Genomic DNA, 120,610 nt, shown 5'->3' with positions numbered 1-120,610 from the left:
CTGTATTGATTTATTTTCTCCTGGGGAACATTTTCTCTCTCTCTGTTTGGGTTCGACTCAAGCAACCCATTGACTCATTGAAATGAAATGCTGAAAAAAGAACATTTAGGCAAGAAAAAGATGCAAAAGACAAGAAATCACGAGGCGTTTATTGATTCCAACATCCGGGAGGAAATAATCCCCAATTTGCAGTTCACTCTGAGCGATATTCGTTTTAGCTTGTACAGATTTTAATCTTGTGATTTTATAGTTTCAACTGTTTGTGGCACACAGTGAGTCTTATTTTAATTGCGACGCAAAGAAAGAAACAAGTCCATTGTTGGCTGTTCTGTGGTCTAACACAGTGGCAAAAACATTTTCTTATTTTTTTCTTCGAAGACGTTTCGCTTCTCATCCAAGAAGCTTCTTCAGCTCTGACAGGATAGTGGGGAATGGAAGGATTTATATTCCATGCAGACATTTGCTGGTTATTTGCATCCTTTTTGATGGTCCTTGAAGCACGAAAGAGAAATGGATTTCCAGAGGGGGGAAAATGCAGACTGCAGGAACCATTAGTACTACTCAAGTGACCCCGAAGACACAGGTAAGCCTCCAAGTGGCATCAACGACCCTCTAAAACAGGGGTCTGCAACCTGCGGCTCTGGAGCCACATGTGGCTCTTTCATCCCTCTGCTGTGGCTCCCTGTCGCTCAAAATATGCGTCACAACTGCCAATGTGCAATATCTGCTGGCACGCAATTTATTGAGGTTTTCAACCCGTCGTTTTTTTTTCTTCCGGAGTTGAAAATGGTTTTGTTGCATGCAGAAATTTAAAAAAAAAATGTTTTCTCCGTAGCAGTTCATTGATTTCATAAATGCAAGACACTATAGTTTTTAATACCTAGCAGAAAGGTTATATGTATGTATGTATGTATGTATGTATGTGTGTATGTATATGTATGTATGTATATGTGTGTGTATGTATATGTATATATGTATATGTGTGTGTGTATGTATGTATGCATATATATGTATGTATATATGTGTATATATATATGTGTGTGTTTGTGTGTGTGTGTGTATATATATATGTTATATTTATGCTGATAAATAAATAAAGGGAGACTTTATCAGCATAAATATAACAAATGTAACAAAAAGGCAACAGTAAAAAATATTGGGTTTCTGTCTGGATGGTCTCTTGTGACGAGCCGAAGACAGAGAGTGGAAGTGTGACCTTCCTCCCATATTTGGGCATACCGGGGGTTGTGACTTTAAATATATATATATATATATATATATATATGTATGTATGTGTGTGTGTGTGTGTGTGTGTGTGTGTGTGTGTGTGTGTGTATGTATGTATGTATGTATGTATGTATGTATATATATATATATATATATATATATATATATATATATATATATATATATATATATATATGATTTTTTTTACAACCCCTGGTATGCCCAAATATGGGAGGAAGATCACTACTTCCATTCTCTGTCCTTCGGCTCATCACAAGAGACCATCCAGGCAGAAACCCAATACTTTTAAAAAGTTTTTTTTTCCCCCAATACTTTTACTGTTGCCTTTTGTTACATTTTGTTGTATTTGTGCTGATAAATTTATTTATTTTATCAGCACAAATACAATATATATACATACATACATACATACATACATACATACATACATACATACATACATATAGTTGCTGACCCCTGTTCTAAAAGAACGCAAAGGACCAGCTGTCTGCCAGGAGTCTAAATCCTTCCATTCTCCACCATCCAAGTCAGAGCTGAAGAAACTTCTTGGATGAGAAGTGAAACGTCTTCAAAGAAAAAAAAAGAAGGAAGTCCAGTTGCCTCCTGAAAAAGCACCTTTGGGACAACCATGACCTGGAGGACTGAGAATCTCCAGACGATGGCAAAAAGTTAGGGGGAAAAAAGATCAGGTTCCTACCATCACAATTACCGAGAGCATGGCAGGACTTTCTCTCCATGTTAAAGATTGAGGGGGGGAAAATGAGATATTTTTTTTGTCTCCTTTGGCAAACAACTCCCTCTTTTTCCTGGAGAGAAAAAATGAGCGGGTTTCCCAGCCTAAGCTAAATCCAAAATGGATCCAGTTCTTCCCAGGAGATGCTGCTGGGATGCGGGAACCCATTGGTGATGGAGGGCTGATGCGGAACTCCCACACGGAGGAATTTCAACCAGCCGTGGGAAGCAGATGTTCAGCGTTGGCACTTGGTGGACAAAAGGATCCATTGAGACCAGCCCGCCTTTGTCCTGCCTTCCCAGCTCTACCAGGCGGTGCCTGTTAGCAAAATCTGGAGTTTAGGTCAGGGGGGACGGCTGAGGAAAAAAATGCATCGCCTTCTCCTCTTCCCAGCCGGGTGTCCCCCCCAAAGCAGCTCGTAGTACACTCAGGCCGATGACCAGCTCCGACACTCACGCCTGTAACAGAGTCCTGGCGATGATCATCTTCATGATTTCATTGGTCCCTGCAGCCCACAAAGAGGAAAACAAGAGAGGTGTGTGTTAGTTAGCAAACTGCAGAATGGCCTGGGTGCAGAAGCGGTGCTGTGGCCCGCCTGCAGAGCTGGCAGCAGATTCGGACAGTGAGGAGGTTGGGGAGGAAGATGGGCCAGTCCTGGAGTCTGGGGAAGGCTCTGATGAGGGCTCTGTGTTGGAGGCAGAGAGGGGGCCAGGGCTGCATGCCAGTTGTCAGCTGCCTTCGGAGTCAGACATCAGTGAGGCAGACAAACAGCTGGAGCCTGTTCCCAGTGCGACCATGCACAAAGTTGCCAGACGAAGAGAACAGTTAAGGAAAAGGGATCAACTTGGGAGTAAGGCCACAGGTGGACGGTGAATGGCCCCTCCTATAGGGAATAAAAGAGGAGCGAAAGGGGAGGGGAGTTTGCAGGAGACAATTAGTTCATTCCTGCATTCTTGCCAAGTATGGTGACATCTGAAAGATATCGGCCTGGCCACTCTCCAAGCCTGATAAAGGTCGGTAATTGTGAATCATCGCAATGAGGTACCGAACAGCAAGGAATCCCAAGGATCCTAAGAAATGGAGCTTCAATGCTTGGCAGATCCTGACATGTAGTTCCTCGACTTATGGCAGTAATTGAGCCTGGCAATTATGGACGTAGGTTGTAAAGTGGGTTGCCATGTGACCGGACCCTGCTTTTACAATCTTTTTTTTGCCGTAGTGGTGAAGCAAATCCATTGTTTTAGGAAAAATGGTATAAATCAGGATCGTGGGATTTCGAGATGCTGCAAATGGCTGTGAGTGAGTGACAGGTGCCCAGAGCCCAAAATGTGGTCATGTGACCAGAGAGGAGGGAGCAATGTTGGACGTTCAAAACTGAGTCATAAGCCCCCCCTTTTTTGGGGGGGGTGCTCCATTGTAACTTTGACGGGTTGCTAAAAGGACCATGTTCCAATTTTCTTCTAAACTATCCCTCTCTTGACCTACAGGTAAGAACAGAAGTGGCAAAGTCCTAAGTACAGGTAAACCAAAAATAGTAAGTCTTTAAATACAGTAAATTCCCAAATGCAGTTCCCTTTTCTCTAATGTTCACAGACTAATGGGAGATCATGGTGTCAGAATTTGCGAACATTAGAGAAAACGTTATTGCATTTGGGAGTTTACTACAGTTAGGAATTTACTATTTTTACTTTACTTTTTGTTTTATTCTGTGTGATTGGTCTATTGGCCTGGCTTTTGGCCTCTCTCTCTTTTTCTCTCTCTCTCTCCCCCCCTCTCTCTCTGTCTTCCTGTCTCTCTTTTTCCTTCCTCCCTTTCTCTTTCTTTTTCTCTTTCTCTGTCTTTCTCTTTCTCTCACTCTCTGTCTTTCTCTCTGTGTCTTTCTCTTTCTTTCCTTTCTTTCTCTCTCTCTCTCTCTCTCTCTCTCTGCCTTTCTCTTTCTCTCTCTCTCTCTCACTGTCTTCTTCTCTCTGTATTTCTCTTTTTCCCTTTCCCTTTTTCTCTTTCTCTCTCTGTCTTTCTCTCACTCTGTCTTTCTGTGTCTTTCTCCTTTTTCCTTTCTCTCTTTCTTTCTGTTTCTCTCTTTCTCTCTCTCTCTCTGCCTTTCTCTTTTTTTCTCTCTCTCTGTCTTTCTCTTTTTTCCCTTTCTCTCTTTCTCTTTCTCTCTCTGTGTGTCTTTTTCTTTCTCACTGTCTTTCTCTTTCTTTCTGCCTTTCTCTTTCTGTCTTTCTCTTTTTCCCCTTTCTCTCTCTTTCTCTTTCTCTCTGTCTTTTTCTTTCTCTCTCTGTCTTTCTTTTTCTCTCTCTCTGTCTTTCTCTCACTCTCTGTCTTTCTCTCTGTGTCTTTCTCTCTTTTTCCTTTCTTTCTCTCTCTCTTTCTTTCTCTCTCTCTATCTTTTTCTCTCTCTCTCCCTGTCTTTCTTCTCTTTGTCTTTCTCCTCTCTGTTTTAACTAGCAGCAGCAGTTTTAAAGCATTTTTAAAGCACGTTTTCTCAAGTCCCACAAAACAACTATTATGCCAAGGACTTGATCGAGAACTGAGAGCAGCTACTGAACCATCAGTCCAATATATGACTCCGGTTGTATTTAACTGGACTCGGGATGCATCAAGATGTCAACAGCAGGCAATAGTGGCCGAGGTTGTGTCAGTCCAACCCACAGCGATTGTGTATGTGTGAACAGCAAGGGCCAAGTTCTTAGGAACTGCCCAACAACCCACCTTCCAAAATCTGGTGCACCCTGATATCCCGCACAAACTGTTGCACAGCATAATCCTTTAGGTAGCCATAACCTCCATGCATCTGCAGGGCTTGATTGCAGATCTACGAGGAAGAGGAGAAAACTCAGGAGCGAGGAAAACCCTGGCCTTTCCAAGAAGAGCACGGCAGGGTCTAGAAACTTAGGAAGGGGAAAAGCACGCCGAGATTCTCAAAGCCGAGAGTGGAGCTGTGGGAATGTACAGGTAACTTGACTTAACACATCTGGCAGTAGAATTTCCATTGCTAAGCACAGAGGCGGTGAAGCATGTCGCACCCGATTTACAACCCTTTTTCTGGCCATGGCTCTTAAGCGAATCACTGTGGTCGTTAAGTGAATCCGGCAGTCATTAAGTGGATATGGTTCCCCCTCCCATTGATTTTGCTGATCAGAGACAACCTGGAAGGTCTCACGTGACGATCACATGAGCTCTGGATGTGGCCAACGTCATGATTGACAAGTCTCCTAATTTTGTTCATCTAACAGTAGGGATGGTCAAACGGTCGTAAGTGTAAGGACCGGTCATTAATCACTTTTTTTTCCCAGTGCTGTTGCCACCTTGGCCACTAAACAAATTGGTTGCAAGTCGATAATTAATTTCTAAAACTCTGCAATGCACGCAAACCATTTGATGTTGTTGTTTTAATAGCAATAGCAGTTAGCCTTATATACCGCTTCATAGGGCTTTCAGCCCTCTCTAAGCGGTTTACAGAGTCAGCATATCGCCCCCACAGTCTGGGTCCTCATTTCACCCACCTCGGAAGGATGGAAGGCTGAGTCAACCTTGAGCCGGTGAGATTAGAACCGCTGAACTGCAGATAACAGTCAGCTGAAGTGGCCTGCAGTACTGCACCCTAACCACTGCGCCACCTCGGCTCTATTAACCGTGTATATGTAGCACAAGGCAATCTTTTTTTCAGATTTCCCCCTCCCCGCCCCAGAAATGGGGATCAGATACCTGTCCAGATGTTCCCAAATCCTATCCTGGATGGACACTCTGTCAAGGAGCTTGGAGTACTCATCTCAAACGATCTAAGTGCCAGAGCTCATGGTAACATTACCAAAAAGATAGTAAGAGTGGTTAACCTAATCCTGCGTAACTTCTTCTCTGGTAACACGGAAGTACTAACTAGAGCATAGAGAACATTTGCTAGACCAATTCTCGAACTCAGCTCATCTGTCTGGAACCCACACTGCATACCGGATATTAATACAATCGAGCGAGTCCAGAGATATTTCACGAGAAGAGTCCTCCCCTCCTCTGCTCACAACAGACTCCCTTATGCCACCAGGCTTGAAATATTGGGCTTAGACCAATGGTAAATTTTAATTTTTTTTACTACTGGTTCTGTGGGCGTGGCTTGGCGGGCGTGGTATGGCTTGGTGGGTATGGCAGGGGAAGGATACTGCAAAATTTCCAATCCCTCCTCACTCCAAGGAAAGAATACTGTAAAATCTCCATTCCCTCCCCACTCCAGGGGAAGGATATTGCAAAATCTCCATTCCCTCCCCACTCCTGGGGAAAGGATACTGTGAAATCTCCATTCCCTCCCCACTCCAGGGGAAGGATACTGCAAAATCCCCACTCCAGGGAAAGGATACTGTAAAATCTCCATTCCCTCCCCACTCCAGGGAAAGGATAGTGTAAAATCCCCACTCCCTCCCCACTCTAGGGGAAGGATACTGCAAAATCTCCATTCCCTCCCCACTCCAGGGGAAGGATACTGCAAAATCCCCACTCCAGGGAAAGGATACTGTAAAATCTCCATTCCCTCCCCACTCCAGGGAAAGGATAGTGTAAAATCCCCACTCCCTCCCCACTCTAGGGGAAGGATACTGCAAAATCTCCATTCCCTCCCCACTCCAGGGGAAGGATACTGCAAAATCCCCATTCCCTCCCCACTCCAGGGGAAGGATACTGCAAAATCCCCACTCCAGGGGAAGGATACTGCAAAATCTCCATTCCCTCTCCACTCTGGGGCCAGCCAGAGGTGGTATTTGCCCGTTCTCTGACCTACTCAAAATTTCCGCTACCGGTTCTACAGAACGTGTCAGAACCTGCTGGATTTCACCCCTGGTTTAGACATCCTAGAACTACGCTGCCTTTGGGTCTGACCTAAGTGTAGTGCATAAAACTATCTACTACAATGTTCTACCTGTCAACGACTACTTCCGCTTCATCCACAACAAAACACAAGCACACAATCGATACAAACTCAAGGTAAACCGCTCCAAACTCGATTGCAGAAAATACGACTTCAGCAACAGAACGGTCAACGCCTGGAATGCACTTCCTGATTCTGTGGCTTCTTCCCTCAAACTCCCAAAACTTTAACCTTAAACTGTCCACTGTCGACCTCACCCCATTCCTAAGACGTACATAAAGGGGTGTGAATAAGAGCACCAATGTGTTTACCGTCCCTCTCTGATTGTCTCCATTTATTCATACCCATTTCATGTATTCCTAATGCATGTACTTATATCTATTATCTTATATCCGCTTGGCGAACCAAATAAATAAAATAAATAAAAGAAAAACAATTTTCAGGACTTCTGAATTGGGAGTTCTAGTTTACCATGTCCAGAGAACACAGGTTGAGTTTGTGCACTTCTCAACGAAAGGGCAAGACTGCCCTCTAGCGGCCAAATGAAGAACTTTGTAAGCTAACGGATAATCCCACAGGGCTGGGGAGGTACTTCGGAGGTCTTCTAGTCCAACCCCCTGCACAAGCCAGGAAACCTTATACCAATCTTGGTCAAAGGGTTCTCCTGTCTATTTTTTGAAACTTCCAGGGGGTGGAGCACCCACAATCCCAGGAGGCAAGCTATTCCATGAATTAATTAATCTTGCAATTAACATTAATAACAAATTAAATATTAATTAATGAAATTAATAATGGGGAAAGCGGCTTTCGGGGAGGCGCACTGCATTTCTTATGAAAGGGAAGCACAAGAGAAAAAAAACTTCAGAATGCTCATCCTTGATGGAGAATCTTAAAATCCAACTTCTAAGGTTTTACTAAGGAGAGAGAGAGATAGAGGAAGATTCTAAAGTGGCACGGTGCCCCAGTGATCAGAATCCAGTAATGCAGGCTACTTCTGCTGACTGCCTGCAATTTGGCAGTTTGATTCTCACCCGGCTCAAGGTTGACTCAGCCTTCCATCCTCCCGAGGTGGGTAAAACGAGGACCCAGATTGTTGGGGGCAAATATGTTGATTCTGTAAACCGCTTAGAGAAGGTTGCAAAGCACTGTGAAGCGGTATATAAATCTAAGTGCTATTGCTATTTTTTTCCTTCCTTCCTTCCTTCCTTCCTTCCTTCCTTCCTTCCTTCCTTCCTTCCCGCCCTCCCTCCCTCCCTCCCTCCCTCCCTGTGGTTAGAATGCAGTATTGGAGGATAATTCTCCCAATTGCCAGGAATTTGATTCTGACTGGCTCAAGGTTGATTCAGCCTTCTACCCTTCCAAAGTCGGACAAATGAGGATCCAGATTGTTGGGGACAATATGCTGACCACTTAAGAGAGGGCTGCAAAGGACTGTGAAGTGGTATATAAGTCTAAGTGCTATTGCTAAGTGGGAGAGGGAGGGAGGGAGGGTGGGAGGAAGGAAGGAAGGGAGGGCGAGAGGAAGGAAGGAAGGAAGGAAGGAAGGAAGGAAGGAAGGAAGGAAGGAAGGACCATGGTGGCACAATGGTTAGAATGCAGTATTGCAGGCTAATTCTGCCAACTGCCAGCAGTTCGATCCTGACCAACTCAAGGTTGACTCAGCCTTCCATCCTTCCGAGGTGGGTATAATGAGGACTCAGATTGTTGGGAGCAATAAGCTGACTCTGTAAACAGCTTAGAGAGTGCAGTAAAGTACTGTGAAGTGGTATCTAAGACTAAGTGCTAGTGCTATTCTCCACAGAGGATTTTCACTTACCGCAAAGCACTCGTCGGTGGCAAAGAGCTTGGCCATGGAGCACAGAGCGACAGCGTCATTCCGCTGCTCCTGCAGAGCTCGGGCGGCGTTGCGCACCATCAGACGAGCTGCCACCAACCGGGTCGCCATCTGAGCCAGCTGGAACTGGAGATACTGACAAGGAGTAAGAGGAAGCAGTTAAACCTTCACCCGTCCCATGAACTCATGAGTCAATGATACTTGGTTGAGCTGGCTGGCCTCGCCCACCCTCTTAAGAGCCTGAGTGGCGCAGTGGTCAAAATGCAGTACTGCAGGCTATTTCTGCTGCCTGCTGGCTGCCTGCAATTTGGCAGTTGGAATCTCACCAGGCTCATTTAAACATAGATAACATTTCTTTTTGCCCTATACTTCTTATCCCCTGCTAAATAATGTCATTTAATAGTTTTTTTAAAAAAATTACTCATTATTCCACCATCACTTCAATGTCCCTAATGGGTAGGGTTGCTAATAATGCCAATTATTAACAATATTTCACCAATCCTGGGAATATATTTCGAACTCCCCATAATTTCTATTCCTTACTATCTTAAACTCACAGTATACTTTTACACATTATTAATGTTATTAACACAATTACATTATCCAATCCTAAATTCCCACCTACTAATCTTCATTTATTGGGGTTATAACAAATATATCTTGTCTATTAATGTATATGCTACTATTTTCTCTCTCTCTCTCTCTCTCCTCTCCTCTCTCTCTCTCTCTCTCTCTGTGTGTGTGTGTGTGTGTGTGTGTGTGTGTATAAGTGTTATGTCAAAGCGCCTGGTATGCTCAAATATGGGACCATACTGCTTCCCTTTTGCCTTTATTTATTTATCAGCACAAATGCAACACAGACGCACACACAGACGCACACAACACATGCGCGCACACACACACACACACACATATGTTCCCCTTTTATTAATACATTTTTTTTCATTATCCATCATCTCTTAATCTCTTAATCTCTTAATGAACTATTCTAAATGAACTTTATTTGAAAAATGATAAAGGATTATATTATTGTTGAAGTTGGAAGATTTGAAGTATACATATTTATTTGTATTACTATTGTTTGCTTAAAAAAGACTTGAGCCTGTCAATGTACTGTCCATATAATATGTATGTTTAAAATTATTTTTTTAAAAAAATCTCACCTGGCTCAAGATTGTCTCAGCCTCCCCATCCTTCCGAGGTCAGTAAAATGAGAACCCAAATTGTTGGGGGCAATATGCCCTCTCTGTAAACCGCTTAGAGAGGGCTGTAAAAGCCCTGTAAAGCGGTATATAAGTCCAAGTGCTATTGCTAAGCCAGGAGCGGTGAATTCCGAACAGTGGCCAGCAAGAACCACATTCTGGGCCCATCTTTGAAGGCTGCTGGATAGAACAATAGGTTTGGAGATGGCTAAGGGGCGTTATCAGAAAGTGGCCGCCATAGTTGGAATAACAAGTAAAAAACCGTTCATTTTGGAGAAATAAAACTTGGGAGATTACTTTGGTCCTCTTTTCTGGAAAGACAGCTGCAATTCCAGATCGACTGCGCAGGATATCGCAGGATTTTTGGAAGCTTTGCAGAAAATGCAACTGACGTTGGATGCTATTGAGCAAACATATCGGACACGTGTCAGAGGTGGCAAGCAGCGCCCTGTGGGCATGCAGGCGGCAGCCAGCTACTCTTCCGGGTTCCCTCATGCGCATATGCACTAATCAGCTGCTCTCTTCTGGCTTCACCCGAAGACTAGCTGGCTGGAGTGCATGCATGCTCCGGAACCCAAAAAAGAGCAGCTGTGTGCATGTGCGCATGTGCATGACGGAACCCGGAAAAGCCTCTGGTTGCCACATACATGCGCACCAGCCAGCTGCTCTCTTCCAGGTTCTGGCGCTCCGGTGCATGCGCTCTCATGCGCGCTCCACTTTCAGCACTCAGTGCCAAAAAGGTTAACCATCACTCTTATAGATCAAAGGTGTCCAACTTCGGCACCTTTAGAAACTTGTGGACTTCAACTCCCAGGATCCCCCAGGCAGAAGTTTAAGGATCCCACAGAAACGCACCTGATTGGTGGCCAAGACCTCCCCGAATTGCCTGCGGACATTAAGATGCTCTCGAGCCAGGAGAACTGATGCGTGGGCGGCCCCCAAGGAACAGGACGCTGGAGAAGAACAATGAATCAGTGGAACAGAAATTGCCTCCAGAAGTTGTGAATGCCCCAACACTGGAAGTCTTTAAGAAGATGTTGGATAGCCATTTGTCTGAAACGGTATAAGGTTTCCTGCCTAGGCAGGGGGTTGGACTAGAAGACCTCCAAGGTCCCTTCCAACTCTGCTACTGTATTGTATTGTATTGTATTGTATTGTATTGTGGTGTATGGTGTATTGTGGTGTATTGTGTATTGTATTGTATTGATGTATTGTATTATTGTATTTATTATGGTATTGTATTGTATTATTGTATTGTGTATTGTGGTGTATTGTGTATTGTATTGTATTATTGTATTGTATTATTGTATTGTATTATTGTATTGTATTATTCTGTTGTGTTGTATTGTATTATTGTATTGTATTATTGTATTGTGTATTGTGGTGTATTGTGTATTGTGGTGTATTGTGCATTGTGGTGTATTGTGTAGTATTGTAGTGTATTGTGTATTGTATTGTATTATTGTATTGTATTGTATTATTGTATTTTATTATTGTGTTGTATTGTTGTGTTGTATTGTTGTGTTGTGTTGTTGTGTTGTATTGTTGTGTTGTATTGTTGTCTTGTCTTGTCTTGTATGAAACCGAAGACAGCCTCTGAAAACCCCAGATTCCATCCAACTCTGGTCGATACCCCATAACATTTTCCTTCTTCTTGTGCCATATCCGTCATCGGATGTTGCCGATCCTATTTTCCTTACCGATATTAATTCTCCCTCCATTGAGGCCCTGCATGGCGATGTTGAACCCATGGCCTTCCCCTCCTAGCCGGTTGGCCACCGGAACGGCGCAGTCTTCGAAGATGACCGCCCGGGTCGGTTGCGAATTCCAACCCACCTGCAGGAAAACAGGCACCCTTCTTTGATGCTCCAGGTGGCCTCACCAAACCCGGGGGGACACGGGAGACAACCCAGCGGCTCTTACTTTCTTCTCCTTTTTGCCAAAACTCAAGCCGGGAGTTCCTTTCTCCAGCACCAGGCAGGAGATGCCCTTGGGACCTGCCCCGCCCGTGCGGCACATCACCACGTAAAGGTCAGCGTCGCCACCACCGCTGATGAAAGCCTGGGAGAAGAGAAGCAGAGGTTAACAGATCAGTAGAGTTGGAAGGGACCTTATAGGTCATCTAGTCCAATCCTCCACCCAAGCAGGAGAGCCTCCACCATTTCTGACAGATGGCAGTCCAGTCTCTTCTTGAAGGTTCCACCACAAAACCGCGGTAGACTAAAGCGCGCTCGATGAAAGCGCGTACGTGACGTCATCACAGCGCGACGAAAACATCGCGCTGTGAGCGGTAAATTTAAAATTAAAGCGAAAACCTTACCCTAACCCCCGCAAACCTAACCCTAAACCTAACCCTAAACCTAACCCTTAACCTAACCCTAAACCTAACCCTAAACCTAACCCTTAACCTAACGCAAAACCTAACACTAACCCTTAACCTAACCCTAAACCTAACCCTAATGTTTAACGTAACCCTAAACCTAACCCTAACCCTTAACCTAACCCTAACCCTAACCCTAACCCTAAACCTAACCCTTACCTTTATGTGAATCGGCTTGCTTTAATTTTATTTTAATTTTAATTTAATTTATTTTTAATTTTTTTTGTCGCGCTGCTGATGACGTCAGGTACACGCTTTAATCGGGCGCGCTTTAGTGGACCGCGGTTTTGATGGGTCACGTTCTTGAAAGCCTCCAGTGATGAAGCCACCACAACTTCTGAAGGCAATTTCTGTTCTACTGGTTAATTTGTTCTGTCAGAAAAAGTTCTCCTTATTTCCAGGTTAAATCTCTCCTTGTTCAGTTTCCATCCATTAGTCCTTGTCTGGCCTTTGAGTGCTTTGGGAAATAGCTTGATTCCCCCTCCTCTCTGTGGCAGCATCTCAAATGTTCAAAGACTGCTATCCTGTCTCCCCTGGTCCTTCTCTTCCCTAGACTAGCCATGCTGTAGGGTTTTTACAGTGAATCATCTGGATGGTCCTTGGAACTGAGGTTACACGTGTAAGTAAAAACTGCACAATCTGCAGAAAATATTTGCCTGTCAGCTATTATTCGCTTGCAGTGTGTTCCCAGGCATGGTTCGAGGGCACAGGATGAAACAAGCTAATAACCTGCAACATTTTATTCACTTATTTGATAACACTTGATTTATTCAGCTATAACAACGTGCAAGTTCTCACGAACACCAATGATGTAAAGACTAACCAATTATTGTGCCTTGGAGACTTGTTAGCCAATAATGATATAACACGTAAAGTAGGTAGAGCTCAAAGAAGCTGAAAACACTATAAGAATGATGTTTCATGATTAATAATTTTGCTGTTGATTCTCATGTCAATTCTGGTTGCTCAATAAACTTCTGTGGATTGGATTATTTTTCATCTTCAGCCTCGGGACCCTAAATGCTACACCATGCCCTATTCCTGCAAACCATTCACCGTTATGTTTTAATCTCCATGTTGTGCCAACATGAATCCTTTAATAAATGGGAACTTTGAGGAACCTCTTGCCTCGGAACTCTGATTTTATCTCGGATGCTATTTGGAACCCTGGAACCGGCATGCTTCACTTAATGCTCCAGGGAAAGATTGAGGGCAAACGAGATCCAGGCGGGAGAACAATATCATGGCTTCAAAATCTAAGGGACTGGTTTGGATAAAACTCCACAGCACTTTTTGGTGCAGCTGTTGATGAAAATAGGATCGCCAATAAGATCGCCAGTGCCCGATGGCACAAGAAGAAGAGGTCCGGTCAGAGAGGGAAAGAGTTACCTTGGAGCCATTGAGAATATACACGTCGCCGCGTTTCTTGGCCGAAGTTAGCAACGAAGCCGCATCACTTCCGCTTCCTAACGAGAAAGTGATAATTCAGAATATTTCCATTAGGAAACTCCTGCTCTGGTTCGCCTTTTTCCCTCTGATCGCCCATAAATTCAAAGCAGGAGAGCCTCCCTCATCCTCAGTTCCTTGGGTCCCCAACCGTTCGGACCACTAAATTCCTAATTTTAACCACTAATATGATCTGCCCAATGACCCGCTGGGTGGGCGTGGCTAAGTGGTCATGTGACTGGGTGGGCGTGGCCAATTCAATGTCACTCACATCGAGAGGCACATTGTCAGCCCCTACTCACCCCTCCCCTCCCGGCCACTCCTCGCCTGCCCGCCCGGGCTCCTTAGGGCCAAATAGGAAGCAGTTGTCGGAGCTAAATAGCCACCACGAGAAAGACTTGGCAAAACAACTCAAATTGGATCTGACCGAGAAGGAGGCTCAGCAGAGGCTCCTCACTGAGGACTACGAGCATAGGCTTTCCAAGCAGAGGGAAAACCTGGGGGAGTGCAAGGCAAGGTGCCGGTGCCTGGAGGCTCAGTGGGCTGAGAAGGTCAGCCAGTTCCAGGCCATGATGCAGTCCCACTGGAACGAGGCCCTCTGGCTCTTCGCCACCAGTGGTGCTTCCCCCCAGCCTTGGCCCAAAGCCCCTCATCAGGAGACTGAAGCAGACCCCATGTCAGAATTTCTGCCCCCCTCTGACCCACACAAAAAGACCCCAAAGGGGGAGACTCTCTGCAGCAACGCAAACATTCATTGCACGTATCCGTCCCAGGGGCCGTAGTTTGAGGACCCCTGATTGAGTGCAATATAAAACATGCAAACAATTTTCCTGTGGACCACCAAAAGTTTCTCGCGGACCCCCAGTTGGTGACCGCTGCTTAGTTCCATCATCTCCATCACCTTTCATCTGAAAGAGCCGAGGTGGCGCAGTGGTTAGGGTGCTGTACTGCAGGCCACTTCAGCTGACTGTTATCTGCAGCTCGGTGGTTCTAATCTCACCGGCTCAAGGTTGACTCAGCCTTCCATCCTTCCGAGGTGGGTAAAATGAGGACCCGGATTGTTGGGGGCAATATGCTGACTCTGTAAACCGCTTAGAGAGGGCTGAAAGCCCTATGAAGCGGTATATAAGTCTGCTATTGCTATTGCTATAGGAAAGATCACCTCTGGATTTGAACCCAGATCTTTATGACTGGACCCCAAAAAATCCCGGCGTGCGTCCACAGCACTGTTATGATGTTGGCCGCACGGGGTTTTTCAAGACGCGCGATTCTCACCCGGCTCTGTCAAGCAGTAGGAGGCAAATTTTTCCATGCTGCAAAGGGAAGGGCAGAATTTCAGCCTCTGTTCCTCGTTCCCAAAGGTGTCAATCATCCAAGCACACATGCTGAAGCCGAGGGGGAGAAAACGAGCCATCAATTACAGAGCCAGTTAGGGGTTAAAGCATCAAGTTAGAAACCTGGAGACGGGGAGTTCTAGTCTCACCTTAGGCATGAAAGCCGGCTGGGTGACTTTGGGCCAATCACCAGGAGACTGGGAGTTCTAGTCTCACCTTAGGCATGAAAGCTGGCTGGGTGACTTTGGGCCAATCACCAGGAGACTGGGAGTTCTAGTCTCACTTTAGGCATGAAAGCCGGCTGGTGACTTTGGGCCAATCACCTGGAGACTGGGAGTTCTAGTCTCACCTTAGGCATGAAAGCCGGCTGGGTGACTTTGGGCCAATCACCTGGAGACTGGGAGTTCTAGTTTCACCTTAAGCATGAAAGCCGGCTGAGTGACTTTGGGCCAATCACCAGGAGACTGGGAGTTCTAGTCTCACCTTAGGCATGAAAACCGGCTAGGTGACTTTGATCCAATTACAAGGAAGCTATGAGTTCTAGTGCAGCATGAAAGACATCTGGGGCCTTTGGGTCAATCCCTCTCTCTGAATCCAACCTACCTCACAAGATTGTTGTAACGAGGAAAATAGAATTTTAAAAAAGGCATATTAGATAAATTCACTGCCTTGAATAACTAATAAATGTTGTGCCCCTCTGGTGGCCAGCAGAGCTGGCAGCAGAGTCGGACAGCGAGAAGGTTGGGGAGTAATATGGGGCAGTCCTGGGGGGCTGAGGAAAGCTCAGACGAGAGCTCTGTATTGGAGGAAGAGAGGGAGATAGACAGCAATGAAGCAGAGGAACAGCTGGAGCCTGTTCCCAGTGTGCGCACTCACAGAGCTGCCAGAAGACAAGAATAACTAAGAAAGCAAGGTAGACTTAATAGTAAAGCCACACCTTGGTGGTGATTGGCCCCTCCCAGAGGAAACAAAAGAGGAGCAAATGGGGAGGGGGCTTTTGCAGGAAACAATTTGTTCCTTCGGTCATTTCAATAGTGGAAAGTTCTGTTTGTGACTATAAGAGACTCTGTGCCAAGTTTTGCCTTGCCCTGCGTTTGAAAACTAGTTATCTTGCAGCTCTCCAAACGAGATAAGGTGCGTGTGGATAAACATTCCTCTGAAAGGCTGTTTGCTAAGCCTTGCTGACTGTGAATGAAAGGAATTCACAGTCGTGCAAATAAAGGGAAATTTGCAGGGACCAAGACTTTGCTTCTTGCTTTCTAAGCCTGGCTCAGAACAATAAAGTCATAAAGGCAGGCTAAAAAAAGAAAAAGAAATCTAATAAACAAATAAAATAAAAGCAGATTATAAATTTATAACCCCCTCCATACCTTCCACTGGGCAATCTCGGGATGCTGGACCCACCCAGGAGGCCCCATTGTGGTGGGGGGGACCCACAACAGAAACTCACTTGTGGATGCTGATATAAGCTGTGGTGCTCACACAGCCCGTCGACAGAGCCTCGAAGATGACAGAGGTGTCAAGCCGAGAGAGTCCAGAGCCTCCCACATCTGGCTTCACGTAGATGCCCCCAAATCCCAGCTGAGCTGCTTTCCGGAGTGTTTCCACAGGGAATATTTCCTGTCAGTAACAAAAGACGGGAGGGAAATGGAATTGATTCCACTGCAAGGGCTTAATCGGGCTCCCATCGCTTTTGCAACCTTGTGCGTGCTGCTTAAAAGCGCCAGGGAACCAATATTTGAATTGAAACCGTGAATTGTTTATTGGAAGAGTTTCCTGACAGTTTTCATCCCAGGGAAGGGAAAGCCTCTATTAAAAAACAAAAGGTTTCCTGGTGTGGCAAGAGTTGTAAATAAGAGCAATATTGGGACCGTAAAGCAATTTCTCCCTTGCCCAGTTCCTGCAACCGTTCATCGTATGTTTTAGCCTCCAGTCCCCTAATCCTCTTTTTTTAAAATAAAAATTTTCTATTGTTTTTATTAAACAAAAAACACAAAAACAAAAGAATCATCTTTCATTACATCTTGTAGAAAGAGTGTCCATTGGTTACAGGTACATTTTGTGCGTTCTTCCACAATCATTACATATATTTCATTTAGGTTAAGTTGCACATTTTAGAATTTATGTATTTTACTATCATTGTACCACAATTTTCATTTAATTACAGTTACTTAGACGTGTTTTTCCCCCCCTAAGATCATTTATATTTGAAGACACAACCACCTACTGGCATACTTTCACAATCTCAATGAATCTGCCATAACTTTACATCTTTATATCATATTCTAAAAGAGAGTCAGTTAGGAGGATATCCAACATTCCCTCTCCTCCTTTTTCACCCCAATCTCACAGATTAACACTTCTGTCCATTTAACTTTTACTGGTATATAACTCTAATCCTCTTTGTTCTTCTTCTCTGCACTCTTTCTAGAGTCTCAACATCTTTTTTTATAGCGTAGATCAGATAGCTGTTCTGGGCAGGCAGCAATTCTCCAAGGTTTATTTAAAATCTATTTTTCAGTTCTTGCTGCTATCAATCCCAAAAAGCTAGCTGAGGATTATTTTCATACAAAGCAAAGTGTAACGGTAAAAGTTTCCCTGTACATATGTGCTAGTCGTTCCTGACTCCAGGGGGCGTTGCTCATCTCCGTTTCAAAGCCAAAGAGCCAGCGCTGTCCGAAGACGTCTCCGTGGTCATGTGGCCGGCATGACTAAATGCACGGAACGCTGTTCCCTTCCCACCAAAGGTGGTTCCTATTTTTCTACTTGCATTTTTTACGTGCTTTCGAACTGCTAGGTTGGCAGAAGCTGGGACAAGTCACGGGAGCTCACTCCGTTACGCAGCGCTAGGGATTCGAACGGCTGAACTGCCGACTTTTCTGATCGACAAGCTCAGCAGAGTGTACTAATATTCAAACACATCTCAAAGTGTTCCTTTTTCTTAACAAACTGGCTCAAGAAAAGAATCTCTGGTTGGTTAACCTTGGCAGAGAACACAGGAGACTCGATTGGTGCCAATCACCAGCCTGATTCCCTAAGGAGAAAAAAAAATACCAACCTTTTCGTCCCACTCAGCCATGTGCGGCGCCATCTCCTTGGCAGCAAAGTCGAAAGCCACTTTTTGAAACTCCTGCTGCTCTTCCGTCAGGCCCATGGCAGCTGGGGAGGCCAGGAGAGAATCAGCTCGCAAAAGGCGGGGAAAAGAAGGGGGGGGAATGTGGGGGGGGAGGAGGGGGGGAGGGAAGAGAAAACCCAACTCTGAGAATGGAGGGAAACGTCTTGGATGAGAAGCAAAATGTTTTGAAAGAAAACACCAAGGGGGTTTTGGAAGACAAAACCCCTTTGGGACAACCGTCACTTGGATGATTGAGAATCTCCATAGAGACCCCCCAAATTCTCTTTTGGTCTTTCACCCCCATCCCTCCCTCCCTCCTGCTCGCTTATCAAGAGACATTTTGGGCTCAGTTGTGGTCATAACTCAAGGACTACTTGTAGATAAGGTTTTGCAGACCCAACTAGCTAATATCATTACCCTTCCTTTCTCCCTCCCTCCCTCTCTCCATACTCTATTCCTTCCTTCCTTCCTTTCTTCCTTTCTTCCTCCCTCTTTCCCTCCTTCCTTCCCCCCTTCCTTCCTCATGTGCTATTCCTTCCTCCATCCCTTCCTTTCCTTTCTCAAGCTTCCTTCCCTCATTCATTCCTTTTTTCATACTTTATTCCTTCCTCCCCCCCTTTCACTCCTTCCTTCCTCATGCTCTATTCTTTCATTCCTCCTTCTTTCCTCCTGCTCTATTTCTTCCTCTTCTTTCTTTCTTTCTTTCTTTCTTTCTTTCTTTCCCTTTTCTTTTCTCATTCCTTACTTCCCCCATCCACCAAGGGGCAGTTACTTTGAGCTGCTTTCTCCCCCCCCCCCACTTTTCTTTTTACAGAGCAGGCAATCTTTGGTGCAAGTTGCCCCTTAACAATTTGCCCCAACCTTCCCCCAATCTTCTGTCTTCTGTCCCTTTACAAATTCAACCTGGCTTTGGGGACCAGATCTGGAGGTCTCTCCTGCAACGAGGACAGCCTTCTCACTTTGTGCCGAAACTCAACAGGTGAAGCAGACTGCCCCTCCCCAAGAGAGGCAAAATTGCCCCTCTCCCGCTAATTTTCCCACAGGTTTGAAGTGGGCAGAAGTGCCTGAAAGAACCACCGAGGTCTCTTCCTACTAAGGCTTCCGTCCATCCCTGGACTAACAGCTGTCAAACCTGGGTGCTCTCCCCAGCCGGACACATTCAGAATAACCAAGTGGGAAGGGACCTTGCAGGTCATCTAGTCCAACCCCCTGCCCTAGCAGGAGACCCTACACCCAAGTGCGCCTTCCTCCCAGCCCAACGACCGACCCTTCTCCAACCTGACCCCCCCTCCCCCCTTGGGGTTACCAGTGCCATTAGGGCAGTCTGGGGATGATGGGAACTGTAGTCCAACTTCACCAAGAGGGCTTCGGGTTAGAGAAAAGGCTGCAGCGGGGGAACTCCTGCCCAGGCGAAAGCACGACCTGTTGGATGTCCGCCTGCAGCGCTAGGCAAGCCAACTTTGCAATAGTTCTGCAATAGGCAAGGAAGGTGGAGGGGGGTGTCCTTTCTGCTCCCCCCCCCACTCCACAATTCACTCCATCTTCTCCCCCCGCGCCCCAGAGGCTTACGGTCTATGCAGGAGGCAACCCCTCTGCGCCCCCAGGCTCGCTTCGGGGCAGAGCCGCCTAGCCGGAGCCCCAACCTCAAACAGCCCCTCCAAGCCATTGCAAAGCGGCTTCGCCAGTCCTCTACGGCTGCGGCTAAGGGCGGCCGCATGGCCTTGTGGGTGTCGTAGTCCCCGCCCCTCCAGCAGCCTCTCCAGCCTCTACCGGGGAAGCCCTTCCCGGAGGACTACCAATCCCGAAAGCGCTCGCGGCGGAGCGGCTGGGCTTACGGGTGTGGGCGTCTCCGGCTCGGGGCTTTCGGATTGGTTGAAGGGAAGGGGGCTGGTCTTAAAGGCACAGCGGCGCTTTTGCAAGGAAGGACTTTTTGCAAGGACTCTTCCAGCTGGTGCTGGGGACGGAGAGCCGAGAAGGTCGTAGGCGCATTTCCCCCTTCTTCCGGGCGATTGTTTCTGCAGCATTCACGTACACGGGAAGCCTCTTCTCAAACGAAGGCATGCAGCTTTGCTCCCCTTCTCCCGCCCTTCTCTTCCTCATCCTCATCCTCCTTCCTTCTTCCTTCCTTCCTTCTATCCATCCGTCCGTCCATCCATCCATCCATCCATCCATCCAAACAATTAGCCAACGTGGAACGACTTGCCTCCAGAAGTTATGGGTGCCCCATTGCTGGAGGTTTTTAAGAAAATGCAGATTAACAGAGTTGGAAGGGACCTTGTGGGTCATCTAGTCCAACCCCCCACCCCCGCCCCAGCAGGAGACCCTACAACTGCCTCTACTTAGGATGGAACTCACAACCTCCTGATTGTGAGGAGACAGCTCCACCTCTAGGCCACAGCAGACGCCCAAGAAGAGACTGGGCAGCCACTTGTCTGGAATGGTACAGGGCAGAGGTGGGTTGCCTCCCGGTTTCACCCAATTCGGCTGAACCAGTAGTGGCGGTGGCGGGAGGCTCTGCCCACCCACCCGGACGCTTCTGCGCATGTGCAGAAGTGTTGCACATACGAGTGAGCATGAGAAAACCAGTAGTAAACTGGTTAGCAACCCACCAGTGGTACAGGGCTTTTTTGCTTCAGCGGGTGGTTGGACTAGAAGACCTTTAAGGTCCCTTCCAACTCTGTTGTCCTTCCGCTACTTTCCTTCTCTTTTTTCCTCCCTCCCTCCTTCCTACCTACCTGTGAGAACAATTGAAACAAGTGGAACAACTTGCCTTCAGAAATTTTGGGTGCCCCATCACTGGAGGTTTTTAAGAAGAGACTGGATAGAAATTTGTCCAGAATAGTATTTAGGGCCTCCTGCTGGAGCAGGAGGTTGAACTAGAAGACCTCCAAGGTCTCTTCCCACTGCTATACCTTTCCTTCCTTCCTTCCTTCCTTCCTTCCTTCCTTCCTTCCTTCCTTCCTTCCTCCCTTCCCTTCCCTTCCCTTCCCATCCATCCATCCATCCATCCGTGATAAACTATGTTTTCAGTGCAGTCATCTTTATGCAATGTTATTAAAAATTATGCACAATAGTTTGAAAGTTTTAACTATTGAAGAGAGAAAAAGGGAAAGGTGAAAATTCTATCAGTATCCGTTGCTGTTTAGGACGTCAGTATTACACGCATAAGAACGTTTGACTTTTTGTCCAAAATATAACGTAAAAGAGAACCACTGCAATCCATTCGAAGTGTTCGTTGTACAATGAAACCTGACCTAATTGTTTAATATTAAGTTTCTCCATTGTATTGTCACTTACTGTAACACGCACTGTCTCCTGGACTCCGCATTTCTAGTCGGTGGGGTCTCCTACCTCCAGGCAGATCTGCCTCCCGAGCCTTGAGGAGTAGCAACATGAAAAGGAGATGAAACCTGAACTTTCACTAGAAATTAAACCGGCTCCTCGGGGACCCACACTGGGTGTTCATTTATTTATTTAAAACCTCTTTATAACCACCCATCTTCCACCCAACTGGACAGCTGCCAATCAGAGAAGGTTTCCACTTATTCACGAGTGAAATCTTTTCTTTTTTTTTACAGGTACCCAATCTACTCCTTGGCAGCAAAAGAATGCCCGCCCGTGGCAAGAAAAGAGGGCGGCCAGCTTTGACGGGTCAGTGGATATTTCCCCTTAATGCACATTCTCTCTGTTTCCTGTTTAACATATATGCTTCTCCTTCAACCATGCCTATATTCCAATTTGCAGTAAGATGTAACAGCTCAGTATGGTTTTTCTAATGTTTCCAGTCATGTGCATTTTCCCACACAGAAGAGGGGTAGTTGATCCTCCATACTTTCCTCCTCCTCCTCTTCTTCTTCTTCTCCTCCTCCTCCTCCTCCTCCTCCCTCTTCCTCCTCCTCCCTCTTCCTCCATCCCCTCATCCTTCTTTCTCTTCCTTCTATTCTTCTTCCTATTCCTCTTCCTCTCCTTCTCCTCTGCCTTTTTCCCCTTCCCCTTCTCCTCCTTCCCATTCCCATTCTCCTCCTTCCCCTTCTCCTCCTCCCTTCGCCTCCACTTCTTCCTAGCATATTCCCGCAGCTGCAGGGTCCGCTTTTCAGATCATTGAGCACCATTCCTCCTCCTTCCCCTTCTCCTCCTTCCCCTTCTTCTTCCTTTTCCTCCTTCCCCTTCTTCCCCTTCTCCTCTTCCTCCTCCTCCTTCCTTCTCTTCCTCTTCTTCCTCGCGTATTCTCTGGTGTGCTTCCAAAAAAACCAAGAATATATGTGGTAGTTTTCCAGACAAGCCTTTTTTTAAACTTCTTTGTCCTTTGCTTCATTTAAGATCCATCTTCCCAGACTTAATAAAACCTACTCAAAGGTGCTTTTTCTGGAGGCAAGTGGACTTCCTTGTTTTTTCTTTTGCAGACATTTCTCTTCTCATCCAAGAAGCTTCTTCAGCTTTGACAGGATGGTGGGGAATGGAAGGATTTATATTCCTTGCAGACAGCTGGGCATTTGCATCCTTTTAGAGGGTCATTGAGGCCACCTGGGGGTTTATCTGTGTCCTCAGGGTCACCTGAGTGGCCCTCCTGGTTCCTGTCATCTGCAATTTTTGCTTCTGGTTCCTACTACACTACTACTACTCAGGTGACTGCGGGCACAGATAAATCTCAATAGCCGTCTAAAAGGATGCAAATGAGCAGCTGTCTGCAAGGAGTACAAATCCTTCCATTCCCCACCATCCAGTCAGAGCTGAAGAAGCTTCTTGGATGAGAAGCGAAACGTCTTCAAAAGGAAAAATAAAACAAGAAAGTCCACTTGCCTCCTGAAAAAAAGCATCTTTGGGACAATTTGGATGACTAAGAATCTCTACAAAATCCCGTGTTCTGATTTTGTCTCCTCAAGCTACCAAGCAGCCCAAATTGGCTAAAACTGAGATCCAGAAGACGGAGGGATCCAAACGGCCCAGTTCTGGGTTGAGAAGGACTGGGACAAGCTCGAAAGAAGATGCTGGGATTGAGGACAAAAGCAAGACAGGTTATACTCACTGGCTTATGAAATCTGAGCCGGAGAGCAGGTTTCAAAAGGGAATCGACGTGAAGGTGAGCGGGTTATTTTACCTTTTAATTCCATGAGTTGGTAGAGATGGAGGCTTGAAACAATAGAAGTAAAACAGAAACAAAAACAGTCCCTTAAATCAGCAGATTACATTATTATTATTATTATTATTATTAATCAGCAGAATACATTCTTATTTACAAGTGATTTATGTTACACAGACAGATTGTTGTCTGAGGCATTTCTAGATACCTCGCTTATTCATTTATATTTCACTGTTTATTCTCCCTTGCCTTCTTTTCTCAGTTTGATATATCATGTTCAATTTAAAATATTTAAATGTTTTATGGAAGAAAATAGCAGGGCTTTGAGTAATGGGATGTTTGCTGTTTCGTTCACCAGTTTGGCATTGAAGACTTGAAAGCTCAGCCTAACGAAACGGCTTGCTGGGATGGAGTCAGGAATTATCAGGTAAAACGGTGGTGGAATATATATATACTGCCTTTCTTAGCAATAGATGTTCAACCCCCAACTGTGCTCATAAATTGAGGATTACCTATAAGTAAAATATCTTAAATGGGATAGATTTGAAATTAACCAGTTTTTAGATCAATTAAGGTCTGCTTCTTGCAGTTTACTTCTGAATAAGCCACAATTAGTTACGTTTGGGCCAAGGTAAAGCCAAACCAGTGGTGAAATTCATTTTTTTTTTTACTACCGGTTCTGTGGACATGGCTTGGTGTGGCAGGGAAAGGCTACTGCAAAATCTCCATTCCCTCCCCACATGGCATTTGCCGGTTCTCTGAACTACTCAAAATTTCCGCTCCGGGTTCTCCGAACTATTCAAAATTTCTGCTCCTGGTTTTCCAGAACCTGCTGGATTTCACCCCTGAGCCAAACCAATATACAATGATATATCAACCCAGACGTTTCTTGCTCATTGTGCAAACTATGGTTACCCGAAATATGGCTTAGTGGAACATGGGAAAGCAACCTGGTTAGACGAAATTCATTATGGTTACTCATTATAATTGCATCTTTTGCTAATACTGTATTCTTACTTGGCGGCAGCCAAAAAACCCAATGCAATCCTAAATTGCATTAACAGAGGGATGCAATCAAGATCAAGTGAAGTACTAATACCACTCTGTAAAGCCTTAGTAAAACCACACCTAGAGTACTGCATCCAGTTTTGGTCACCACACTATAAAAAGATGTTGAGACTCTAGAAAGAGTGCAGAGAAGAGCAACCAAGAAGATTAGGGGACTGGAGGCTAAAACATACGAGGAATGGTTCCAGGAACTGGGCATGGCTAGTCTAGTGAAGAGAAGGACCAAGGGAGACAGGAGAGCATCTTCCAATATGTGAGGGGCTGCCACAGAGAGGAGGGGGTCAACCTGTTTTCCATGGTATTGGATCTGGGTACTTGAGAGACCGCCTACTGCCAATTACTTCCACTAGGCCAATAAGATCCCATAGATTAGGCCTCCTCCGAATTCCATCAGCCGGTCAATGTCGACTGGCAACTACCCGGAGGAGAGCCTTCTCGGTGGCTGCTCCGACCCTATGGAACGAACTCCCCGTGGAGATTCGTACTCTTACCACCCTCCAGACCTTCCGCGTAGCCCTTAAAACCTGGCTGTCCCAACAGGCCTGGGGCTAAAGACTTCAACCCCACCCGAATAGTATGACTGTTGTGCTTTTTTAACGATGTATTGTCTCATGTGTATAACTTGTTTTGTACTTCCCTCCCCCTGAATTGTGAGCCGCCCTGAGTCCCCTCAGGGAAAAGGGCGGCATACAAATAAAGTTAAAATCAAAAATCAAAGCACCCGAAGGCCAGACAAGGAATAATGGATGGAAACTGAGCAAGAAGATATTCAACCTAGAAAGGAGGAACTTTCTGACAGTGAGAACAATCAATCAATGGAACAGAAGTTGCCTTCCGAGGTTGTGGGAGCTTCATCACTGGAGGCTTTCAAGAAGAGACTGGAATGTTGTAGGGTCCTGCTTGGACAGAGAGGGGTTAGGCTAGATGACCTACAAGGTCCCTTCCAACTCTGTTAAAATGATTTTTTTTTACTTCTAAAACTGGAGCAATATAGATGGCCGTGGGGCTTATATAAAAGTGTGCGAGCTGCGGCTTGTTTCCTGCACATAACAAAAGCTGGAAACCCCTCTTCTGCCTTGGCAGGCACGGAATTTCCTGCGGGAGATGAAAGTTGGAGAGGAAGCTTTTTTCTACCACAGCAATTGCAAGGAACCTGGGATTGCAGGTATCATCAAGGTGAGTGCAGAGTTGGATAGGCGTGCACAATTCTGGGAAAGCACCACAACACCAACAGGCTGAACAGTGGCTTCATGTGCGAAAGGCAAGATTGAATGTTGGCCTTTATGATGACTATGATCATGATTTATCATTTATATCTTTTATGTACCTGAGAGCTTATGCACCAAATTCCTTGTGTGTCCAATCACACTTGGCCAATGAAGAATTCTCTTCTCTACTCTTTTCTACTCTTCTACTCTACTCCTACTCTATTCCAACTCTAATTTTATTCCATTCCTACCCTACATTCTATTCCATTCCTACTCTATTCCTACTCTACATTCTATTCCTACTCTATTCTTACTCTACTCTACTCGTACTCTACATTCTATTCCTACTCTATTCTTACTCTATTCCTACTCTACTCTACTCTATTCCTACTCTACTCTATACTATTCCTATTCTACATTCTATTCCTACTTTATTCTTACTCTATTCCTACTCTATTCTATTCCTACTCTATATTCTATTCTATTCCTACTCTACAGTCTATTCCTACTCTACTCTATTCTTACTCTACTCTATTCCTACTTTATTCTTACTCTACTCTACTCGTACTCTACATTCTATTCCTACTCTATTCTTACTCTATTCCTACTCTACTCTATTCCTACTCTACTCTATACTATTCCTATTCTACATTCTATTCCTACTTTATTCTTACTCTATTCCTACTCTATTCTATTCCTACTCTATATTCTATTCTATTCCTACTCTACAGTCTATTCCTACTCTACTCTATTCTTACTCTACTCTATTCCTACTTTATTCTTACTCTACTCTATTCCTACTCTACTCTATTCTTACTCTATTCCTACTCTACTCTATATATTCTATTCTATTCCTACTTTACATTCTATTCCTACTCTATTCTTACTCTATTCCTTTTTTTTCTATTCCTACTCTATTCTTACTCTACTCTATTCTTACTCTGCTCTATTCCTACTCTACTTTACTCTATATTCTATTCTATTGCTACTCTACATTCTATTCCTACTCTATTCCTACTCTACTCTATTCCTACTCTGCTCTATTCCTACTCTATTTTATTCTATTCGTAAAATGGGTGAATTGTAGATGGGTCTTGTAGGTTTATTTATATTTCCTATTTCTTAACCGCCCAGGTAATCCTCAACTTACAACAGCCCATTTAGTGACTGTTCAAAGCAACAATGGTATTGAATAAACGGAGTTACGACTGCTTTTAAGACTTACAATTGTTGCAGTCTCCCTGTTGCCACGTGATCAAAATTCGGAAGCTCAGCAACCGTTTCGTATTTACGACAGTGGCAGTCTCCCAAGGTCACACAATTCCCTTTTGCGACAAGCCCATTCGAGGGGCAAGCTGGGTTCACTTAACAACCGTGCGACTCGCTTATCAACTGCAGTGATTCGCTTAACAACCGTGGCAAGGAAGGTTATAAAAATGGGGCAAAGCTCGCTGAATCACCGCCTTGCTTAGCCATTGAAATTTTGGGCTCCATGGGGGTCATAAGTTGAGGACTACCTGTACAATCAATAACATTAAGATCAGAATGTTGGATTGTGAGGCACTGCCGAGTTGGCGCAGTGGTTAGGGTGCAGTACTGCAGGCCACTTCAGCTGACTGCTATCTGCAGTTCGGCGGTTCAAATCTCACCGGCTCAAGGTTGACTCAGTCTTCCATCCTTCCAAAGTGGGTGAAATGAGGACCCGGATTGTTGTTGGGGGCAATATGCTGACTCTGTAAACCGCTTAGAGATGGCTGAAAGCCCTATGAAGCGGTATATAAGTCTAACTGCTATTGCTATTGCTATTATTGCCTCTTTGAACCACGAAGGATGTTTTTGCAGTGGTGAAATTCAATTTTTTTTTACTACCGGTTCTGTGGAAGTGATGTGGCGTGGTGAGTGTGGCTTGGTGAGCATGGCAGGGGAAGGATACTGCAAAATCCCCACTCCCGCCCCACTCTGGGGCCAGCCAGTTTTGCCGGTTCTCTGAACGACTCAAAATTCCTGCTACCGGTTCTCCAGAACCTGTCAGAACCTGCTGGATTTCACCCATATATTTTGGTCCTCATGGCTGTGTGGCTGTAGTAACTGGGATCTCCTCTCCCCTTTCCTTCCTAGGTTGTTAAAGAGGCTTACCCTGATCACACCCAGTTTGAAAAGAGTAATCCACATTACGATGCTTCCAGCACAAAGGAAGATCCCAAATGGTCCATGGTAAGATGGATTTCATCTGGGCCTTGTGGTTTGCTAAGGTCCTTTAACACGTGAAGTGTTAATACCACTTTATAAGGCCTTGGTAAAGCCATAATTGGAATACTGCATCCAGTTTTGGTCACTACGATGTAAAAAGGATGTGGAGACCCTAGAAAGAGTGCAGAGAAGAGCAACAAAGAGGATTAGGGGGCTGGAGGCTAAAACCTATGAAGAACGGTTGCAGGAACTGGGTATGTCTAGTTTAATGAAAAGAAGGACCAGGGGAGACATGATAGCAGTCTTCCAATATCTCAGGGGCTGCCACAAAGAAGAGGGAGTCAAGCTATTCTCCAAAGCACCTGAGGGCAGGACAAGAAGCAATGGGTGGAAACTAATCTAGGAGAGAAGCAACTTAGAACTGAGGAGAAACTTCCTGACAGAACAATTAATCAGTGGAAGAACTTGCCTCCAGAAGTTGTGAATGCTCCAACACTGGACGTTTTAAAGAAGATGTTGGATTTCCATTTGTCTGAAGTGGTGTAGGGTTTCCTGCCTAGGCAGGGGGTTGGACTAGAAGACCTCCAAGGTCCCTTCCAACTCTGCTATTGTATTGTATAACAGATTAACGGAGTTGGAAGGGACCTTATAGGTCCGTGATGGTGAATCTATGGCACGCCTGCCGCCGATGGCACCCAGAGTCGTATTTGCTGGCACGCGAGTAGTCAGCTCCGGCGTGCATTCAAGTGCCGGCCAGCTGAATTTCGGCCTTCCGGAGAGCTGGGGGTGGCTGTTTTTGCCCTCCCCAGGCTTCAGGAAAGCCTCCAGAGGCTGGGGAGGGCGAAAAAGCCACCCAGCGATCCAACCGGAAGTTTGGAAATGATGCGTTTCCGGCTTCTAGAGGAGGGCCAGGCGAGGCCGTCTTTTCTCTCCCTAGGCTTCAGGAAAGCCTCCGGAGCCTAGGGAGTGGTCGTGCATACATGCACCGGGTGGGGGAGGTGGGGGGTTTAACGAACATATGGGCAAGTGGGTAGGGGGGATTGAATTGGTGTGGGCATGGGCGCGCGCAAACAATTTTGTCACGCTGTAAGAAAAAGGTTCGCCATTGCCGTTATAGGTCATCTAGTCCAACCCCCTGCTCAAGCAGGAGACCCTGCTCTATTTCTGACAAACGGCGGTCCCATCTCTTCTCGAAAGCCTCCAGCGACGAAGCTCCCACCCCCTTTTTTGCTTTCGCAGGTCGATGTCCAGTTTGTGCGAATGACTCGACGGTTCATCCCTCTGGCTGAGCTCAAAGCCCATCGTCAAGCCCACCAGAGGTCCGGAGGCCCCCTGAAAGAGATGGCTCTCTTCACGAGACCGAGGCTGTCCGTCCAGCCTGTCACGGATGGTAAGGCCTTGAGAGAACCCGAGGCTGTGTTTGCGCCTCCCGATTAGTTCCGCTGCGCACATACAGAGTCCTTGAGTTACGACAATCTGTTCAGCGCATTTTCAAAGCTACGACGGCGCTGAACGAAAGGATTTACAACAGCAGTCACATGAACAAAATTTGGAAACTGGGCAAGCTGTTTGCAGTTGCAACCATTTATAGGAGTCTTTTGCCATTAGGGCTGCTATTAATCTTATTAACCCATGTAGTTTGACTGTGGTATTATTATTATTTTTTTTCTTATTGCATTTTTTTTTTTTTTTTACTCAGAGGTGCGGTGGGCTAGAGGTGGAGCTCTCGCCTCACAATCAGGAGGCTGTGAGTTCAATCCTAGGTAGAGGCAGATATTTCTCTGTCTGAGCACAATGAGGATGTATCTGCTGAACAAAACTCCGCATTGGTGATACGAAGGGCATCCAGCCAGTAAACACCTCCATTACGTTGCCCAGACACTTGGCCAAATAAAGCATTCGATTCATGTTTGACCATCCCTGCCCACTTTGCACAAGCGAAGTCCAGTGGGGAAGGTCAAAGGCAGGTATGCTTAACAGCAATAGCAATACTTAGAGTTATATAGCGCTTCATAGGGCTTTCAGCCCTCTCTAAGCGGTTTACAGAGTCAGCATATTGCCCCCAACAATCCGGGTCCTCATTTTACCCAGCTCAGAAGGATGGAAGGCTGAGTCAACCTTGAGCCGGTGAGATTTGAACAGCCGAACTGCTGAACTGCAGTCGGCTGAAGTAGCCTGCAGTGCTGCATTTAACCACTGCGCCACCTCGGCTCTTGATTCAGCAGCATGATTCACTTAGTAACCACAACAAGAGTCATCAAACGGGCCATGGCTCACTTAATAGCTGCCTTGCTTAGCAATAGATGTTCAAGTCCCAACTGTGAACATAAATCGAACATCACCTAGAAGTAAATGCCATCTTGGAATGGGATAGATTTGAAATTAATCAAGTTTCTGGATCATTTGCTTTGGGGATCAAAATCCGTTAAGGGAGCAGTTAGGGTCTGCTTTTAATACTCCACGGATTTCCATTTCTCGCAGTTTACTTTTGAGTAAACCACAATCAGTTCAGTTTGGGCCAAGGTAAAGCCAAACCAATGCACAAGGATAAGTCAACCCCGGATGTTTGCTGCTTACTAAACAAACTGTGGTTAGCCTCAATAAGTCACAGGTCACCCCAATAGGTTTCCCCCACACCTCCTTCTTCACTCAGACCTCCTCCTCCCTTTGCACACTTACACCCACCAGTGTGATCTCTTTCCCCAACCTGTCTGCACCTGCGCACGCGCGCGCACACACACACACACAGAGTCTTTCCCTAGCCTCTGAGCTTGTACCACACTTTGACAGCACTCCCAACCCTTCTGCGGCGTGGGCCAGCCCTCTCCAACCCTTATGGACTTCTTACCTGGGTATTCTTTTGTGGTCTGCCAATGGCCAGCGGATATGGCAGCAGATTCGGACAGTGAGGAGGCTGGGGAGGAAGATGGGCCAGTCCTGGAGTCTGGGGAAGGCTCTGATGAGGGCTCTGTGTCGGAGGCAGCCAGGGCTGAATGCCAGTTGTCAGCTGCCTTCAGAGTCACACATCAGTGAGGCAGATGAACAGCTGGAGCCTGTTCCCAGTGTGCGCATGCGCAGAGTTGCCAGATGAAGGGAGCAGCTAAGGAACAGGGATCAACGGGTGGACGATGAATGGCCCCGCCCAAAGGAAATAAGAGAGGAGCAAAAGGGAAGTGGAGTTTGCAGGAGACAATTAGTTCACTTTATTGGTTCCTGACTCTCCTAGACTCCTTGCCAAGTTTTGCAGATATCAACCTGGCAGCTCTCCAAGCCGGATAAGGTCTGTGACTGTAAATCCTACCTTGAAAGACTTTGCTGGATGTGAATGAGCAGAATTCACAGGGAATTAATAAAAGGGTTTTTTTTGTCGGGACAAGGAATTTGTTTCATGCTCTTGTGGAAGTCTAGATCAGAACACTCTCCGCTTCCCCCTTAACACACGTCTTGTGTTTACGTCAGTTAATCAGAACGGTTCACCGACAAAAGGGCAAATGACAAAACTGCGCCCGACTAAACCGCGTCGCTGACGTCATCAACAGGGCGACAACAGCGCGGAGAAAGAAGCACGCTATAAACCCTAAACCTAAACTTAACCCCTAACCCTAACCCTTAACCTAACTCTAAACCTAACCCTTAACCTAACTCTAACCCTAACCCTTAACCTAACTCTAACCCTAACCCTTAACCTAACCCTAACCCTTAACCTAACCCTAACCCTTAACCTAACCCTAACCCTTAACCTAACCCTAAACCTAACCCTTACCTTAAGTTAAATTGACTTTCTTTCGACGCGCTATTTAAAGCACCCTTCTTTCTCCGCGCTGGCTGTTGTCGCCACGTTGATGACGTCAGCGATGCAGTTTAGTCGGCCGCGGTTTTGTCGTTCGCCCTTTTGTCGGGTCACGAATCAGAACTGCCTGGATTGCTGTCGCTAAGCATGAAGTCACATGATGCTGTGCTTTATAACCTTTGCCTTGCTCAATGATGGCATCTCGATCTCATTTGTCATCATTGAGGACTCTCTGTTAAGCCAGGGGGTTAAGAAAAGGTAAATAGAGCAGGATGCACCTTAACTGATTGACTTTTCTCTTTTTCTTTTCAAGAGGAATTTGAATTCATTTTGAGCCTTGAGAAAGGGACGAGAAAGACTCACGAGAACTGATTTTAAAACCATTTCCTTTCAAAGCCAACCGACAGCAAAGCGCACGAGAGTTTACCGTTCAAGTTGTTCTAGTTCCTGTTTGATTGTGGTGCAACCTTTTCTAAATAAATCTGTTTTTTTTTTTTAGTAATGATTTATTTTAAATTTTCAAGGGAGGGAAAACGATGTTCTTCAGGCCTCGAATCAGCTTGCACTTAAAAGAGACCGATTTAACAATTAGCTCGTTTGCTAAAATCAAAAGGCCGTAATTATCTGCCTTCCCAATACTGCAGGTTTCCCAATGAAACTCTGTGAGGTTATGTGCAAAAAATTTCCAAGCGCACATTAAAAAAATAGAAAAGTGCCACCTGTGTGCAAATATACACCTCTGTGTGAAAATACAAACCAATTCCAAGCCGGCATAAAGTCATTATAAAATGATGCAGAAACAGGAATACAAGTCTGGAAAACCAACGAACCAACAAGAATAGATTCGTGGATCTTGTGTGATACTATATGGTCTTTAAAATGCAAAAGCTGCCAATTGCTTTAACAAGGCAAGACTGGGGTGAATTCTTGTGGTAAGCGCTGAGGAATTCTTAAGAGAAATCTTGAGAATCATCTGAGCATAAACAGACTGCCTCTCCTTCTCCCAATAAAATTTGGCACTCAGGAGGCCAGTTTGGTCTAGTGGTTAAGGCACTAGGCTAGAAACCGGGAGACGGTGAGTTCTAAGTCCAGCCTTAGGTGTGTGAAAGCCGGCTGGGTGACTTTGAGCCAATCACTAGGACAGTGTTTCTCAACCTTGACAACTTGAAGATGTCCGGACTTCAACTCCCAGAATTCCCCAGCCAGCGAATGCTGGCTGGGGAATTCTGGGAGTTGAAGTCCAGACATCTTCAAGTTGCCCAGGTTGAGAAACACTGCACTAGGAGATGTTGAGTTCTATTCCCACCTCTGGCATGAAAGTTGCTTGGTGAGTTTGGCCCAGTCCCTCTCAGCCCTACTTCACAGTGTAATTGTTGTTGTTGTGGGGTAAATAGGAGGAGGAAAGTATGTTGGCTGTGCCCACTGCCTTATTTTTTTTTAAATAATCAAAGCATGATAACTGTTGTGGCCCCCAGCGGCCAGTGGATAGGACAGCAGATTCGGACAGTGAAATACAGGGCTCGCGCGAAGGCTCGGGGTGGTGGGGTTTCTGGCCTCGGGGGGGGGCAGGGGAGGCTATTTTCGCCCTCTCCGGGCTCCTAGAAAGCCCCTAGAGGCTGGGAGGGCAAAAAACGGGACGACCAGAAGTCGGGAAACGGGCTGCGACAGCCTGCACGCTTTTGGCACCCGTGGGAAAAAAGGTTCACCATCACTGTTCTATGGTGATACTTTTTGTACATCTCATTTCACTTTTCTTCTTTATGACTTCTAATAGCAAATCCTTCATAAAAGTAATTGAATTACATTTTTTTGATTAAATTATCTTTCCATTGATATATAATTTTACGGTACTATTCAAAAAAGAGTGGTCCTATGCGCTAGTTTTAGAAAATACTCCTTTTCTCCAAAAAGTTTCCACCATTTTGGCCACAACTATACCCCCTCCATCTCCCGGTTCCCAGAGGACCAAATCTAGTAGCTGAATTTCACAACCAAAAGCTTTCCAGCTTTCTCTCCTAAGGCTGGAGAAGTAAAGGAAGCGCGGGTTCATTCTCTCGGGAGCTTCAAAATCATATTTATCTCAGAGCCAGAGTGTCACAGAGAATACAAGCACAGGGTACGAATGGTTCTTTCCAAAGCCCAGTGTAGCTTTGTCGCGCCCTACTTCAAGGTTCGAGAGCCGAGGTGGCGCAGTGGTTAGAGTGCAGTACTGCAGGCTACTTCAGCTGACTGCTAGTTCGGCAGTTCGGCTGTTCAAATCTCACCGGCTCAGGGTTGACTCAGCCTTCCATCCTTCCGAGGTGGGTAAAATAAGGACCCGGATTGTTGTTGGTGGCGATATGCTGACTCTGTAAACTAGAGGGCTGAAAGCCCTATGAAGCGGTATGTAAGTCTAACTGCTATTGCTATAAGGTTGTCCTCAGATGTTTGGCAAAACCTTTTAAAAATTACGTTTTACAAGTAAAGCTCTCTGCAGTCCTAATAAATGAGCGGAGAGCAAAGTGGATTATTACTTAAGGTGTCCGCGTCCTTTTTGACAACAGGTGGTTTTCTTTTGAGCCCCCCCCCCCCCAAAAAAACCACACCAATAGTCTCCAAGGGGCAAAGTTCTCTGAGAAAAGGATGGGATGGTTTTGTCCTCACCCTGCAACGATGCTGCAATTGAAGAAGGAACTCAAGAAAGAACCTGGAAAGTTGCAAGCTGTCCGTGAAGTTCTCTAGAACAATGGTGGTACCGCTCTCAAAACCTTCTATCTCCATCCTTCTTCTTGAGGAAATCTTACAAGGTTGTGAAGTATAGCAATAGCAATAGCAGTTAGACTTATATACAGCTTCATAGGGCTTTCAGCCCTCTCTAAGCAGTTTACAGAGTCAGCATATCGCCCCCACAGTCTGGGTCCTCATTTCACCCACCTCGGAAGGATGGAAGGCTGAGTCAACCTTGAGCCGGTGAGATTAGAACCGCCGAACTGCAGATAACAGTCAGCTGAAGTGGCCTGCAGTACTGCACCCTAACCACTGCGCCACCTCGGCTCTTATAAGTATGCTCAGAGAAGCCTTGTATACAGGTAGCCGTTGACTTACAACAGTCCATTTAGTGACCATTTGAATTTAACAATGGAAAAAAAATGACTTGAGACCGTTTTTTCATACCACCATTGTAATAGCATCCTCATGGTCACAGGACCAAAATCCAGACACTTGGCCACCGACTCATACTTGTGATGAGTGTGTTGCAGTGTGATGATCCCCTTTGGGGACCTTCTGACCAGCTAAGTCAATGGAAAGCCAGATTCACTTAACGACGATGCTGTCACTAATTGAACCATGGCAGCGATTTGTTTAACAACGGTGGCAAGAAAGGCCGTGAAACGGGGCAAAAATCACATTTAACTGCCTCGCTTAGCCACAGAAATTTATTGGCTCCGCTGTGGTTCTATGTGGGGGCCAGAACAAAGACTGGTGGGACCAGGATAAAAATATACATATATACACACACATTTTTTAAAATAGAATAAAATTAAGTTATATACAGTTAGTAAGCTCGTTCCTCAAATAATTGATCCTCCTCCCTCTTCTTCCCATCTCAATCGAGTAACAACTTTTGAAAGTATTCTGGATTCCCAAAGTTTCAGGTAGTCCATACTTCTAAGAAGTCTAAACCATGGTTTGTTTATTTTAATTAAGGTCCATCTGCTTTAACCATGGCCTAAGGTAAAGATTTCCCTGTACATATGTGCTAGTCGTTCCCGACTCTAGGGGGCGGTGTTCATCTCCGTTTCAAAGCAAAAGAGCCAGCACTGTCCGAAGACGTCTCCGTGGCCATGTGGCCGGCATGACTCAACGCCAAAGGCGCACGGAACGCTGTTCCCTTCCCACCAAAGGTGGTTCCTATTTTTCTACTTGCATTTTTAACCTGCTTTCGAACTGCTAGGTGGGCAGAAGCTGGGACAAGTAACGGGAGCTCACTCCGTTACGCGGCGCTAGGGATTCCAACCGCCAACCTTTCTGATTGACGAGCTCAGCGTCTTAGCCACTGAGCCACTGCATCCCTTACCTAACCATGCTTAGTACCATCTATTAGCGATGGTCAATATAATTAGATTATAATGGCTCAATTCACACCTAATGCTAATTCATTAACTAAGATTTATAAGGCACCACAGCCAGTTTTGCACAGTGCTTAAAATCATATTGTGATTGGCTTGATGTCGCCTCATTGCGAAAGATGAACTTGGACCCTGTGATTTAAACCTGGTTTAGCCTCCTTTCTCTGGGTCAACAAACTACCTTTAAACTAAACTGGCTTATAACAATAACCGCTACTGAACGAAGTCAAACCTTTTGGACAATACCTTCTCTTTCTCTTTTGAATATAAAAATGAGCGCTTTCAATCGTTCTGAAAATGTTCCGAGTTCAAAATAGTATCCTATACCCAGAAGACGCCAGTTGCAAACAGCTTCGAGGTACTTTCCCACATTGGCCTGCAGGCAAAGGGGCGCCCCAGAGCACCCCAATTTCTCATGTTTCTGCCCAACCGAGTCATTTTTCTAGCCAAGAGGAAAGAACCGCACTTACACACCCCTGGAAAATTTCCATGGTGAAATGGCTACTTCTGAAATCTGAACTGGGCGCGTCCCACAAACTTCAGATGCCGACATCCATGAGGACTAGAAACCTGGCTTTATTGCAAAAACAAAAAGTGAGAGTGTTGGCATCTTTCCATGTTTCCGCAGACACTTCTGTGAAGGGTGGATCCAGGAATAAAATTGGTCCAGAATCCGTAAAACCGCTAGCTACTTTCCTTTTAGTTATTTATTCGATTTATATTCAAATCCGTATACTACAAGTAGTTTATAAATAGTATAGTGAGTAGAACCGTAATTTCTACTTCTTTGCTAGAGGAAGAGGTTCACAATTCTAATTCTCACCCCGTATGGCAGAATCAGGCAACTATTTTAGATACAATTATTTTTTAAAAAACGAACAAAAGGCAATTGAGACCCCAAGTCAATTTATCAGCAGCCTTAACCCACTGGTTCATTTTGTCTTCTTTCCCCAAATTTGGTGGGGGGAAAAAACCACACCTTTGCTGCTGAACTCTGGTGATGCAAACACCAGGAATTGAAGCCTCTCAAAAGTCCCCGGACAATCCACCCCGGTTTAAGAGCACACGCAATGTAAAATGTAAAATAAAATTAAAATTAAAATACGAGGGGAATCCTAAAAGTGCTGAAGTCCCAAAATGGACCAAGACAAGTACTGACCATGCTAAATGAGAGCGAACATGGATTGATTTCACACACACTCTTGAGAAACATTTGCCAAAAAATAACCCATGGTTTCAATCCACCTTTTAGGCCAGAAAGTGCTTACTTTATCACACAACGGAGCCAGGGAATAAGAATCAGACAAGACTGGCCACAACTGTCCTTAATTTGTCTGAAATGGCAACAGGTTTCCTGCTTGAGCAGCGGGTTGGACTAGAAGACCTCCAAAGGTCCTTTCCAACTCTGTTATCCTCTTCTGTTATTATTAATTCATTTTGAAGGGGAGGGGGGAAATCCAAGAAAATTCAGCTTGCACTCTATCAGGGGTCAGCAAACTTAAAACACTTAAGCCACAAAAGTCCCCCGTTCAATTCTGGAGCTGACCGGAAGTCTGGTTCCCCACACCAGAGTCTCCTCCTAGCACGGCGTCCTTTTTCCTAACTGAAAGCCCTATCAATTCTGGAGCTGACCGGCGACAGGGAGCTGCAGCAGAGGAATGAAAGAGCCACATGCGGCTCCGGAGCCGCAGATTGCTAACCCCTGCACTATACTAAGATGCACTTGGCTCGTTCCGTACGCTGACATCTTCAGGTAGAGTTGAAAATGTGCTTTCTCTGCATGGAAAGGTGGAAGATCTCTTCTGCCATGAAGCCATGGAGCGTTCATCTTTCTAGCCTTGAATGAGCTCAGAAAGCAAAGTAGGAAGCAGAAGGAGAGTGATCACCAGTGTGGCAACATGGCTAACTTAGGTGGCTGATGGCTCACTGTTCACCTAAGATATTCGTGGTGGTGATCGCCTCTTTTGGCTGTGTTCCTCCAAAGGAAGGTTTTCTGTACAAGAACAGCTGGATGATCCCAGCAGGAAGTAAATCCAGGACAGTGCATCAGGCAGAGATGCAACAGAGAAACTCCTGAGATGAGGGTAGGCGATTCTTCCATTTTTCTCAACACACCCAAGCTCAGACTTCACGAACCCCAAGAGTAAGAAGTAACAGAATTCTTGGGAATCTGGAGACAGGAAGTAAGTTGGGCTTACAGCAGGGGTGGGGGAACGATGGGCCTTTTTGTGACTTGTGAACTTCCCCTCCCAGAATTCCATGCTGGCTCAGGAATTCTGGGAATTGAAGTCCTCAAGTCACAAAAGGGCCATTGTTTCCCCCCCCCTCCTCTGGCTTGAAAGGATAATTTTGACAGAAGCCAGGATGGTGTGTTTTTAAGTCATCACCGTTTAAGCAAAAGTCTTTTGGGTTTCCGCGTTTGTTCTCTCCCTCGGCAAAAATTAGCCCGGGGGAAGCTGCTAGGAAGAACGGTTTTCACCCAATGCTGCTCACAAACCTGAAAACGTTAAGATGGATGCTTGCCGAGTCTGTGTCAGAATCAACGACAAGAAAAACTGTTCCCCGTTGTCTCCCTGAATGCTTCCCTCTCTTTCTTTTCAGACGTAGTCGTTTGTCCATCACAACGCTCAATTATTTTTCCCATTCAGGAGGTGCTTTCAGAACAGAGACTCATGCAGAAACATAGCGGTCGTTCTCTCTAAAGGCAAGTCCTCCTTTTCAAGGGATAAAACCTACAGCGGTACAATCCTTAGGAGCAAAGTGTGTTTTTAACCCTCTTCCGAAATACAAAGGAACTTCTTGGCACCCGGTACAGGCCGCGATGACGTCGGGCACGACATGATGTGCCCAATGTGCAAAGGCCGGGCATTAAGAAAGCGGCTTCGTTTGGGTGACGACGTTACGAACGGGTGCTGCTTTTGTACGCACAGACGCACAACCTGTGATTGCCTGCGCATCTCAGCCATCCAAAGTCTGGTGAACGTTTTGGCTCAGGGTATATTCACAAGTGATTGTTAAATGTGGGGTAGAAGCTTCCCTGGCCGCAGTCATTTTCCAACAGAGAGACAAATTGGACGCTCTTAAAATACAAAATATTCTTCCACAGTCCTCTTCCAGCACAGGGTCCAAAACTCCCATCTGTCCTGGCTCCTTTAGCTTATCCACAAATACTGAACGTAAATAGAAACGGCTGTATTCCCTTTCTTTTTTTTTGTTTTGTTGCGCCAACCCCTTTCCCCAGTCCTGTTAAGTTGCTAGTCCTCAAGATAAAAGACGAAACACACACACACACACATACGAAGACAGACAGACAACCTGACAAGATAATTTTGCGTTTGCAAGTTTCTGGCGGGAGGGCCGTTCTCTCCATGCTCCTCCCTCCGTTTCACGGTTCCTTCCTGGGCCCTCACTGCCGCCCGTTGTTCTCTGAAGCCTGGCTGGGGGTCCTGCTCTCCGTCTGGGACGAGGTGCCTTCGAAGCGCTGGGCGGCGATGGCGGCCTGGTGGGACATGCTTTTCCTCACAATGTCACCTTTGCGCCACAACACCACCTCCTGCAGCCCGCAGCCCCCCAAAAAGAAGAAGGAAAAGAGAACCTCAAACGCGCTGCACCAAACTGATCAAGAAGAGGAACATTAGGGGAGGGGGCACCAGGTGCTCAGGACTACATTTCCCATCGTTCTGGACCCCGGCTGTTCTGAAAAAGTCTAGGGCCAGAGGGCCTTCTCTGCATTGAACAGGGATACGCTAGAGCAGCGATGGTAAACCTTTTTCAGCTTACGTGCCAAAAGCGGGGGGGGGGGAGCGCAGGGGGGGCTGTGCGACACCCATAATGCTATGCGCATGATCCCAGTGCGCATGTGTGCACAACGAACACTCCCCCCCCCATTTTTGGCATTTTTTTTTTTGCCCTCCCCAGGCTCCAGGGGCTTTATAGGAGCCTGGGGAGGGCAAAAACACCCCCGCCGGATCCTCAGAGGCTTCAGGAGCATCCCTGAAGTCTCCGGAGCGGGAAAAAACGGCTTACGGGCAAACCGGAAGTTCGGGAACTGACTTCCGGTTTGCTCATAGGTTCATTTTTTTGCCCTCCAGAGCCTTTAGGGACCTTCAGGATTCTCTGAAGGCTCCAGAGGGCTAAAACGGGCCCTATAAGCAAACCGGAAGTCTGTTCCTGAATCTCCGGTTTGCCCGCAGGGCCATTTTTTCCCACCCGAGAGGCTTCCTGAAGCTTCCGGAGGGCGAAAAATGGCCTCAAAACAAGGCTGAAGTCAGCTGGCCATGCGCACACTGGTAAGCTGACTTCGGCCTTATTTTGAGGCCACCTGACAGGGCAACGTCTCGCACGCCCTGAGAAATGGCAGGTGGCACACGTGCCATAGGTTCACCATCACGGCGCTAGAGAGTACCGTATTTTTCAGAGTATAAGATGCTCTGGAGTATAAGACGCACATTAGTTTTGGGGGAGGAAAATAAGAAAAATAAATTCTGCCTCCGCCTACCAGCCTCCATCGGTATTCATCTAGCTAAAGGTTCCCCTCGCACATATGTGCTAGTTGCTCCTGACTCTAGGGGGAGGTGCTCATCTCTGTTCCCGATGTGTGCAGGTACAGAGCTTCCAGGAGAATGGAACAGCTAAAGAACAAGAGTCGACTCAGGAGTAAAGCCACAGGTGGACGGTGAATGGCCACTCCCATAGGGAATAAAGAGGAGCAAAAGGGGACTGGAGCTTGCAGGAGACAATCTGTTCAATTCATTAGGGTGAAGATCTGTTCCTGGCTTCTTGCCAAGTAATTGCGGCTACAGAGTGGCGTTTGGAAGATATCGGCCTGGCAACTCTCCAAGCCTGATAAAGGTCTGTAGTTGTGAAATCTCTTGAAAGACTGTTGGCCGGGACTTTGCTGGAGAGGAATTCCCTCTAAATAAAACAGGTTTTATCGGGACGAGGAGTTGACTTCATGCTTTTGGGAAGCCTAGGTCAGAACACATCCTGCCTCAGGATTTCACTCCTGTCCCAAATCCCAACAGATAATTTGGTTTTCTCACCTGCTGTTTAAAATAACGCCTCTCCTCCTCATCAATTAGCACCAGATTGAGGTAATAGCGCACTGAGAACTTCTTATTGATGTCTCTCATTGTGGGAGTCAGTTCATAACCAGCCAGGAAGAGCCGAATTGGGATGGACTCTCCTGTAAAGGAAGGGAGAAGGCAGTTAGCCAACCGAGTATTATTATGATGCTTTTATCCTTCTTTTATATATTTGAGGAGTCCTTGGTTCTCTCCGGGTTTTGTTGTTTTCTTGCAGATGTTTCATTATCAAACTAGGTAACATCATCAGTGCTAGGAGGGAGTGGCAATGTGCTATCTGTTTATAAACCCCACTCCCTCCCAGCATTGATGATGTTACTTAGTTTGGTAATGAAACGTCTGCAACAAAACAACCAAACTCGGAGAGCACCAGGGGCTTTACAATCCCGAGCTACAAATATTCTATAAATACACACAGATACACACTCACACTCATTCACACACAGACACACACACACACAGAATGCTGGTCTATGACAAAATAAAATACTCACACACACACACAAAATCAATTATTTTAATTATTTAATTTTAGTATTTATTATTACTGTTTTATTTATTGGTTTCATTATCATTGTATTATTCAACGTTGCTATTTTATTTTTATTGGCTCCATTTTGATTTTTGATTTTTTTTTAACATGCAACTTTGCCGAGTTTTTGAGTGCAATATCAAAATATGTTTTCAAATATATATATATTTATTTTATTTACGCATCACCATGCTTTGGTTCTTACATTGACTTTACATTTTACCAGATGTAGGTGATATTCTATAGTGATATGCAATTTTTTTAAAAAAATATATATATATAAGTGCAGGCGGTGCACATACCTACCGTATTTTTCAGAGTATAAGATGCTCCGAAGTATAAGACGCACTTAGCTTTTGGGGAAGAAAACAAGGGGGAATTTTTTTTGCCTCAGCCTCCCAGCAATTTGCCTCCTTGCAGCAAACAGCAAAGAGCCTGTTTCAGTTTCAGCACAGCAGCTGATTGTCAGTTGGATCGGCCTCCCCACAATAAGCTGTTTCAGTCTGCAGGGATTGCCATAGCCTATTGCCGCCTCCGTGTGCCCCATTTTCAGCCTCCGCATCCTGTTTTCGGCCTCCACACGGTCTGTTTTTGGCCTCTGCGTGCCCCCTTTTCCACTCGTTCCGGGTGGCGGGAATTGGAATGGGCAGAAAATGGGGTGCGCAGAGGCGGCAATAGGCAATCCCTGAAGCCTGAAACAGCTGATGGTCGGGAGGCCAATTCAACCGACAATCAGCTGCTTGTGCTAATCAGACTGTGCTGAAGTTGAAACTGAAACAGGGTGTTTGCTGTAAGGAGGCAAAAGTGTATCTTATACTCTGAGAAATACGGTAATATCCCTACCTCCTGTAATTCTGGCGTATGCCACAAAGAGGACATTAGGATGGACAGAAGTGAGGAAAAGTGGGGTTGAATTTCTCTGTCCCCTCCACTGGCCATAAAGCTTAAAAGGCCCACCATGGGGATGGCTCTTCCACCTGACCTCTCACAGGGGCTCCATCCATGATCTCATATTTGGCAATGGTATCGTTTTCGTGGTAGACGTTGGGCCCCGTGCCAGTGGTTTCCCTCTTGATGATGTCAATCTCCATGTGTTTGATCTTGATCCGGACGAGAAGGAAGTAGATCTTCCCTACAATCACGTCTTTTAAATGGTACCTGAAAGATATGTGGTGGATGTGCCCCATCACAAGGAAATACTGGTGCAAAATTCGGAAATGGAAGAAATTATGGCGCAAAAAACAGAACTGAAACCAGAAGCTTTCTTATTAATCTAGTAGATCAAAAAATGGATAAACAACTTCGATACATGCTCACTGCAGCTAGGATTGCTTTCGCACAAAACTGGGGCGGCGGGGGGGGGGGGAATCAATACACCCGCAGATAATTTGAAAAGTACTCAAATGTGCAGAGATGGACAAAATGACAATAGAACTAAAAGAAAGAGAAGAATCGGATTTCTATAAAATACGGAGTAGAATTTGTAAGTGCCTAGAAAACAGAAGCCAAAACAGAAAAATAGAGAATGTAAATATAATGGTGATAGAAATGATTCATATTATTATTAAGTGTTACTACTACTGTTGTTATATTGTGGGACAAAGTCAAAGCAACAGGAAGGCAATGTAGAATGGAGAAAATAGAAAGGCTAAATATGAAAGCCGATACAGAAGGCTGCATAATTGCTTTACATTGCTATGTAGGTTTTGTGTTTTGCTTTTTCTTGTTATGTTTCTCTCTGTGTCTTTAAAGATTAAAATGCTCAACAAAAACTATTTAGAAAAAGAAAAGAAAGATATGGTAGATCAAGAGGGAATGAGGCCGGTGGATCAGAATAACCTTTTCTCTTCACAGATCTCATGCTACCATCCCTCACAGGTTACCTGGCTGCCACAAGATTCTAAGAAGTGCACCACAAGCCCACTTACTTGGATTTATTGTACTCAAACTCAATGTGGAGGCAATCTTCAATCCCCACCTCCATCTTAATGGAGGAGTTGAGCTCTGGATAGGTGCTAAGGGTGTGCACCACGATGTCCATTTCTTTCACCACGTCATTCAATCTGCGGCTCACGGTGGCCCGGAGGAAGTACCTGCGAAAGGGGGAAAAGGTGGATTAAGATGCTTCTAACCAGGTTTATCTCCTGGGGGGGGTGGGGGGGAAGGAAGAGGAAACAGAGAAACCCACTTGTGGGAATGGAACTCACCTCAGCTTCACATTTTGCCCAGTGTAGGATTCGTACGGTTTCTCCACATGAGTGAATTCAAAGTCGAAAGTTTGTGATTGGGTGAATTCACCAGGACGGGCCAAATCTTTTACCAGAGACACAAATTCGTGGTGGTTTCCTCGGTCGTAGTATAATTCTAGGAAGGAGAGAAGCTCGATTAAAAAGGATACTTCCATGTTAAAACAAAATTAAAATAGCAAACATCAATAGCAAGACTTATATACCGCTTCACAGTGCTTTGCAGCCCTCTCTAAGAAGTTTAGAGTCAGCATCTTGCCCCCAATAATTTGGGTCTTCATTTTACTGACCTTGGAAGGATGGGAGGCTGTGTCAACCTTGAGCTGGTCAGGATCGAACTCCTGGCAGTGAGCAGTTATGCCTGTAACACTGCATTCTAACCACTGTGCCACCACAGTCCTCCTTCCTTCCTTCCTTCCTTCCTTCCTTCCTTCCTTCCTTCCTTCCTTCCTTCCTTCCTCCCTCCCTCCCTCCCTCCCTCCCTCCCTCCCTCCCTCTTTCTCCCTTCCTTCTTTAGCATATAGCAATAGCACAGACTTATATTCCACCCCACAATGCTTTATTGCCCTTTCTGAGTGGTTTACAGAGTCAGCTTATCACCCTCAACAATCCAGGTCCTCATTTTACTGACCTTGGAAGGATGGAAGGCTGAGTCCAACCTTGAGCCGGTGAGAATTGAACTCCTGGCAGTGGGCAGAGTTACGCCTGCAATACCGCATTCTAACCACTGCGCTACCACGGCTCTGAGGACACCCCGATATCATCGTGGGTGACCCCATTGAGAAACAATGTGGGGTAGAGGGAAAAAAACCACTGATGTCCCGTCCCCCCGTTTAGTTTTAGGTAATGAACATCAAATCAGTTACTAGTGCAAGAAGCAATTACAAATTAGGTCAAGCAAATGGATGCACTTCTGAGCTATTATATAGAAATGGCCCCCTCAGCTCCCCCCCCCAAAAAAACCCCAACAGCAGACATTTTGATTTAAGGCGTCGCAAACAGTTTTTTCTCTGGGAATCCCGCGTGCTGCGTGAATAATTGAACGAAATTCAAAGGCAACCGAGCGGCCGTATATTAAATTATGCAGCATTTTTATTTAAAAAAGCTTTACGTAAAAGGTTGCTCGCCCGTTTATATCAAGCCCGGTGTAGTTCATTGATTGGAGCAGCTCAAGGAGTTGTTAGTTACTGATTTTTTTTTTTTTTAAAGAATTACTACTGTTCCACCTATCTCGATCAACCTGAATGAATAACCACTTTGGAAGCTTATATCAGAATTCTTTCCTATCACCTTTCTTTTTTAATTTGGGCCGAGAGGAGTTGAATCCTGAACTTTGAAAACACATGCTCTGTTCTTCAGTGATGGCTTCCCCCCCTCCCTCAAACCCCCCCCCCCCATATATCCATCATCTAAGCCCAGGGGGTCTCCAAACTTGGCAACTTTATGTTTTGACCTAGGTTTCTCAAGAGCCTGAAGCAGACTCCTCGTCCCAACAAAAAACCCTTTTATTAATTTGCTGTGAATTCTGCTCATTCACATCCAGCAAAGTCTTTCAAGGGAGGATTTTGAATCACAGACCTTATCTGGCTTGGAGAGCTGCCAGGCCAATATCTGCAAAACTTGGCAAGGAGTCTCAGAGAGTCACAAACCAATGAAGCAAACTAACTGTCTCCTGCAAACTCCACTCCCCTTTTGCTCCTCTTTTATTTCCTCTGGGAGGGGCCATTCATCGTCCACCTGTGGCCTTACTCCCAAGTCGACCCCTGTTCTTTAGCTCTTCCCTTTGTCTGGCAACTCTGCACATGCACACAGTGGGAACAGGCTCCAGCTGTTTGTCTGCCTCACTGTTGTCTGACTCTGAAGGCAGCTGATAACTGGCATACGGCCCTGGTCCCCTCTCTTCCTCCGACACAAAGCCTTCCCCAGACTCCAGGACTGGCCCATCTTCCTCCCCAACCTCCTCACTGTCTGAATCTGCTGCCAGCTCTGCTGGCAGGCCACAACACTTTAAGCCTTGTGGACTTCAACTCCCAGAATTCCTCATCCAACTGGCTGGGGAATTCTGGAAGTTGAAGTCCACAAGGTTTAAAGTTGTCAGGTTTACAGACCTCCTGCTCTCAGCCATTGGCAGCTATTTACTGTTGCACAGTTAAATGCTGCGATATTCTATCAGGGAAGAGTGAAATAGAATCAACCAAGGACTCTGGTGCATTCAGGCTCTCCCTGATTAAAACAACAACAACAACAACAACAACAAAGAAAGTTTACTGGAAAAAATGTTCAGTAAATTTGCGCTCAGGGTATGTGTAACCTTCAAAATTGCTAGTTGACATTTTCAAGATAATTGATAGGTACTCGGGATAAACTCTCAGATCTGAGTATTTTTTAAAGAAATGTGTAGCACACACTGGTGGAGCTTCAAAAATGGATACAGGATATTATCATTCCACGAAATATAAAATAAAAACCTCACCCCGACATGTTATTTATTTTTCACATTTTTGAACTGTCCATCTCCTTTAGAGAGGAGTTTAGAAAGTTTATGTTCTTATTTAAATTTAAGGGTATAATTCAACAAAGTCTAAAATTAACACAACTGGGGGAAAAAACGGTGGTTTAGCCTAAAGTGTTATCTCAAAAAGCAATATCCATTGTAAGATGACGTTAAGATAACCACAAATCGTAAAAAATCATCCTGCAGCTAAATCCCATACGAAATTCAATTTACAGACTTCAAGGAAGGCGAGCCGTCACCTGACCTTAAAAGAAATGATTTTTCTTTAAAACCAAGCAACCTCTGTATCCTAACAAAAATTTAAGGCTATCAGTAATCATAAAAACACTGAAAACGCATCCATTCCTTGAAAGTTCAATTTAGACCTGGAGCAATCCTACTCTAATCCAATAGAAAAGCATTTATCTTACCTAAACTACTCAGAAAGTGATGGTCACCTTAATAGGATTTCTCCCAGTAACCATAAAAAGTTTCCTTAAAGCTAACCCAATCCCAAATTGAAGCAGTTAACAAGGATGTCAAACTCTAAACGTGGTAATGATGTCCAACGTGGACAACTTTTAAGACCAGGTTTAGAGTTTGACATCCTTGTTAACTGCTTCAATTTGGGATTGGGTTAGCTTTAAGGTAACTTTTTATGGTTACTGGGAGTAATCCTAGCTGGGGAATTCTGGGAGTCAAAGTTCAAAAGCTTTAAAAATTGCCAAGGTTGATTGAAACCCCCAGCTCTAAGGCAAAGTATTGTTTGCTGCAAAGCAATTCAGCAAATTACCCTTTCTGTAGCGAGAATTTTATAAAAAACCTGCCATCATCATAAAAATACACTCCAAACTTCAAACTTCTGTTTGAATTTTATCCCAAACACAAAAGAGATTTTCCATCTTCAGAGTTACCTACTCTTCTCTGACTGTCAAAACTTTTACCATGGTTTAAGTGATGTCCATTGTTGAAAAGCTGGCTCAGAAGTATCGTCATGGTTTTTTTTATGGGTAGTCCTCATTTAGCGGCAATTGAGATCTACAACTTGGTCCTTAAGCAAAGCGATAGCTATGTGAAATTGCCACTGGGCTTACGGCCTGACTTCAGCTTTCGTTTGTTCTGCAGACCTTGCTTTACCTTGGCAGTAAAGTTACCTTTCAATCCTTGTCATAACAACAATTGGTCACTAAACAGGTCAGTTGCTAAATGGGCACTCTCTGTACTTGCACCCGGCTTAAGGGACTATTGAAATAAAATATGGTGAATGCAGTTTCTGCTTATCACAGGCATCTGTAAAAGATAAAGGTTCCCCTTGCACATATGTGCTAGTCGTTCCCGACTCTAGGGGGAGATAATCATTTGTTTCAAAGCTGAAGAGCCAGCACAGTCTGAAGATGTATCCGTGGTTATGTGGCCGGCATGAATAAACACCAAAGGCACAATGAACACTGTTATCTTCCCACCAAAGGTAGTTCCTATTTTTCTACTTGCATTTTTTACGTGCTTTCGAACTGCTAGGTTGGCAGTAGCTGGGACAAGTAACGGGAGCTCACTCCATTACGCGGTGCTAGGGATTCGAACCGGCGACCTTTCTGATCAACAAGCTCAGCGTTTCAGCCACTGAGCCACCGCGTCCCTGAATACAGGCAGGGACACTACAACCTGTAGCAAGGGGCAAATGGAACCAGGATTCATTCCCTTCCCCCTCTCAGGTCAACTAGTCAGGATGGGGCAAAGGGAACCAGGATTCATTCCCTTCCCACCGTCACGCCAAACTAGCCAGGATTTAGTCCATCTTACCAATTTGCCCAATGAATTCCACCTTGATGCCCTGGTGTTCCAGGCGTTTGTTGGGGTGCTTGAGGGTTAAGACGACCCTCCCGGACACGGTCTCGCCGTCATAAAAAAGGAAATATTTCTCCTTCTTGCCTTCCTCTGTCTTATGTTCCGCTCGGCGCCTGCTCTCAGCATCGCTCAGGACCAGTTCCAATTCAGCGCTCTGTCCAAAGCCGAAGAAGCTCATCTCGGAGGCCTGGGCGGAGGGACCGGGCACCCCGCCTCTTTCCAAGAAGCTCCAACAGGACCCAAGCCCAAGCCAGGGAAAGCGTGTGGGCTGCCTTAGAGATGCCCAAGGCTGAGAAAGATGCTGAACCCACCTTAGAAGCAACCTGGCCTTTGCTGGACCATCAAGCCATAGATGGGGATGCTGAGCAAAGGGGATGGGGGATGCAGGTGACGAAGCTTTTACTGCTGGGAAAGGCTCAGGGCCAGAAGGGACCCCCGCCGGCAGATGGAGCCAAGGCAGACCCGAACATAAGGGAGCCTAAAAAGGGGGGGGCACAAGGGGGACCCCCAGATGCAGATGCCAGCTGCAAAGGAGGGAGGCGCCCGGGAGCAGGAGCTGCAGCCCAGGGAGTCAAGGCAAGGCGGGTGGGCGTGCGAGGGGAAGAAGGCTCAGCTTGCAGGCCTGGAGGAAGAAGGTGCAAAGCCGGGGTGGGGGGGAAAGGGGGCTCCCCGGGAAAAGCGTGCAACGGAGAGGCATGCAAAAGAAGCAGCCGGGAAAAAGAAGCAGGAGATCCGGGCTCCCTCCCCCCCTTTTTTTTGCACGTCTTCCAAAGACGCTGCTGGAAGGGGATGCTTTGCACGGCGGAGCAAGGGGAAATGGGTGTTGCACGGGGGCGTTGCTGCTCCTTGCAAGGAAGGCCGCAAAGCAGAGGGGTCCAAAATGCAAGGCGCCGCTTCGTCCCCAGCAGCCGGGCCGGCTTCCTTCCAAGCGGTGACAGCAGGCCGTCGCTGCGGCAGCAGCCCGCCGCCGCCTCCCTCTTCCTCCTCCGCTTGGGCTGCGCCGGCTTTGCAAAGGCTTTGCAAGAGAGCTCGCGCCGCGTCCCGGACTTAGGGATCGGGCACCGCGCATGCGCCAGTCCGGGGGGGGGGGAGGAGGAAAAAAAGGAAAAGTGGGAGGCGGCTGTTCGAGTAGCGCCTCGCCACGGCGCATGCGCGCTTCCCGCCTCGGGACTCGCCCGCCCGGGAACGCCCCTTCTTGGCCCTCTTTCTCGTCGCGCAGGCACGCCGCGCGCGAGGCGGCCGTCCCGGCGTCCCCAGGCCGGTGAGGATTGGCTGGCGGGCGGCGAGCGCGGCGATTGGTCGGTTCGAAGCTGCGGCGGCGGCGGCGGCGGTGGATGGAGCCGCGCGCGATGGCGGCGAGGGAGTGCTTGGAGGACGCGGTGGATCGCTGGGGGTTCCGGGACGTCGACCGAGGTGAGCTTTGGGGGTGGGCGGGGGAAAGGGAGAATTCGAGCTTCTGGGGTGGGAGGCGTGGGAAAAAAATCGCTTCCAATGATTGGCAGGGGGTGGGACGTTGCTCTTCTATGGATGGGGGACCACCAGGCGATCACAAAGCGGGAATTAGCCCCGAGATGGGAGCCCACCAGGAGATAATATAGCCTTTATTGTCATTGTACAAAATAAATACAACGAAATTGGTTAACTGACATCACAGGGCAGGAAGGAGCCTGCCAGTTCTGGACTCAGATTATTAGCCCCAGGATGGGGGACCATCAAGAGATCACATTGAGGGAGCCTTCCGATTCTGGACTCAGAGTCTTGGCCCCGGGATGGGGGACCACCAGGAGATCAATCCTGGCAGCAGAGACTACACTGAGACGAGAAAAAGGGGCGGCCAACTACTTCCAAACAACTTCAACAGTCACAAACCTGCCTGGTGGGTTGACAATCTGAGTATTCGAAGACCAATTTGCAGAAGATACAAGTAGTCCTTGGTTTGCAACAGCTCATTTAGCAACCAAAGTTACAACAGCACTGAAAAAAGTGGCTTATGACTGTTTTTCATACTTAAGGACTGTTGCAGCATCCCCATGGTCACGTAATGAAAATTCAGTTGCTTGGCTACTGACTCATATTTATGACGGTTCCAGCATCCTGGAGTCATGTGATCTGCTTTTTGTAACCTTCCGACAAACAAAATCAATGGGGAAGCCTGATTCACTTAACTGGGTTAATAATTTAATGCCTGCAGTGATTCACTTAACAACTTCGGGGTCTTTCTGTTGCAGAAAATGACAGGCTTTAGACTTCTCAGGATACAGGAAAAGTTTATTTGGCAGCCAGGTTCAGAAAGCTAGCCCACGGCTAGCATTGCAAGTTCTGAACAACCTTCATTATCGAAGCACACGTTCTTATACATTCTCAAAAGCATTGCAACACGGAAATACTTAACACATTTCTTAGTGGTTACCTTGGACTTTTGACATAGGTTTTTACATAGGCTTTTGACATAGGGACATCTTGTGGTTAGGCATTTGCTTTCTGTTCTTTTGCAAGCTGCAACTCTGCCTATGTGGCTTTAATATAGAAGTAAAGGTGCTTTAAGAGGCTGTCCAGCCTGACCCAGTAAGTTTCACACTTAATGTCCAAATCTCACTTTACGTCCTGCTTTAATTCCATGCCAAGTGGTCTTGAAGGGGGGGGGTCCCTGCTCAACCATCACGGATTTCGATGAAATTTTGTGCGAACATGCAGACATGTCCCCCCCTCCCCAATGAACATTGATGAAGTATTACATATGCAATGCAATTCTTGCGGAAATATAGTCACTTGTTTGACCTCATACCGCAGCCTTTGACTTTGAGGTTTCAGCAATTTTGAGACATAATATCTCCAGAAATATTTTGTTGAGAGAAGCAAAACTTGGCCATCTTGTACAACTCGTTGTGCTCTATTAAACAAAATAACAAAAAACATGAGCGATTTGCATCTAGATCATTTGGAGCAAAGTTGGCTGAAAATGTTGCGGCTTTAAAAGGTTAAAATTTGGCTTTTTATATCTCTGGAAGGAAAGGTATGATAAACGTGAAACTTTGTGTGTAAGAACTTAGCAACAGCAAGGTTGTCGAATATAAAATTTCATTCTCCTACTGCTTTCCAATAGTTCCTCAAATTGAGTGTAAAGTTGACATTTTTTTGTAAAAACACCAAAAATAGGGTATTTTCAGCCCGTTTTTACGAAAAAAAAAAAAAATCTTCTGGAAACTGTTAAATCATTCTCATTAGAAAGAGCATGTTTCAACCCCCCTAAAAAAGTAGGGTTGGTTTTTCACCGCTGACATATAAAGCCCTAAAAATAGGGACAAAGTTGAGGACGTCACATGCATTTTATTATTTTTTCGTCTTGTTTTGTTTTATATAGACATCATTGCTACTATTATATTGTGTTGGACCATGATGACATTGTCACTAGCAATAGCAATAGCAGTTAGACTTATATACCGCTTCATAGGGCTTTCAGCCCTCTCTAAGCGGTTTACAGAGTCAGCATATTGCCCCCAACAACAATCCGGGTCCTCATTTTACCCACCTCGGAAGGATGGAAGGCTGAGTCAATCCTGAGTCGGTGAGATTTGAACTGCAGAACTGCAGAACTGCAGTCAGCTGAAGTAGCCTGCAGTGCTGCATTTAACCACTGCGCCACCTCGGCTCTACCATGCCCGCTAGCCGCGCAGTGCCAGCCACGGTTGGGCTTCTTGGTTCAAGATCCCAAGCCTGTAGTTTGGTTTCTTCCTCGAGGTTCCGAAGCCTTGTGGGGGTATCTGTCCGGTTCCCATGCTGAAAATTAGGCAGCTTATCCTAGGTTCCCAAGCCTAAAACGGCTACTTGGGCCCCATTTGGACATTGTTACTTAGGGGTGTACTCAACTTTGTTGCCAGCAGTTTAGACATTAATGGCTGTGTGTTGCGTTATTTTGAGGGGACAGCACATTTACACTGTTATACAAGCTGTGTACTCACTACTTTACATTGTAACCAGAGGTCATTTCTTCAATGCTGTCATATGAAAAGATATACCGTACTTAAATATTTACAAAATGTGAAGGGGTGTACTCACTTCTGTAATATTATCTGTCTATATCTATCTATCTATCTATCTTCCATCCATCCATCTATCTATCTATCTATCTATCTATCTATCTATCTATCTATCTATCTATCTATCTTCCGTCTATCTATCTATATCTATTTATATCTTCCATTTATTTATCTTCCATCTATATATCTATCTTCCATCTCTCTATATCTATTTATCTCTATATCTTATATCTCTATCTCTTTTCCATCTACGTTCCATCTCTCTCTCTTCCATCTATCTATCCCTCTATCTATCTATCTATCTATCTATCTATCTATCTATCTATTTTCCATCTCTATCTATCTTCCATCTATCTATCTATATCTATTTATCTCTATATCTTCCATTTATTTCTTCCATCTATCTCTATATCTATCTTCCATCTATCTATATTTATCTCTATATCTTATATCTCTCTCTCTATCTCTTTTCCATCTATCTACCTTCCATCTCTCTCTCTCTTCCATCTATCCATCCATCCATCTGTCTATGTCTATATCTATATCTATCTATCATCTATCTATCTATCTATCTATCTATCTATCTATCTATCTATCTATCTATCTATCTATCTATCTATCTATCCTTCTTGTGCCAAATCCGTCATCGGACATTGGCAATCATGTTGGTGATCTTATTTTTATCAATAGCCACACGGAAAAGTGCTGTTGAGTTTTGTCCAAACCCAATCCCTTGGATTTTGAAGCCATGTACACACATACACACAAGACTTAGTCTTACTGAACAAAGCATGAATTATGAGGTTCTCTGAAATTACCAACTATTTTTTTATGCCTGGAGCAAAAGTATGACAGATTTGGCAAAATTTAAATTCTGTTTGGTGTTCTTTTAAATCCTCATGATTTACCCACACCTTAAAATGATGGAGAAAGCTAAGTTACAATTGCCTCCTGAATCCATTTCATGCAATATCCTGCTTGGTTGATTGAATTGCATCTTAAAAGAGGAGGATTATTTTTCTTGGTGCTGGCAATTTATAACTAGAGACCTGTTTCAATATTTACCCTGGAATTGCAAAAGGGGCTATATGATCATTAGTTTTAATAAGACATTCTAATTTATGCTCCAGCCTTTTTTCTTCTTGCAATTCCATAGACGTTTAAAAAGATAATGACATAGAGAAGGGTGGTAATGTCCCCCCCTCTGAATTACTAGTGAGTCACAAATTTAATCTCATTTAGAGGAGAGGGGATTGGGTTTTGTTTTTTTTTGCTTTGTTTTGTTTTTAAAAACAAGTGTTACTGTTTATTATTTTAAAATTTTACATATGCCTCTTCTAATTATAACAAAGCAGATTTTATCATAGCTACCAAAGCAAAATGCAAGCAGTAAAAGAAAAAAAGAAAAATGCGCAAACAGTTAAATCCTCTCTAGACATCACGGGCCAAATGTCTTGGAAGAAACAAAGGCTCAGCTGTAGGGTTGCATTTTGAGTTCAAAAAAAAAAAGGAAGGGTAGTAAGTATTTTATTTTCATTTCATTTTATTTTGTTCTGTATTCTATTCTGTTCTAGTCTAGTCCAGTCCAGTCCATTCATGTTCTGTTCTATTCTATTCTTTTCTAAACTCTACTATACCATTCCATTCCATTCATTGTCCTATTCTATTTCATTCCATTCCTTTCCTTGTCCTGTTCTGTCCTATTCTGTTGCATTAGGGTCCCAAGGCTGAAGGTGAATAAAAGTAAACCAATCAAAGGATAGTTGAACCAACAGAAGTGTATTGAGCATCCAGAATAAACAAAAGAATCAACAGCATTAAGCATTCCATGGATAGCAGAATCAACAGCAACTTATTAATCATCAGACATCATTTTTATAGCTTCTTAGTTTCTTAGTCCTCACCTACTTTACGTGTTATTACAATAATTGGTTGGTCATTACATCATTGGTGTTCGTGAGAATGTGCATGTTCTCACACACTAAGTGAATCAAATGTTATACATTCAAATGAGTAAATGTTACAGGTTATACTTTGTATCATCCCGTGTCCTTGTTCATGCCTGGGAACACGGAAACAGCAAAGAATTGCTGACAGTTTGCAAACAGGTGTCACCACAGTTCTAAGAACCATCCAGATGATTTACTGTAATAACCCTACACTATTCCATTCCTTTTCCTGTCCTGTCCTATTCTATTCCATTCCTTGTCCTATTCTATTCTATTCCATTCCTTTCCACTTATCCTACGCTATGCTATCCTATTCATCGGCTGCCCATCTCCCTTACAATTAAAACCATAAGTACTGCACAGAAAATATTAAATAGCATGGCCTTTTGTACCTTGGCAGTCTTTTTATTTTATTATCGATGGGAGCCTACCTGCTTGCTGTATTTTAAACATTTCCACATTTCCTCCTTTCAGCCTGGGTTGACACTGTGTGGGAACTGGACTTCACCGAGACGGAGCCTTTGGATTCCCGGACCGAGGGCTTGATAACCGATGACGGCTTGGAGGCTTTTGTTCGACTTTATAAGGCGCTCTTTCCATTTAGTACAGATGACCACGAGACCACAGAAGTGAGGAACGGTCCTTTTCGCCTAGCATCAATTTAGCCGGCTTTATAGCATCTGCGATTTTAAACCCTGATTACTTAGGCAGTAGAAAGAGGAGAAGATATTTAACTGCCGTATTTTTCGGCGTATAAGACGCACCTTTTCCCCCTCAAAAAAGAGGCTGAAAATCTGGGTGCGTATTATACACTGAATACAGCATTTTGTGCCTCCCCCAAACCCCAGCCCCTTCACCAAAATGGCTGTGCATTGCCTTTAGGAAGTTTCCAGAGTGCTCCTGGGGGCTGGGGAGGGCAGAAATGAGCAAAAAACGGGCCGATTTTTGCTCAAATTCACCCCCTCCCCCGCCTCCAGGAGCACTCTACAAGCCTCCTAAAGGCTATTCATGCCCTTTTGGGGGGAGGGGGGGAATGGGCCCGTTTTTGTGAAAAACGCCATTTTTGGGAGATCTGCAGAGTCCAAAAGCTTTTTTAAAAAAAATTGCCTCTGCAAAATCTTGGTGCGTCTTATACTCCAAAAAACACTGTAACACGTTTAGATTTTTTTTAAAATTACATTTTTTTTAATCCTTATTTTCTCCACAACCACCACCTTAGGAGGTGAGTTGGGCTGAAAGAGAGCGTGACTGGCCAAAAGTCACCTACTGACATTCATGGTTAAGAGGAGACTATAACTCGCAGTCTCCGGGTGATTGGCCCAAAGTCACCCAGCTGGCTTTCATGCCTGCTATCTTAACCACTTGTTCTGACTGAGGCTTCCAAAGAGCATGAAGCAAACTCCTGGTCCTGTAAAAAAAAAAACCTTTTATTACTTTGCTGTGAATTCTGCTCGTTCACATACCGCAAAGTCTTTCAAGGAAGGATTTACTTGTTGCTGACACAGCAAATACAGTTTGTTTCCAAACAGCCCTCAACTCTCTCACATACTGACAGGACGCTGACAAGCCAGATAAATACCATGGATGCTGGCAGGCAGAGGCAGAATTTTTATTTTTCTTATTTTCCTCCCCAAAAACTACGGTGCATCTTACAGTCCGAAAAATACGGTAAATCGAGTCGATTTAAATCAAGCCTTTTTAACAGTGATTTCAAATCAACTTGATTTAAATCAAATCCACCCTGCAGACACCAAAAATGACTTTAGGTGAGCCTGCTGTTTAGCTTCTTCTCTTTTCCTTTTCAGAGCATCTGGCCTCTTTTGGTGGAAAGCAACCTCTGCCCGAAGGCCATGGTCGCTGTGTTGCATCACTTTGTCCAGGAGGCCCAGAACAGGAAGGCCAACACACAACAACGCCTGTTTGCCCTCCACGCGGCTGGATTGTATTTTTTGTTAGTTGAAATTCCTGGTAGGTCCGTGGACCGTTTTGTGTTGTGTGGTGCTTCGACCCACGTTTGGCATGGACATCTCAACAAGGTCGCATTGAAACATAGCTCCATGGATGGTCGCAGTATCTCCGTTCTGTGAGGGTTAGGAATGAACTTCAAGCAATGCACCGTGGCAGCACGTACAGGAATGGGGTTTCTCCTCCCTCTCTTCTGGGCTGTCCTCAGGACCCACAAACCTGATTTAGGCCAGGGATTCTCAATCTGGTTTAGGTTTAGGCCAACATTTCCCAATCTTAGCAACTTGGAAGATGTGTTGATTCCCGACAAGTTGCTCAGGGTGACAAACATGGGTTTAGACCCATGCGGAGTGTGTAGGCCAGTCTTAGAAAAGTGAAATCTGACTAGCAAGGTGTGAACTTTATAAAACTTCCTTAATTCATACATTCACTAGGATTAGAAGTGAAGAACAACCTCAGCCCTCTAAGGCAGAGAGACTGTAGCAAGGATAACAAAGGTGTTGTAACACCATCACACCAAGGGAAAGTTGTACTCAGATTCCCATTAATCTATAGCCAATCATCTCAATCATCCTCAATTACCAAACTGTTCTGACCGAGGCTTCCCAAGAGCATGAAACAAACTCCTGGTCCCGACAAAAACCTCTTTTATTAATTGTGAATTCTGCTCATTCACACCCAGCAAAGTCTTTCAAGGGAGGATTTACAGTCACAGACCTTATCTGGCTTGGAGAGCTGCCAGGCCGAGATCTGCAAAACTTGGCCAGGAGTCTCAGAGAGTCACGAACCAATTAAGCGAATTAATTCTCTCCTGTAAACTCCACTCCCCTTTCGCTCCTCTTTTATGTCCTCTGGGAGGGGCCATTCACTGTCCACTGTCCACCTGTGGCTTTACTCCCAAGTCAACCCATGTTCTTTAGTTGCTCCCTTTGTCTGGCAATTCTGCACATGCAGACATCGGAAACACGCTCCAGCTGTTCTTCTGCCCCACTGATATCTGATTCTGAAGGCAGCTGATAACTGTCAGCTCTCGGCCCCCTCTCTGCCTCCGACACAGAGCCCTCATCCAAGCCTTCCCTGGATTCCAGGACTGGCCCATGTTCCTCCCCAACCTCCTCACTGCCCGAATCTGCTGCCAGCTCTGCTGGCTGCTGGCGGGCCACAACACCAAACAATATTTGTGGAAAATAAGAGGTATGGCAGAAAAAGATTTGGGGAAGGAGAGGAGATGGATAGAAAGATAAGAAATCAAATAGAGGTATCTAGGTTCTTAGGGAGGTAATTTCTTGTTATCAGTTATGTTTTTTGGGCTCTGTTAGCTGCAGGTGGTGTGGTATAAAACTAGTTTACGGTTAACATGCAAATGGTCTTTTTGGCAGGCAGCATAGCCAACCAGCTATTGCACCCGGTGATGTTCGAGAAATGCCTTCAAACCTTGTCCAAATGTTGGCCGGAGGAGTTAGATTTGCCCAGGAAAAGGAAAAAAAAACAGAGCAAAAACTTGATGGGCGAGAGAAAGAAAGGGAAGCCAGCAAGAAATGAAAACGCCCCGGTAAAAAAAAAAAAATCATTTTAATATTCCTTGTCAAAAGCATTCTATTTTGTCTGTTTTCCCGCTGCTTGGTTCATTCATTCTTTTGGTGTTTTCCAGCGTTCAGTAAGTTGAAGGCCAGGCCTTCTAGATCGGGGGGGGGGGGGGGGGGGGGGGTCAAACTCCATTTCATTGAGGGCCGCATTAGGGTTGTGTTTGATATGGGGGGGGGATGAGTGTGACCTGGGTGGGTGTGGTGAGCTCGATGTAACTCGTGTTGAGGGCACTTGTGGTGGCCAAGTGCTAAGGCAGAACTTTCTTCCGAATCTCTAATAATCTTCCTTTCCCTTCCTTTCCTTTTCATTTCCCTTTCTCTTCCTTTTCATTTCCCTTTCCCTTTATTTCCTTCCCCTTCCTTTTACCTTCCCTTCCTTTTCCTTTCCTCTCCATTCTTTTCTTCTTCCTTCCCCATTTTCCTTATTTTTCCTCCCTCGCTCATCTTCCCTTTTTCTTCCCTCTCTCCCTTTCTCCCTTCTTGCCTACTCGAATGCAAAAGGGGAAACATTTCTCTCTTTTTTTAGTTTGGTTTGCTAGCCCTCTGCCAGCGGAAACGGAGCTCTGTTTTCGCGGGCAGAGCCACTGTGGGCCAGTCCTTTGCTGTTTCCATGCCAGCCCCGCGGGCCAGCAATGGAATATCAGGAAGCTGCAATTTCTGAATCTTGCTTAACTGATCTGTGGTCCTTTTCCTGCCATTCTAGATGGATGACATCTTTGAAGAGGAAGACGTTCAAGAAGAGATTTACTTCTCCACCCGGGAGCTGCTTGAAATCCGCGAAGCCCTCTTCCTCCTGCTGAAAAACCTCCTGAGGCTGTTTTCCAAGTTTTCCCTGAAGGAGAGGCCCCAGTGCGTTCAGACCTGTATTCAGGTGACTGTTATCTCTTCGCTAAAGTGGCAGGATGCCCCCTATGCTCTAGTACGGCTGGTCCCCGACATACGGCCAAAATTGGGATCAGGATTTCCATTCCTGAGCAAGGTGGTTGTTAAGGGTAGACCTGATTTTAGGACCTCGCTGTCAGGGTTCCCACAGATGCCCTAATTAAATCATGAGCCTCAAGCCAAACTTCAAAAGAAATCCAGTTATTTATTAAGCGCTTCATGTCAGCATGTCCCAAGTGAAGCCAACTCTGACCCTTGTTTTCCCCCCTTCCCCAAGGTGTGTCATCACTCACATTCTCCAAAGAAGCAATTTTGTAGGTTGTTAGAGATCACTCCACTCCGGGCGTTGTGGGTAACCCCGGAAGTGGCCTTGACAGAGATATGGCTGGAATGTGCTTTCATTTTGACTGCTGTGCTGCCTTGCCGCAGCTGCAGACTTCGTTCTCCCATTCCCCCTTGCCTATGGCAACTCGAGAGCAGGCCAAGGATGCTCTGTGAGTTGACACTCTTTTGCCACGCTCTGTTAAGCAAATCACTGCCATTGTTAAGCGAATCAAGAGGTTGTTAAGCGAATCAAGGGGTTGTTAAGCGAACCTGGCTTCCCCATTCACTTTGCTTGGGACTGGGGAGGACACCAATGGCGATCACCTGACCCCAGGATGCTGCAACCGTTGTAAATAACTGTTGCCAAGCACCTGAATTTTGATCACATGCCAGCAGGGAGGCCAATCATGCTGGGCGAGTGGGGGGGTGGGGTGCATGCACAAGGCGCAGGCGTGTATTGCATTATGGGGCGGGCACGCGTATACGCTGTGGCATGTGCATGCGTTTTTGGCGCACGATGACAAAAAAGTTAGCCATTTCTGTCCTATAATATTTGTCATGATAAGGGAGCATCAGTGTGACAATTTCCCGCTTCTGTTTGACAATAGAAATGGAACGAATGAATGAATCAAATTCTGCTCTGCTCTGTTCTGTTATTCGGTTATAAATAAAAAGGTATTTTGGCTTCTTTTCTCACAGATCTTCGTTAAGCTGACGAGTCTGGAGCCCTGCACGCTGGACTTCAAGCCTTTGGACGTGACGTGAGTTTTTGCTCTGGAATCTCAAGGTGGCATTGTGGGTTTGTGGAGCCCAATGGGTGTTGAGGGCATGGAATCGAGCGCAACGAAACGTTCTTTCCCTGAAGATCGTAGACTTGACTCTGCAAACATTTACTCTGCATCACGAAATAGACCCAACAGAGAACTTTTCCTTTGGCTGCAGGACTATTTCCAGAGCCAAGTATGTCTCGGAGCTTGCCTACTTGGGCCTGCGGCTCCTGTGTTCCCCCCTTCATAGCCCAGGAGACAAGGTAAAGGCTGTATTCATCATACATATTGTTCTTTCTTGGATTCTAAATGCATGGATCTATAAAAGGATCCTTTCTGTGGAAGTGGCCAAGGACTGGCCAGCTGTCTCTTAACAGGAGATGATTCTTCTCCTTCTTCCTCTTCTTTTTCTTCTTCTCCTCCTCCTCCTTCTTCTTTCTCTTCTTCTTCCCCTTTTCCCTCTCCTTCCTCTCCTTCATCCTCCTCTTCTTCTCCTTCCTCTTCTCCTCTTCTTCTCCTTCCTCTTTCTCCTCTTCTTCTCCCTCTCCTTCCTCTCCTTCCTCCTCCTCTTCTTCTTCCGCTTCTCCTCATCCTCCTCCTCTCCTTCCTCCTCCTCTTCTCCTTCTCCCTCTCCTTCCTCTTCCTCTTCTCCTCCTCCTCCTTTTCCTTCCTCTCCTCCTCCTCCTTTTCCTTCTTCCTCTTTTTCCTCTTCTTCCCCCTTTTTTCTTCTTCCTCTTCTTCTTCCCATTCTTCTTCCCCCTCCCCTACTTCTACTTCTCCCCCTCCTTCCTCTTCCTCCTCCAGATCAGATTTCAATTGGCAGAATGAAGTCACCTTCTTGGCTTTATTGTTGACCAAAAATAACTAATTATTGGTAGTAGCTGACATGCCAGCAAATGGAGAGACACAGGCTCTGCGTGTCTCTCCATTTGAGCATATGGGTCTTACACTTTGGTGCTTCAACTCTCAACTAGGGTCCTCCTAGTAGCATAAAGGAGGTTGGATTGCAATAGCAATCTTATCTGCCAGCTAATCCTTTCCATGCTAGATGGAACCTGGGAACCTGGGTGCTGATTTAAAAGCAAGCTATCATTGTCTGAAAGGCGACCCAGTAGAGATAACCCTACTAAATCTAAAGAGAGTTTGTTTGAAGTTGGACCTCCTGGCCTCCATCTATTTCCCCCCCCCCCCCAAAAAAAAAATCTGATGTCTGGGATTATCAGGGAAGCAGGTACTGTATTTTTCAGAGTATAAGACGCACCTTTTTCCCTCAAGAAAGAGGATGAAAATCTGGGTGCATCTTATACACCGAATACAGCATTTTTGGCCTCCCAAAACCCCTCCCCCTTTGCAAAAATGGCCGTGCATAGCCTTTAGGAGGCTTGTGGAGTGCTCCTGGGGGCTGGGGAGGGCAGAAATGAGCAAAAAAGGGCTGTTTTTTGCTCCCCCCCCCCCACAGCCTCCAGGAGAACTCTACAAGCCTCCTAAAGGCCATGCGTGCTCTCTTTTTTAACAAAAAAAAAACAAACGGGCCAGTTTTCGTGAAAAATGGGCCAGTTTTGGGAGGTCTGCAGAGTGCAAAAGCTTTTTTTTTTAAATTTGACTCTTCAAAATCTTGGTGAGTTTTATTACTCCGAAAAATACGGTATGTGGAAATGATTTTTTTTTTTTGCCAATTTTTTTCAGTCTCTTTCCAAGCCAAAACTCCTACCAACAATTCTTCAGTTTCCCTGCTAGGTGGAGCTTTAATACTGCTGCACATTCTTGGCTCGTGGGTGTTTTTTACAAACAGGGAAATGGTGCTGATTTTCCAGAGGCATTTTTTTGTGTGTGTGATCTTTTGACTTTAGCAAACCTTCCCAAAATTCTTTCCTGGGATTTCCCGCACAAATTCCCCCCCCCCCCAAGGCATTGCTGAAATAAATGCTTTCTTTTGAAAAATGCTCCCTTTATAAAAGATTGCTTTAGAACGGAGAGAACATTGGTTTAGGAATGGGGACATTGAACAAGAACAGGGCTAGAAATAATTGTGTTTTTTATTTTATTTTTCTCCCTGTTTTTATTTTTTATTTTTGCTCAAAAAGTGAAAGAGGCATAGCATGCCAGCTGAAACCTGTTATGCAGAGCTTTCTGAAATAGGTTAAATAGGTTTTTTGTCCTCGCTCTGTAGGTCAAAAAAGTCTCAATCATTCGGGCCAAAAGTGTCTAAATGTAGAAGGTGACTCTTGCAGCAAAGCTGCTAATTTAACTGAGATAAGTGGGACTTTCGTTGTTAGTTGCGAAGTCATGTCCAACCCATTGTGACCCCATGGATAACGTTCCTCCAGGCCTTCCTGTCCTCTACCATCCTCTGGAGTCCATTTAAGCTCACGCCTGCTGCTTCGGTGACTCCATCCAGCCACCTCCTTCTCTGTTGTCCCATTCTTCTTTTGCCCTCAATCGTTCCCAGCATGAGGCTCTTCTCCAGGGAGTCCTTCTTCCTTCTCATTAGGTGGCCACAATCTTTGAGTTTCATCTTCAGGATCTGGCCTTCTAAAGAGCAGTCAGGGTTGATCTCCTCTAGGACTGACCGGTTTGGTGGCCTTGCAGTCCAAGGGTCTCGCAGGAGTCTTCTCCAGCACCAGAGTTCAAAGGCCTCCATTCTTTGGCGCTCAGCCTTCCTTATGGTCCAACCTTCACAGCCATCCATTGCAACTGGGAAAACCATCGCCTTGACTAGACGCACTTCTGTTACCTTTGTACCAAGAACTCTGGCTGTCCGTACTCCCATTTCTTTTCCTTCCCTAGGCTTTGCGTCAAGTGTTCTATCAGCTTCTCAGGGTCATCCTGATGCTGCCAGGGAAAGAAGGCGGCGTCTTGCTTCCCATCCCTTCTCAGATCATCGACGCAAGGAAATTGGCCCTCAAGTTCCTCAGGTAAAACCTCACCTGCCTGTTTTCACTTCTTCTGCATCTCTGCAGGGCCCCTTTTGGGGTATGGTCGCTATCCCACCCACCCCATCCCTTACTTACTTTACTTTATTGTCATTGTATGTATGTACACAGTATACGCATACAACGAAATTCACATGACACCCAGAGACCAGGCATAACACACATAACAATCCTCTAACCCCCACCCACCCACCCAAAAATTCCCTGCCCCTAAACCACCCAAGCATCCACACAACAGACCGAGTAGTGCTGTCCAATACCTCACTAATGGCGGCCCTTGAGTTCATTGTTGAGTGCGATGATAGCTGTTCTGACCCCCCTCGTCTTACACCAAAGCACGCCGAGACAAAGATACTTCAAGGACTTTATTAACAGATAGGCCCTTGGCAGCAATCCAGCGCAGACTAATAGCAAAAGCAATAGCAGTTAGACTTATATACCGCTTCATAGGGCTTTCAGCCCCCTCTAAGTGGTTTACAGAGTCAGCATATCGCCCCCACAGTCTGGGTCCTCATTTCACCCACCTTGGAAAGATGGAAGGCTGAGTCAACCTTGAGCCGGTGAGATTAGAACCGCTGAACTGCAGATAACAGTCAGCTGAAGTGGCCTGCAGTACTGTACCCTAACCACTGCACCACCTCGGCTCTTGACAGCAATCCAGCCTGCCAAGCTAGCCCCAAAAGTTCTCCCACTTTAGTGCATACGTTGACTCCTGCAAAAGGGCGTGTGCACAATCAGTCCTTTTATAGTCTTGAGAGGAGCCTAATTACCACCAGCTGAGTGCAATTATCTCCTGTAACTGCGCAACTGTCCCTTCCGCCTATCAGCTCTTCGGTGCCGGGCATCCAGGAACAACTCCCTTGTCTCCTCCCCACTGCTCCAATGCATGACTTCAGGAACACCCTCCCTTGTCTCCTCCCGACTGGTCCAAGGCTCAGGTGCCTCCTGGTGGCTAACCAGCCTCTCTGTGACCTGCTCGGAGTCGGAACCCTGTCCAGGGTCCTCCACATCCTCCAGAGCCGATTCATAGGGCCCCTCTCTGTCGGAGTCTGGTGGCAGCTCCAACGGCTCCTGCTGGGCCACAACAGATAGCTATGGGATAAAAGCTATTTGGAAGATATCGCTTGAGACTTCTAAATACACCTTGATATATTTGCCACAACTGTGGCAAGAAAAGTTGTTAAAATGGAGACATGCTCACTTAAAAAAAAAAAAGTTTCACTTAGCCTCAGAAACTTTCTTCCCACCGTTGTTAATAGCAATAGCAGTTAGACTTATATACCGCTTCATAGGGCTTTCAGCCCTCTCTAAGCGGTTTACAGCGTCAGCATATTGCCCCCAATAACAATCCTCATTTTACCCACCTCGGAAGGATGGAAGGCTGAGTCAACCCTGAGCCGGTGAGATTTGAACAGCCGAACTGTAGAACTGCACTGCGCCACCTCGGCTCTTAGTGCGTCGTTGAGTTTAAGTCAGCAACACGGTTGTTAAGTGAATCTGTCTTCCCCATTGACTTGTCGGAAGGTCGCAAAGGGGGAGGGGGGAATCACATGACCCCGGGGACGCCGCAACCGTCATAAATATGAACAGTTGCCAAGCCTCTGAATTTCGAGCACGTGGCCACCAGGAAGGCTGCAAAGGACGTGCGAAAAGCATCCATAAGTCCCTTTTTTCAGTGTCGTCGTAACTTTGGACGGTCACTAAATGAACGGTCGTAAGTCGAGGACTGCCTCTATTTGCGTATCTTCTATTTAGCTTGCTGACTGAAGACCTGAAAGAAGCTGCCTTCCCTGTACTGAGGATCTTGCTACAGCATATTTGTGTCAAGGTAAGGTGTGTTTTTTACCTTTCTATGAACCGGTCCGTTTGGTTGGGGGGGGGGGAAGGGATGGAGATGAATTTTCCTAACGATGGCCGTCAACTGAGAACTGATGACTTGGAGCAGGGACGGCGAACCTTTTTCTTATAGCATTAGCAATAGCAGTTAGACTTATATACCGCTTCATAGGGCTTTCAGCCCTCTCTAAGCGGTTTACAGAGTCAGCATATTGCCCCCAACAACAATACGGGTCCTCATTTTACCCACCTCGGAAGGATGGAAGGCTGAGTCAACCCTGAGCCGGTGAGATTTGAACCGCCGAACTGCAGAACTGCAGTCAGCTGAAGTAGCCTGCAGTGCTGCACTCTAACCACTGTGTCACCTTGGCTCCTGTAGCGTGCCAAAATTCCCCCTGCGTGCGCCCACACAATCTCCTCCCACCGAACTGCGCGTGCACCCTCCCCAGGCTCTGGAGGCTTTCCTGGAGGCTGGGCAGGGTGAAAAACGGCCCCAACCGGAGCTGACGCCTGGTGTGCCACCGAATATGCCTCCGCGTGCCGCCTGCGGCACCCGCCGTGCCATCATTTCGCCATCAGGGACTTGGAGTAAATGTTGGAGACATTTGAAGATTTTCCTTGGACATTTTTCAAGTTTTGCTCCTGGCTCTCTTCGCTTCCTGAACTTGGGTCTTGATTTTAAAGTTGCCCCTTAATATATGTGAGGCAACAAACTCTCCCAAAATGGCTCAAAACAGTTCTCTGGTATTCAACATTTCAATTACTAGGTCTTTTGATTAAAAAAAAACCTCTGTCCCATCACCCCTTTTATCATTCTGGCTCTGCTATTTGCATGGTTCGCCTTTTCTCCACTGTAGTAATCAGGGTGTCAGTGTTCCAAATATCATGTAGAATTAAATCAGAGTCCAAGGCAAAACGATCCTTAAAGTTCCAATTTAATAAAGCAGACATCTTAGCACATTGCTGTGGAATCTCAAGTCTGGAAATTACATCAGAATCCCACCCAGTTAAAAGTTCATGATCTTGTCCCCACACCCACAATCCATCACAGAGCCGAGGTGGCACAGTGGTTAGGGTGCAGTACTGCAGGCCACTTCAGCTGACTGTTATCTGCAGTTCAGTGGTTCTAATCTCACCGGCTCAAGGTTGACTCAGCCTTCCATCCTTCCGAGGTGGGTGAAATGAGGGCTCAGACTGTGGGGGCAACATGCTGACTCTGTAAACCGCTTAGAGAGGGCTGAAAGCCCTATGAAGCGGTATATAAGTCTAACTGCTATTGCTATTCCACGCTGGTATCTCCACCCAGCTGCTTCCGGTCTTCTACAAAAGAATGACAACAATACATTCCACAATCCTACTCCTTTCTATTCCCCCCTCCTAACTACCATACTAATGAAACAACATAATGAAATAAGAGAAAGTGTGGCAGGCCAAAATTCTAAAAGGAATATAATTGCAGGCCTGACACAGGGTTTAGCATTAAAATTATTTTAATCCTCCTCATCTTCTTTTAAAGGCTCCATAATTCCTTGCGGGGTGGAGTTTGGGGCAACTGAATGGAGCTGAGTGTTTACTGTCCGGATGCCCTTCCGTGTCGCCAATGCGGAGTTTTGTTCGGCAGATCTATTCTCATTTTGCCCAGAGAGAGAAAAATATCTGCCTCTACCTAGGATCGAACTCACAGCCTCCTGATTGTGAGGCGAGAGCTCCCCCTCTAGGCCACCGCACCACTCATTAAAACTATTTTAATAATTACATTAAAATATTAATTAGCATGAAAACGGGTTCATTTGAGGTGGCCATCTCACTGGTGTCCTCTTCCGTGAATCGGTTGCAGCAGAAAGCCAGGTGCCAACATCCTGTAACCAGCTCCGCCTTGAGGTCCCTGCGATGGAACATCAGGCTTCAGCTAAATTTGATCGCTTCCTTTTCATTCCAGGTTCCAGATAAATCCGAATATCGGACCTACGCGGCATTGTCTTTGTCGCAGTTGCTCTACAAACTCCCTTGCGCTGAGCATGCCCGATTCATTGCTTGGCTGTATGGATACTCGCGCAATAACAAGGTGAGGAAATGAACACATTTTGGCATTCCCAACCCCATCCGAGACAGTCAAAACGTCACCAGAATGGATTCGGCAAGCGACAGAATTTATCCTTGAACTGATTGGCCCCTCTGCTTGGCTGTTGCTAATATACTTCTCATTTCCTTGCATAACAGATTTCCTACAGGGTATTTGCACTTGATGTGGCCTTGGCTTTGTTAGAAATTCCAGAGCGGGTTCAGGACGTCGTTTTGACCGAAGAGGAGCAGGTGTTTCTGAAACACAAATTCCTGGTTCAGGTCATGATCTTCCGCCGCTGTTCGGACAAAGTGCCCACCGTTCGCAGCAAAGCCCTGTCAAGCTTCGCTCAGTGCCTGGAAAACAAAGTTGTGGCAGACGTACAGGATATTCAAGAGCTGCTGCATGGAAGTAAGTGTCAGCTCGCGAAAGATCTCCGTTATACAGATAGCAGTAGCACTTTGACTTGTATACCGCTTCACTGTGCTTTACAGCCTGATCTAAACGGTTTCCAGAGTCAGCCTCTTTCCCCCAACAATCTGGGTCCTCATTTTACCCACTTCGGAAGGACGGAAGGCTGAGTCAACTTGGAGCCAGTCAGAATTGAGTAGAGTCAGCCTGCAGTACTGCATTCTAAATACTGGGAAGGGAAGGGAGTTAGGGAGGGAAGGAAGGAAAGAAGGTGAGGAAAGGAGGAAAGAAGGAGTGAGAGCTAGGAAAGAAAGGAAGGAGAGTGAAGAAAAAGGAGGGAAGGAGTTAGGGAGGGAAGGAAGGAAAGGTGAGAAAAGGAAAGAAGGAGTGAGAGGTAGGAAAGGAGGAAGAAAGGAAGGAGAGTGAAGAAAGAAGAAGGGAGGGAAGGGAGTTAGGGAAGGAAGGAAAGTAGGTAAGGAAAGGAGTGAGAGGTAGGAAAGGAGGAAGAAAGGAAGGGGAGTGAAGAAAAAAGGAGGGAAGGGAGCTAGGGAGGGAAGGAAGAAAAGAAGGTGAGAAAAGGAGGAAAGGAGTGAGAGTTAGGAAGGATGAAGAAAGGAAGAATGAAGAAAGAAGGAGGGAAGGAAGTTAGGAAAGGAAGGAGGGAGGGAAGGAAGGAAAATAGCAATAGCACTTACACTTATATACCACTTCACGGTGCTTTACAGCCCTCTCTAAGCAGTTTATAGAGTCAGCCTCTTTCCCTCAACAATCCGGGTCCTCGTTTTACCAACTTTGGAAGAAGGGGAGGCTGAGTCGACCTTGAGCCTGGGGAGATTTGAACTGCCAAATTGCAGGCAGACGGCAGTACTGCATTATAACCACTGCGCCCCCAGGGCTCTTATACCCACCTGCACACACATACATGACACACAGAAACATTCCGGCCTCGTTCAGATGTAGACATATACATGGCGAAAAAAGAATGCTACAAGCTTACAAGACGGATGGCATCAAGTCACATGATCACATGACCGCGACCATCATACATACATATATACATACATACGTATGTACGTACGTACCAGTTGCCAAGCATCTGAATTTTGATCCTCTGCACTGTAGTACAATCATAAGTCCCCTTTTTGGGGGGGCGCTGATGTAATTTTGAAGCACCACTGAATGCATGGTTGTAAGTCAAGGACTAGCTGTACAATTCCCTGCCATGAAGGGCTTTGAGGTTTGTTGCTGCTCGGGCGTGAAATTCACAAGTAAAAAAGAGTAACTCATCCTTTTCATTTCTTTTCCTCTGCAGCCGCTTGTTCTTCGGTCATGGATTCAAACATCCCTGCTGAAACATTCCTAACCAATGTGGAAAGTAAGTAGTCTAGACCACAGGTCTAGCTAAGTTTTGCAGATCTCGGCCTAGCAGCTCTCCAAGCCAGATTAGGTCTATGACTGTAAATCCTCCCAAGCCAGATGAGGTCTATGACTGTAAATCCTCCCAAGCCAGCTAAGGTCTGTGACTGTAAATCCTCCCAAGGCAGATAAGGTCTGTGACTGTAAATCCTCCCAAGGCAGATAAGGTCTGTGACTGTAAATCCTCCCAAGCCAGATAAGGTCTGTGACTGTAAATCCTCCCAAGCCAGATAAGGTCTGTGACTGTAAATCCTCCCAAGCCAGATGAGGTCTATGACTGTAAATCCTCCCAAGCCAGATGAGGTCTATGACTAAATCCTCCCAAGCCAGATGAGGTCTATGACTGTAAATCCTCCCAAGCCAGATTTATGACTGTAAATCCTCCCAAGCCAGATGAGGTCTATGACTGTAAATCCTCCCAAGCCAGCTAAGGTCTGTGACTGTAAATCCTCCCAAGACAGATTAGGTTTGTGACTGTAAATCCTCCCAAAACAGATAAGGTCTATGACTGTAAATCCTCCCTTGAGAGACTTTGCTGGATGTGAATGAGCAGAATTCACAGGAAATTAATAAAAGGAGCTTCTGTCGGGACAAGAAGTCTGCTTCAGGCTCTTGAGAAGCCTAGGTCAGAACAACAGTGGAATAAACACAACATTGGTTGTCTTTCTGAGGCTGCGGCCTCATATTTGTTCCTACAACTTTTTGAGAATTTTCCCCCAGTTGGGTAATCCCTGCCTACTCCTGTGAGCAATAAAACTCCTTGCCTCGATTCCGCGGTTTTCTGAAATAACTTACTGAGGGGGCTTCTTTTAAAGGTCGGACCAGCCATCAGCTGAAGACATTCCCCACCTTCAAAACCATCGAAGTGACCCACGAACGGGACTCCCCCGAGTTTGACGGTACGCCGGTTTTAAAATGGGGGTGTATCTTTTCCTGTGTGGTCTTTAAAGAAAGAGAGAAGGAGGGAGACAATTTTCTTTTTTTAGTTTTATTTTTCTTGCTCATGTAATACATTTACAAATATACATTCTCATAAGTGCTATTGATATTTATAAGTTATCCTTTAACGTTTATCACAATCTATTAAAAAAATTAAAAATATAATCGGGGCCGCTTTCCTGCCTCCCTGTACATCCATCTTATTTTATAACAACCCGACTACTTCTCCCGTCCTCCCAACCTCCCTTCTCGACCTTCTTCTTTCCTCCTCTCCTTTCTCTTTTCTATTTTCCCTCCCTCTCCCCCACTCCTATTCACTCACCTACTCTTACTCCTCCCCCTTACTTCCTCTTCTTTTCCCCTTCTTCTTTCCCTCTCCTTTCTCTTTTCTTTTCCCCCTCCCTCTCCCCCACTCCTCTCTTCTTCCCCTTCCTACCCACTCCTATTCTTACTACCCCTTCCTTACTTCCTCTCCTTTTCCCCTTCTTCTTTCCCTCTCCTTTCTCTTTTCTTTTTCCCCTCCCTCTCCCCCACTCCTCCTCTCTTCTTCCCCTTCCTATTCTTACTACCCCTCCCTTACTTCCCATCCTTTTTTGAGGGAGGCGATAATTTTAATGTGCTTTAATTTGGGTTTACAGGTAACAAAGAATGTCAGAAGTTTGAGGAAAGGGGGTACGGGGAATTTAGGAAGAAATGGTTCTGAAAAAGATGAGGGAGTGTTGTCCCAAAGTTGCCTTGTTTTCCAAAAGCCAACTGTACTTTCTGGTTTTTCTTTGAAGATGTTTCGCTTCTCATCCAAGAAGCTTCTTCAGCTCTGACTGGATGGTGAGGAATGGAAGGATTTCTATTCCTGGAATATATAAAGAAGATTAAAGCCTTCCATTCCCCATCATCCAGTCATAGCTTCTTGGATGAGAAGCAAAACATCCTCAAATAAAGACCAGAAATTCCAGTAGCCTCTTCAAAAAGCACTGTAGGGAGAGAGTGGATAAAAATGGATCATTTTTTTAAAAATAAATAAATAAATCAGATTAAAAAAAAAAAATTAATTGGATTTTTTTTTATTTAAATCAGATTTTTTTTAAAAAAAATCAAATTTACTTCAATGAAATGATTTTGGAGTAAAAAATCTAATCTAAAGATAGTTTTCTATTTAATCTGTTCAAGAGACATGAATGGTTTATTTCGGCATGAAATGAAGCTTAGTTATGTAGCACGAGGCTGTATATTCTGCAATATTGGGACTGTTGATGACGTTGGGCCAGAGGAGGAATGGCTGCAGGACAGAGAGGATCGTGGCTCTTTAAAAATTATGATTTTAAATTGAGTTGATTTAAGTCAAGCCTTTTTACTAGATGTTTAAATTGTGACTTAAATCGAACTTGATTTAAATCAAATGTACCTGCTTTGGGGCAAACATGGCCTGGAGGACAGAGAATCTCCATAGACATGAGGGAATGTTGAAGAACAGATCTAGATCCGGAGACCCATGATTTGTCGAACCTCCCAATTTTTTTTTTTGGGGGGGGGGGGAAGTAAATTTAAAAATTAAATTAAAAAAAGCTGTGGTTGTTTTTGCCAAAAGTTTGAACTCTTAATTTGAAGACAGCTTTGAAAATTGGTGTCAACCCGTAAAGTTGCCATGGGGACGAAAGGGGGGCGGGAGCGCATCCCACACATATCTTCAACTAGAATCGGATCTCAGATTTCTACAGCAGGCTTGCGAGACGTGCCCCTAGTTGGAGAATGTGATTTATGACACAGACCGAGGGGAGGGAAGAAACGGGGGCAAAGTTCAGCCATAATTAAAACGAGGTCAGATCTCACTGCCGAAATGGTGTTCCTAATAAATGACTGGGTTTCTTTTGAAACTTGGGTTGAGGCTCATGAATGAATTAAGGCATCTTTCGGAAACCTGACAATTGGGTTTCAGGGCTGGAAGTCGCCCGCCCTGTCTGAGAAAACGTTAAATGCTTCTGATGCTCAGTTGAGCACCTGGCAGTTTTGAGACATCTCCAAACCCCTCCCCGCCCCTCCCCCCCCCATTCAACAGGAAAAGAAATCATGGCCGTCCTGAGGCAGAGAGCGATAGACGAGAAGACCAATGTGAGGAAATCGGCCCTCCAGGTAAGGATCTCACCTCTTCTGCTCCTCTCCAGGGGGATCAGGGTTCTTTAAAAGAAACTTCATATAACAGAACATAAAAACCTGCAAGAGGGTACAATTTTTACATGATTCCTCTGGTTTAACAGCAGCCATTGTGGCAGAGGCAAAATAAATGGAATAGAATAGAATAGGAATAGGAATAGAATTTAGAATGGAATAGAATGGAATGGAATAGAATAGAATATAGTAAATAGAGAAGAGAAGGGAATGGAATAGAGAATGGAATGGAATAGCAATAGCAGTTAGACCTATATACCGCTTCATAGGGCTTTCAGCCCTCTCCAAGTGGTTTACAGAGTCAGCATATTGCCCCCAACAACAATCCGGGTCCTCATTTTACCCACCTCGGAAGGATGGAAGGCTGAGTCAACCCTGAGCCGGTGAGATTTGAACAGCCGAACTGCAGAACTGCAGCCAGCTGAAGTAGCCTGCAGTGCTGCACTCTAACCACTGCGCCACCTCGGCTCTCGGCAAAAGAATATAACAGAACAGAACAATGAATGGAATGGAATAGAATAGAATAAATATAGTAAATAGAGAAGAGAAGTGAATGGAACAGAACAGAATAAAAATCTTTATTGACCAAGTGTGATTGGACACACAAGGATGGGGTTGGTTTGCTCGCAGTTGGTACTGCGCCATCATAGCTACAATTTTTCATTGATTCCTGCCTAAGGGTGGGACTAGAATTCCCCGTCTCCTGCTCTCTGGGCCATCACTGTCCCATTACAGCTACAATTTTTCATTGATTTTACTACCCACATATATCTCTTTGTGCTCCCTTGGTCCATCAATTGGAGGCAAGTATCTCAGTTCAGTTGTTGTGGTGCCACTCCTTTATTTTTTTACCCCTGCAGTATTCTGGCTTCAGCTGCCGTTGAGCAGAGTTAATGGCTAACATTTGAATCCTGCTGTTCCATCACCTGCTAGAGAATAAATCTGGAATCTCTGCAAAATGCAGATGTTCATTCCTTTCATTACTGCCATCCTTCTTCCCTCTGCCTCCTCTTCATTTACTCCTTAATTTGCAACTAAATGTGTATAAATTCATAACCGCCGTTCCTCATGGGCCATATGTCTAAATCAGCCCAATTGTTCTCTATATCGAAAATTCCCCTCCCTGAATGTGGCAGTGAGTGAAAAACGATGGGCAGGAGGGGGAGGGGGGAAACGTGACCTTAACTTAGGCAAGTACTTGTTCTCCTGCCGAGAGATTTATTACTAGGTAATGAAAAACGTAAGCTTGAATAAATCACTTTTCAACATTTAAACCCACCCCGTGTTTGGAATATTTATAGGGGCATAATTAATTTGGATGGCGAGGTAATGAATCAGCATCCACCTGAATGCCAAAAAAAAAAAAAAAAAAAAGGCACAAAATCCTGTTTTCCATGAATATTGTAGATTTCGGTAGTTTATTTATGGTCTGGATGCAGCCCTCCCCACAATTGGCAAGAAAGAGAGGTGGCCTTTATCACGGCTACAGAATTATATATCAGCAAGAGTTTTATAACGGCTACAGAATTATATATCAGCAAGCCCCCATTTGGAGTACTGTGGAGCCGTTACCATGGAAACTTCTCTGCACTGTACGGTAAAAGCTATTTTACGGCCAAAGCTATTTTACGGCAGTACAGTAGAAGCCGTTTTAAGGCACAACAGGCTATATCTTAACAGAACACACACACCCCCCAAGGGGGTTAGGGGTGTCACCCCCACAGTGTTTTTTTCCAGAGAGTAAGTCATCTGTGTACCAAGTTTGGTTGAAATTGCTCGAGGCATTCCAGAGTTATGCTGGAACACACAAACGCACGCACCCACAGAGAGCCATTTTTAGATAGATGATAGATAGATAGATAGATAGATAGATAGATAGATAGATAGATAGATAGATAGATAGATGATAGATAGACAGACTAGATAGGTAGGAGATAGATAGACAGACAGACTAGATAGGAGATAGACAGACAGACTAGATAGGAGATAGATAGATAGATAGATAGATAGATAGATAGATAGATAGATGATAGACACAGACGAGATAGATAGACAGACAGACTAGATAGGAGATAGACAGATAGACGGACTAGATAGGAGATAGACAGACAGACTAGATAGATAGGAGATAGATAGATAGATGATAGATAGATAGATAGATAGATAGATAGATAGAAGATGGATGGATGGATGGATGGATAGATAGATAGATGATAGACAATAGACAGACTGACTGACTGACTAGATAGATAGATGGATAGATAGATGGCTACAACTGGGGAAAACTTATCTCTTTCCCATCTCCACCTCTTTCCCTCTGTTGTTGGATGACCAGGTGTTGACCAGCATTTTGAAGCACATGGTGGTCCCATCCACCTCAGAAGACCTGTCCACCATCCAGGATCGTTGTCGTGATCCAGCGATCTCCGTGAGAAAGTTAGCGCTGCAGTCTATTACGGAGCTCCTACAGGTAACGTGGCACCTTTTGACCCCCTTCTTAGCCTTCCCTTCCCCCAAATCATAGGAAATTATACTAAATCCTTGGGATTTGAGGCCCAAGGTGTTGTACGAAGCCCCTTTCCTAGCTCTATTGAAGGCGCCTGAAGTTTCTTCAGCTACTGTGCGTTTTTACTTTTTTTACGTGTTTCGTATTTAAACTTTATTCTGAAGTTTTGCCCTACCCAAGGTCATAGATACGAGGTGGGCAGCCTTTTAGAACATAGAATCTGGGTTGGAAGGGACATCAGAGGTCCTCTAGCCCAACTCTCTGCTCAAGGCAGGAGACCTTATACCATCCCTGTTGTGGCTCGGCAGGAGCCGTTGGAGCTGCCACCAGACTCCGACAGCGAGGGAGTCGGCCCTGGAGGATACGGAGAACCCTGGATAGGGTTCCGATTCCGAGCAGGGCGCAGAGGACTGGTTGGTCACCACGTGGCATCTGAGCCTTGGATCAGTGGGGAGGAGACAAGAGAGAATGATCCAGAAACCACCTGTGAGTTATTCCGGGATGCACGCCGTCGAAGGGCTACTCGGCGTCAAGAACAATTACGTAATTACAGGAGGTAATTACGCTCAGCTGTTGCTCATTAAGATCCTCTCCTGATTGTAAAGGAGACTGCTTGTGCCACGCCCTTCTTGCAGAAGTCAACCTTAGGTACTAACGAGAAACAAACTTGGCAAGCTGGATTGCTGCCAGAGTTTGTTTGCTTTGCTGCCAAGATTTGTAAGACTTGCTGCCAGAGTGCTTATCTCTTTGTTTATTTTGGGCTTGCAGCCAACGAGAGTCTGGACTGATTAAAAAACATTCTCATTTACGTTTGTCTTGGCTTTCGTTCCTGGGCGGAGGAGGGGAGTCAGAACACATCCCTATCAAGTATAAATTGAAGGAATGAATCGATCGGTTAATCCATACCCTTGATGACCTCTGCTTCTAATGGTTCTGGCTCCCAGAGATGTATGACTCAGCACTGGTCTAAGAAGACACACTTTCTGCTGTAGTTCTGTGAGCTTCTGGTTTGTCAATTAGAGGAGCCCTTGGACTGGTCCATCGTGGCTATCAAGAACAGTGGTGTGCTGAAGACCCACAATGGAATGCACCCCTCCACCGGCGCATGCATGCGTGACACACAGACACACCCATGTGCAGGGAAGCCTGGGGAGGGCAAAAACAGTCTCCTCTGGCCCTCTGGAGGGCCGAAAATCAGCTTGCTGGCGCATGCATGCGCACCATAGTGAGAGCTGGTGTACTGGCAAATACGGCTCTGCATGCCACCTGTGGCACACGTGCCATGGGTTCGCCATCACGGCTCTAGAAAGAGTGCAGAGAAGAGCAACCAGGATGATTATGGGACTGGAGGCTAAAACATACGATGAACGGTTGCAGGAACTGGACATGGCTAGTCTAGTGAAGACAAGGACCAGAGGAGACAGGAGAGCATCTTCCAATATTTGATGGGCTGCCATAGAGAGGGGGTCACCCTGTTTTCCAAAGCACCTGAAGGCCAGGTAAGGAATAATGGATGGAAACTGAACAAGGAGAGATTCAATCTAGAAATGAGGAGGAATTTTCTGACAGTGAGAGCAATCAACGCATGGAACAGAAGTTGCCTTCGGAAGTTGTGGGAGCTTCATCACTGGAGGCTTTCAAGAGGAGACTGGACTGCCATCTGTCAGAAATAGTGTAGGATCTCCTGCTTGGGTGGGAGGGATGAACTAGATGGTCTTCAAGGTTCCTTCCAACTCAGGTAATTTGTTAAATCTCAGCATGAGTCGCCATGCGCAGCCATATAAATTTCCTTACATCAAAACAAACTAAATCCGATTGGCCCAGCCGAGCTTTCTAACCAACGTCTCTTCCTCTTACAGTCGCAACCGAAGAACCTGATGATGCAGAAGGCCTGGCTGATGGGAGTCATCCCCGTCGTTATGGACTGCGAGACCTCTGTGCAGGAGAAAGTCCTAGAGTGCGTGGATCACCTCTTGCTCCAGCAAATGAAACCCTGCCATAAATTCACCCATCAAGACAAGGGCCAAGTGCTGGCCTGGGATCTCCTTACGTTGCTCACAAAAGAGAGTCAGGAGCTGAGGTAGGTTTTCTTCCGACTGCCTGCGCCGAGAACCCTCCCCTCTAATCTTATGCACCATGTCCCGAAGGTGCTTTTTTAAAAAAGATATTTTTTTAAAAAAATGATTTTCTATTAAATACATTTCTCAGTGATTTTGTTTTGAAAAGTTTTTTATTTCATTTTTCCATCACTTCTCTTACATCATTAATCTTACAGTGTGTCATCTGGGTACAGTTTTTGTGTCATATTTAACAGTCACAGCCGAGGTGGCGCAGTGGTTAGGGTGCAGTACTGCAGACCACTTCAGCTGACTGTTATCTGCAGTTCAGCGGTTCTAATCTCACCGGCTCAAGGTTGACTCAGCCTTCCATCCTTCCGAGGTGGGTGAAATGAGGACCCAGACTGTGGGGGCGATAGGCTGATTCTGTAAACCGCTTAGAGAGGGCTGAAAAGCCCTATGAAGCGGTATATAAGTCTAACTGCTATTGCTATTGCTATCATTTTAATGTACTTTTATCTTGCCTTTACATTTACCTTTCAATGACCTTTTAATTCCATTCCTCCCCCATAGTTCTACATCCCCCCCCTAATTATTCAGTTTTCTATTTCTTTTTGCCTATATTCATTTTCTATCCAATGATAAAAGTATCCCCGTATCTTATAATACTCTGATTCTTCCTTCTCTTTAACTACCAATCTCAATCTATTCATTTCTGCACAGTCTTACTTTTTTTTTTAATTACCTCTCCCTCTAAGGAATTTTTTCCCATTTTCCAATTTCTTAGTGCTGAATAAACATCGTGTTGCCTGGGTGTATAATTTGCTTAACAATGCAAATTTACAATACAAAATAAAAAAATGGCAAATAGCAAATCTAGACAGCATACTAAAAAGCAGAGACATCACCCTGCCAACAAAAGTGTGTATGGACAAGGCTCTGGTTTTCCCAGTTGCAATGGATGGCTGTGAAAATTGGACCATAAGAAACGCTCAGCGCCAAAGAATGGAGGCCTTTGAACTCTGGTGCTGGAGAAGACTCCTGCGAGTCCCTTGGACTGCAAGGACATCCAACCGGTCAGTCCTAGAGGAGATCAACCCTGACTGCTCTTTAGAAGGCCAAGATCCTGAAGAGGAAACTCAGATACTTTGGCCACCTAATGAGAAGGAAGGACTCCCTGGAGAAGAGCCTCATGCTGGAACGATGGAGGGCAAAAGAAGAAGAAGGGGACAACAGAGAATGAGGTGGCTGGATGGAGTCACCGAAGCAGGAGACGTGAGCTTAAATGGACTCCAGAGGATGGTAGAGGACAGGAAGGCCTGGAGGAACATTGTCCATGTGGTTGCAATGGATCGGACACGACTTCGCAACTAACAACAACCACAACAATTTTACATTCTTACTCTCGGCTCCTTTTTTCCAACCGTTGGTCAAATAGATTCCATGTTTGATAATATTCTATATCTTCTTTCTGTTTCATTTTCAGTCTATCCATTTCTGCACAATCTAGTATCTTTCTGACTATCTCTTCATCTTGCGGTGCATCTTCATTTTTCCATTATTGTGCGAATATAATGCTCGCTGCCGAAACCCCTCTCCTCTAACGTTAACGCACAATGTCTCAAAGGGGCTTTTTCAAGAGGCAGCCGGACTTCCTTTGTTTTTTCTTCCGCTGTGCCTCATTCCTGTAGTATCTTCCTACTTAATGACAAAACTGAAGGCAAAAAACCCGCTACGTCTTGATAAAGAAAGAGAGTAGAGAGTTTCAGCATCAGAAGCTGAAGGTTGGGAGAGGGCCAGAGTTAAGTCTTCAAGACTGCTATTTGCCTGTCCTTGTTTTTTTTTTTAATATTTATTAAGTTATAGAGTATTATAAAATACAGTATACAAAAGTAAATAGAATAGCAGTGAGTGGGGAGGGGAAAGGGGGAAGAGAAGTGAAGAAAGAGGGTGTTATGGCTCAGCGCAGCTGACAGAAGAGTCGGACTGTGAGAAGGTTGGGGAGGAACATGGCCCAGTCTTGGGGGCTGAGGAAAGCTCAGACGAGGGCTCTGCGTCAAAGGCAGAGAGGGAGCTAGACAACAGTGAGGCAGAAGAACAGCTGGAGCCTGTTCCCTATGTGCATGTGCAGAGCTGCCAGAAGACAAGAACAACTATAAAAGCAGGATAGACGTAATAGTAAAGCCACACCTTGGTGGTGATTGGCCCCTCCCATAGGAAACAAAAGAGGAGCTAATGGGGAGGGGGCTTTTGCAAGAAACAATTTGTTCCTTCAGTTGTTTCACGAGTGGAAAGTTCTGTGTGTGACTTTAAGAGACTCTGTGCCAAGTTTTGCCTTGCCCTGCGTTCAGAAACTAGTTATCTAGCAGCGCTCCAAACGAGATAAGGTACGTGTGGATAAAACTTCCTCTGAAAGACTGTTTGCTAAGCCTTGCTGACTGTGAATGAAAGGAATTCACAGCCGTGTGAATAAAAGAGGTGTTGCAGGGACCAAGACTTTGCTTCTTGCTTTCTAAGGAAGCCTGGCTCAGAACAGAGGGAAAAAAGAAAAAAAAGGAAAAAAAGAAGCATTGACTTTTGACTCTGTCTCTTACAGTAAGATAAGGCATTAACATAAAATCACAGCTTTTTACTTTTCCATAATAGTATAAACAAGTCATTTCTGTAAAGATCTATCAATCTAACCTGTAAAACCCAAAATCGGAGTTTCATTCTTTTCCACACCAAGCACGAAGTTCAGAAGTGGTTTCCATGTGGAAACAAGTACTTAAGTTCTTTCCTTTAATCAGAGGTCAGTTTTGCCATTTCTGCAAACTCCATCCGCTTCTAAAACTGTTCTTCCACGCTAGGAATCGAAGTGTCCTTCCATTTTTGCGCAGACCCTTGTTTTCTTAATGAACAAAGATGGCTGAAGGCTCGTTGGAAATTTCCCTTCCCTCCTTCGGAGAATATTCATCATTACTACCACTCAGCTTGTTTCTCTGCCTGCAATTACGAGCATTTATTCCATCGTCTCTCTCTCTCTCTTTTTCTCTTTTTTCTTCTTCAGATTTTACAGGAAGCAAAATAAGGGGCGAGGTGCCACTTCTGGAATGACAGGAACATATGCTGAATCCCAAACAGCATCTGTTTATTAGTCAATAGCGTGTAACAGCTTCTGAAATAGAACATGTTGTGTTAGGATGGATGATACCATCACCAGTCCTAATTTTGGCCCGTGGATGAGACACTTGGAATTTTTACATTGCTTGGGAGGTTTCTGAATCATTTTCATATTTTTCGTACTATTTTGAGACAAGTGGAAATGTATACGGGAGGAAGACAGGTTTTTGGCACGGAGGAATAGACACTTTTGAAGATTAAAGGGTCACAGGTGACACATGAGAAAGATGAAGGAACTAAATCCAGATAGTGCTTAGTCATTAAAAAAAAAAGTGTAGAAAACTTCTGACGTTGTTGCGGCTCGCCAGCAGAGCTGGCAGCTGATTCGGACAATGAGGAGGGTTGTGGAGGAAGATGGGCCAGTCCTGGAGTCTGGGGAAGGCTCGGATGAGGGCTCTGTGTCAGGGGTAGAGTGGGAGCCAGAGCCGTACGCCAGTTATCAGCTGCCTTCAGAGTCAGACATCAGTGAGGCAGACGAACAGCTGGAGCCTCTAGTTTGTGAAACCTAAACTTTGGATACTATGCATTAGCAGTAGCACTAAGGCTTATATGGCACTTTACAATAGCAATAGCAGTTAGACTTATATACCGCTTCATAGGGCTTTCAGCCCTCTCTAAGAGGTTTACAGAGTCAGCATATCGCCCCCAACAACAATCCGGGTCCTCATTTTACCCACCTCGGAAGGATGGAAGGCTGAGTCAACCTTGAGCCATTGAGATTAGAACTGCTGAACTGCAGATAACAGACAACTGAAGTGGCCTGCAGTACTGCACCCTAACCACTGCGCCACCTCGGCTCTACAACCCTCTCTGAGTGGTTTACAAAATCAGCATCTTTCCCGTCTGCCCCTCAAACAACAACAACAACCTGAGTCCTCATTTTCCCGACCTCGAAAAGATGGAAGGCTGAGTTAACCTTGAGCCCTTCAGATTCAAATGAAGTTTGAGTTGCAATGCTACATTCTACGGGACGCGGTGGCACAGGGGCTAAGACGCTGAGCTTTGTCGATCAGAAAGGTCGGCGGTTCGAATCCCTAGTGCCGTGTAACGGAGTGAGCTCCCGTGACTTGTCCCAGCTTCTGCCAACCTAGCAGTTCGAAAGCACGTAAAAAATGCAAGTAGAAAAAATAGGAACCACCTTTGGTGGGAAGGTAACGGCGTTCCGTGCCCCTTCGGCGTTTAGTCATGCCGGCCACATGACCAGACTGTGCTGGCTCTTTGGTTTGAAATGGAGATGAGCATCGCCCCCTAGAGTCGGGAATGGCTAGTACTTATATGCAAGAGGATTTATTAAAATAAGCTTGCTTCATTAATCAACCTCTTTTCATGCATCTTAATTTTTTTTAAAAAAGGTTGCAGTTTCTCTGGACATAACGAAAAGCCAGCTAATGGAGTTTGGCTTTCTTGCAACAGCAAAATTCAATGTCGTTCCATCCACCAAATCAAAAAAAGCCCCCCTCACCCCCTTATGATTGATTGTTCTCTCTCTCTCTCTCTCAGCCGCTATTTAAGCAAAGCTTTCCACATTTTGGCTCAGAAGAACAAATTCTCCTCTTCGTTCATTAACGGCATCATCTCCCATACTGAAACCGAGCGTGCCGCAGCTGCTTGGATGTTATTGGCAAAAGTGGCTGGTTCCTCGCCCAAGTTGGACTATTCCAAAATCATTGACGCCTGGGACAGCATCAGCAGGTGAGCGAAATCTGGCACAAAAGTGAGGAGTGAGCATACGGCTGGAGTTAAATATGAGAATCAAGTACTTCTTCTGGTTTTGCCCTAGCACTGGGTTCTGTTGGAAGAAATCTCCATCTGGTTCAGTTCCATGTGGGGAGAAAGACACTGGAAACATGGTGGCAGGTTGGAAAGATGGTTTATAGATGAACGGGATCACATGGGCTTGAGGTCCTGGGCAGCTGACCAGATGGAGTGGAGAAGGAGGGTTATTTATAGCCTCTCTTGGGCTTTGCCCTTGAGCTTCCTGTTCCTGTGGCAAGGGCATGTATTCTATTGGTTGCTGTCAGACTCCCATGGGGCTATGCAGGGGTTAGAGCTGATTTTGTAGGTTATCTGACTGAAACTTGGTTGAAACCTGGGCTGATGCAATGCAGTTCCTATTGTGGCTGAATGGCTTTGCCCTGAAGGATAATCCCACCACCCTAGATGTGAAGGTCTTTTGTTTCATAGATAAACTGGCCCAATCCTTCTCCATGGACACCAGATATCTGCTGGGGAGTAGGGAGCTGAGGTTTCTGTCTTTAGAAACATGTTTCTCCTTTAGGGAAAATATAATATTCGGCTTTTTTAATCCATATATATATATATATATATATATATATATATATATATATATATAAATGGCTCCCTCTTTGTGGGAGCATAACTCTGGAATGCCTCGAGCAATTTCAACCAAACATGGCATCCGGATGACTTACTCTCTGAAAAAAAATACTGTGGGGGTAATACACCCCTAACACCCCTCAGTGTGTGTGTGTTCTGTTAAGATACAGCCTGTTGTGCCTTACAATGGCTTCTACCGTACTGCCGTAAAATGGCTTTTACTTACTCCACAAGGGGGCTCCCTCTGGTAAGGAGGAAAATCCAACATTAGAAATTACGTTTGGTCCGGACATTTCCCCCCTCTCCCCCTATAAATAAATACCAGGGCAATGCCAGGTTATCAACACTAGTATTTCCTAAAATAGTTCATTCTTCTAAGAGAGGTGGTTGTTAACTTTACAGGTCTTTAAGACTTCTGGACCAACTCCCAGAATTCCTAAGCCCGGCTGAAGAATTTTGGGAATTGAAGTTCACAAATCCTGAAGTTGCCAAGTTTGGGGACCCCTGGCCTAGCATGTTGACCCCAGCCATTGGTTTACAGCCCAGGATCAAATGAGCCATGGCGTAACATGTGAATCCAGTTGCTTTCATTCATGGGTGGGAAGTGGGGCCAATCATCACTTCCTTCTTCTCCATTTCCCAGGCAGCCCGAAGCCAACCTGGAGACCATGGTGCACATCCTCAGCGTGATTGGAAGTGTTGCCAGACACCTGCCCAGCAACACCCAGAGCAGGCTAATGAGTGAGGGCTCACTGGACAGTCATTTGGGGAGGGTACTTTTCTGGAAGCAACGGTCTCTCTTATGCCGTCTTCTTTGTGGTGAGAGGGAAGGACTGTTTAAGCGCCTCAACACCCATTTACTCCGGGGGTCTGGCCTTCTTTTGCAGATGATCTCAACTGTTGGCTGCAGGACTTCCAGTGTCCTTTGGAGGTGATCAGCTCCGCTATCGAAACTCTGCAGAAGCTTAGCCAGGCCGTCACCGATGCCCCGAAGGAGATGCAGGTGAGACACAATGCGTCTTCTTCAAAACTATGGATTTTATCTCCCAAGGCTGTTTTTCTCAGGAAGCAACTGGGCTTCGTTGTTTTTTATTTCGAAGATGTTTCACTTCTCGTCCAAGAAGCTTCTTCAGCTCTGACAGGACGGTGGGGAATGGAAGGATTTATATTCCTTGCAGGCAGTTGGTCCTTTGCATCCTTTTAAAGGGTCCTTGAAGCACTTTATCTGTGTCCTGAGTAGTGCAAATGGTTCCTCTTTCTCTGTAATTTTTTCCTCTGGAAATCAATTCCTATTCCCACACCATTCCAAGGGTGTTCACCCCAAATTGTATAGCTAAAAGTCCGTAGACATTCTCAGTCATCCAGGTCATGGTTGTCCCAAAGGTGCTTTTATTCAGGAGGCAACTGGAATTTCTTGTTTTTTCTTCTTTGAAGACGTTTCGCCTCTCATCCAAGAAGCTTCTTCAGCTCTGAGTGGATGATGGGGGATGGAAGGATTTGTATTCCTTGCAGACAGCTGGTCCTTTGCAACCTTTTAAAGGGTCCTTGAAGCACTTGGAGGTTTATTTGTGTCCTGAGTAGTGCAAATGGTTCCTGTTCTCTGCAATTTTTTCTCTGGAAATCCATTTCAACTCCCCAACCATTCAAAAGATGTCCATCCAGACATCCAAGTCGTGGTTGTCCCAAAGGTGCTTTTTTCAGGAAGCAATTGGATTTTCTTGTTTTTTTTCTTTTGGAGACATTTCTGTTCTCATTTAAGAAGAGGGCTGTGAAAAAAAATCTATGTCCTTACATCCTGGACATAAATTGTTTCAACTTCTACCCTCAAAATGATGCTATAGGCACTGCACACCAGAACAACTAGATACAAGGCAGTTTTCCCCCTTATGCCATCACTCTGCTAAACAACTAATTCCCACAACACTGTCAAATAATTTACTAAGACTGTATTACTATTATTCTTCTCCTCCTTCCTAGTATCTATCTCTCCCCACTTACGACATAACCGTGTTGCTTGTATCTTTCAATTTATATTGTTTTTATTTGTTTCCTGGTACAATTTGATAGCTTATTAGTCACCTTGACTATCACTAAATGTTGTATCTTTTTATTCTTGACAAATATATTTTATTCTCCTTATGTACACTGAGAACATATGCACCAAAGACAAATTCCTTGTGCATCCAATCACACTTGGCCACTAAAGAATTCTATTCTTCTTCAGCTCTGGCAGGATAGTGGGGAATGGAAGGATTTATATCAATCCTTCCATTCCCCATTATCCAGCCAGAGCTGAAGAAGCTTCTTGGATGAGAAGCGAAACATCTTCAAAATAGAAAACAAGAGAAAGTTCAGTTGCCTCCTGAAAAAGCACCTTTTTCAACCATGACCCGGATGACTGAGAATCTCTACAGAATCTCTACAGACCTTTTAGCTATACAATTTGGGATGAAGACCCTTTGAATGGTGTGGGAGTAGGAATGGATTTCCAGAGGAAAAATTGCAGACTCCAGGAACCAGGAGCACCACTCAGGTGACCCTGAGGACACAGGTAAACCTCCAAGTGCTTCACCGACCCTTTAAAAAGGATGCAAATGATCAGCTGTCTGCAAGGAGTGTAAATCCTTCCCTTCCCCACCATCCAGCCAGAGCTGAAGAAGCTTCTTGGATGAGAAGCGAAACATCTTCAAAGAAAAACAAAGGAAGTTCAGTTGCGTCCCGAAAAGGTACCTTTGGGACATAAAATCCAGAGTTTTGAAGAAGACTCAGCCAAAACACCTTTGGGACAACCATGACCTGGAGGACCGGGAATCTCCATAGACAACTAACTTACCTGTATGCCAGTCAGGTGGAGGTAGATCTCCCAAGACTGAGGCTGGATAACTTAATCTGCCATAGACACAGCCATCCTCCTAGCCACAAAGAAGTGGGATCCTGGGGAAGGTTGCTGTGTTAACTCGGCAAACATTTACTCAACTTCCCCCTCGTGTCATGTTTAAACAGGAACTGCTGAACAACCTATGCGGAGATCTTTTAGCTGCCTGTGAGCAATATATCTCAAAGATCGTCCTCCAAGAATTTGGCACGGAACAGCTGCAAGAGGATATCTTGGTAAATAAAACCAGCGTGGTTGCGAGTGGTTAAACTCTGAATATCAAATTTTGGGGTTCAGTCAGCCCACCGAGGGAAGCCTTAATAAAAAGATTTGTCAAGGCAAATCCTTCTCTCCATTAGCTCTGGAGCCGCATGTGGCTCATTCCTCTGCTGCGGCTCAAAATATGTGTCACAACCGCCAATGTTTGACACCCCCTGACATACAATCTATTGAGCTTTTGGGACCCCCGCTTAGGTGGCTCCCGGTGTTTTCTTTTCTGTGGGAAACGGATCCAAAGGATTCTTTGAGTGTTTAAGGTTGCCGGCCCCTGAGCTAGACTTTCACCCAATCATCATCATCATTTAACGACCCCGTAACCTCTTGCGGGGTGGAGTCTGGGCAACTGAATGGAGCTATCAGAGCGTTTTAATGGCCAGATGCTCTTCCTGACACCAATGCGGAGTTTTGTTCGGCAGATATATTCTCATTTTGCCCAGAGAGAAATATCTGCCTCTACCCAGGATCGAACTCACAGCCTCCTGGTTGAGAGGTGAGAGTCCCACCTCTAGGCTATCACTCCGTTCTTCAGTCACTATGTTGTGCCCAATTCTTTGTAACCTCATGGACACCCCCTCCCCCCCTGTCCTCCAGTGTCTCTTGGAGTTTGCTCAAATCCATGTTCACGTTAGGCTTTCGCCGAATAGTATTTTAATACCAATTTAGGATTCTCTTTCTAGTTTATGGCATTGTTTCGTTTGGCAGGTGAGGCACCTCTTCACCTTGGGTGAGATTGCACAGCTCTGTCCGGCCAAAGTGGACAAGCGCATCTTCTTGTTGATCCAATCCCTCTTGGCTAGTCCTGACAACATGGAACAGTGTAAGCTCTTCTTCCTCCTTTGGATGTCCACCTTGCAGAGGGGACTGTCTCCTGCTTCAAAGCCTTTCCTTATTTGGGGTGTGTGTTTGTTGTTTTCTAGTGTCCAGCTCTGCGGAGAACGAGGACCTCCCAGCATCTCAACCCTTGTCACAATTCCGAGGGTCCATGATGCCTTCTACTGTCCGAGCACATGCGTTCATTACTCTGGGTAGGCATGGTGCGGTGGGGTGGGGGAGAGGGGAGAAGACTTGCCATATTCCCTACCTTTTTTCCCCCCTAGCACCCATTGACACAGCATGTTGGCCTATCTTAAAATTTTATCCTCTGTGTTTCCATTTCATCTGAGTCCATGATGAAATGAAGACAATAGAAGCAAGACAATAGGAATTGACATTCCGAGTTTGGTGTCTCTTCTCTCCTCTCCTTATCTCCCCCTCTCCTTCCTTCTCCTTTCCTCTCCTCTCTTTCCTTTTCCTCTCTCCTCTCCTTATCTTCCCCTCTCCTTGCCTTCCCTCTCCTTCCTTCTCCTCTTCTTATCTTCCCCTTACCTTCCATTTCCTACCTCCTTCCTTCTCCTCTCTCCTCTCCTTACTTCTTCTCTCTCCTCTCCTTATCTTCCCCTCCCTTTCCCTTGCCTTCCTTCTCTCCTTATCTTCCCCTCACCTTCCTTTTCCTATCTCCTTCCTTCTCCTCTCCTCTCTCCTCTCCTTCCTTCTTCTCTCTCCTCTCCTTATCTTCCCCTCCCTTCCCCTCTCCTTCCTTCTCTCCTTATCTGCCCCTCTCCTCCTCTTTCCTCTCCTCTCCTTCCTTCTCCTGTCTCCTCTCCTTATCTTTCCCGCTCCTTCCCTTCCCTCTCCTTCCTTCTCCTCTCTCCTCTCTCCTCTCCCTCTCCTCCCTTCTCCTCTCTCCTCTCTCCTCTCCTTATCTTCTCCTCTCCTTCCCTCTCCTCCCTTCTCCTCTCTCCTCTCCTTATCTTCCCCTCCCTTTCCCTCTCCTTCCTTCTCTCCTTATCTTACCCTCTCCTTCTCTTTCCTCTCTCCTCTCCTCTCCTTCCTTCTCCTGTCTCCTCTCCTTCTCCTCTCCTTCCCTCTCAACAGTAATGCAATCCATAGTGACATATCTAAATTTACATTCAGTGCTCTAATTTCTCTAAACACCATGTCCCATATTTTTTGTGCACTATCACAATCCCACCACATATGTTTACATGTTCCAACCTCTTTCTTGCACCTCCAACAAATATTTGTATATTTACCATCTATTTGATTTAATTTGCGTGGTGTTAGGTATCACCTCCATATCACTTTATATCGATTTTCCTTAACTCTAACCAACATATTCTTATACACTCTTCTATCCCAAATATTTTCCAATCTTTATCATTTATTTCTCCTACATCTAATTCCCAAATTAATTTTGAACGTTTTGCCTGCTCTTCTTTCAGTTAATATTCTATATATTTTTCCCAATTCTTCCTTTACTTATATATTCTCCATTCACCTCACATTCTTTTATAATCATTCAAATTTTGTTAAGTGTCTATCTTTCTCCTCGAATCTTTCTTCCACTTTTATCCGTTTCTGCTTCCTTTTTATGACAGGAAAGCTTTGCCTGCAGCACGAAGACCTGGCGAAGAAGTGCATCGCAGCCTTGGCTCGCGAGCTGGAGGTGTCCAAGGACGTGGCCGTCCGCAACAATGTGGTGATTGTGATGTGTGACCTCTGCGTCCGCTACACCACCATGGTGGACAGGTATATTCCCGACATTGCGATATGCCTGAAGGATCCGGAGCCATTCATACGGAAACAGACGCTCATCCTCCTTACGAATCTCTTGCAGGTGAGGGGGAAGCAGGAGGGTGGAATTTAAGCTTCTTCATTGTCTAGACCGGGCGCGCTCAGCTTTCAGGGAAATGTAGCACAGGGTGTTGAATTTATATTTACCGACAAAGAAATAAAGGTAGGCTAGTATACATCTATTTCAAGCTATTCAGCTCTTATCAGCTAGCCATACCCTTCTGGGACTCCAACCCAGGCTGCTTACTGTACATATGTATTAACCTCTAAGCCACCGGCTCTCCTCCCTTTGTCAGCTGCACCAAGGGAAAGAACGTGTTTTTTGTCAGGGCAACCTGGTCTACCCAATTATGGACAGAGCATACTGCTTCCAAGAGCCAAGGTGACGCAGTGGTTAAATGCAGCACTGCAGGCTACTGCTAGATCAGCAGGTCAGCGGTTCAAATCTCACCGGCTCAGGGTTGACTCAGCCTTCCATCCTTCCGAGGTGGGTAAAATGAGGACCCAGATTGTTGGGGGCAATATGCTGACTCTCTGTAAACCGCTTAGAGAGGCCTGAAAGGCCTATGAAGCGGTATATAAGTCTACTGCTATTGCTATTGCTTCCGTTTTCGCCTTTCAGCTCCAATCCAGGAGCCTTTGCAGACAATCACTTTCGCAACAAACCATTTTTTGTGTCGCATTTATGTTTTACTGACAAAGAAATAAAGAGAGACTGGAATAAATCTATTTCAAGCTATTTAGCTCTCACCAGCTAGCCATACCCTTCTGGGATTCAAAGCCAGCTGCTTACAAATTAGGTAGATGTATTAACCTCATCACTTTGTCAGTTATATGTTTTGTCGACTATACGCCACAGCATACTGTACTGCAGGCTACTTCTGCTGGCTGCTGGCTGCCTGCAATTTGGCAGTTCGAATCTCACCAGGCTCAAGGTTGACTCAGCCTTCCATCCTTCCGAGGTCGGTAAAATGAAGACCCAGATGGTTTGGAGCAAATATGCTGACTCTGCAAAACTGCTTAGAGAGGGTTGTAAAGCACTGCAAAGTGGTATATAAATCTAAGTGCTATTGCTGTTCCTTCCTTCCGTGGTGGCACAGTGGTTAGTACGCAGTATTGTGGGCTAACTGCCCACTGCCAGGAGTTCGATCCTGACGAGCTCAAGGGTGACTCAGCCTGCCATCCTTCCAAGGTGGGTATAATGAGGACCCAGATTGTTGGGAGGCAATAGGCTGACTCTGTAAACCACTTAGAGAGGGCTGTAAAACACTGCAAAGCAGTATATAAGTCTAAGTGCTTTTGCTATTGCTATAATGTGAGCAGAGATTAAGTGTACCCAAATATGGGACGGAGCATACTGCTTCCGCTTTCGCCTTTCAGCCCCAATCACAGGGTACGACATTTTCATTAAGAACAAAAACGTGGAACTCACCTGTCCTGGCATGGACTCAGGAGGACCGTCGTCCAGTTAATTCAAAGAGGCCATCTTTGAAAACCTAAAAAGAACTTCAGGAAAAGGAAAGGTGCAGGGATTTGGGGAAATATATATATATTTAGGGAGACGGTATCCACGTTTTCTATCCAAAGGGGCTAATTGTGCTGTTTTGGTTTGATTAGGAAGAATTTGTGAAATGGAAAGGCTCGCTCTTCTTCAGGTTCGTCAGCGTTCTGGTGGATCCCAATCCAGAAATTGCCAGGTAAGGAAGATCTTTCGGACGTTGGTAGAGTTTGAAACTTAGTGGTGTCTCCATTCCTTCTGAAAATCTGGGAGAAGATTCCATCTAAGCCTTTTGTCCTTCAGGCAGTTTTATAATATAGGCCTTTATTTTCCCCTTCCTTCCTTCCCCCTTTCCTTCCTTCCTCCTTTCCTTTCCCCTTTCCTTCCTTCCTCCTTTCCTTTCCCCCCCCTTTCCTCTCATCTTTCCTTCCTTCCTTCCTTCCTTCCTTCCTTCCTTCCTTCCTTCCTTCCTTCCTTCCTTCAATTTTCTTAAATCTTACATGCATTGGGATGCAAGAGAAAGCAGACACTCTCTTATTAAATCAAGTCAAATATCTATTACAGTCATAAACCAGTATAACTCCCCTTCCTTTCTGCTTCCCCTTCCCCATTCTCTCCTCCCTCCTCTCCTCCCTCTTCCCTTCTCCTCCCTCCCCCCTTCCCCTTTCCTACTCCTCTCCCCCCTCCCTTCCCTCCCCTCCCCACTCCTCTCCTAACAAGAATTCTTAAGCCTTCTTCTCTAGAGTGATTAGTGAGACTGGGAAGCCTTTCAAGGAGCAAACAATTTTTTTTAAAGGATGGCAATACAGGGAGCCAACTAAATATTGCTTTCTCCACAGTGTCTGAATTCTAGGATGATATTGTCCCATATCTTTCCAGCAGGGGGAAGTACAGTGTTACATCGTTTGCCTTCGCACGGCTGAAATCTAGTTTAGATTGGCGGTGTTTGCTTAAAAAGCAGGAGGTGTTGATAACCCGCTGCTTTATTTATGCTCAGGATTGTTCTTTAAACAAACAGTAGGCAACTTACTCGTAGGGCTTTTCAGTACATTGTGTAAACTTGCATCAAAGTACAGTAAAAAAGAAAAACAACGATGGTTCCGGAGTCCTTGCGGGATTCTGTGTACAGAAAGAGGAGAAGAATGCATTTTCCACCGTGGCACGTGCCACTACTTTTAAAAGAATGCCCAAGTATGAAGAACGGTTGCAGGAATTGGGCATGGCCAGTCTAGTGAAGAGAAGGACCAGGGGAGACAGGATAGCAGTCTTCCAATATTTGAGGGGCTGCCACAGAGAGGAGGAAGGGATCAATCTATTTTCAAAGGCCAGACGAGGAATAATGGATGGAAACTGATCAAGGAGAGATTCAACCTGGAAATAAGGAGATATTTTCTGACACTGAGAACAAAATCAACCAACAGAACAGAAGTTGCCTTCGGAAGTTGTGAGAGCTTCATCCCCGGAGGCTTTCAAGAAGAGACTGGACTGCCACCTGTCAGGAATGGTGTATGGCCATGATGGCAAACCTATGGCGCACGTGCCGCAGGTGGCACACAGAGGCCTCTCTGCGGGCACTTGAGCTGTTGCCCAGCTGAGCTCCACCGCACCTGTGCATGCGGCTCCCACTGGCCAGCTGATTTTCGGGTCTCTGCTGTGCATGTGGGAGGCGCGGGGTGTGTGTGTGTTCCCCCCTCCCTCACGCCTCAGTTTTGGTTTCAGGAAGCTTCAGGTGGAATTGCTAGGCCCAAAATGGGGCGCATGTGCCAGGGGGGCACATGCGCAGGGCGTATCACGGGGTGTCATGTGCATGTGTAGGGGGTTGTGCACCCCTATGCAGGGGGTGGGGTACATTGTATTGGGGGTGTGGGCATGCGCGCCTGCATGCATGCATGCATTCTCACACACACAATTTCGGCACATGAGGACCAAAAGGTTAGTCATCAGTGGTGTAGGGTCTTCTGCTTTGGCAGCGGGTTGGACTAGATGACCTACAAGATCCCTCCCAACTCTGTTAATGTGTTGAATTCCACCTCCTCATTCAGAAGTCTTATCTATATAATTGCCATATTTTTATGAGTATAAGACGCAGTTTCTTTCCCCTAAAAGAGGGTGAAAATTTGGGTGCGTCTTATACTTCAAATGTAGCCCCGCCTACTCACCAGCTTGCACCCTTCGGCCTCCGTGCGTCCCGTTTCAGAGCTGTTCCAGGCTGCAGGGATTGCCACAGACCAGCCCCCTCCTCCGTGGCTTGCGTGTTTAGCTCTGCGCCTCGCATTTTCAGCCTTGGAACGCTCTGTTTGATACCCTTTCAAGGCTGCGGGGATCGCCAGAGCACATCGCCGCCGATCTCTGCCTCCATGCATTGCATTTTGGGTTTTTGGCCTCTGCGCGTTGCATTACCGGGCGGTGATTGGCGGCGATGTACTTTTGCGATCCCCGCAGCCTTGAATGGGTCACAAACGGAGCATTTGGAAGCTGAAAACGCGCGGCGCAGAGGCCAAAATGGCAACCCGGAACAGCCGCTGCCTTGTCTCACCGCTTCGTGTGCTTTACTCCCTTGAGCTCCCTCCAACAATCAGCTATGCTTTTGAAGCTGCGTATCAGCCCCAATGAGGCGCATCCGAGCGAAGCGACTCCCCCCCCCCCCCGTGCGCGCTCACAACCAGGAAACGTATGTGCCACGCTGCATTCTAAGGACGCTAGCTGGTAGGCAGAGGTGGAATTTTTTTCTTTCTTATTTTCCTCCCCAAAAACGAAGGTGTGTCTTATACTCCAGGGCGTTACATACTCTGAAAAATACAGTAGGTTAAATTCTGTAGCCATGAACTCCTCCTCTGAGCAACTTACCTGTGCTTTATCTAAATCCTACCCAGCTGGGAATGGGAATATTTTTTCAATCAAAGTCCACATATTGGGCTGGGGGCAGAGGGAAAAAAATATTCATTTTCTTTTTTTAAAAAAAGACCCTAAATATTGAGGTTCTGAGTTTAGACTCAAGGCAAGCAGACTCGTTCTTAATAAGATTTAGTTATCGTGAGCGACTAGTTAATTACCTCAAACATTGTAATTACTGACGGTGTTTACGGTTCTATGGAGTTATTTCTCCCTTTAATTATGCTGGATTATAATTAGAAGGAAAATTGTAGGATGAGCCCTGAAAGCTTTTGCTAAAGAGAGCTGGCTAAGGGAAGGGCACCGAAACAAGCTGTATGGTGTGTTTTTTTTTTAAAGACATTTTAAACAAGGCGATCATTGGAAGAGACTGAACGGGGAGAGGAGAGGCCTCGGGTTTCCACACAGCTCTGGTTTTGTTCCTTCGGTGGCACTCAACTGGGTGGCATAGCCTGTTAGCCTTGGGCCGGCATCCTTAAGATAGAGAAGGGTCTGTGACTCTTGGCTGATGTTTCGTGGAAACAGTTGTGGCTGCTACTCTAGCAAACTAGGTTTAAATATATACATATATCAGGATTTCACATCAAAATGTCCAGTAATGTTGGATTCCAGTGCATTCTCTGATATCTCATAGGGTTCAGATGGAGCAAATTTGCGCAGTGAAATAGAACAAAACAGAAAACGGAATGGAATGAGGAAAGAAGGAATGGAATGGAATAGAATAATGAAAGAATAGAATAGGACGTGGAGTGGAATGGAATAGAAAGAGGAAAGAATGAATAGAATAGGGAAAGAATAAAGTAATAGAATAGAATAAGGAAAGAATAAAATAATGAAAGAATAGAATAGGATGTGGAGTGGAATAGAATAGAAAGGAAAGAATGAATAGAATAGGGAAAGTAAAGTAGTTGAATAGAATAGAATAGGGAAAGAATAAAATAATAAAATAATAGAATAGGACATGGAGTGAAATGGAATAGAAAGAGGAAAGAATGAATAGAATAGAATAGGGAAAGAATAAAGTAATTGAATAGAATAGGGAAAGAATAAAATAATAAAATAATAGAATAGGACGTGGAGTGGAATGGAATAGAAAGAGGAAAGAATGGATAGAATAGAATAGGGAAAGAATAAAATAATTAAAGAATAGAATAGAATATCGGAATAAAGGATAAAATAGAATAAGTCCTCAACTTACAGCAGTTCTTTTAATGACCTTTCAAAGTTACAACAGTGGCACTGAAGAAAGGTACTTATGACCATTTTTCACAGTTGTGACCTTTGGGGGCATCCTTGTGATCATGTGGTCAAAATCTGGATCCTTGGCAACCGACTCGTACTTATGACAGTTGCTTTGTCCTGAGGTCATGCAATCCCCTTTGGCGACCTTCCGACAAGCAGAGCCAATGGGGAAGCCAGATTCACTTAACAACCAAGCTACAAACTTTATCAACGGCAGTCATTCATTTTTACAACCGAGGCAAGAAATGTCGTAAAATGGGGCAAACCTCACTTAACGAATGTCTCACTTAGCAACAGAGATTTTGGTCTCGACTGCGGACATAAGTCAAGGACTGCCTATAATAGGGCGGGAGCCCTAAGGAGCCTGGACGGTCAGGCGAGGAGGGGAGGGGAGGGGCGAGTAGAGGTTGGCGAGGGGACCCTCGACGTGAATGACATCAAGTTGGCTACACCCACCCAGTCACATGACCCTCTAGCCACGCTCACCCAGCCAATCATTAGGCAGATCATATGCGGGATTTAGAGTTATGAATTTAGTGATCCCTGAGATCCGAAAGATCGGTGACCCCTGGTCCAGGGTATTTAAATCCCATGTCTCAGGCATGATGGGCCTGTCCCACTCTCTCCAGTGGGAAGAGGCTTTCTTCCAGATCCCATCTGCCAAAAGATTTCAGATGGTGGGATCTAGGAGCCTTTTTCTGCTGTTTTTTCAGACTTCGGATCTTTTGCCCCTTTGTGGCTGGGATCTTTTTCTTAAAACAAAAACAAAGCTGGGATTTTTCAGGACCCTCTTTGATTTGTACCTTGGAGAGCATCGTCGTTGCTTAACCTCTCTGGTTTTTAAGGAGAAGGCGGTGATGCCCACAAGGGCATTTCCTTCAGCGCTGTTGTGTTCTTGGCCTCCCTCCCTCTGCAGCTTTGTCAAGTTCTGCTTGGTGCACCTCCTGCTCAAGAGGAATCCCGCCATGTTTTCTCAGCACTTCGTTGAATGCATTTTCCATTTCAACGGCTACGAGAGGCACGAGACGTACAACAAGTTCCTCCAGAGCGAAAGGTCGGTGAAGGTTGTTTATTTGCGCCCTGCCTTTCTTTTACAAACAACTCGAGGTGGTGAACATACTTTCCTCTTCCTATTTTCCCCCCCACAACGACAACCCTGTGAGGTGGGTTGGGCCAAAGTCACCCAATTGACTTTCCTGGCTATGGAGGGACTAGAACACACGGTCTTCTGGTGATTGAAAGCCAGCCAATTGGCTTTCTTAGCTAAGGCAGGACTAGAACTCACAGGCTCCTTGTGACTGGTCCAAAGTCACCCAACTAACTTACATAGCTAAGGCAGGACTAGAATTCACAGGCTCCTAGTGATTGGCCCAAAGTCACCCAGTTGGTTTTCAAAACTAAGACAGGACTTGAACTCACAATCTCCTGGTAATTGGCTCAAAGTCACCCAGCCAGCATTCATGCCTAAGGCCGGACTAGAACTCACAGCCTCCCACTCTTTAACCCGATGTCTTAATCACATAGACCAACCTGTCTTGAAGCCCACTTAGTTGCTAGCAGGAGAAGAGGGAAATGTTGTGGCCAGCAGTGGCCAGTGGAGCTGAAAGCAGAGTCGGACAGTGGGGAGATTGGGGAGGAACATGGGCCAGTCCTGGAGTCTGGGAAGGCTCTGATGAGGGCTCTGTGTCAGAGGCAGAGGGGGGGCCAGGGCCGTATGCAAGTTATCAGCTGCCTTCGGATCTAGACAGCAGTGAGGCAGAGGAACAGCTGGAGCCTGTTCCCAGTCTGTGCATGCGCAGAGCCGCCAGAAGAAATCAGGGTAGACTTGGGAGTAAAGTCACAGGTGGAATGTGATTGCCTCCCCCCATAGGAAATAAAAGAGAAGCGAAAGAGGAGTGGACTTTTGCAGGAAACAATTCATTCATTAGTTTGTTTCAGGAGTGTAAAGATCTGTCCATGAATCTCAGAGACTCTGTGCCAAGTCTTTCCTTGCACAGCACCTCATTTGGAAAATATTTACACGGCAGCTTTCCAAGATAGATAAGGTCTGTAGCCATAAATACTCCTTTGAAAGACTGTCTGCCAGGCCTTTGCTGAATAAGAATGAGAGGAATTCACATTCGATTAATAAAAGGGGTTTTGTCGGGACCAGGAATCTGCCTCGTGCTTTTTGGGGAAGCCTAGGTCAGAACAGGAAATGAATGTGGACCATCCGTGAAAGTTGCTGAGGCTGGAGACAGATGAGAAGACCAGGAAGGAGACATTGCCTGCTTCTAGAGAAGAGAGCTTTTGAGGTAGCTCAGGGAGCACAGTCCTTTTCCCCTGAGAATCAGGGTTGGGTCTTTGCATGGGGAGTCCCCAGCCTCAGGCCACGCTCTTAAGAACTGGTGGGGCCAGGGTGAAACCTTCAGCTGAATTGAAATGGAATTTAATACACTGAATACGTTCCCTCCCCGTGCATTTAATTATTCTCTCCGGCCGTCCTGTGAACAATTACAAGGGCTGGTTCCTTCAGTAAAATTGCACTGGAGGAAGCCTCGGGTGCAATTGTCAAGCTGTCAGGTGCCTTTTCCCCACAACTCCACCTTAACAATCCTCAGGGGCCTCTTTCCAACCATGGGTGAACGCAGGGAGCGTCATCTTTGTGCGTGCAACGACAAAACCGCGAAGCCCTTATCCGCGGAGACATAAGCGCGTCGCAAAAGCTGCGACGTCATCGTGCGTCATCACCGCCGCGGCAACAGAGGGCGCTTTAAAACGGCGCCGCGGCAGAAAGCCGATTTCAATTAAGGTAGGGGTTAGGATTAGGTTTAGGGGTTTGTTTTAGGGTTAGGTTTAGAGTTAGGTTTAGGGTACTGAGTGCTTGGGAATGCGCGGATTTGCCCTCTGCGATTATGTCATCACGGTAGGATCGCGTTTTTCCTTAGCGCTTCGAACGGCGCGAATTAGTCTTCGCGCTTATGTCTCCGCGGATAAGGGCTTCGCGGATTTATGGTGGAACCATGGTCAACTCTTGGATTTTGTTCTCTTGCAACAGGGAGAAGAATCTCTTTTCCCTGAAGGGCAGAGCCAATCAAGGGTCCCGGATGCAGATCTACAAGTTCCTCCTGGAGCATTTTACCGACGAACAGCGATTCAACATCACCTCCAAAATTAGCCTAAACGTCCTGGGTACGGCTGAAATTTTAGAGCAGGGGTCCCCGACACCCCCCCGGGGCGTGGCCTATTTGTAACCGGGCCACGGGACGGCATACATACGCACTTGCAGCCGAGCTGTGTGTGCATACGCACCCGGGCCGGTTCGTGCTGCCCAGTTCCCCTCCCCAGTGGTGGGATTCAACCTGCGTAACAACAGGTCCCCGCGTGCACGCAGTGCGTTTTAAAGCAGCTCAAAAAGTTACTTTCTATTGCAGCTCCGGTGAGTAAAACAGCTGAGGCATGGCTGTTTTACTCACTGGGTATCAGCTGGGCTTCAAATCAGTGGGGAAATTCAAAAATGTTTACTATCGGTTCTGTGGGCGTGGCAGGGGAAGGATACTGCAAAATCCCCATTTCCTCCCCACTCCTGGAGGAAGGATATTGCAAAATCCCCATTCCCTCTCCACTCCAGGGGAAGGTGACTGCAAAATCCCCATTCCCTCTCCACTCCAGGGGAAGGATACTGCAAAATCCCCATTTTCTCCCCACTCCAGGGGAAGGATACTGCAAAATCCCCATTTCCTCCCCCACTCCAGGGGAAGGATACTGTAAAATCCCCATTCCCACCATACTCCAGGGGAAGGATACTGCAAAATCCCCGTTCCCACCCCATTCCATGGGAAGGATACTACAAAATCTCCATTCCCTCCCATTCTGGGGCCAGCCAGAGGTGGTATTTGCCGGTTCTCCGCACTATTCAAAATTTCCGCTACCGGTTCTCCAGAACCTGTTGAATTTCATCCCTGCTTCAAACAAAGAAAATACAGGTCAATATAGCGCAGGGGCGGGCGGGCCCACCTGAGCGAACCGGTTCGCTCTCAGCTGATCGTTGGAGCTATCGGTTCGCCCGAACAGATCCGAACCGGCTGAATCCTACCCCTTCCCTCCAGCTAGGCTGCCAACCTGCAAAAGATGGGGACCGCTGCTTTAGTGGAGTTAAACCCAAAGATACCTGTGTAAAAATAAGAGGGGCTTTTCAAAGTTGCTTTGCTCTGCAGATAGGAACCGTGCCTAGCTGCAGGTTTCTTGCCTTTTGTTTTCAAAGGAATTGCGGTTTACAGAGTCAGCATATTTGTCGTCATCCGTCCCCCTCCCAACAACCTGGGTCCTCATTTTACCGACTTCGGAAGGGAGGAAGGCTGAGTCAGATCTGAGCCGGTCAGGGTCGAACTGCTGGCAGTGGGCAGAGCCAGCCTGCAATACTGCATTCGCACCACTGCGCCACCACGGTTCTTAATATATAAGATGGTTAGAAAGCAGTACTGCAGGCTACTTTTGCTGTCCCCCTGCAGTTTGGCAGTTCAAATCTCACCACTCTCAGGATTGACTCCGTCTTCCATCCATCCGGGCCTTGAGTTGGACACCTCTGATCTAGATCAGGGTTGTCCAAAGGTGCTTTTTCAAGAGGCAACTGGACTTATTATTTCTTCTCGTCCAAGAAGCTCCTCCGCGTTTCACGTTCTCCCTTTCTCCGAAATTCGCTTGCAGCCTCCTTTGTGGACGGCGTCCTGCCGCTCAATATGGAAGCCAGCCAGCTGCTCTCGGATACCTTTGAGATCTTGAGCTGCAAGGAGATCAAACTCTCAGCCATGAGATCCAGACCAGAAGAAGACATCCAGCCGGAAGAAGATGAATTAGCCATGGCCAACGCTGTCATGCAGGTGGCCCAGAAGAAGCTGATTTCACAGGTGAGTCTTACAAAACGGTGCCACCTGGAGTAGCCAGTTCCTTTTTACTTGCCCCAGAACAAAATAATTGGCAGTTGGTTTCAGTGGGAAGAGACGCCTCACTTCCCATCTTGCTCGTCATGCTACAAGTCACCATTCCTGGAAACATTCTCATTTTTCAATTTTTTTATTAGTTTACTAGCTGATAACCGGGCGTTTATCCCAGTCCTGTATCAGACAGGAAAATGAATGAATTATATGCATAATGTCAAATCAAAGTAATTTTATTTACAGGCGATTAGAATAATCAAAGCCTTGTTGAAAATGTCCAGATTTTCTAATGTTGGATTTCCCCCCCATTACCAGAGGGATCCCCCTTGTGGAGTACTGTGAAACTGTTGCCATGTCAACTCCACTGTGCTGCACAGTAGAAGGCATTTTAGAGCAGTACAGTAGAAGCCATTTTAAGGCACGACAGGCTGCATCTTAACAGAACACACACTCTGGGGAGTTTTAGGAGTGTGTTACCCCCCACAGTATTTGTTTCCAGAGAGTAAGTCATCTGTGTATCAAGTTTGGTTGGCATTGCTTGAGGTGTTCCAGAGTTATGCTGGAACATACACACACACATACATACACAGCCATTTTTATATACATAGATAAAGATAATAAAATAAAATTGATAAAGATAATAATAATATAGAATACAACAAAAATACAAAAGAAAATAGTAGGGAAACAGTAGGGGAAAGTGGGGGAAAGCAAGAGGTGGGGAAGGAATTGACTTCCGATTCCCTTGGGTACAGCAGAATAAGACATGAACATCTAACCTCAGGTTTTTACTGTGGCATAATAGTATAAACTAGCCATTTCTATAACAACAAATCTCTCTAATTGGTAAAACCCAAAATCAAAGCTTCATTTTTTTCCCCACCTGGAGCACAAAGTCCAGAAGTGGTTTCCAAGTCAAATTTCCAGTGGAAATGTTCTCAAATACCCAAAGTTGATCCCATCTCTACGAAGGCTTTCCTCAGTGTGTGCTCTCTCCATTGTTTAGGGTAGACAGCCCTCTTCACCTAAACGTATCTCTCTGTGCTCCATCCGAATTCTAGGTCCAAAAGAAGAATTTCATCGAAAACATCATCCCCATCATCACGTCGCTGAAGAGCTTGTTGGAGCAAAGCAAACTCCCAGTGTTGAAGGACCTCATGAATTACCTCCGGGTAATCTTTCTCAGCCAGTGATACGCCATTAAAATTTGAGTCAGGGGGCAGTACGTTCCTGAAGGTAGTGGGATGTTTCACGTTCTATCAGTTTAATTTAGCTAAGACGAATACTTTATTTATTGGCGCAGTGCTTAGAATGCAGGCTAATTCTGCCAACTGCCAGCAGTTCGATTCTCAACAGGGTCACGGTTGACTCAGCCTTCCGAGGCGGTAAAATGGGGACTCAAGATTGTTCCGGGCAAATAGGCTGACTCTAAACCGCTTAAAGTGAGCTGTAAAAGAACTGTGAAGTGGTATATAAGTCTAAGTGCTATGGCTACTTCCTTCCCTTTCCTTATGGCAGGCTAACTCTGCCCATAGCCATGAGTTCGACCCTGACCGGCTCAAGGTTGACTCAGCCTTCCATCTTTCTGAGGTGGGTAAAATGAGGACCCAGATTGTTGGGGGCAAATATGCTGCCTCTGTAAACCACTTAGGTAAAACGCACTGTAAAGCGGTATTTAAGTCTAAGAGCTATTTCTATAGAAGTGTTTTCAACTTTAGCAACTTGAAGGTGTGTGGACTTCAACCCCCAGAATTCCCTAGTCACCTCACAGGGTTGTTGGGGGGGGGGGGGAATAGAAGGAAGGAGGAGTCTTAGATATGCCCGCCACCTTGAATTGCTCATAAAAATAATAAAGGCAGGATATATAAACTAAACAAATAAATGAATCATCTCAAATCCGTCCAGGAAACCCCACCGGCCAATCCCCTTCCTGCCCTCTCCAACCCCTTTGCTTTCACTTTCGCTTTCCTCTAGGAGGTGATGCAAGACTATCGCAACGAAATCAAGGAATTCTTCGCCCTGGACAAGCAGCTGGCGGCTGAGCTGGAGTACGACATGAAGAAGTACGAGGAGCAGCTGGAGAGAGAGGCTGAGCAAGACCAGGAGCTGAACGTGGATCACGAAGGCCACAGCACCCTGATGGCCAGGGCGGTACGGATCTCTCGTTCGGCTGCGGTTCAAGTCCCAGCGAGCTCACTCTGAAGCCGTTCGAACTCGGCTGCTGGAAAGTGGGGAGAGGGACAATATACCGTTGTCCTCAACCTACCACCGCAGTTGATCCCGTAATTTATGTTGCTAAGTGTGTCCGTTACAAAGTGAGTTTTGCCCCGTTTTATGACCTTCCTTGCCACAGTTGTTAAGTGAGTCCCCGCAGTTGTGAAGTTAGTAACCCTGGTTGTTAAGTGAATCTGGCTTCCCCATGGACTTTGCTTCTCATGACCCCGGGACACGACGACCGTCATAAATATGAGTCGATTTCCAAACATCCGAATTTTGATTATGTGACCATGGGGGATGCGGCAATGGTTACAAGTGTGAAAAATGGTCGTAAGTCACATTTTTTTCAATGCCATTGAAACTTCCCATGGCCGTTAAATGAATCCTTGTGAGTTAAGGACAGCGGGACGCGGTGGCTCGGTAGCTTCTGAGCTTGTCGATCAGAAGGTCGGCAGTTCAGTGGTTCGAATCCCCTTGACTTCAGTTGTCAGAAGGTCACAAAACCCCGGGACACGGACCCTGCGACTGTCATAAATGTGAACCAGTTGCCAAGCATCCAAATTTTTATCACATAACCATGGAAATGCGGCAGTGGCCGTAAAGTGTAAAAAACGGTCATTAGTCACTTTTTTCAGTGCAAGTTGAAACTTTGAACGGTCGTTAAATGAAGGTCTGTAAGTCCACCGGAGCCAGAGCAGGTCCTCGGGGGCAGGAAGCAGCTGTGCAGAGGCCATGGCATCTGGATTTGGCACATCTGGTTATAGCAGCTTTAGATTTACTCCCTCCCCCCCCCTCCCCAATGTATTGGATTTGTTAAAAATTGTAACGCACGTTGGGAACCGGTGACCATGGGATGCCGCAGTCATAAATGCTAGCCGGTTGCCGAGCACCTCATATGCGACTGTGTGATTGTCAGAACGTTGAACCTAGGCATCAAGTGAGGATCACCTCCCGGGATTTCTAGGAAGAGCTCTCAAGGGTTGAGAGGGGAATAATGACGCTAAGCGTGGCTTCCTCTGCAGAGAATGCGATGGAGGATGCTACCACAATGGTCCTTTAGCCCCTTTCTGTTCTCTCCTTTAAATAAACAGACTCCTACCTTGGAGAGGACTTCACATCCTCGGAATCAGATGGGCCAGGCCTCCCCACATACCCAAAGCAATTCTTCACCACCTCTGCGATCTCCTCTCTCGGCCCTTGCAATGTTTCCCGTTCCCGGGCCGGGACCTACGAAGCCCCGACACAGGTACCCTTCCGGATCTCTCCCCTGCCTTTTCAGCACCCGTAATGTGCTTAATCTGTTTACAACGGAGCGTTTTAATACCGTGCCCGCCACTCGGCATGGGAATGCTTGAAGCTCCTAGGGTTGGGACGAAAGGGCCAGCCATATGCGCTGTTTCGTTCTCGTTGTAGGAATTTATCCCTGAGTACTTCGTCCATCCTCAACTCTGCTAAGCGAGCCGCCGAGGCCGTGGAGACGAAGCGCGGCAGGAGCATGGGGACCAGGCTGGAATCTCTGAGGAGCAGACAAAGCGATAAAGGTAGGCTGTTCCCCAACCAGTTTGGCTTAGTGGTTAAGGCGCCAGGCTGGAAAGTGGGAGACAGAGAGTTCTAGTCCTCACTTAGCCATGAAAGTCGGCTGGGTAACTTTGAGCTAATCACCAAGTTGCCAGTGTGTTCTAGTTTTGCCTTAGGCACGAAAGCCAGCTGAGTGTCCTTCAGCTAATCACCAGGAACTGGTGAATTCTAGTCCCACCTCAGTCATGTAAACCAGTTGGGTGACTTTGAGCCAATCATCAGGAGCCAGGGAATTCTAGCTCCTCCTTAGGCATGAAAGCCAGTTGGGTGACTTTGAGCCAATCACCAGGAGCCAGGGAATTCTAGTCCCCCCTTAGGCATGAAAGCCAACTGGGTGACTTTGAGCCAATCACCAGGAGCCAGGGAATTCTAGTCCCTCCTTAGGCATGAAAGCCAGTTGGGTGACTTTGAGCCAATCACCAGGAGCCAGGGAATTCTAGTCCCGCCTTAGGCATGAAAGCCAGTTGGGTGACTTTGCGCCAAATATTCTCAGCTGAACTCAACATTGTTGTTTTTGTTGGGGAAATATTGGGTGGAAGATATGTTGCATATATTTCCCGCCTTGAGTTATTTGTAGAAATAATAAAAGCAGGATACAAATCAATAAACATTGAGTAAATAGAGCAGTGTTTCTCAACCTTGGCCACTTGAAGATGTCTGGACTTCAAGTCCCAGAATTCCCCAGCCAGCGAATGCTGGCTGGGGAATTCTGGGAGTTGAAGTCCAGACATCTTCAAGTTGCCAAGGTTGAGAAACACTGAAATAGAGTGTAGAAAGTGAGGCAAGTAGGCTAACCACTACAGATATTTTCTGTGGCTAACATTACCCCTTTCTCCCCCCTGCCCCTTCCTTCTTAGCTTCCTTTTGCAGCCTCAACCGACCATCTTCCCTTACCAAAGGACCCTTGGAAGGCCGCGCGATCAGTACTCCTGAACGTAAGTATCTTTTAAAAAACACTGTTTTTCTTTGAAAGTCTCCCTGCTTGGAGGAAGGGCAGCCGGACTGCTCCGGAGAGAGTCTTAATTCGAACATTGCCTTCCAAAACATACATCTCAATGCCATTGACACCCAGTTCAACAAGGACAAGGAAGGTAGATATTGGCAGCGCCACGCATGGATGCCCTTACTGGGTGCCTTTTCAATTAGCATTGTTTATAGTCACACTTTAAAAGTAAAGGTTCCCCTCGCACATATGTGCTAGTCGTTCCTGACTCTAAGTGGCTTACAGAATCAGCATCTTGCCCCCGACAGTCTGGGTCCTCGTTTTACCGACTTTGGAAAGGAGGGAAGCTTAGTCACCCTTGAGCCGGTCAGGATCGAACTGCCAAACTGCTGGCAGACTTAGCCCTGCAGTCCTGCGTTCTAACCACTGCACCACCACGGCTGGCTAGCTGATTAAGCGACATTCCTTGGTGAAAAAGGCCAGGTATAAATTGTAATAAAACATTTTGAGTTTTTCCCCGTCAGCGTGCGCTCAAGGTGGTGCATTTTTTTTTGTTTTTCCAGAGTCCATTAACAACGTGACCTTCGGAGCCGGAGTCAGCCGAATTAGACTGAGCCTCCCATCACCTTCTTGTAAAGGCAGGTGGAATCCCAAATTTCGGGATTGTCTCTTTTAAAAAACAAAAACAAAAACCTAAGCTTGGAAAAAAAGAGGCAACCTTCGCTATAATATCTCTTCTGTTCGTCCTGCAGTCAAAGAGGAACCAGAAACTCCGCAGGAGCAGGTGATTTGCTTGACCTCACCAGATAAATTGTGAGTATAAACGAATCAGTGTGTTTGTGTGTGTGTGTGTCTGTTTGTCTAAGGGTGGATTTCACTTTAAAAAGTTAAACTAACTAGACTTCCCCTTTCTCATAATTCCTATTAACCCCAATTTGTGTTCGGAGACTACAATTGGTCCAGAATGCAGCCGCACGAGCGATACTGGGTGTACCAAGGTACACCCACACTACACCTATCCTCTGCGAGCTTCACTGGCTCCCTATTGGTCTCCGAGCACGATTCAAGTTGCTGGTTATTACCTTTAAAGCCCTACATGGCCTAGGACCCAGGATATCTACGAGACCGTCTTCTGCCGCACACCTCCCTAAGACCGATAAGATCGCACAGGATGGGCCTTCTCCAGGTGCCATCAGCCAGACAATGTCGGCTGGCGATACCTCGGAGTAGGCCCTTCTCTGTTGCTGCTCCGGCCCTATGGAATGAGCTACCCCAAGAGATCCGGACTCTACCCACTCTCATGGCCTTCCGAAAAGCTATCAAACCCTGGCTATTCCGGTGGGCCTGGGGCTGTTGACCTCTTGATTGAGGTCCAGCCCCGCTTAGACTGGGTGCATGTTGTGTTTCTTTTAATCTGCTGTGTTTTATTTGTTTTTAATCTTTTCTTAATATTTTTATTTCTGTAAGCCGCTCGGAGTCCTCCGGGATTGGGCGGCCTATAAATTTAATAAATAGAAATAGAAATTTATATTTCTTTTAGCTATGCAGTCATCTTATCGCCTAGTTTAGAGTATAATAGCAATAGCACTTAAGATTTATATACCGGTTCACAGTTCTTTTACAGCCCTCTCTAAGCAGTTTACAGAGTCAGCATATTTTCCCCCAACAATCTCGGTCCTCATTTTACCGACCTTGGAAGGAAGGAAGGCTGAATCAACCTTGAGCCGGTCAGGGTTGAACTCCTGGCTCTGGGCAAAATTATCCTGCAATACTGTATTGTAACCACTGGGAGGGAAGGAAGGAAGGCAGGCAGGAAGATAGCAATAGCAGTTAGACATATATTGCTTCAAGGTGTTTCTCAGACCTCACTAAGCAATTTACAGAGTCAGCATATTCGCCCCCAACAATCTGGGTCCTCATTTTACCGACCCCAGAAGGATGAGTCAACCTTGAGCCGGTCAGGATTGAACTCCTGGCTGTGAGCAGAGTTAGCCTGCAATATTGTATTCTAACCACTGGGAGGAAGGGAGGGAGGAAAGAAGGAAGACAGCATTAGAGCGCTTAGACTTATATACCGCTTCACAGTGCTTTACAGCCCTCTCTAAGCACTTTACTAACAGCATATTTGCCCCCAACAATCTGGGTCCTCATTTTACCGACTTCAGAAGGATGGAATACGGAGTCAACCTTGAGCCTGGTGAGATTCGAACTGCCAAATTGCAGGCAGCCGGCAGTCAGCAGAAGTAGCCTGCACGACCGCACTCTAAACCACTGTGTCACCGCGGCTCACGATGGGCCTCTGCTGGTTCTCCAAGGATCCTGGATGGGCGTTCTTCTTTTTCTTTTCTTTTTTTAACTTCTTTTCTGCCTTGTCTTTGTAGGTTGCCCCAGCCTCCACAATGGAGGGTGAATTCTCCAAGAAGAAGCAGTCGATCCAGTTTAAGGCTGCTGAGACCGCGCCCTGGAATGGCCCGGCAACCAAAGAAATGACTGTGTTTTTCTTCCCAGCAAGAATGCGTCTTGCCTACAAGGAGAATCATGTTTCAAGCACTCTCTGCACCTTTCGGAAGATCATCGATCGATGCCTCCTAACTCTTCTTTTTATTCTCCCCGTGTCAGTCTTGCTTGCTTTTATAATCGGTGTGCTATAAATAATCTGTTTAGTAGTACTGCAACTGGAAATAGCCGACTGCTGCGTGGCTAGGCAAGGCCCCTCCTCCTACCTTTTTTTTCATACGTGGATTACGTCCTCTCGAGTAATTTGGGTTGATTGGGGTCCATGAAGCACTTTTAGGGCTGAGACCAGTTTTGGCGATTGACACGTACCACAATGTTCTAAGTCAGCGATGGGGAACCTTTTCTGCACTAAATGCTGAACAGTTTGTGCGGAAACCTTGCACGCGCGCACTCGTAAGGGCTGCGCTCCGGGAAAAAGCCAAACTTCTGGGTTCCAGTGCATATGTGCAGCCGACGATCAGCTGGCAGGCACATATGCGCACACCTGTTTTCGGCACTGCCGCATGCGCAAAGGGATCGTGCTCCGGAACAGTCAAACTTCCAGGTTCTGGCGTGCATAACGCATTTGACAGTCAGCTGGCTGGCGCGCATGGGCACACCGGTTTTTTCGGCACTGCCGCACGTATAGACAGCTGATGGTTGCGTGCGCATGCGTGCCAGAAACCCGCAAGACAAACAGGCGAGGCCACGCGCACCAGGCAAAACGGTTTTCTGTGCCACTTTGGGCGTGCGTGTGTCATAGATTCCCCACCACAGTTCTTAGTCTTTCCCGCAGCTCTCACTAAGCTTAATTTTACATCCTTGCTTTGCATCGGTCGAGGGATGGTGAATCTAAGGTCGCATGGAAGACGTGATTCCGTACGGCTGGGCCTCTGCTCTAGGCCAGACCCTGCAAACATGGGGAGAAGCCTGGGGTGTGGGGGAAGATTCTCCTGGAAGAATTGTGTGTTGAAATTTCACCCTGTAATTCCTCCCCTGTGAAAATGATCGCACAGGCCAAAGGGAGAGACGGAGAGAGGCAGATTCTATTGCAACCTCATGAATCTTCTTGAAACGGAATCCGTATTTTCTCCCGCAGAGAAAAGAATGGCTGGGTCTCCCTTACAGCAGTGTTGCCGAACCTTTTCGGCACCGAGTGCCAAAACAGGAGTGCACCCGTGCGCTGGGAAGATGATCCGGTTGCCGGCACACTCATGCGCATTGTCAGCTGGTCTTCGCCTGCACATGTGCGCCAGAAACCGGAAGACCAAGTGGCCGCTGCGCATGGGCGTGCCAGAAACTGGTAGAGCAGCCACTCGGCATGTGCATGCAACCTGCTCTTCTGGTTTCCAGTGCTCCTGTGCGCATGAAGACCAGCTGGCTGGTGTGACGGAATAGCAGCGGGTGACGGCTCACATGCCCAGAGAGATGGCTCCGCGTGCCATTTTTGGCACGTGTGCCATAAGTTCGCCATCACGGCCCAAGAGACTCCCTATCCCCTGACAAAGTTGAATCAAACAGATTTCAGGAGGGAGAAGGACCCACCTGTTCTTGTAAAGAACGTTTAACCTAAATCAAGAATCTCCAAACTTGGCCATTTTAAGTCTTGTGGACTTCCAACTCCCAGAAATCCCGAAGAATTCTGGGAGTTGAAGTCCCACAAGTCTTAAAAGTTGCCAAGTGTGGCGACCCCTGGCTAACCCATCATGACATGTCAGGGACGATATGACTAGATAACCCCATTCGGAGGATTATTTATTACCTCCATACCATGTTCTTAATTTTACCATAAACAGAATAAATACTTTTGCAAACTCCAAATGCCACCCCTTGCTTTGAGTCAAAACCTCATGTCGCCTTTCATTCTTTTCTTAATCTCACTGGGAAAGAGATTAAGGTCTGATTGTCCTGATTTAGGTTTCCTGAGACAGTAAAAAGCACACACTTAGTCCCAAGAACACTCTCTTTATTTCAACGGCTGTGAATAATGTTCATTCACCGCCCGTAATGAGCCCCAAAGTTTGTCAAGAGTCCGACAGAAGTCTGCCAAAGTCTTTCGGGGGAAGGCTGATAAGCACCCACCTCTACCTCCTTTGAAACGCTGCCAAAGACCTAATTGCCAATTAGCTTGGCAAGGCCACAAGGAGCAAAGAGTCAAAACGGGGCTTTAGACCTTAAACCAACCAGAACGAACAAAGTTGCTTCCTGCAAAGGCTCATGTCTAGGGAAGGCTCTGTGTTGGAGGCAGAGATGGGGCTAAGGCCATCTGACAGTTATCAGCTGCCTTCGGAGTTGTACATCATTGGGGCAGAAGAACAACTGGAGCCTGTTCCCAGTGTGCGCATGCGCAGAGCTGCCAGGGAAAGGGAACTACTAAGGAACAAGAGTCACCTTGAGAGTAAAGGCACAAGTGGACGGTGAATGGCCCCTCCCATAGAGAATAAAGAGGAGCAAAAGGGGAGTGGAGTTTGCAGGAAACAATGAGTTAAATTCATTCGGGTGAAGATCTGTTCCTGACTTCTTGCCATGTAATTGCTGCTACAGCATGGCGTTTGGAAGATATCGACCTGGCAGTTCTCCAAGCCTGATCAAGGTCTGTAGTTGTGAAATCTCTTGAAAGACTGTTGGCTGGGACTTTGCTGGAGAGGAATTCACTTTATCCTAAATAAAAGGGGTTTTATCGGGACAAGGAGTCGGCTTTGTGCTTTTGGGAAGCCTAGGTCAGGACATTGATAGAGCCTGTACATTTAAAGCAGGAAAATTTTGAAACCATCTTTTGGAAACCTTTTCAAATTCTTTGTAAGAACCACCAAAGATTTGGTGGAAATCTCTTGGGTGGATTGATTTACTCTTTGTTGAGCCTTCCCTGGTGAAAGAGGATCATATATGGAGGTTGGAGAAATGATCATGAGTTCATTGGCTGGGATTTATTGCTTAAAGGAGCAAAGTGCCTTCACCACCTCCACATGCTTTTAACGGATCCGATGTCTCCATGTTTCAGTTGTTTTATAGAGTTCTTTTGTGAAGATTTAGCTGGAGACAGTTCTTAAATCTTTGCTTTTCCTCTTTTAAAAGCAATTCAGCCAGACGCAAAAAAATAAGACTCTTGTCAACCATAGTTCTTACTTATAAGGGAACAAAATGGGCTTCGAAGAGCAATCTACACATTTCACCCCAAAGCCTTAACAATTTCTCCCTTGCACTCTAGCTTGATCAGTTGGTAATGAACGAGATAGTTTCTTTCATCCATCCACCCACATCAACCCATAACTGTGCTCTGTCCATCACATATTGTTCGCTGTATCATTATAGAGCAGGAGAAGGCATGTGTAGATACACCAGACCAGCATCCACCTAGATCCCATTTGCCGATGGAAGCATTTTTAAAATTTTATTTTAACGACCTTGTAAATCCCTTGGAGAAGAGTGGAGCGGAGTCAGGGCAATTGAATGGAGCTGAGCATTTGCTAGCCGGATGCCTTTCCTGACACCTATGTTGGGTTCACAGCAGATATTTTCACTTTGCGCTCAGAGAGAGAAATATCTGCCGCTACTTAGGATTGAACTCGCAGCCTCCCGATTGTGAGGCGAGAATTCCATCTCTAGGCCAGCACACTGCCCCAGCTGATGGAACCAATGACCAAGGTAAAACAGATCCAAGTTTTGATGTGATATTCATCTGAAGGTACACCAGTAACAAAATGAAATCTTACTCTTGGGCAAGAAAACCAAAAATACACATAAACTGTGTAACACCAGGCTTAATGGCAGTAGTCGTGAGAGGGATCTTGGCGTCTTAGTGGACGACCAATTAAATATGAGCCAGCAGTGTGTGGCGCCAGCCAAAAAAGCCGATGCAGTCCTAAGTTGCATTAACAGAGGGATACAATCAAGATCAAGTGAGGTACTAATACCACTCTATAAAGCCTTAGTAAGGCCACACCTAGAGTACTGCATCCAGTTTTGGGCACAACACTCTTAAAAAAGATGTTGAGACTCTAGAAAGAGTGCAGAGAAGGGCAACCAGGATGATTAGGGGATCGGAGGCTAAAACATACGATGAACAGTTGCAGGCTAGTCTAGTGAAGAGAAGGACCAGGGGGGACAGGAGAGCATCTTCCAATATTTGAGGGGCTGCAACAGAGAGGAGTGGGTCAAGCTATTTCCCAAAGCACACGAAGGCCAGACGAGGAATAATGGATGGAAACTGATCAAGGAGAGATTCAACCTGGAAATAAGAACTTTTCTGACAATGAAAACAATCAACCAATGGAACAGAAGTTGCCTTCGGAAGTTGTGGGAGCTTCATCACTGGAGGCTTTCCAGAAGAGATTGGACTGCCATCCGTCAGAAATGTTGTAGGGTCTCCTGCTTGGGTGGGTGGGATGAACTAGATGACCTACAAAGTCCCTCCCAACTCTGTCAATCTGTATCTCCTCCATCAGAGGTAGAGCCGAGGTGGCGCAGTGGTTAGGGTGCAGTACTGCAGGCCACTTCAGCTGACTGTTATCTGCAGTTCAGCGGTTCTAATCTCACCGGCTCAAGGTTGACTCAGCCTTCCATCCTTCCGAGGTGGGTGAAATGAGGACCCAGACTGTGAGGCGATAGCTGACTGTAAACCGCTTAGAGAGGGCTGAAAGCCCTATGAAGCGGTATATAAGTCTAACTGCTATTACTATTGCTATGTCCTTCAGCTTTAGCGTCCCCCTGTACGACACAATCAAAACCGATACGCCAGGACAGAGATGGAAATAAGATGAAGTTGTGAGTGATTTTTCCTTAGGGGTGTGTTTGTGTGTTTGTTTGAGCCGAGGTGGCGCAGTGGTTAAATGCAGCACTGCAGGCTACTGCTAGATCAGCAGTTCAGCGGTTCAAATCTCACCGGCTCAGGGTTGACTCAGCCTTCCATCCTTCCGAGGTGGGTAAAATGAGGACCCGGATTGTTGGGGGCAATATGCTGACTCTCTGTAAACCGCTTAGAGAGGGCTGAAAGCCCTATGAAGCGGTATATAAGTCTACTACTATTGCTATTGCTATTGTTTGTGTACCAATCGGCCTTCAAAGTCCTTGTGAGACCTGGTTCTCACCCCAAGAAGGATTGGGAATAAACACTTGATCATTCGTAACTACCGTTCAGGAGCTTGTGCTAAAGATAAGGAGAAGAATGTAACCACAGGTAGTCCTCATCTTACAACCATTCACTTAATGGCTGTTGGATGTTACGACAGCACTGAGAAAGTGGTGTATGGCCAGTCCTCGCACATACGACTCTCACCACCTCCCCAAAGTCATATGATCAAAATTCAGGTGCTTGGCAACTGGCAGTACAGGTATTCAATTTATGACCTCAACGGAGCCCAAAATTGAGGCTGCTAAGTGAGAAATCCGTTAAGCGAGTTTCGTCCCATTTTACGACTCTTCTTGCCACATTTGTTAAGGGAATCACTGCCATTCTTAAATTAGTCACACGGCTGTTAAACGGATCTGGCTTCCCCATTGACTTTGCTTGTCGGAAGGTCGCAAAAGAGGACAACATCACTCCAGGACACTGCAACCGTCATAAATGTGAGTCAGTTGTCAAGTAGTCTGAATGTATATCATGTGAAAGGTGCAACAGTTGTATGTGTGAAAAACAGGCATGTTGCCTTTTTCGGTGCCATTTGAACTTTCACTAAATGAAGTTTTGTAAGTCAAGGACGTAAGGTCATAAAATCAAGCGTGACTCACTTAAACCTCCTCACTTAAGAACCAAAATTCTGTTTGTGGTCATAAGTTGAGGATTAACTCAACCTTAACTCAAGGTTGACCCAGCCGTACATCTTTCCGAGGTGGGTAAAATGAGGACCCAGAGTGTTTGGGGGGGGGGGGGGGATAGGCTGACTGTAAACAGTTTAGAGAGGGGTAGAAAGCACTGTAAAGCGGTATATAAGTATAAGTGCTATTGCTATCTTCCTTCCTTCCCTCCTAGTGGTTAGAATGCAGTATTGCAGGCTAATTCTTCCAATTGCCAGGAGTTCGATCCTGACCAGCTCATGGTTGACTCAGCCTTCCATCCTTACGAGGTTGGTAAAATGAGGACCCAGATTGTTGGGGGGGGGGGGCAAGATGCTGACTCTGTAAACCGCTTAGAGAGGGTCTGTAAAAGCCTTATGAAGCGATATATAAGTCTAAGTGATATTGCAACTAAGCAGCTGCAGGAATAATTAAACTTCATCCATGCACAATGCACTACCTTGAAGGGGTCCTCACCATCAGCATGAAAATTGTCCAGAATGACAACTTTATATATATAGATATATATAGATATATTTATGTAAAACATTCTCAGCAAAGTTATATGCAATAACATTAGTACAAACCGATTTTAAGTATTTACAATGTGTTTTGCGGAGACCTGTTTGTTGAAAGAGAATCCACTGGTGCATTGTTGAGACCCAAAAGACTTTCTGACCAGCATAAGACAACCGTTTGTCACCAAGTCATTTTGGAAGGTCATGACTGGCTGGGGAATTCTGGGAGTTGAAGTCCACAAGTCTTAAAAAATGGCCAAGGCTGGAGACCTCTGGCTTAGACTTAATCCCAAAAACAAAGAGGTATCGATTCTTCGTTCCCCACTAAATATTCAAGGATTTTCTTCTTACTTTTGGGTGTCAAGAGAGGCAGCATTGGGGGGGGGGGGGGGATGGATCAGTGAACACACTAAGGCAGAAGAGGGGAGCCATTTTGATCCAGAAGGCAACCTTAAAAGTTGACAGGGAGAAGGAAACGCATGTTGGCAGTGGATGAAACACTTTCGCTTTGGTCGAATGCCGAGGTAGCCACGGTTAAAAATCAAACCAGGTTAGCTGGATTGGGGCACCTTGTGAAAGCTTCCCCACCCCTAACTTGAGTGCCACTTTACCCTGGGAATTTAATACTGTTGAAAAGAAATGAAATACACCAATCTCTTCTCAACTTCTTTTTTAAAAAAAGAGAGAGAAAGCAAACGACCCAGTATGTTGGATATTCTAAGGCAGATTAATACAGATCAACAAACCCGGCCCTACATCTTTGTAGGTAATTAAAAAAAAAAAAACAATAATACTGTCTCCGTTCAAAATTAAGACTATGAATTTGGAGGCTGAAAAAAGTCATCCCTAAAAAATAGACCATGTTTTGGGAAGGGGAAAAAAAAGACCTTTTCCCCCATCACAGCAAATCCTATGATCCTTGGATACTTTGAGGGGCATCCAAACATGGCGACTTTTAAGACCTGTGGACTTCAACTCCCAGAATTCCCCAGCCAGCCATTGCATGGCTGGCTGGAGAATTCTGGGAATTGAAGTCCAGAAGTCTTAAAAGTCGCTAAGGTGAAATATTGCAGCTGTAGATCAGAGGCGGCCATAGCTGCTGTGGGAATGGCTAGGAGTTGCTTGCTTGCTTATAAGTCAGAAAAGATTGCATCTCCCATGCTTACCTGAACAGTAAAGTTAGAGAATTGTGGATTTTCCATTCCCTCGCCCCTCTTTGTCTCCAATGGACAAGCGTTTTCACAATTGGGATGTTCGAAAAGGTGAGACGAGGCATAAGGTCAGAGTCTCCCTCCATTTTTAGCTGGCTAAAAATTACGGAGCTTCATTTGAAAACCGCTGCACGGTTTAGCTTTCCCAAGACCTAAAATGCCCATCCAAAATGTAGAACTCCCCAAGATTTGGGAGTTTCTCTTTTGGGCAACTTGCCGTATCCCAAGTTCCCTTCCGCTTACGAAACAATTCAAAACACATTCAGTGCTTTTCCCTTTATGTTCTTGCTACTCCTAAGCCTTTCGACCGTGCTGTATTTTTCTGCAGGGAGGGGGGGGGGGGGGAAAAAATCTTCAATTACCTACCCCGTGAAACGAAATTAAGTGTTTTGCCACACTGCACTTTCGGTTAACACTGATACGGCTGTTATCAGTAGTGGAAAGCATAAATTGGAAACCCTGTAAAAAGTTCACTACATTATTACAATTGACACCATTTGGCCTACCAACCTATTTACATTTTAAATTAAAAACAACAAAAAAAGGACTTTAAAAAAGAAAGTAATCAAAATACATCTTTGCCCCCCCCCCCCAAAAAAAATAACCCACCAACCAACAACAACAAAAAAATAGAGAGAAAAATAATTAGACTGCAGAATTCAACAAACGAAAGAAGAAGAAAAAAATTCGGTCCCGGGAACCAGATCGAAAAGTCCGAAAGTTTGGCTTTTTGTTGCGTTGCTGTTGTTATTGTTGTACGTTGTTGTTGTCTGTTGTTGCTTAGCAACCCGAAGAGATGCTCGGCACGTGGAACCAGGCCTTCCAAAGGGGATCAAAGTCTGCCTAAAGGAGCCGAGAGTGATTAGACGGGTGTAAAAGTTTGCTTGTGACGCTACGTTGGCGTAATACGGTTAGTAGAAGAGGCAGCTCTGGAACCTTGATCGCGTCCTGCGAGGGATTCCCCGGAGATTTTAATCGAAGCGGTTTTTCTTCTGCCAAAGATTGAAGAGATGCTCTCCTTGCCCCCCCAGAGACAGAGAGAGAGAGAGGCTTGTGGTGTTGGCATCGGTCGTTTCTGGAGTGGAAGGCGGCAGTTTGGCAGTTAAAAAAACCGGGGTTTGACTTTGGCAACAACACACACACAAAAAAAGAGTTTGTTTGTTTGTTTTTAAAAAGAAAGAAAAACCAACCACGGGCCACTGCGCCCGGGTGCCTGTAAATGGTTTAGAAAGGAGTAAAAAAAAAGGGACACGTTCAACACACACATCGGCGATCGGCCCCTTGGAGGGGAAGGTTTTTTTTTCCTGCCCTCTGCTCTCGCCGCCGGGCCAAATCCAAGTGTCTCTGCTGTTTTCATATCACAAAGGAGGACTTGTGTCTAAAATCGCCCTGCAGCAAAAGACACAGCACAGGCTTGTTAAGATGGGGGGGGAGGGGGGCAGGGTGTTGCGTTGTTGCGTACCTCCAGGGGTGGGCTGCTGGGGGTTTGCAGGAGTTTGGGAGAACCTCTAGCTAAGATTCTGTGCAGTTTGGAGAACTCCCAAATCCCACTCCTGGCTGGCCTCGCCCTTCCCAGGAGTCTCCACGCGGCCCATTTTGAATGCAGGTCAGAGGTGGGTTCCTACCAGTTCACACCAGTTCGGTAGAACCGATTCGTCAAATCTATCGAACCGGTTAGAAGAGGTTCCACCAGTGGACCCAGAAAGCAGGACACACCTACAGAAGAGGTTCCAAAATTTTTTGAAACCCACCACACACACACACACACACACACACACACACACACACACACACAGACTCACACAGAGAGAGAAAGAGAAAGAAAGGAAGAAAGAAATAAAGAAAAAAGAAAAAAGAAAGAAAAAGTGAGAGAGATATGAAAGAAAAAAAGGAAAAAGGGACAGAGAGACAAAAGGAAGGAAAGAGAGAGAGAAAGAGAGAGAGAGAGAGAGAAAGAAAGAAAGAAAGAAAGAAAGAAAGAAAGAAAGAAAACACATGGCCGGCAAGCCACTCCTACCAGGTCACAAGGTCGGCAAGCCACTCCCACAAAGGAGGCCACACCCATAGAGTAGGTTTGAAAAAAATTTCAAACCCACCACTGATGCAGGTAAATGCGGGGCGTGCGTGGAGGCTCGGGGAGGGCGAAAAATGGCCCTATGGAAAATTCACAAAGGCCAGAAATGGGCTTGTTTCCGGCTTCCGGAGCCTGTGGGAGGCTGTTTTTGCCCTCCCAAAAGCTTGAGGAAAGCCTTCAGAGCCCAGGGAGGGCAAAAATTTCTCCCCTGCTGTGGTGCAGGAGGCCAACTAGGCCACGCCCACCATGGCCACACCCACCCAGCAACTGGACAGAGAACCCCTTGCTAAAATTTTTGGAGCACCCCCACCCACCCACCCCCGCTCCTCTGCTTTACCCAAATTAAACCAAAGTCTCCTGGAAACGAAAAGGAATTTAAGAGCTGTCGGGAGACGTAGTTCGTTTTGGCCGATGGCCAAGGAGGCTAAAGGAGGCTTCGGTTTTTCCAGCACCTGGAGGATTTCCAAATAATTTTTGGTAGGTTCTGGCTGGGGTTGACCCACTGCCCAGGCCTTCTCAATTAGATTTGATTTTAGTTTTTGACAGTTTTGTGTGGAAAAATCAAGTCCCCGGTTTTTTGTAAATAGCAAGAGCTCAATCTGGCCCCTTCTTGTGGTGCTCTCTGAGCTTGGCTATCTTATTGCAGACGTTTGGTGATCCAACTAGGTAACATCATCAGTGCTAGATGTGAGTGGGGTTTCAGGAGTGGAAAATGAGGGTGGGGGGGAGAAAGAGGAGGACTATGGGATCTTTGGTACTCTCTGAACTTGCTTTCTTGCAGACGCTTCATGACCCAGCTAGGTACTATCATCCGTGCTAGGAGGGACTTGTATATAAACAGAGAGCAAACCTCCCCTCCTAGCACTGATGATGTTACCTAGTTGGGTGATGAAACGTCTGCAAGAAAACAACCAAACTTATAGAGCACCAATGTTCAACCTTGAGCTATAAATATTCTTTTCCATCGAAAGTGGCTTTTTTATTTGGGCATCTATGGTTAAGCAAACCAAGCTTAACCCATCTTTGAACCCAACCATGGTCTCTGCCCTTGTTCCTTCCTTGGGCACTCCTAGATTCTACTTCCCTTGGACAAAGAACAGAGGAGGGGTTTAATTAGCAATTTAGGATAGGAATAGTGTGTCCATCATGAATCTTCCCAGGAAAGCTGCCTTCTTAGTTAAGCTGAGCAATGCTTTGGATTTGATTTCCCAAAAGATATTTTTGGAGAAGGGCACACATGGATGCAGCAACTGTCTGCCACTTGTTAAAGCAGCTGCATCTCCTCTCCTCTTTTTATTTTTGAGAATTACAGAGAGTTCCTCGGCAGAAAGGGACACACAAGCACAGCATGCTCCAAAACACAATTGGGAAATCAAATCCAAGGTCCTACCCAACGAAACTGCAATATCTGGGCTCTGGCATGATTCTTCTATCTATTTTTTCTTGGGATGGGCAGGAGAAGACAGTCATTGTCCGTTGGCCTAAGAAGACCCCCTTACCTCCTCATCTGTGTGAATATAGTTCACGCCATCTGGCTTTGTTGGAGTCTTGTAGCTGGGAAGAGAAGGCAATGTTTAATTGGACCACATCAGTTAAACACGACACCTCTATCTCCTCTTTTGTAGGAGAAGGACAGGCAGAGCCAAGAGGGGGTGGAGTCAAGAGAGGAATCAGCCCAGAGTCCTTACGTTCCCACCAATGATCTAAATCCGATGAATTCTGTTAACTCCAGTGGTGGGATTCAGCCAGTTCGCACCTATTCGGGAGAACCGGTTGTTAACTTTCTAAGCAGTTGGGAGAACCGGTTGTTGGAAGAAATCTCATTTTGTTTTTTTCCCCACTTTACAGGGCTAATGGCACAGTGGGTAGGGTGCAGTACTGCAGGCCACTTCAGCTGACTGTTATCTGCAGTTCAGCGGTTCTAATCTCACCGGCTCAAGGTTGACTCAGCCTTCCATCCTTCCGAGGTGGGTGAAATGAGGACCCAGACTGTGGGGGCGATATGCTGACTCTGTAAACCGCTTAGAGAGGGCTGAAAGCCCTATGAAGCGGTATATAAGTCTAACTGCTATTGCTATTGCTGTAAGGAAGGCAGGAAGGAAACATTCTGGTGTTGCTTCTAGTCGAATCTTTATTGCCCTGCTTACAGAAACTGCCTCTCCGCTTAACTCTGATTACATTGTCACAGCTAAGGCGAAGCGCCCATCGACGTGAGCGATGTTGACTTGGCGACGCCCACCCAGTCACATGACCGCCGAGCCCCGCCTACCCAGCTGGTCATTAGGGAGAGACCAGTTGTTAAATTATTTAAATCCCACCACTGGTTAACTCGTATCCAGCACCAATGTCGTGCTGGCCGTTAGTTGATAGATTCTTGTATATAGATAGATCTGCAACTACAACGGCTTTATCATTTGGTAAAAATCAACTCTCTGCGGTTAAATAAGGCCTGGTTTATCCTCTCCCAATAAGGATCAGTTGAATTCCATGACAGAGTCTGTCCAGTTTCCCCAGCCAGCTAATTCTGGGGGTTGAAGTCCACAAGCCTTAAAATTGCCAAGGTTGGTCATCCCTGATCTAAACAGTCCCCTTTCAACTTTGGTTCTACGGTGTTAAAATTAATTACAAAACTCCCTTGATTGAACAGGCTAAGGGAGGAAGGGGGTGAGTTTACGCATGAACAAAATATGTATAATCAAGGCAAAAATCATATCAAAGATGTGGAAATATGTAAAAAGGTTCATGATGTACATAAAATGAGGGACGCTGTGGCTCAGTGGCTAGGACATTGAGCTTGTCGATCAGAAAGTTCGGCAATTCGGCGGTTCGAATCCCTAGCGCCATGTAACGGAGTGAGCTCCCGTGACTTGTCCCAGCTTCTGCCAACCTAGCAGTTCGAAAGCACATAAAAAATGCAAGTAGAAAAATAGGAACCACATTTGGTGGGAAGGGAACAGCGTTCGGTGTGCCTTCAGCCATGCCAGCCACATGTCCACAGAGACGTCTTTGGACAGCATTGGCTCTTCGGCTTTGAAACAGAGATGAGCACTGCCCCCTATAGTCGAGAATGACTAGCACATATGTGCGAGGGGAACCTTTACCTTTACCTAGACATAAAATATGCCAAGAACATCCAGACAAATTTGCTAAATGGCCCAATTTTAGATGTAGTTTGCTACATTTGAGAACCATTGAATTAAACACTAAAATCAAGGTTTCCTGCATGTGATTTGGGTTGCTTTTTTCCCCAAGAGGCCACTGGACTTTCTGGTGTTTCCTTGAAGATGTTTTGCTTCTCATCCAAGAAGCTTCTTCAGCCCTGACTGGATGGTGGGGAATGGAAGGATTTATACTCCTTGCAGATAGCTGGCCATTTGCATCCTTTTTAGGGAGTTGTTGAGGCCACTTGGAGGTTTATCTCTGTCCTCAGGGTCACCGGAGTGGTACAAATGTGTGTGGAACTGTTGAAAGGACTGTGTTGTAGGCTGGAGATAGATGATGTCGCATCCCTCCTCCTCTGTTGAAAGAGAGCTGTTCAACTTTGGCTGATAAACCTCCAGGTGGCCTCAGCAACCCTCTAAAAGGATGCAAATGACCAGCTGTCTGCAAGGAGTATACATCCTTCCATTCCCCACCATCCAGTCAGAGCTGAAGAAGCTTCTTGGATGAGAAGCGAAATGCCTTCAAAATAAAACCAGAAAGTCCAGTTGCCTCTTGAAAAAGCACCTTTGGCCTGGATGATGGAGAATATCCACAGACTTCTGTTACGAAGACAATCCAAAAGGGAAATCCTTGCAATTTCATTTTTTTTCCTAGAGAAGACGGAAGATCACAAGAGAATAGCAATAGCAATAGTTAGACTTATATACCGCTTCATAGGGCTTTCAGCCCTCTCTAAGCGGTTTACAGAGTCAGCATATATTGCCCCCAACAACAATCCGGGTCCTCATTTTACCCACCTCGGAAGGATGGAAGGCTGAGTCAACCTTGAGCCTAGTGGGATTTGAACAGCCGAACTGCTGAACTGCAGTCAGCTGAAGTAGCCTGCAGTGCTGCATTTAACCACTGCGCCACCTCGGCTCCTAAACCAAGCTTCACTAGCTTCAAAGCCTGAGTCAACTGAATAATTTAAAAAAAGAACAGCTATCGCTCTTCACTGGCGTTGGCATGTTTTTCCTCTTCCTGGTGTCTTATTTCCTGTTAGGGCTAATTCTGAAGCCATCTGTTGCTTCGGATTTGGTACTTAAGACTAGTCTCATTTCCTTTCGTTCAACAGAGAGATCCAAGGAAAGAGACGATTTGAGGATCCAGGTTGCTTATCCAATTCAAGTAAATTCAAATTGATTGATTGATTGATTGAACCTGCCCTAACACTGCTAAAGTGACATGGTCAAGATTTTTTTCTCGGCTCTCTATCATCCTCCCTAACGTGGCTTCATTTGTTCATTCATTCATTCATTCATTTGCAAGGGACAACATTTAAATCTATCTCCGCATTGCTAAAGTGACATAAAAACCTTGGTCAAGATTTTTTCTCGGCTCTCTATCATCCTCCCTAACATGGCTTCATTTGTTCATTTATTCATTCATTTGCAAGGGACATCATTTAAATCTATCTCCGCATTGCTAAAGTGACATAAAAACCAGGGATGAAATTCAGCAGGTTCTGACAGGTTCCGGAGAACCGGTGGCGGAAATTTTGAGTAGTTCGGAGAACCGGTGAATGCCACCTCTTGCCGGCCCCAGAGTGGGGAGGAAAGAATGGGGATTTTGCAGTATCCTTCCCCTGCCATGCCCACCAACCCACGCCCACAAAACCGATAGTAAAAAAAAAAAAAATGGAATTTCACCGCTGATAAAAACCCCAGCCAAGAATCGTTCTCGGTTCTCTATTCTCCTTCCTAAACTGTCTACAGAAATGCAGGATTAATGACATCCAATCTTGGGTTTTTTCTGGCATCTTTCCAGACTGAATTTCTTTCTCTAAGTTGCATTTCTAGTCACTTCCGTACAGCACCCAGTGCTTTTCTACCAAAGGAGGATGGGGAAAAAAAAAAGGAAAAATAAAATTTGTTCAGGAAGGGAAGATTCTGAGCAACGTCGTCAACAGTTTTGGAGTGCTTCTGTTCATAACATGATTTGCCGCGGGCCATGTTTCTTCTTCTTTCTGTCCCCTTTTCCTTCTTATTATGAGTAGCACAAAAGAAATATTACACCCGGCTATGTGAGCACGTATTTCCTTTTTGTTCATGAGCCCAGCGCTCGACAATTAAGCTGTACCTGTTTCCGTTTTGTTTGTTGTGGACAAAGAAACCGTTTCTGTAGGCACAGCAGATCCCCACGGTAGTCAGGGACAGAACAGCCAGCACCACCAATACTCCGATCACGATCCCAACAATATTGAGGTCATCTGCAGAAGGAAAAGGAGCGTTAATTGACCTGTCCCCGTTTCCTAAGTGCTCTACTCTAGAGTATTCTGGCTCTGCATCCCCGCTACCCAGCAAAGCATCTGTCGCCAGTAGAAAGTCTCAGCTACCCAAAGTCATTGGATACGAGATGGGTGAGAAAGGAAAGAAGGGAGGGGAAGGAAAAAAGAAAGAGGGAGGGAGGGAAGGAGGAAAGAAAGGAAGGAAGGTAGGGAGGAAGAAAAAGAAAAGTAGGTAGGTAGGTAGGTAGGTAGGTAGGTAGGTAGGTAGGAAGGAAGGAAGGAAGGAAGGAAGGAAGGAAGGAAGGAAGGAAAGCAGGCAGGCAGGCAGGCAGGCAGGCAGGCAGATGAAAGAAAGGAAAAGAAAGCAAAAAGAAAGAAGAAAGGAGGGGGAGGGAGAGAAGAAAGGAGGAAAGAAAGAAAAAGAAAGAAAGAATGAAAGAAGGCAGGAAGGAAGGGGGAGGGAGGGAAGGTGGAAAGAAAGAAAGAAAAAAGCAAAGGAAGGAAGGAAGAAAGAAAAAGAAAAGTAGATAGGTAGGAAGGAAGGAAGGAAAGCAGGCAGGAAGGAAAGAAGACAAAAGAAAGAAAAGAAAGAAGAGAAAGAATAAAGGGGAAGGGAGAGAATGAAGGAGGAAAGAGAGAAAGAAAAAGAAAGAAAGAAAGCGGGAAGGAAGGAAGAAGACAGACAGGAAGGAAGGAAGGAAGGAAGGAAGGAAAGGGGAGGATGGGAGGGAAGGTGGAAAGAGAGAGAGAAAGAATGAAGGAAGGCAAGAAAAGAAAGTAAGAAAGAAAGAACAAAAAGAAAGAACAAGAAAGAAAGAAAGAAAAAGAAAATATGAAAGAGAAAAAGAAAGAGAAAGAAAGAAAGAAAGAAAAAGAAAATATGAAAGAGAAAAAGAAAGAGAGAGAAAGAAAGAAGGAAAGAAAGAAAGA

The 120,610-nt window shown here is 45.8% G+C and overlaps 5 protein-coding genes across 5 annotated transcripts in view; 2 read left to right on the top strand and 3 right to left on the bottom strand.

Annotated features, from left to right (window-relative positions):
- Positions 1 to 2,028: 2,028 nt before the first annotated feature.
- On the bottom strand, positions 2,029 to 19,859 carry ACAD8 (acyl-CoA dehydrogenase family member 8). Its single transcript, XM_032229972.1, has 11 exons — positions 19,720 to 19,859; positions 18,094 to 18,194; positions 16,486 to 16,655; positions 14,977 to 15,086; positions 13,645 to 13,721; positions 11,799 to 11,936; positions 11,576 to 11,711; positions 10,731 to 10,828; positions 8,656 to 8,808; positions 4,697 to 4,799; positions 2,029 to 2,486 (listed from the first exon to the last, which is right to left on the bottom strand). The coding sequence occupies exons 1-11, from the start codon at positions 19,814 to 19,816 to the stop codon at positions 2,434 to 2,436; spliced, it is 1,236 nt and encodes a 411-aa protein (XP_032085863.1). The 5' UTR covers positions 19,817 to 19,859; the 3' UTR covers positions 2,029 to 2,433.
- A 198-nt stretch (positions 19,860 to 20,057) lies between these two features.
- Positions 20,058 to 31,984, top strand: THYN1 (thymocyte nuclear protein 1). Its single transcript, XM_032230105.1, has 8 exons — positions 20,058 to 20,207; positions 21,729 to 21,801; positions 23,034 to 23,230; positions 23,589 to 23,657; positions 25,382 to 25,474; positions 27,625 to 27,720; positions 28,936 to 29,086; positions 31,800 to 31,984. Exons 2-8 carry the CDS (start codon positions 21,759 to 21,761, stop codon positions 31,856 to 31,858), a joined length of 708 nt encoding a protein of 235 aa, XP_032085996.1. The 5' UTR covers positions 20,058 to 20,207; positions 21,729 to 21,758; the 3' UTR covers positions 31,859 to 31,984.
- Positions 31,985 to 37,212: 5,228 nt separating this feature from the next.
- Positions 37,213 to 48,862, bottom strand: VPS26B (VPS26, retromer complex component B). The gene is made up of 6 exons (XM_032229820.1): positions 47,752 to 48,862; positions 43,419 to 43,575; positions 43,140 to 43,304; positions 42,194 to 42,369; positions 40,638 to 40,780; positions 37,213 to 39,148 (listed from the first exon to the last, which is right to left on the bottom strand). The coding sequence occupies exons 1-6, from the start codon at positions 47,972 to 47,974 to the stop codon at positions 39,002 to 39,004; spliced, it is 1,011 nt and encodes a 336-aa protein (XP_032085711.1). The 5' UTR covers positions 47,975 to 48,862; the 3' UTR covers positions 37,213 to 39,001.
- A 154-nt stretch (positions 48,863 to 49,016) lies between these two features.
- Positions 49,017 to 106,069, top strand: NCAPD3 (non-SMC condensin II complex subunit D3). The gene is made up of 35 exons (XM_032230071.1): positions 49,017 to 49,209; positions 54,257 to 54,411; positions 55,588 to 55,750; positions 57,127 to 57,299; positions 58,037 to 58,204; positions 59,239 to 59,300; positions 59,482 to 59,569; positions 62,094 to 62,221; positions 63,995 to 64,067; positions 66,015 to 66,140; positions 66,296 to 66,548; positions 67,861 to 67,923; positions 68,780 to 68,863; positions 70,957 to 71,030; positions 73,402 to 73,536; positions 75,432 to 75,652; positions 80,292 to 80,483; positions 81,772 to 81,869; positions 82,016 to 82,131; positions 84,132 to 84,239; positions 84,985 to 85,099; positions 85,200 to 85,307; positions 86,700 to 86,938; positions 88,513 to 88,592; positions 93,444 to 93,581; positions 95,565 to 95,698; positions 97,214 to 97,413; positions 98,505 to 98,615; positions 99,418 to 99,594; positions 100,752 to 100,906; positions 101,074 to 101,201; positions 102,096 to 102,173; positions 102,745 to 102,819; positions 102,934 to 102,994; positions 104,563 to 106,069. The coding sequence occupies exons 1-35, from the start codon at positions 49,131 to 49,133 to the stop codon at positions 104,669 to 104,671; spliced, it is 4,467 nt and encodes a 1,488-aa protein (XP_032085962.1). The 5' UTR covers positions 49,017 to 49,130; the 3' UTR covers positions 104,672 to 106,069.
- Positions 106,070 to 112,767: 6,698 nt separating this feature from the next.
- The window catches only part of JAM3 (junctional adhesion molecule 3), a 146,490-nt gene continuing 138,647 nt past the window's right edge, over positions 112,768 to 120,610 (bottom strand). The window contains exons 7-9 of the mRNA XM_032228768.1: positions 119,533 to 119,662; positions 115,752 to 115,806; positions 112,768 to 113,567 (exon numbers count right to left, since the gene is read on the bottom strand). Coding sequence (XP_032084659.1) covers positions 113,532 to 113,567; positions 115,752 to 115,806; positions 119,533 to 119,662 — 221 coding nt within the window. The 3' untranslated portion in view covers positions 112,768 to 113,531. The remainder of the gene's footprint in view (positions 113,568 to 115,751; positions 115,807 to 119,532; positions 119,663 to 120,610) is intronic.

This window comes from Thamnophis elegans, chromosome 13 (assembly GCF_009769535.1).
Source record: "Thamnophis elegans isolate rThaEle1 chromosome 13, rThaEle1.pri, whole genome shotgun sequence".
In the NCBI taxonomy this organism is placed as follows: Eukaryota; Metazoa; Chordata; class Lepidosauria; order Squamata; family Colubridae; genus Thamnophis; species Thamnophis elegans.
Note: the sequence above shows the minus strand (reverse complement) of the source record. Positions and strands in the feature narration are given on the sequence as shown.

Bases quoted from the DNA above. Each gene is read 5' to 3' on its own strand.
- ACAD8 (XM_032229972.1), bottom strand. From the start codon at position 19,816: ATGGCTTGGAGGGGCTGTTTGAGGTTGGGGCTCCGGCTAGGCGGCTCT. The intron at 18,195-19,719 runs GTAAGCCTCTGG...TGGCCTCCCCAG, and splicing joins GGTTGCCTCCTGCATAGACC to CTGCCATGGGCCTGACGGAA. The intron at 4,800-8,655 runs GTAAGTGAAAAT...TCTTCCTCGTAG, and splicing joins CCACCGACGAGTGCTTTGCG to ATCTGCAATCAAGCCCTGCA.
- THYN1 (XM_032230105.1), top strand. From the start codon at position 21,759: ATGCCCGCCCGTGGCAAGAAAAGAGGGCGGCCAGCTTTGACGG. The intron at 25,475-27,624 runs GTGAGTGCAGAG...TTTCCTTCCTAG, and splicing joins GGATTGCAGGTATCATCAAG to GTTGTTAAAGAGGCTTACCC. The intron at 27,721-28,935 runs GTAAGATGGATT...TTGCTTTCGCAG, and splicing joins AAGATCCCAAATGGTCCATG to GTCGATGTCCAGTTTGTGCG.
- VPS26B (XM_032229820.1), bottom strand. From the start codon at position 47,974: ATGAGCTTCTTCGGCTTTGGACAGAGCGCTGAATTGGAACTGGTCCTG. The intron at 42,370-43,139 runs GTAAGTGGGCTT...CATATCTTTCAG, and splicing joins TTTGAGTACAATAAATCCAA to GTACCATTTAAAAGACGTGA. The intron at 39,149-40,637 runs GTGAGAAAACCA...TGCGGGCTGCAG, and splicing joins GGCGTTATTTTAAACAGCAG to GAGGTGGTGTTGTGGCGCAA.
- NCAPD3 (XM_032230071.1), top strand. From the start codon at position 49,131: ATGGAGCCGCGCGCGATGGCGGCGAGGGAGTGCTTGGAGGACGCGGTG. The intron at 88,593-93,443 runs GTAAGGAAGATC...CTCCCTCTGCAG, and splicing joins CCCAATCCAGAAATTGCCAG to CTTTGTCAAGTTCTGCTTGG. The intron at 97,414-98,504 runs GTGAGTCTTACA...TCCGAATTCTAG, and splicing joins AGAAGAAGCTGATTTCACAG to GTCCAAAAGAAGAATTTCAT.